The sequence below is a fragment of the Mesoplodon densirostris genome, chromosome X, assembly GCF_025265405.1.
Source record: "Mesoplodon densirostris isolate mMesDen1 chromosome X, mMesDen1 primary haplotype, whole genome shotgun sequence".
Lineage (NCBI taxonomy): Eukaryota > Metazoa > Chordata > Mammalia > Artiodactyla > Ziphiidae > Mesoplodon > Mesoplodon densirostris.
In genome coordinates, this window is record NC_082681.1 from 19,869,793 (window position 1) to 20,013,971 (window position 144,179).

Below are 144,179 nucleotides of genomic sequence, written 5' to 3' on the forward strand. Positions count from 1 at the left end.
TGCTGGGAATTACAGCAGACTTTTTAAGGCATAAATATAGCTGGATGGCCTGCAAGGTTACTAGTTCATACCTTACCTGGAGCAGAGAAGCAATGAAGAGTTTTGGCTTAAAACTTTTCTTCCTGCTCCCAGAAAACAAAAGGTTTTGTTGTTGTTCTTTAGTCGATAGAGTATTCTCTACCCAAAGAAGGTAACAGTGTATGTCTGAAAAACTGTTGAACTGCAGGTGAGGTTGCTATCGAAGCAATTTAACAGAATTCTAAGAGAGAGCCATGTTATTTTAGCATTGGAAAATGTAATAAACTATATACCATGTGTCTAAAATCTGAGGTCTCTGAAGTAGGTAAGAATCTCACTAGCTCCACCAACCCATTCTACCAGATAATCATTATTTGCTGTGCTTGGTAAAGATTACAATTAAACTAGCTGCTGAAATTTAACAGACAAGGAAAAGGTAACCAACAGAAAACTACACTAGGTTAATTTGTAGAGAAATAACAGGTATGCATAGTTTCTTTTAAAGAGACAGCCTTTATTTTAAGGATTTTTACATTGAAGACTTCAAAAAGTGGTAGGTTTTTAGAACTTACTGACCTGTATTTAAAAGGAAATGTTGACAAAGATTCTCCAGAAATAATCTGAACAAGTGGGAAAATACAGTTAATACTACTGAAACCTACTAAAATAACTCCAGGACATATGGTTTATCCGACATAACAATACCTCTAAATGCTGTCACTGATATGAAACTGACTGCTTCTTTTCTAAACACACAGTGGTATAATTAACAATATTCAATCACTTCTGTTCTTTCCTGAATATATAAAAATTAAAATACCAATTAAAAAACTAATATATTCTCCTCTTTCAATGTTTCTTACAGATACAATTTCAATATTTTCATTCAATAGTGGTGTGGTTTAGGAGGTTTTTCATTCACAAGTCAAACAACAATTCATCCAAAGGGAACTGATACTCTATAGGCTCATAGTGCAAATAAAGAGGTTGGGAATGCAGCAACTGACCTCTCTAAAATACAGAACGGATAAAATTCTTAGAAGATACATGCAATAAGCTCTACTAAGCAGCTGGCCACAGAACTAGAACATCTGATAATTTTCCTGGTGACTTCAATGGGACTCCAGATGTTTCCAAACTCAACTTGAACTCTCATCTTAGGCTTTGTATTTTGCTTTTCCAGTTTCGCTAATGACACAAACATGCTATAAAATAAAAATCCAGAGATTCACATTAGAAAAGTATACTGTGAAGTGAAAGGCGAGAACAGTACTTGGCATGTCTTCTATGAACAGTATTCTGCTGCAGGGGTTTTTACAAAACAAACGGCCTTCCTCATCTTCCTCACCCGCGTTCACAAACGCATTCTCGGCACTCCTGCTTCCAGAGGAGGTGGTGGGTATTTGAAGGAGAGTGAATTAAAAGATTTAAACTAGTTCATTTCTCGCTTACTTATGACATCTATCATCTGATATAATAATGGGACAGTTACTGTATATTAAACCTGTTCAACTGTTTAGCCAGCAAGAGTGTTACCCTAGCCTGGCCAAGTTACAGCTTTAAGGACGTCTGTACTTGACTACAGCTTTATGTGACTAATGGGAACCATCAGTCTGTTCAAATTATGAGGTGCTGGAAAGAGAAAACAATTCTTCCCTTTTATAAATTTTTATATGGGTTCTGAAAAATGAGAATGAGGAAGAAGCATTACTTACATTCAAATCCCTGAAGTATTCATTATAGTCAAGGGCATATCCTACAACAAACTTGTCTGGAATTTCAAATCCAACAACTAAAAAGAATCACATCATTTAGATACAGAAAACATCACTTTCAAATCTAATATGTGCAAACATTCTCTAAAGTGACTCTAAACCATTTCATATAAAACTTGTTGGGTTAAAGCTGGTTAAATGATTGACAAAGTATTTCACTTACAGTCTGGTCTATATCCAACACTTCGCGGGGTCCTTTTCACCAGCAAGCTGTTAATTATAAAATGTGACATGTGACACACGGAGACACTGCAGGGCATTACAAAAGAGAATATTCATGTTCTGCAACACGGTTTCATCTGCAGTTTGGCATACTATAGTCAGTTTTAACAAACCCAAAGACACACTATGAAATGGAGAGAGCTAAATCACAGGGCTCCCTGGGCAGGGGCAGCAATGAGTTCACACTACAGATGAGGCCCTTGACTGATCTTCACCTGGAACATGATGGGCTGTTCTGAGAGCTGCCCCCTGACTACTCACATGCCCATCAAAGGGCAGCTACTTGGGGAGGATGAACGGGTGGGGAATGCCAACGAGCAAAGATGACAAGTAAAGGCTTTCAGTCCCAAATCCCTGGGAGACAATCCCTAAGCCACAAATGGTGTGGGAGAGGTGAGCATCACCTTTCAAGACTTTTAGTAAATAGCTTACAAAGAGGAATGTTAGCCTAAAAAAGAACTAGCATGCTAAGGAGATAGTATTTGTTCTTGAGAGCAGAAACTGCAGGTAGGATGCATCAACTCTAACGAAAGCTAATTTCATAATCCAAGTGCTGCCTGCTGAAATTTTTCAGCCATTAAAAAACCTGTAATGGTGCTCTGAAAGCCTTTACATATGATAAGGGCAGTCCCAATAAAACTTAAGATTTCATGACTTCCTAGATAAGTATATTAAAAGGGCTGGAAAGGACCTAAAGTGATTCTCAACCTTCGCTGCACATTGGAATCATGTGGGAATCTTAAAAAATATGCCTTGGTATCCCCATGTGTCAAGTGGGAATAATAGTCTACCTCTGAGTTGTTGGGGAGTGAAACTATAATTAGGGATAAACACAGGTAGAATTAATGAGCCAAACAACATAGGTAGGACCAGGAAGTGAGGCTGGCTTAGAAGAAAGGAAGCAGGCATTGTACATTTTCAACGTGGCTACAAAACAAGATGCAGCACACAGGACCACTACATCACTCAATTCCAGGAGCTCAGGATCTCCAGGGCCCACTCCTTCCTACCACCTCCTAACCCGTCTTTGGGATCCTTGGTCTCAGTTTTGCAAAGAGGCCCCAAATCCTCTGCCATGCTACCCAGGACAAGTTTGATATCATTATTAGATTGGTGAAAAAACAAATATTAATAACATTGGGCAATAAGGTAACTGCACTGAAAGGCTTTAACACACGACAAATTATTTACAAAGGACACTTACTGAGTCTTATTTGAGATTATATTACTTTTTTTTTTTTTTTTTTTTTTTTGCGGTATGCGGGCCTCTCACTGTTGTGGCCTCCCCCGTTGCGGAGCACAGGCTCCGGACGCGCAGGCTCAGCGGCCATGGCTCACGGGCCCAGCCGCTCCGCGGCATATGGGATCCTCCCAGACCGGGGCACGAACCCGTATCCCCTGCATCGGCAGGCGGACTCTCAACCACTTGCGCCACCAGGGAGGCCCGAGATTATATTACTTTTTGAAGATAAGAAAATTTACCCTTACAAAGAAGCAATTAATCTTTTTTCAAATGAAGAAAGTATCCTATGTCAAAATGTTATATACATACCTTGCAACCTTGACCATCTTTGGATTATGCTGCTTGACCAAGGAAAGCAAGGTCTGCATTGTTTTGCCAGTGTCAATTATATCCTTTAAAAAAAAGAAAAGACATTTAAATGGTAAATAAAACCATCATACCTTTAAATTCAGTCATTATATAAACACAAAAAAACAAAACCCCATGTATAACTGGAATAATGCCATTTTTTTTTCGGTGCAGTGATTCTCCCCACAATTCATACTGAGATATTCTGGAATCTGTAAGTCATCTGGCTCTCAGCAAGCAGTAGGAATGCCAGTCCTCAGGGCTGGATTTTATAGGCACCAAGAGATCAATGACAGCTAATTTAAATATATACATGCAAGTATGTAGACACATATTTTATTAGAGAGTTGTGGTGCTGCCCTTCATTATAAAAGATATTAGACTTTTTTTTATAAACTCAAGATCAGGATGCTCCAACTCTCGGATGCAGGTGGTTAAGAGGCCACACGAAGAAACACTGCTTTATACCATCTTAAAAGTATCCAAAGTATTAAAGTTTTACCATATAGAATTACTTTACATGAAAGTGAATCTTAGCTATTTAGTCAAAAGTAGGACGTTATTCAAAACAAACCTATCTCTAATTGGGAAAACATTTCTTAAACCATAACCCTAATGCTCTTCAATGAAAATATTCTCTACAGATGGTACAAAGCAGCGTTCACAAAGTGGGGCTGTAAGTCATCAGAAACATCAGGGCTGGGGATTTGTGAAAAATGCAGATTTCTGGGCTGTGGTAGACAGAATTCTGATGGCCCCCAGGACTCCTGCCCCCTGGTGTACACACTCAGAATAATCCCCCACTCCCTGAGTGTGAGTGGGACTTGCGAAATGATGGGGTTGTCAGTAGGTTGTGTTACACAAGACAGCTGTAGCAGTCTGGAGAGAGATTCTGCTGGTTTTGAAGAAGTCAGCTGTCATATGAGAGGGTCACGTGCTAGGACATGAGGACAGCCTAGCAAGAAAACGGGGCCCTCGGTCCTGCAACCACAGGAACTCAGTTCTGCCAACAACCTGAATGAATCTGGAAGAGTACCATGAGTCACAGGTGAGATAGGAACCCCAGCCTTCATTCAGCCTGATGAGACCTGGGGCAGAGGACCCAGCTACCCTGTATTCGAGTCCTGACCCCTGAAAACTGAGATAATCAGTGTGTGTTGTTTTAAGCGGCTTAGTCTGTGGTAATTTGTTGGGCGGCATTACCGCAGACAAAATGAAGCAATCTGAAGTGGAATTAGTGAATCTGCATTTTAAAAAAAGCAACCAGTTCCCAGGGATACTCATGTACACAAACCATGTGAAAAGTGTGTTATTTGTTTATTTTTTAATCTATAAGCTAAAGTTTCTAAAAACCTTGGTAACAACAAAAAATGAATCAGGGGTTACTGTTGCTCTTAAGCCTTACACCATTTTACATAAAAGAGTAAGAACTCATTCTATTGGTGGGAATATAAAGTACTTTGATGAGTAATTTGGCAACAATAGTAAAATTGAAAATGTACAAATTCGAAAACCCAGTCATTCCACTTCTAAGTGCCTGTATCCAGAGGGAACTCACACACATGCACACAGGACAATGCAAAAGGATGCTCTTAGCAGCCCTGTTGTAGTAAGAAAAATTGGAAGCAAATTCCCTATTTGTAGGGCAATAAATAGGTTGATTTGTACACTGAAATGCTATGAAGGGTTTTAAGGTCAACTAATTCTATATGTTTCAACATGAATAACCTCAAAACCAATTTTGAGTGAGAATAACAAGCTGCAAGAGAGAATATATACAGTGTAGCACTATATAAATTATCAAAAAATATATTTTGTATATGGTTATATATATGCAATAGAAGCATAAAAAGCATGGATGGGAATGATATGTGTAACTTTAAAAGGAACAAAAAAAATTCAAGCCAAAAAGAGAGGGGTAAGAAATATACCAAAATGTTTCCACTATCCGGTAAAAGTAAATTACTAAATATTTCTTAGGAAAAAAACAATCTCATTCCCTTATAACACAAGCCCACCATTAAAACTGATGAAAAGGAATTTCTTTCCCAGGGTTACCTTTAGGACTGTGCATACCAAGTTAGAAAATCATAAACACTATACTAAAAGTATGTAAAACTTACTTCAACAATCAAGACATTCTGGAAGAAAAAGAGAAATGAAAATCAGTACAATGAATCAGACAGTGTTTCCAATTATAATTCAAGTCACATCATAACAAACTCTAAGGATTTATCCAAATTCTTGCTTTAAGCTACTTTACTATATCGAACCCTGATTCAAACAAATGGGCCATCTGTTGGGATTTGGAACTCTTTAATATAAAATTTTCACTGCAATGGAATTTTTAAAAATAAAATTTGACCCATATGTTCATTTTTTTAAGAGTTTTCATTACTTAAACGGAGGTCTAATCTTGGGCAAGTCACGAAATTTCTCTGGGCCTCAGTTTCCCATGTGGAAAATGAGGGACTTCAACTAATATGTGTATTCCAACTCTAACATTCAAAACTATAATTTGTACAATAACTCCAAAATCATGCATTTAACTTACCATATGGAATCCAATTCAAAACGCATTTTCTCAGTAGGCTGAAATTGATCTGCATTTTCTGGATGTGTTCATACTCTTGGACTAAACTAAAAGATACCAATGCTTCCTCCCACCATAAACCCTTACCCCAATTTCTACCTCTCATAATTTTATAGCTGTTAGAACCCTTAGAGAAAATACTGTCTAACAATTACCTCCGAGGTAGAGAAGAGTCCTATATCTATTCTTGGGAATGAGGTAGCATTTCACATACTGGTTATAATCATTGTCACAAGAAGATTCATGTTATATTGCTTATTTGTAGTTCTCATTTCTCTATCACATACCTACGGGCATCAGAATTTTAATGTTCTATATACTCTTCTAAGTCATTGGTTATCAAGGTAGGGCACACAAGATCCACTGGGTTGAAAGAAAGATTAGAACTTTTTTTAAACCTCACCTTATATAATCTATAATTTTATAACTGCATGCATTTTATAATATACATTATATTACTACCATAGTTCATATGCAATTTACTCCTTTCCTCATAACACAACTAATTTCTCTCTTTTCAAAAGATATTGTAACCTAAATCTTTAGGAAAATTGAATATACAGTTGATGCTTGAACAACAAGGGGACTAGGGACACTGACCCTCCACACAGTTGAAAATCCACACATAACTTTACAGTCGGCCCTCCATATCCACAGTTCAGCCGTATTCACAGATTCAACCAGCCACAGATCGTGTAGTAGTGTAGTAAGGATTTATTGAAAAAAATTTGCATGTAAGTGGACACACATAGCTCAAACCCATGTTGTTCAAGGGCCAACTGTAATCAATTAATGGACCAATAATTGTTTCACCACCTACCATGTGGTTCTTTCTCAGCATTTTCTCTAGCCCAGCTAGCACATCTGAAGGACAACATTTTCCCATCAGTAACTTTGGCTCACTGATGCAGCAATTTGCACCATGGGATGGAATTATAGTTTGAAAAGAGCATTGAATTATGAGACAGAGAAACTGGATTCTAGTCTTGCCTCTAATACTAAGTAGCTGTAAAACCTTGTCTAAATCATAATCAAAGACTTTTAGTACTATGAGGCTGAGAGATTAAATATTTGCCACACAAAATTGTAGTATCCAGAGTATGATGTCATTAATGTTTTAAAAAATAAAAGAATGAGAATTGCTACCATTACCGAGAGCTTATTTTTTTTTTTTTTTTTTTTTTTTTTTTTTTTTTTTTTTTTTGCTGTACGCGGGCCTCTCACTGCTGTGGCCTCTCCCGTTGCGGAGCACAGGCTCCGGACACACAGGCTCCGCGGCCATGGCTCGCGGGCCCAGCCGCTCCGCGGCATGTGGGATCTTCCGGGATCGGGGCACGAACCCGTGTCCCCTGCATCGGCAGGCGGACTCCGAGAGCTTATTTTACATCAAATAGCTACATCCTTACTTAATAAATGAAAAAAATGAGGCTCAGAGGTCAAATGACTTGCCTAAAGTCAGAAAAATAGTCAAGTGGTAGAGGACAGATTTGAAGAGGGGTTTTCAGGGTCCAAAGCCCATATTCTCAACCATAACTGGAAAAAAGGAGAAAACTATTCATATATATATGTATCTGCACACACACACAGTATCCTCCAGAGATAAACTGAAATAGAATGTCTAAATAACCCATAATCTCACCACCAAGAAACAACTTCACCCAACTTCTGCGTCTTGTTTTTTTTCCACAATAAATGTGCTTACTGTGACTATCATGAAAAGAAAGTTATTTTAGAAGCAGAGACCTTTTAAGATCACAGAGCTATGCAGTGGGACAGAGCCATTAGGTGGGAAAGGCAAGGTCAAATGGAATCACAGAAAGCTTTGAAGGCTAGGTCCCTTCCAGCACTAAAAACTGATTATAGGAGTAAGGGCTTCAAATGACTTCTAATTATGGGCAAAGCATGCTGAAAGGGAAGGAGGATAGGTCTGGCAGGAAGGGAAAAGAGTCAACAGATTATAATTTCTCCTTTGAAGTTTTCAAAAGATGTTGAGGAAGACAACATTAGTTTGGCACGACCCTGATATGGGACCATAGAATTTGACACAAGTGTTGCATGTTAAAGTTGCCTTACAGATACTCAGTGAAGTAAGCTATAAACATTAAAATCTAAAAACCAGAGGAAGAAAAGAGCTTTGGAGCCAGATAGACCTGCATTTAAATTCAAGCTCTAGGGGCTTCCCTGGTGGTGCAGTGGTTGAGAGTCTGCCTGCCAATGCAGGGGACATGGGTTCGGGCCCTGGTCTGGGAGGATCCCACATGCCGCGGAGCAGCTAGCCCCGTGAGCCACAATTACTGAGCCTGCGCGTCTGGAGCCTGTGCTCCGCAACGGGAGAGGCCGCGATAGTGAGAGGCCCGCGCACCACGATGAAGAATGGCCCCCGCTCGCCGCAATTAGAGAAAGCCCTCGCACAGAAATGAAGACCCAACACGGCCATAAATAAATAAATAAATAATAAAATACACACACCTTTAAGGATTTAAAAAAAAAAATTCAAGCTCTACCACTTAACTGGCAGTGTGACTTTGGACAAGTCCTTCAACCTTGCTGAGTCTTAGTCTCCTGATCTGTAAAATGGGGATGATAATATCTACCTCACGAGGATTCTTGTGAAGCTTTTATGAGATTATGCCTTTATATTTGGCACTGTGTCTATAAGCAAAAAAGTAACTGGCAGCTGAAAAAAAAGCATTCCAAAAAATAAAATAAAATAAAATAAAAATTAAAATTAAAAAAAGCATTCCATTATTTATCATTGGTTACTCAAAAATCATTTCAGTGTATCTAAAGAATAATATTGTAAATATTCAACTATTTTAATAGCTCTATTATCTCAGCGAAATGTCTATGCTGGAAGAATTTTGATGTATTTTAAACTCTTTTTTGGGATTCCTTAAAATAACAGTATGTTTGAACATACTAAGTGTTCTAACTACCAGAAACTGTTTTAAGAGCTCTACATGCATTATAACACTCAATCCTCTTCACTCACTGAGATGACTGCCAGTAGCATCATATGGGGGACGAGAGGTTAAATAACCTGCCCAAGGTCACATAGCTAGGAGGTACTGAGCCAGGCTTTGAATCAAAGCTCTCCAGCTCTAGAACCCACACTTTCAGTCACTACATTATACTGTTTCTCTATCTTTTAAGAAACTATGTGCTGTTTATTTTTAAAAAGAAGACTGTCCTTTCCCCCATATATTCTTTTGAAGGATCCCAAATTAGATCCCCACAGAAGCATACCAGCAGTACTTGGCAACACAGACTTGATGTTTAATGTTGGATTTTGCTGCCTCTTTGCTGTATGACCTAGAGAAAGATACCTAACTTAGGTTGTTTCCAAGGGTTAAATAACCCTTGTCTGAGTGCATAAATAACTATCTAAACTGCCTCTTGGTGATGGATTGAAAGCACAGTGTTACTAATTGACTCAGTATGGAATGTTCTTTTCTTCCCCTTCAAGATACATACCTTTCCAGTTAAAGTTGAGAGATCATCTCCACCAATTACTTTTATGTCACCTGTTGACTGGTCATTCTAGTTTAAAAAAAGAGATAAATATATATGTATATCTTTCCATGTATACACACACATTTCAAATTATCAAATGCGAACTAGAAGATTTAAGAAGTTAGCTATCTAATGTCATAGCATTATGATATTCTAAATGATACAAACTGTAAGAATTATGTCTCTAGAAATGAATGACTAGGTAACTTTCAAATAGAGATTAGTAAAAATTAAGAAGTTCTAATTGGCCATTACTGATGTGATGCTTCGAAGAGTCCTAAAAATGGGGTACACCCATTTTCGAGTGGGCAGTATTACAGAGGCCACCCATCTTCAGTCTCAGTTATTTCTGAACCACGAAAGAAGTTATTAGCATGACAGGTGTCTGGTTCTGGCCCTGGACCATTCCCATGAGTCAATCAAGGTGTAGAGTCTCGTCTATATCACACTCGACTCCAAAGATATTTCCCTCAAAAGTCTAGCTCAGGCCCAGGTCATCTTCAGCACAGTCTGGGAAATCAGGTCTGATCAGTAGTCCTTTAAGGCATACCTCTTAGGCTCCCAGTTTTATGCTATCACAGAATCTAGTAGAAACCCTTAAAAGAGTTTCAAAAGGGAATGCTCCACACCCAGTGTAGTTGGTGGTGATAATGATCATAATTTGGTTGTGCTGGATTCAAGACAGAAAACTGGAGTGAAAGAGCAGGTGAATGAAACGGCTTAGACTTGCCCTACCAGAGAGCAAAGCATACCAAAGCTGTGGCAATTACAGTGGTGCTGTACCAGCACAGTAATAGACAAAGAGATCAAGGAACAGAATAGAGCCCAGAAACAGACCCAGAAATATATGAGGATTTAGTATATGATAAAGATGGTATTTCAAGTCAGTAAGAAAAAGATGAATTATTCAATAAATGGTGTTTCATCAACTAGTAATCCATTTGGGAAGAAAATAAAGTATGATCCCTACCTCACAGCATACACAAATATAAATTCCAGATGGATTAAAATCTAAACGTAAAAAATAAAGCCATAAGCAGACCAGAAGAAAACGTAGAATATTTTCACATTCTCAGAAAGGTAAAAACTTAGGCATGACATGAACCTAAACTGAAAGAAAAGATCTGTAACGAGTATTTCTATTATACATTGGGCTCCAACAATAAGAATCCACTAGAGAAATGGAGAATGAACACGAATAGGTAATTCACAAAAGAATGTCATAACATATAAAATGATATCTGAGAAACAAATAAACAACATGATTCTACTGTTCACCCATTCACACTGGCAAAACTTAAGCCTGATGATATATATTTTGGCAAGAGTGACAGGAAACAAGCACCCTTGTTGTTGGTGAGAGTATAAATCAGTACACTGTCCTTTGAAAAATATATAGCCATACCTATTAAAATTGTAAACACACATGCCATTTGTCCCAGCAATCCCACTTCCAGGAATCAAAGCTACAAAAACATAAGTGTGCAAAGGTACATACAAGGATGTTCACTGTATCAACTGTTATAAAAAACAAAAATTGGAGGCAACCAGCATGTCTATTAACAGGGAACTATTTAAATTAAGTTCATCCACACAATGTAATACTGTGGAGCTATTAAGAAGAATCTGATAGGGCTTCCCTGGTGGCGCAGTGGTTGGGAGTCCGCCTGCCGATGCAGGGGACGTGGGTTCATGCCCCGGTCCGGGAGGATTCCGCGTGCCGCGGAGCAGCTGGGCCCGTGAGCCGTGGCCGCTGGGCCTGCGAGTCCGGAGCCTGTGCTCCGCGGCAGGAGGGGCCACGGCAGTGAGAGGCCCGCGTACCGCAAAAAAAAAAAAAAAAAAAGAATCTGATAATCTATATACACACTGACATGAACAATGGTAACTAAAAACACCAAGTTATAGAGCAATGTGTTGCCTACGAAACCATTTCTGTTCAGCATTTTTAAAAAGCTTATAACTGCAATTACCTCTGAGTAGTGAGAAGGGATAAGAAGACTTTCTACTTTTATATACAGGCATACCTCAGATATTTCGGGTTTGGTTGCAGATCATCACAATAAAGTGAGTGTCACAATACAGCAAGTCACAGGAATTTTTTGGTTTCCCAGTGGACATAAAAGTTATGTTTGCACTGTACTGTAGTCTATTAAGTGTGCAATAGCATTATGTCTAAAAAAACAATGTACAATACCTTAATTTAAAAATACTTTATTGCTAAAAAATGCTATTGTTTATATGTGTAATCTTAAAAAATGGTACAAACGAACCTACTTACAAAACAGAAATAGAGTTACAGATGTAGAAAACAAACATGGTTACCAGGGGGAAAGGGGCAGGGATAAATTGGGAGATTGGGATTGACAGACACACACTACTATATATAAAATAGATAACTAATAAGGACCTACTGTATGGCACAAAGAACTCTACTCAATATTCTGTAATGGCCTATATGGGAAAAGAACCTAAAAAAGAGTGGATATATGTATATGTATGACTGATTCTCTTTGTTGTACAGCAAAAACTAACGCAACATTGTAAATCAACTATACTCCAATAAAAATTAATTTAAAAATAAAATAAAATAGTGACGTCAAATACTGTGGAGGATGCAGAGAAACTGGGTCACTTATACTTTGTTTATGTGAATGTAGAATGGTACAGCCACTCTGGAAAACATTTCAGCAGTTTCTTTAAAAATAAAACATGAAACTACGGTAAAACCCCACCCCACCCCAAATAAATAAATAAATAGATAAAAAATAAAAATGCTAACCATCATGTGAGTCTTAATCTTTTTGTAATGGTAACATCAAAGATCACTAATCACAGCTCACCATAACAAATATAATAATGAAAAAGTTTGACCTATTGCGAGAATTACCAAAATGTGACACAGAGACATAAAGAGAGCAAGTGCTGCTGGAAAAATGGCATCAATAGACTTGCTTGACCCAAAACTGCCACAAACCTTCAATTTATAAAAAATGCAGTATCTGCAAAGCACAATAAAGTGAAGTGCAATAGGGACTCCCCTGGTGGTCCAGTGGTTAAGAATCCATCTTGCAATGCAGAGGACACCAGTTCGATCCCTGGTTGGGGAGCTAAGATCCCACATGCCGCAGGGCAACTAAGCCCGTGTGCCACAACTACAGAGCCCATGCACTGTGAAAGAGCGTGCATGCCACAACTAAGACCCAACACAGCCAAAAAATAAATATTAAAAAAATTATTTTTAAAAAAGTGAAGCGCAATAAAACGTGGTGTGCCTGTACTTCTAATTTTGTCATACACTTCTATATATGTGTCCGTATTTTATGGAGTGTTATTTTTGAAAAACACAAATGGGCCAACAGTATACAGTGTTGCAAACTAAATGTAAGATACATAAGTATGACTACCAATATCAAAAAACTCTTGCATATTACTTCTCATCTTAAGGAAATTTCGGACACCTCTTATTCTAACTAACTTTAAGTTAGGGTTTAAACCTAGAGTTTCAAAAACAGAATTAATAGCAAAAAAAAAACAAAAAACAAAACTGTATGAAACCTGAAGCTTTCAATGAGCGAATCACAGCAGTAAACGATTTACACAGTAAATCAAGTTAAATAGCGACATCTTCTGTATAAATTTGGTATTACAGTCGACTTCAATTGACCCCTTTTTAACAGAGAAAAGGAGTAAAGATCTGAGAACTGAAAAGTATGGAAAAAACCCTGTGATCCAAAGGCGATGGTGATAGGATAAGAGACAAGAGAACTCCAAGCACGCAAGACACTGCTGCTGCACTAGATCTAAATCTCCATATTTCTGTTCGCCCCAAGGGTTTTAGCTTAGAGGCTCCTTTTTCTGGAAACACAGCCACCTTTTAAATGAAGGGTAATATATGAGATTCATTTAAGAAAAATGTTACAGTCCACTGTGCTAGAATACAGGTATAAGTGCCCAAATTGCACACAAATGGCACCCATGAATCAATTACCCCACCAGAGGATTTTCCCTTGCTCCCTCCCTTCCTATGACAAGCTTCCCACTGTATCCCTGTTGCATTTCATTACTGAGCGACTCTTATGTGCTTCATCTTTAAGGAGATGATGGGACTGGCATGGGAGAGCCCAATCTGTCCTTAACTCAGAATGTCACTGTCAACTACATAAAATCCCCAGAGAAGCTCTTTGGGTCTACCAAATACATACCCTCAGTGTCTGTGTTTCCATTTTATCTACCTTTTCTCGAGTCTACGTGAAAAAAAGAGAAGGGAAATAGGAAGGAACTTTCTTATTTGTCTATCCCTAAAAATTGTGCAAACCTCCAGGTAGCAATAAGAACTGAAGCTTGGTATAGGAAAAGAGGAGAGAAAGCTGTGTGAAAACACGTTAATGAGTGGGCTGCAAAAGAACGGCTTGGAACAAACAGGTTGAGACCATAAGAAGAGAATGCAGAGAGGTTAATCACCAAAACTAGGCTCCCAAGAGGGTGAGACTAGGAGTATTACTGAGGTAGGAAGTCCAGCCTTAGCACTTAGTGGCTTAGCAATATGTGCCTTCCTTTTTGCAGTGAACTTCAGATCATTCTTTAGGACCCTAGAATGGAGTTATGGGGAAACAACTGTTCCTTCTACATCCAGCTAGGTCCCAAGTCCACCACACTCAATCATATTTTCTCTTCACGTCATAATTTCAACCATCCTCTGTGTCCTTTAACTGTTCTCCTGTACCCTGATCAAATATCAACAAAAGGGAGAATATTAGAATCATAAACTTTTAGAGGTAGACTGCACCTCAGATGAAAAACGGCAGATATCCAATTTTCTAAAAATATATGCAGAAAATAATAAGTCTGGAAGGATATATGCCCAGGTAATAAGTCAATTTATTTACCTGTTATTTTAAACTTAAAATGTTGCTTTAAAGGAAAAAGAAGCTATTATCAGTTTTAAAAATGATGCTGATGAAGCAGGGCCCTTATAGATCATCTAATCCTGCACTATTCAATATAATAACCACTAACCACATTATTTAAAATTAAATAAAACTAAAAATTCAGGGACTTCCCTGGGGGTCCAGTGGTTACGAATCCGCGCTTCCACTGCAGAGGGCACGGGTTCAATCCCTGGTCGGGAAACTAAGATTCAACATGCCGCGCAGTGTGGCCAAAAAAAAAGCAGATCCTCTGTTGCACGAGATATATTTCACAGCCTCACAGTCACATGTGGCTAGTGGCTCTTTACTAGACAACACAGACACAGAACATTTCCATCATCACAGAAAGTTCTGTTGGTCAGCATTGCTCTAAACACATCAAAGATATCATTTGGTACAACAGGGTACCAGAAAAGATTGAAGTGTTAGTGCTGATATTTAATATCTGGTATTTTCAAGTACACTGTTTTCAAACCTTCAGAAGTCATTGCAACCTGTGTTCTTGCTTTTCATTCCATGTCTGGTTTTGGACTAGGATCTGATAAACATGTTCAACAGAACCACTCTTCATGGACTAAAAGACAGTACCTTGCATACAACAGGTGGTAATATGTTTGCTGAGTGAATTAATCAATTTCCTTAATTTTAAAAAAATATTTATTTATTTATTTATTTATTTATTTATGGCTGTGTTGGGTCTTCGTTGCTGCGCACGGGCTTTCTCTAGTTGCGGTGAGCGGGGGCTACTCTTCGTTGCAGTGCACGGGCCTCTCATTGTGGTGGCCTCTCTTGTTGTGGAACATGGGCTCTAGGCGCACGGGCTTCAGTTGCTGTGGCACACAGGCTTAGTAGTTGTGGCTCACGGGCTCTAGAGCGCAGGCTCGGTAGTTGTGGCCCATGGGCTTAGTTGCTCCATGGCATGTGGGATCTTTCTAGACCAGGGCTCGAACCCATGTCTCCTGCATTGGCAGGCGGATCCTTAACCACTGCGCCACCAAGGAAGTCCCTCCTTAATTTTTTTTTTAAAAATAGAAGTTGTGATTTCATGGGGCCAAACCTGACCACTACCTTCATGTTCTACTAATCAGGGTGCTTACATAAAACCTAAGTTGTCCGACAAGGACTACATCACAGTGAAATCCACAGGCAAGAGTTAGAAAGTATACTTTTGACTCTAGTTCTGTTAGCGTTTCCTTATACCATGGACAGTACACATCCCCATTCCTGCCAATTTAAACTGAACAAATTCTTTTCTCCATCCACGTCTATGGTCTTAGTTCAATAAGCAGGAGAAAGGCATAAATCACTTCACTTTCTTTATATATATATATATATATATATAAATAGATAGATTTACAGAAGATAAGCTTTAGACTATCTAGTGTCAACATCAAAGTGGTACGTTTACATTTAACTTCAACTGTTCTGGAGAAAAAAGCATACCTTAAAGCAATTGACTAAGTACATACAGAGAAAAGTGTCAGACCAAAAGCTACTGACCTCTGCTTAGAAGAGACACTTTAAGAAACTACTCCAATATTTTCTGCATTTTTCTTCAACAAGCTCACTCAAAAAGTTAGCTTCTTACAAATAACAAATTGCTATAAAGTAATTTGTACCTTTGATATACTAAACAGATAGCCTAATCAAGCTACTAATCAAGTGACTTCCAAGATTAAGACTGAAACTTATAGCTTTATGAACCTTGACCCTAACTGAGGAAAAATCCCATAACTGGCAAAATGAATTGTTTGCATGCAAAACTTCTGAAGAAATAATAGGAAGCCCATGTTAGAGGATCCAAGTCAGTTAAAAGTTTTCCCAAATAAGACTCTCAGTTCTGCACAGAATTAAAGGCCTGTCTTCACATTGAAGACCTGTAGGATCCTGGGCAAGTCACTTAATACCTCTGCCCCTCATTGTTCTCAAATGTACATGGAGATAATAATTCATAACTCAAAAGTTTTCTGCAAGATTTAAAATCCTAAGAAAAGGGACTTGCCTGGTGGCGCAGTGGTTAAGACTCTGCACTCCCAGTGCAGGGGGCCTGGGTTCAATCCCTGGCCCGGGAACTAGATCCCATATGCATGCCACAACTAAGGAGCCCGCCTGCTGCAACTAAAACCCGACACAACCAAATAAATAAATATTTAAAAAATAATAATAATGAAAAATAAATAAAATAAAATTCTAAGAAGAATTTCATTTTAACATAAGTCATTTAGTCTGGACACACCATAAATCAGGCTAATTTCTCCTTTGCTTAGGGCCCACAAAAAATATTCCCACAAAAAATTTACTTGTCGGACAACTTTCCCTCTCGAGACTTCCTCATTTTTTTTTAATTAAACTATTTTAGTAAAAAAAAAATTCACTGCAAAATTGCACTCACAACAGAGAAAATACATTTGCACACTTATCAACTGTTTCTTTTTTTAATATCACAGAGACTTAGTGATAAAAAGTCATTGAATATATAGTACTACATTTTATTGCTCTAAGATGTACATTCACATTTTAATACCCCTGAAACTGACAAATTACAATCGACAGCAACTTACAACAATAACTGACAGCGTCTTCTTTCTTAGCAGTACAACAAATAGTGGTAAATCTTAAAATCAGTGCTATCTAAGATTTAATGAAACATGGTATTTGGAATCCCCAGGCAATTTGTCAACTAGGCACTAAGCAAATAAAATTCTGCCTAGCTACTCTAAGAGTATGTAAACTATAATGTGAGTGTGTATACACAGAGGGAAAATTCTTCAAAATATTAGAAATAAAAGTGGTAGTGGAATTTAGGGTGACTTAATTCCTTTATAATTTTCCATGGTTGCATGTTCTTTATAATAAACATGTATTTTTTAGTCGGAAAAATAAATTTTCATTCTGAAGAAAAACTAGATGGGGTGTGTTAATATTATTATGGCTCTTTATATATTCTGGGAACATTTAATAGTTCACGGAACATTTCTTTAGGATAAGTACAGATCAGTTAATGTTTAATTCACTGTTTCAAACTGGTCAAGATCAACATGTAAAACTGCATTAACATCAATGTTACTGATGCTGCAAACAATTTTAAATTCCCATTTTATGATATCAAATTAAATTGCCTGTTTTTTTATAGGTACATGTGAATATCTTCCACAACAAGCTGATGAATTATTAAATAGGGTAGAAATGTTACTTCAAATCAACAGAAAGTATATGGTTTTCCTAATTTCTATTGTTTAGCAGTAAATCTACACAGAATTTCACATAAAACAGAACAGATATTTTTTTCTCTACGTGAAAATTTACCTAAATGTTTGCTTTAATCATGTTGAAGGTTCCAACGCCTTTTATCAGTTGAGGAGTTCAGCTTAACAATCCTCTAAGATCTGAAACTAATAGGAAAAAAACTAGGACTTCCCTGGTGGTCCAGTGGTTAAGACTCCACACTTCCACTGCAGGGGGCACAGGTTCGATCCCTGGTTGGGGAACTAAGATCCTGCATGCCACGCAGCATGGCAAAAAACAAACAAAAAATAAAAATAAAAAACAACTAATAGGAAAAAAACTAAAAGTAGAAAATGGAACTAAAATGTCAAAGTGTTTCTACCGCTTCAAAATTGCTCTATAACTATAAAATACTCTTAAAAAGAAAATATTAAACTCCTTTCAGTTTTTTAATGAGCTTTCTTTTCAAAGAAAGAACATTCTGCACAAGTCCCCAAAGCAATGAAGTGTAAGTCATAAAGTAACAAAATTGATTTTTATGTGCATGTGTGGGGGTCAGGGGTGGTGGTGCTTAAGAAGACCAAACAGAGAAATCACGCCCTGGACTGTAAGCCCATGTTTTGCCTCTAAGCAACAACATATTAAAGTCTGGGCAGCTATATTGCCTAGAATTAAACCTTAGTGTAAATCAGCAAAATAAATAACTTCTGTTGAGTAAAAATCCAAATTTTGTATTTAAGCAAGTCTTTAATTCAAGTGAGACTTTGACAAGTTAAAAGGAGCTTATGAGTATGAAGTAATGTCATGATATATGAGCACAAAGGGTTTTAACAGGATAGGGAAAATGTCTATGATAATGCTTAAATGGCTGTCCAATCACCCACAGGACTGATGAAAATGGGGAAAAGGTCAAAGACTTGGGTCAAATAGATGATTAACGAAGAGAATGGAGGCTGAAAGTTAAAAGTAGATAAGTGGTCTTATGCTCAATGAAAATGTAAACATGAGCCAAGTTTCTACAAAGATGCACTACAATACTGATTCATGAAAGAGCAAAGATCAGACATTTATTCTAATCCTTGAAGAAGCTAGGAAAAATCCTATTTTCAAGGAAAATAGTAACTTCTCAGGAACTACAATGACAACACGCAACCAGAAAAAAAGCAACAGTATGAAGTAATAAAAATCAAACATTCACACGATCAAAGAAATTGTGGATGATGAAATTCATGTGTAAAGATGACATGGATTTTGGTTCACCCCACAAGTGTCAATATTCTGAAGCATTTGAGATTGTGTGACACAGACAGAGTGACTGTGACCCAAAAGTGGTCTTTTCAATGTGCTAATGTTCTCGCTCCATATGCGCTTTCTAAGAGACAACTGTTGACCCACTTTATTACTCACACCTAACTCCAAATACGACTGCCCCGCAAGTCAATCTAGCTCCAGAGAGGACATCTGCCACCAGTAAGTACAGTCAAAAGAGTATATCCCCCAAGTCCCAAGAGCAATTCTGAAAACGGGTTTTTCAAAATCCAAAAAAAACAAAATTAAACTAAACCAAAGAACCTTTAAAATAAGTATAGGCGACTAGTTTGAAAAAGACAATATTCACTTGGATATACACTACTAGGGAATATATTAGAAAATCTCACTCTAACCAAGTAAAATGAACATGTAAGTATAGTTTGCAGAGCTTCAAAAACATACAGGAAAACCTACAGTTGCCATGGTTTGTTGTGTTTTGTTTTGTTTTTATTTCAGCAAAACATAGTCCTTCACGTCAAATTAATGTTTATTTGAATTTCAGAATTCATATGGTTTTGTTTTTATCTATTATGTAGATCAATTTTGGCTCTTTAGTTGTATAAAAGTTATAAGCTAATAGAATTTATATATAACCAGTTAAAGCTCATACATATAGGATACATATAATAAAAATGCCATGTTTGGGGCTTCCCTGGTGGCGCAGTCGTTGAGAGTCCGCCTGCCGATGCAGGGGACACGGGTTTGTGCGCCGGTCGGGGAGGATCCCATATGCCGCAGAGCGGCTGGGTCCGTGAGCCATGGCCGCTGAGCCTGCGCATCTGGAGCCTGTGCTCCGCAACGGGAGAGGCCACGGCAGTGAGAGGCCCGCGTACCGTTAAAAAAAAAAATGCCATGTTTATTTTAAACATGCATTAAATATACTTACACAGTAGCTCTTCAGTCTGATAAAATCTACAGTCATAGGTATAGATCTATCACTATTTCTGTTCAGTGCTTTGATGTAATCCAGCAGGTCAGCAAAGAATTTATAGCCCCCCTTGAGCACACAGAGGGCCACGATGTGATGGCCTCCCATCTCCTTCATCACATCTCGAGCCAGCCGTTCGGTCCTACAGAAATAAAATCAAGAATTTAATAGAAATTAAATTATATTATAAAAGGAACGTTTAAACTTTACAACAAACATCCCTTAAGGATTAAACTTCCAGGGGAATTCCCTGGCAGTCCAGTGGTTAGGACTCGGCACTTTCACTGCCGCGGCCCTAGGTTCGATCCCTCGTCTGGGAAACTCAGATCCCGAAAGCTGTGAGGCGCAGCCAAGCATTTAAAAAAAAAAAAAAGATTAAACTTCAACAAAACACATCCTTTGCCCCCATGAAGTATAATATCCTTGCTCATAAAGTGAAGATAAAAATTTCAAAAACCTTCCAAATCCAAGTGTACTGTTTGTTACATCTATCATAAATTTTAAAAAAACAAATTAAAATAAGATACAATTTTCACCTATCAAACCAGCAAATTCCTATAATACAGTATTAGAAGAGATTGTGAGGAAAGAGCACTCTCATATACCATTGGGAGCATAAATTAATATAAACTTTTTGGAGGATAATTTGGCTGTATCAAAACATTCAATAAACACACCGTCCCCTTGTCACAAACTTTCCCCATGGATAAATTTGAGCAACTGCCCAAACATCTATAAAAGGATGTTCCCTTCTAGTATGATCTGCAAAAGCAAAATAATGGAGACATCTTGCACCTATCAATAAGGAACTGGTTAAATCAATTATGGTACAGCCAGAAAATGGAATGCCATGCACCCTTTAAAATATATGAGATAGTTCTGGATGTATTAATAAGAAAAAATGCCCAATAAATTTTAGACCTATATGATAGTAATACCCATGTGTTAAAATATATAGTATATGTACATGGCCAATGTATAGGTAGGAAATGTGTACATTGAGATAACTTTACTCTTCTTGTTTAAGCCTCTACAGTTAGAATATTTTAGAATTCTAGAATATAGCTATATTAGAATAGAGTTATAATATTGATATTATAATTTTAAAATAAAAAACAACAGCCAGACACACAAGGCAAGCATTTAAATAACAAGAAAAGTTTTTCACTGCAATTCATTTAACAGGAAATTTTCAAGCTAGACGGGCATAATCATCAAAATCTGACCTTGTCTTCCCGTGATTCAGCCCCAGTCCATTACCTTGTTCAGGGTTGAGAAATCAAAGACTTTGTGCCTAGAGTTCATTCTTCCAATCTCCCTTCAATATTTACTTTATTCTACTCTCTACAGATTCCCAGTACACCATGACTTATACTGGGTAATTAGTAAGCTCTTCCTTCCTCCCTTTTTTGTCAAGAGGGCTTTTAAAACAGAAAGCATCTATTATGTGACAAGCTGGCCTAGTTCATGTTCAAACATCAACTACTTAAAACAGTTGCTGACACTTGAAATTAATATAAGAAAAAAAACAAAATTTCAATTTAAGATCGTACTAACCTGTCCATAATTAGTCCATGAGGAATAAACACCTTTTCCAAGTCCTCAGCATAATGATTAGGTATACAAAATAAATCTAGGTCATAACCTGGTTCATCATCACTAATCTGAAAAAGAAATATGGCTGTTTCAGTGAGAGCATTTCATGATACAAACACTTGATTGGATTTAGACGTTTAAAACCCTTAGCCTATCACAGAAATTTAAGTATGCGATATCAAGAACTTTCTGTAATTTCATAGGTATGATAATGAATTATAGTTATATAAGAAATCAACCACGTTTTAGAGATGAATAGTTAAGATTACAGAAGTAAAATGACATGATATGAAATTTTCTTTAGTTCAGCAGAGTAAAAGAAAAACTTTAAAGAGCTAAGACAAATGGGGCAAAATCTTGATAATATTATAAACGTGTGATGAGTATATGGGGATCCATTATATTATTCTCCCGACTTGTGCATATGTTTAAAAATTTAGTAAAAAAAAATGTTTAATACAGTGTAGTCTAACAAGTTAAAATATCACAGTGAACAAGAAAAACTGCTGCTCCCTACCTCAAACCCAGAGTCTCTCTCATCTCACAGCAGGAAACAAAATCACCAAAAAAAGCTAAGTGATTCCTTAAAAATCCAAACTTCTATAAGTCTGAGATTGTTATAATCAACTCATGAGGTACCGTCATAGTAGATACTCTAAGATTGTTTGAGTAGGACCACATATTGGTCGTCTTGATATGCCCAGTCCTTGTAATGCAAACTGTTTAATAACACTGATGATGTGGCACCTGTGGTGGTAAAATGTACTATGATTATAGTTTTATAATTATATAATGGGCCTATAAACACAGAAAAAATATGACAAAATCATAACAAAACTTTTGTCTTGGGGAGGGGAGTTACAGCGATTTTATTTAGCTCTTTATACTATATATTCCAAATTTTCTTCAGTGAGTACATATTGCTTTTTAAAAATAGCAAGTCTTTCTTATAAATTATTTGTGGTAGTATGTGTTTTTATACATATATGTGAAAAGTATGGGGAAATTTTATGATATATTAAAACCAAATCTACAAACAAAAAAAATTTAATACAAAAAATTAAGAAAAGAGGAGAGAGAGGGAGAGAGGAAGAAAGAAAGGGTGGGTATGGAAGAATATACCAAACAATAGTCAACGGTAAGAAGTGGGGACCTGCCACTTTCTACACTTTGACTTCTTTTTTTTTCCCACTGCCAATTTCACTTTTTTAAAAAATTATAGTTGATTTATAATTCCCACTCAGCATTATATTTAAAGCTTATTCAAAGACACAAACCACAATTATAATACTCTGTCTCACATGGCATTCAAGACTAAGTATCTTCCAAATCACATTCAAGAAGCTGATGACATGAACTCTGGCAGTTTGCAAGAAATACTGGTCAAACCATAATTAAATCTCACTGCATCAGTTAATATCTATTGAGTACCTCCTCCTCCAGTCAGCACTGTATTAGGTGCTCAAGGACAAGTAGCTTGGTTTTCAATAAATTTTTAAAATATATAGTTAAGATACATTTATTATTCACAGAATTGAGAATTATATTCTAAGAAATTTGAGGTTCACATCATCTCTCTTTCAGTCCCAAGAGCTCTGAGTTTTCCAGACTTCGGTGGAATTTCAAGTATCGTCGTGTCAGACTGGTAGTAGCTGTGCACCGCTTCCGCTTGGAGCACGTGGCCAGGAGCCTGGCAGCGATTCAGGCAGGTGGACTGGGACATGCCCACAGGTAAGCTCCAGCAGCACATAGTGCACAGGCACTCGCTCAGCACGAGGTGTTAAGTCAATATTGATTTTTTAAAAAACATGTATTACTTTCATATGCAGGAAAAAAATCCTATTTTGAGGGGCAAAAGATTATGCCAGGTCCTCTAAGGTGAAGTACTAATGTATCTGCTAAACACTGTCATCAGGCTTATTTCAGAAGACATTTACTATAAAAAGAATGGGAGTATGGAGGTTCCTTTAAAAACTAAAAATAGAGCTACCATACGACCCAGCAATCCCACTACTCGGCATATACCCTGAGAAAACCATAATTCAAAAGGAGTCATGTACCACAATGTTCACTGCAGCTCTATTTACAATAGCCAGGACATGGAAGCAACCTAAGTGTCCATCAACAGATGAATGGATAAAGAAGATGTGGCACATATATACAATGGAATATTAGCCATAAAAAGAAACGAAACTGAATTATATTTGTAGTTAGGTGGATGGACCTAGAGTCTGTCATACAGAGTGAAGTCAGAAAGAGAAAAATAAATACCGTATGCTAACACATATATATGGAATCTAAAAAAAAATGGTTCTGAACCTAAGGGCAGGACAGCAATAAAGACACAGATGTAGAGAATGGACTTGAGGACACGGGTAGGGGGAAGGGTAAGCTGGGACAAAGTGAGAGAGTGGCATGGACATATATACCGTACCAAACGTAAAACAGATAGCTAGTGGGAAGCAGCCGCATAGCACAGGGAGATCAGCTCGGTGCTTTGTGACCACCTAGAGCGGTGGGATAGGGAGGGTGGGAGGAAGACGCAAGAAGGAGGGGATATGGGGATATATGTATATGTAGAGCTGATTCACTTTGTTATAAAGCAGAAACTAACACACCATTGTAAAGCAATTATACTCCAATAAAGATGTTAAAAAAAAAAAAAAAGGGTCTCCCTGGTGGCGCAGTGGTTGAGAGTCCGCCTGCCGATGCAGGGGATACGGGTTCGTGCCCCGGTCCGGGAGGATCCCATATGCCGCGGAGCGGCTGGGCCCGTGAGCCATGGCCGCTGAGCCTGCACATCCAGAGCCTGTGCTCCGCAACGGGAGAGGCCACAACAGTGAGAGGCCCGCATACCGCAAAAAAAAAAAAAAAAAAAAAAAAGAATGGGACTAGGACATTTGTGTCACCTACAAGAGTATTTCAAGCAAGCATTACTTTTCTAAATTTTATAAACTGAAATTTAGTTAAAAGTTCTGGGAAAAGAAGAGCTAGACCTTGCTAGATGCTACGAGAGGACAAACATTGATATCAGGCTCAACAGAACAGATCTGCTATTACCTGACAAGAATGAAAACTTACCATTTCATAGTGCTTTAAAGTCAAGATTCGGAGCACCAAAACGGCTTCCCTGAGACTTACTCACCCCTTCCTCCCAGTTACTCACTGCTTCTGCCACAAGCATAAACCAGGACTCACCCAGGACTCTTTGAAACATGCAACACTTATAAAGCCTACTGGTTCTGTGAAAATGGCTCAGTGCCTGGCTATGGGTTTTGCAGGCAGCCTAAGAACTTCAAGATTCTTGTCTGTCTCAATCAAAGCCAATGTGAATTCTGTCCAGAGTTCATCCCAAACATGCAGTTTAACACAGACAGACCAGCACAGATGTACCCCCCAAATAGGAATTCTCTCTCTGTCAACACGCCAAATTAATTTCCAATTCAGGGACTTCCCTGGTGGTCCAGTGGTTAGGACTCCACGCTTTCACTGCTGAGGGCCCTGGTTGGGGAACTAAGATTCCACAAGCCGTGTGGCATGGCAAAAAAAATGTTTTTTAATTAAAAAAATTCTTTTTTCCAATTCAAAAGGTTTTATTTTCAATCAATACTATTAGATTTATATATCACATTCAGTGTAAAAGGGTTGATATGTTATTTCAAGATAAAAAAAAACATGTCAATATAACTCTTCCCAAAAGGCAAAAATAAGAATTCATAAAACCTGCATTACTTGAGGTACTTTAGGCATAAATTCACAACTTTGTTATAATTCACTATAAATACATGGGGTGTATTTATGGGGATCCTAATTTAAGCAACATATGAATTGGCCATGCATAGATAATTGTCAGAACTGGGCAAGGACTACATGAGGGTTCATTATACTAATATGTGTACTTGTGTATGTTTCAAATAAAGTTAAACAGGAAGCAATTTATTTAAATGATAACAAGGCACCAACATCATTTTTTCTCAATTTTACATTAATGAAAAATCCAAGTTTTAAAAATTCATATTTAATGTTCAAATATGTATTAGAATAGTAATTTTAAAATGGTGAGGACCTTATTTAGAACCTGTAATTCTTATCATTAACACTCAAATATTTATTGGGTACCTACTATGTTGTACATACTAGAGAGAATTAGATAAATTTGACACAACTACCCTCAAAGAGCTTACAGTGTAGTAGAAGATATGACATATACATGAATAACCATAAGACAGTGTGAAACTATTTTAAAAATACAGAAAAAGTATTATGGGAGTTTAGGAGGGTACTCAAACTCTCACTCAGAAGCCGTGCTTGCACCTATACCACTGACAGCAAGAAATAACAGAAGATATAATTCAATAGACAGGAATTTGTTTTAATCATCCCAAGCACCAATGCTTCATATTAAACAGGCCTAATAATCTCAATCTCTAGAAGAGCTAGACAGAAATATACTTGGTGGCCCTTAATCTTATCAGCCCTTATTTGTTCCATCTGATATTGGTTAATATCTGGTATTAATTAACCCCATCTAACATGGATTAGTTAACAATCCAGTGGGTACTTTGATAGGAAGGGATTGCAATATGTTTAATTATATAAAAATGCATTCAGCATCCACCTTGATTAAGGTACTATGCAATAGATTTTGCAGGGGGATACAAAGATGATTATAAATTTAGAGCCTTCAAAAAGCGTATAATCTAATGGAAAAGACATATACACATACAACTAGCTATACAGCACATTAAAGCTTATAATCTGTACCAACTCTAACTTCACAAGCCCACAAACATGTGATTATCAAAAGCGGTTATACACACTAAAGATAAAACATGGAACCCAAGGTCAGCCAGCACCAATGACTCCCTCCTAAAGCAATATCAAGCTTGAAGTAGTCATTATATTCTGTTGTCTAGGATATAAACTGAGTAAATTAGACTGGTATGTCTCTGATACTGAATTAGCACAGCCTTCTAAATCAACTAGGCAATAGCAATGCCCAACTTTGCATATGAGTATAAATCACATCTGTTTTATTATTTGTGACTTGGTGTTGTATGTCTAAGCACGTGGTTATTACCAACACCTTCTAAAAGAACTGCATTAGTCTGCCACAACAAAATACTGTAGACCAGGTGGCTTAAACAACAGTAATTTATTCCTCACAGTTCTGTAGGCTGGGAAGTCCAAGATCAAGGGGCCAGCAAAGTAGGTTTCATTCTGACGTCTCTTCTCTTGGCTTGTAGGCAGCCATCTTCTCCTAGCTATCTGTGTGCTGAGCGCAGGGGCTGGGAACTCTCCGGTGTCTTTCTTAAAAGACCAGGGCCCCACCCTCATGACCATACCTAATCCTAATTACTTTCCAAAGGCCCCATCTCCAAATACCATCACATTGGAGGTTAGAGCTTCAACATATGAACTTAACATAAAATGGCTAAAGATCGCAAAGAAGGTCCTGGATGGCTTTGGGGAGGGCCCAACCCCAAAATATTTGGGGGAGAGCCCTGGAGGAGCTGGAAGTGGTAAACAAATGAAATGTGGTTTCTCTGCAGATCCACCTTTCCTACTCTGATTTCCAGTTCAGCCAGAAATGGCCAAAGGATAGGGTATTAATAGCTCTCAGTTACTTACCATTTACCCAGACAGTTCAGAAATCTGACTGCATCTCCTCAGAGCTTTAATACATAGCTCTCAAATTCTAACCTATCTGTAATATACTTGTTATTGGTAAAATCTACAAGGCACTTTTATTAATATGAAAGATTATTGGAAAATGTAACATTACTATATATCTTTTGTCTATTTGCTATCATAAATTACCAAAATAATTTTATTTTTCAGTAAAACTGAAGCCACAAATTCTTAATAATTATGTGTCACATCGATAATAATGGTTTTCATACATGAAAAATTTTGTGGTTTACACATGTCTAATTACAGAGGTATACCATCTAAAATTACAGTAAGCATGGAAATTAACTTGAGCTAAGACAACACATGCAACATCAGTTCATCATCTGTGAGCAGGATTGCTTAAGCCTGTTTGTGGTCAAAAAATGACAATGTTCCTGGGTCCAAACAAGACTAAATGGAAGTGAGGAAGCGAGTCTTAAAATATGAATTAAAAGATGTACAGTAATAGATAAAATACATTTCATTTTATTCCTAGTAACCAACAATAATTCCAAGCTTCTGGAATGGGCAGAAATGGCTAGGTGGTATATTTTTACCTTTTATATTCAGACACTTTAAAATTCTCAAAAAAAATCAAAGCAGGTGTGTCATCCCCTTGGAAAAATTTGTGATAACTCAGGATATCATAATACAAAAAATTATGAACTACTGATGCATTTATCCCTAAATGTGAAAAGAATTAAAAGGTTTACAAGAATCTAAGGGTTACAAGAATTAAAATCAGCATTCTATTCAACTCAGGGATAAATTATTACCTGCTTCTACATAAGCGGGCCCATAACTACTATCTAACACTATCATCTTTCCAGTGTGCACAGTGGAATAACAGGCATGTTAATTCTGGGCAAAACATAAATGCCTATCAATTGTCAGAAGCACAGTGCTGAAGACAGTAGTTTCATAGCAATTTGAAGTGTCTGTTTGAATTCTTATTAGTAGCAAGTTATTCTAAATGTTTGTTAGTAATTTGGTAGCCACTGGCAGGAAAATAACAATCCAGTCTCAATATTAACGATGGTGGTTGACACTTTTATAGCATATAAATCTTACCAATGCACACAATATACAATTACAGATAGGAAGAAGAGCACACTAGCACATCTTTATCATCTCTTCACAGGGGAAAAGAATGACATGGCCCAGTTACTGCCTAATGAACCACAGAAATCCAAAAGAGAACTCCAAGACCCCTCTTCTCTGCTGATCTGGTTGGTCCTTTTGTATTTTTCCTACCTACTGCCTATGGACTTTCTGTGACACCTAGATACAAAAATGGACAGAAAACAATTAAGATGAATCTACAGAATGCATGTCATGTTAATCAGTTTGTAGAATGAAACCCCCAAACTCAACTGCTCCATTTCTTGGTGGTCACCAAGAATAATTTTGGTCTACATTGTCAGTCTAAACCCTGATGATAACAATGATAGGGTTGTGGACCAAAAAAATGCACTATTTTATCAATTCTGTGAAAATTATTAGCAGGGTAAGATTTAAGTCCAGTTAATAGGGGTTACATTTCTAGCACTAATATCCTGAAATTTAGAAGATATTTTATCCACATAATGTATACGTGATGTTTCACAATAACTTGCAAAAATTCAGAAGCTTGTTCTTTGTTCAAGTGTGTCCAAGTTTACCCTGGAAGTTTAGAGAGATAGTTACAAGTAGCATGGGTCATATCAGGCAGATCTGCAGGTCAATTTCATCTAAGTGATACTGGGCAAGTTGTCAATAGTTCACCCATCTGTGCCTCCAAGGTCATACTAGTGTTTTTCTCCCTCTCTCCTATTATGTATCTTTAGGGCAGTTATATTAGATAATGTTGCAAAATATTTACTTCAATGCCTAAAGCATTGTAAGTACTAAATAAATATCTACACTGTCACTATGAACCTAAAAGTGGAGAGGTTAAGAGCAGACTCTGGGGCCAGATAGCTTAGATTCAAATCCTAGTATTGCTGGGTAATCTTGGGAAAGTTACTTAACCTCTCTGAGCCACATAAGTTTTTTAAATAAATATCAAACCAGTTAATATGTGTAAAGGGCTTAGTAACCAGCACACAGTAAGCACTATTTAAGTGCCCGTCACTGCTAACATGAAGACAATTTCTGGGAAGGAAATAAAAAAAGGAACAGGAATTTGCAAACCGAAAACACAATGAATATCTTGATGCTCAAACAAAACTAACAGCCAGTTCTAGCAAAAATAATTCACTGTATGCTGGTGCAGCCATTGGACCCCAAAGCTTAAAAGCATCTAACTTCCTCAGCAACTGAATAAAAACAGTTGAGTACCTACTATTAGCATAACATTTAAGTGTATGGGCCCTTGAGAGAGACCTAGGTTTGAGTCTGAGCTCCTCTTAATAACTGTGTGACACTGGGTATGTTACCTTAAGAGGTTAAGTTACTTAACCTCTCACCGAGGCTTCAAGGATTCCTCACCTGTAAAACGATAATCATACTTTTTTTAGAGGGTTGTTTTGAGGACTAAACAGGACTATGTAGGTAAACACATCGATAGATATTATTACTGTTTCCAGTCAGGGACCACGCAAAGGTTGTTCATTCACAAAGACCGGCTATCCTTTCAATAACACCATGAGGTAGCTAGCACCTCAGTTATACATAAGACACTTAAATCCAGAAAGGTAGTGACCCAAGGCCACACAGCTAGTAAATAACCCACGCAAGCAGGATCCCAGGCCAGACTCCATTAAGAGCACTGCCCTTTACCTTAAGTCATAATGCCTAATATGAACTAGAACCCTTCCCTTTTTAGGGCTCAAGTGGTTAATTATTTAATTTATTCATCCAACAGACCATCACTGAGAATTTCTTGCATGCCAGGCACTGTACTACGCGCTGGGGTTACAGCGGTGATTCCTGCCCTTATAAAGTTTATGTTTTTGTGGGAGAGACAATCAACAGGTAATAAGGTAACTGCTAAAATAATAATAATAATAGTAATAATGCAGGCTAAGGCATTTAACTATTGAGAGAGGGTTGGCTATTTTAGCAAGCGTGATCAGAAAGGGAGGGTAAGGGGAGGGAGCAGCCTCGCTTGTTCGAGAAACAAGGAAAAGAACCAATGAGGCTGGAGACAGGATACCAAAGATGGATTATGGTGCCAATGTCCTTGAAGGTAAGGACCAGATTCGCATTTTTTGTCCCCTGCAGCATCAAAGAGCATAGGATCCAGATTCAAGCAGATCTGATTACGAGGCCTGGCTACCTCTGGGCCGTGGGAAAGCTACCTAATATCGGCTAACTACTTTCTACGTGTGTAAAAAGGTAGGCATGGTTACCGCTGCCAAGGCTGCCGTGAGGATGCAATGAGGCAATGCGCATTCCCACAAATAATCATTACTATGTTTGCAAAACTAGGTGAAAATACCAGTCCCCGCATGCCTCCCATGTGGTCGTTTCCGTGCTCCTGAGCCCTCTCACGGAGCTGCCCCGAGGACCTCACCCACACACCGCAGATCGACAGAGAAGAGCCCCTTCTAAGAAAGCTCCCACCCTCACCCCGCCAGATCATTCCCGAACTGGCCCACGGCCCCTCCCCATAGCACGCTCGCAAGCGGCACATGTCAACCAAAACGCCATTTCCACCCTCTCCTCCCACACGCAGCCCTCCTTCCCGGGGCTCTCCAGAGGCGGCCACCCCGACCTCACCGTTCCATCCCCCCAGCCGCCCGGGTGTGACGCGCGGCCGAACCCAGGAGGCTGCGGCCGCCCCCCGCCCCCCGGCCCCGGGCCACACCGGCCCGAGCCCGCACTGCGGCCCCGCGCCTCAGGGAACGGCGGCCGCCGCTGCCACGGGCCTGACGGGCCAGGCTGCTCACCACGACGCTGGGGCTGCGGGTCGCCATAACGGAGCCGGCTGGCGCGCGGGCCGAGGGCAGTCTGGGGAGGAGGAAGCCGGCGGCGGGGCCGAGAAGAAGGCGGAGGCGCGGCAGGAGGCGGCGCCGCGCGGGAAAGCAGAGTGGTCCGCCCGAGCGCTCCTCGCCGCCGCCGCCGCCGCCGCCGCCGCCGCCGCCGCCGCCGCTAAGAGCTCAGGCGCAGCAGGCCCCGCCCCCGCTCCGCCCCGAGGCCCCGCCCAGAACCGCCCGCGCGCTCCCCGCGCCCCTCCGTGGGAGCCTGCGGGTTTCCAGGCTCTCCAGGTGGCCGTGGGAATTTTCTTCCCAAAGAAGCGGAGACTCCCGCGCAGCCTCTCTTCCTCTTTCCCTCAGTCTCCCATCCAGAAGGCTCCCAAATTCCCAGACCTGCCACCGCCCTCCTTTCTTCCCAGTGGCCCTAAACTGGGCGCCGGCTCTTCAGGTTCCTTGGACTGCACTGCGGCTTCCATTTTCCTGACTCGTGGCCGGATTCTAACAAAAATCTTTAACTGGATATAAGAGTTGAGACCTAGAGCCCTAGAGTCAGCCTGATAAGGGTACAAATCCGAGGGGAACCCTTAACTGTTCTGTGACCTTGTGCGAATCAGGCTCACTGAGCCTCTCTTTTTCGTCTCAGTAAAATGGGGATATTATTAACAAGGATCGTTGAGGGTTAAAGAAGATGATGTGTACGTATATGGTGTGTGCATATGTATATATATATGGTACAGCACTTAGGACAGTGCACAATCAGTAAATGGGAACTATCACCTTTGCTGATCTATATTCTTTCCCACCACAATTCCCGATACGGAAATGGGGGAAAAAATCTTCCCCGACTCTCCAATAGGTCGAGTAAGCAAATAAGAGTTGTTCCATTCCTAACGTGCTCATCTGTGTAGCTCCAGCACCCACCACAGTGCCCAGCACAAAGTTGGAGGCCTCCATTAAGGCCACTGAGGGACGTGTGATGGTAGGAGATTTGTGAAATGGGGCAAGTCATTGAACTCGGAGCTTCAGTCTCTTTCTCTAAAAAATAGTGCTGCTATGAACTTTTTTGTTTTTTTACGTATCTTTTGGTGAACATGAGTGCATTTCCATTGGGTATATAGGCTTTGAAGTTCATATTAGCACATTTTTATTACTTATTCTTTTAACAATCATTGTTTCACTGGGAAATTAATTCAGAGAACTTTTGGTTATACATTTGGCCCCTGACACAAACGGACTCAGCCACCCACACTGGTTTCTAAATTAGATACCAACACTTCAGAACCCTTCCAGCTTGATTCTGGCTTGCAGTTTCTTTCTCCTGCCCCTATGGTACCACATACTCCTGTATTTTAACAGAGATGTGAAATAAAAGGTGAAAGCCCAGTGACTTTAAAGACAAAGAAACAGTCATTATTTCAACCCTGTCATTCTAGGTGACAACTTGGAGCTTTTACTTGTGTTTAAAATTTAAAACAGCAAACAGAGTGCAGTCTACAAGATGTAATCCTTTTGTTTGGTAAGTAAAAATCTGGTTAATGTATGAAATATTTTACTGAATTTGGACAATGTATTTAAAATTGAAATGTATCCTTTTAAATTTTTAATTGTTTTAAAACTAAAGATGAAATCAAGAAAATAATGGTTTTTACTAATTATTACAGAAAATAATTTTGTCAGACAGACAAAATAATTTTCTCGTATAATTTTGTCATTCTGGGTGTCAAATATGCTACGTATGCCACCGATCTTTACTAGAATATCTGCATGAAGGAAGAAATAAGGAAAGCATGGGTATAACCCAAGATTCCCCTGCCCCACTCCTGACTTTCCAGAAACAGTTTTGTAATCCACTTATGTGGACATAATGAGGAATTATTTCTGTACCACAACCAATTCTGAGTATATTTCTGCTCCACACGTTTCTTTGCTTAGTAAAAACCTTGTTTTTACCATGGTGCTGTGGTCCACCAAAATTTGTATTTCTATGAAAAAAAAATTATCACTGCAAAAATACTTATCCTAGGGCTTCCCTGGTAGTGCAGTGGTTAAGAATCCACCTGCCAATGCAGGGGACACGGGTTCGATCCCTGGTCCAGGAAGATCCCACATGCCACAGAGCAGCTAAGCCCGTGCACCACAACTACTGAGCCTGCGCTCTAGAGCCCATGAGCCACAACTACTGAAGCCTGTGCACCTAGAGCCCGTGCTCCACAACGAGAAGCCACCGCAATGAGAAGCCCACGCACTGCAACAAAGAGTAGCCCCCCGCTCGCTGCAACTAGAGAAGGGCCGTGCACAGCAATGAAGACCCAATGCAGCCAAAAATAAAAATAAATAAATATTTATTTTAAAAAATACTTATCCTAAATGTTGAATTTTCAAACTGAATTTACAATAGTTTTCTCAATGTCAGATGTTTCGCCTTCATCAGAATAAATTCCCATTAGCTTTACTTTGATTCCATGAATTGGACCATTACTGGAATTAACCAATGTGATGGTTAATTTTTATGTTTCAACTTGGCTTGGCCACGGTGCCCAGATATTTGGTCAAACATTATTCTGGATGTTTCTGTGAAGGTGTTTTTTTGGATGAGATTAACATTTAAATCAGTGGACTCTTGAGTAAAGCAGATTACGTTCCCTAATGTGGGTAGGCCTCATCCAATCATTTGAAGGCCTGAATAGAACAAAGGCTGACCTCCCCTACAGGCAAGAAGGAATTCTGCCAGCCTTTGGACTGGAACTGCACCTCTTCCCTGTGTCCAGCCTGTTGGCCTTCTCCATCAGATTTTGGACTCGCCAGGTCTCCACAACCGTGTGCGCCAATTCCTTAAAATCTCTCTCTCTCTCTCCACACACACACACACGCACACACACACACACACACACACACACATCCTGTTAGTTCTGTTTCTCTGGAGAACCCTGACTAATATAACTGATTTTCGATTTGAATCATCTCACGATATCAATATAAAACTGACATCATTTAACTGTGAAGTTCTCCTGCAAATAGAGGTACTTATTAAAAGGTATTGTTTCACTTTTCATCATGTACAAGGAAACCTGAAATCAAAAATGAGTAACTGAATTTTGAAGAAGTTATTTGATCCAAAAAAAGTCATTCACGAGCAATATGAAGATACCCTCTCTGCAGCTGCATCTTGCTAAATCACCTTTGCTGCACAGCCTTCTTAAAATAACTACAAACCTCTGAGGTAGATGATGATGCTGTCTCTGTCAGTGTCTGCCAGGTTTCTTTACTATAAAGATCCTACTTTCCCCTTTGTAACTAATAAAGGTTATGAGGAATGATACTAAGACTATGTAAATATTGTTCCTCATCAAACTTTCACCAATTTTAGCATCCACTGATGATTCTTGCCTGAAGTAATTCTTACTGGGGTGTATGTCAAATGTTGATTTTCCTATTAACATCATTCCTTCTTAGTTGATTAGCTGAAATGCTATTATAATGGAGAGCATTCCCTTCTCCCCAGTCATTATTTATTAAATTATTTATATCATCATGGACTCACGGGTTCCAATTTTATCTTATAGGTAATGATCCATTAATAGCATTACTTTGTTGCCCAAATTGCCCAAGATTTGGCTGTTGGGAGTCCCTCTACATTGGCTCCTGTGTCTTGATATTACCCCACCATTCTTTGAGCACTTTTTTTTTTTTTTTTTTTTTGCTGCACCATGCGGCATGCGGGATCCTTAGTTCCCCCAACCAGGGGATCAAACCCGTGCCCCCTGCATTGGGAGCATGGAGTCTTAACCACTGGACTGCCAGGGAAGTCCTGGGCACTTTCTTAATTTCTGGCACAGCATGATATTCTAGGCTCATCTTGTACTTTCCCTGCCCTAGCCTTGGAATCAGCCATTTCCCCCAAAAGCCCTGGTTCCTTTCATTGGAGAGTGGCATTAGAAACCAAGCTCTGGGCACTAGGTTATAACTTAAATCATGATGATAAAAACCAAGAGAATTATAATAAGCTTTTAAAGAGTAATTTATATTTATTTATTTGTTTGTTTGTTTTGGCCGTGCCACACAGCTCACAGGGTCTTAGTTCCCCAACCAGGGATTGAACCCAGGCCCTCGGCAGTGAAAGCGTGGAGTCCTAACCACTGGACCTCCAGAGAAGTCCCAAGAGTAATTATATTTTAACAACTAAGGTTTAAAATGTAATGCCATCTATCAGTATTTAGTATGTGTATGTATACTTAAATTTGTATATTTAAGTATTGAAATATGTACATTTTGAGGTATGTTAAATTCTTTTTTGAAAAGAGAACCTTATATAAAATAGAATTAGTAGCTCACAAAAATAAAAAGGACTACACACTGAGTATACAGTTTGTTCTCAAGGTGAGGCAATAAAAGAATTACTTTTTTAAAAAAATATTTATTTATTTATTTGGCTGCACCAGGTCTTAGTTGTGGCATGTGGGATCTAGTTCCCTGACCAGGGATCGAACCCAGGCCCCCTGTATTGGGAGCGTGGAGTCTTAACCACTGGACCACCAGGGAAGTCCCAAGAATTACTTTCTAAATGAAGGCAGAGTTGTTGCCTCACCCAACATAAATGTGTACTCTTAAAAGGCCTACCTTCATGCTTATGTGCTGCATTTGAGTGTTTCTGCTATAGGCAATTGTAGAAAAATCAGCAAATAAGACAGAAAGAATAATAAAGGGTTCCTTACTTCTAGAGAAGTTAAAATCCCTAAGGTTATGTTACCTGCTATTGTGGTTTTCAGAAAGCACTGTTGCTCCGGTTATTAATACAGCTAAGGCTGTGGCTTCTTGGGGTTCTCAGGTATCTGTATGCTGACATGACATCTCTTTCTAATGTTGCTTTTCCAGGACCAGGCCCAAAATTCAGAATACTAAAATGGACAGGGTATTTTACACCAAACCATCTTTAGCACCCTCCTAGGTGGCTGCTAGCGCCAAAGGCTTACTCCCTCATCTCCTGACCCGTGGTATCAGGATGGAGGGGTGTGTGTTAGAAATAATTAGGTATAATAGACATGCTTCATATATTTTTAATGAGCTCAACAGTAAACTGTCTTATATAGTTCAGGCTTCCAACACAGGGAAAGTTTTAAGTCAAAGACAGCAGCTCAGGTTACTTTAGGTTAATTTTGTATAGGCCAAATACTACTATAGGAAATTGTGTACCTTTTCAAGCTGGGTAGTAACAAGGTGACAGATGAATTGACTTCTAAAGAAGATTTTATCGCTGAGTTTAAAATAGCTCTGTTGGGGCTTCCCTGGTGACACAGTGGTTGAGAGCCCGCCTGCCGATGCAGGGGACACAGGTTCGTGCCCTGGTCCGGGAAGATCCCACATGCCGTGGAGCAGCTGGGCCCGTGAGCCATGGCTGCTGAGCCTGCGCGTCCGGAGCCTGTGCTCCGCAACAGGAGAGGCCACAGCAGTGAGAGGCCACAACAGTGAGAGGCCCGCGTACCACAAAAAAAAATAATAATAATAAAATAAAAAAATAGCTCTGTTGTTTGAAAGTGATTATATAGCACACATCTGTACTGGGACAGATTTTAACACCCTGAAGATTTATCAAGGCCTTCTCTGTTCATAATATGTTTTTGCCTCAGGGTTATCATACACTAAGTCAATAAAAAGTTATAAGTAGGTCCATTCACTTGTATACTATTATCTAATAAGGCATTCCATTTTCCTCCATTCTGATACTTTTGGTTGCTCTAAAAAATGAAACAGAACCACTCCATCTTTCAGCACTTGTTTTCTGCTCTCCCTTCACACTTACTTAAAGGGCCCTGCTATAAATTCGATAGAGCTGTGCCATCTGATAGAGCAGCCACTAACCACATGTGGCTATTTAAATCTAAGTTTAAATGAATTAAAATTAAATAAAGTAAAAAATTTGGTTCCTCAGTCCTACTTAGCCACATTTCAAATGTTCAACAGCCAGACACAGAACATTTCTACCACTGTAGAAAGTTCTGTAGGAAAGCTCTGGGCTAGAGTGAGTCTTCTGGAAGAAATGATAAAGAACAGTCTCAGAGCCTCGGGAGGAAGGAAGCAGCCTTCTCAGTGTAAGCTGATACTGCTACCAGGTGCATAAAACTGACAGACTGTTACAGTGCACCTAAGACTCAGGATTCCCAGGACTATTTTGGTGCAGAGGCAGATGACGTCACAAAAGTAGACGACTACTCCAAGTGGAAATCAAAACAGGACTGAATAAAACTGATGAGAAATCTAGTTGCGGTTGTCTTAGAATCTTATCAGAATTGCTTTTAATGCTCTATTTTCCGACAGGCATAGACAAAGGCCCCATTCTTTCTTTTTTGCTCCACTTCTAACCCTCAGTTTAGCAGGCTGTGTCAATGCTCTTGGAATGAACATCTTTGCTTAAAAATTCACTATCGGTGGACTTGCAACTGAAACTTAAATTTCTAAAAGAAAAGATAACTCGTTCCCTGACTGATACATTATTTCAATTCTCTGATTTGTGGAGGGGGCGCTCTTAAATAAAAACTCACAAGGGAGGAATCGAAGCAGGAGAGGGAGAGAGGTGAGCAAGGACACAGAGCCCTGGACTGACCCGCTGCAGTAGTCCTGCCTTCAGGCCCGGGGGACAAGGATTTTGTATCCTAGAATCATTGACTACCTGGGAAGAGGGGGAGTGTAGCCTCCCAGGCTCCCATCAGGCAAGGGCAAGAAACCTGAGGTCCCAGGTGTAAGGTGCACTCGAAGCTAATGTGGGATGGGGGCACAGCTGGTAAAGCGACCTGGCCAGGGCACCAACAGCAACTACCACATCTGGAGGAAAGAGTATAAACTGTATTCGGATCAGGTGGCCTAGAGAGGAGCCCTCTCCTTTCCCATTCAGGAATCAGGGAATTGGGAATCAGGGTGATTCCCAACCTCTTCTACTGAAGTACACCCAAAATACGGGAAATTGGTCTTTTGCGCTGTTTTCACCCTTCAGCTGGTCCACAGGCTACGCGAAATAGCTACCAGTGGAAATGACGTATCATGGGATTTTCTTGGGAAACACCTTCCTAATACAGGAAACTAGTTTAAAGGAATAGTATAAGCATGGATAAAGAATAATGCTAATAATGACTTTGTTACTACATAATTAAGACTATGCCTAATTTCCACCATTTATTTGAAATTTAAAAAGCAATTGACTAGGCAACAAATTCATTGTTGCCTAATCGCTTGCTTTTTTAAATAACTCATCTTCACTGGCAGCTATTTCATAATAATTTGCTTAGCTGAATCCAGGTAAAATTCTGCAATTTACATGAATATATAAAAATGTTTCTACTCGGGCCTCCCTGGTGGCGCAGTGGTTAAGAGTCCGCCTGCCAATGCAGGGGATACGGGTTCGTGCCCCGGTCTGGGAGGATCCCATATGCCGCGGAGTGGCTGGGCCCGTGAGCCATGGCCGCTGGGCCTGCGCATCCGGAGCCTGTGCTCCGCAACGGGAGAGGCCACAACAGTGAGAGGCCCACATACCGCAAAAAAAAAAAAGAAAAAAAAAAAATGTTTCTACTCAACTTTGTGTGTGGACTTTTAAAGGCATGCTATCCGACAAATGTTTGTAATAATTATTTAGCAATTGTATTTTATGTGTATTATTTTGATTGTATATCCTAATATTCTTAAGTGTGTTTGGAGAGTTTAAATTAGCATTAAACTAGATTAATAAGCATCTGATTTTATACAGTCTACCAGAATTGCCTGCAATATATACCTGTATAACATATAATATAGAGATAATTATATATAAAGTGAATTATGACCTTTAAGATGATTTCAAACAAAACCTCAAGAACTTCTGTTTGCTTCTCCCTCCTCAAATCTGTGGAAATTTAGATAAGAATAACAAACACTTAGCACTTACCACTGGAGAAATTTAAACACTGGAGGGGTTCAATAATAGTACTGTGATTGTTATTTCTTAAAAGTATTTGTATTTTAGAGAAATATATATATTTCTGTGGGAGAGGAATAGGTAGGGGTATATATGAAACAAAATTGGAAATTAGTTAATAATTGTTGAAACTGGTTAATGTGTTCACAGTAAAAACTTTCTGCAGGGCATTTGGTAATATGAATTAATGGACTTTAAAAAATGTTCACAGAACTTTGACTTGGGAATTTGTTTAGAAATTTATCTTAAGGAGATAATCAGACAAGGGCAGAAAGCTATATGTTTAAGAATGTTCATCTCAGCATTATTTTTAAATATTTGTTACTTTGTATCCTATAAGAAAAAAATAAATGTTACTTCAACAGAATGAAAAAGGAATCTAAGATAGATGAAGAAATGAGATACAAAGCACAACAGTGGCAGCTGAAGGGTGAAAACAGCTCAAAAGACCAATTTCCTCTATTTTGGGTGTACTTCAGTAGAAAATGTTGGGAATCACCCTGACTCCCAATTCCCTGATTCCTGAATAGGAAAGGAGAGGGCTCCTCTCTAGGCCACCTGATCCAAATACAGTTTATACTCTTTCCTCCAGATGTGGTTCCCTAGTGAAATATCCTGATGGCTCACCAAGGCTTACTCCTATTTCCTTCTTCAGGCTCCCTTAACAAGAGCTGCTGTTTCTGCTGTTGTGCTTAACTTAAAAAAAATTCAAAATTACAGATAAGTTACAAGAATAATACAAAGAACTCCTGTATATCCTTCACCAAGATTTACCAACTTGTGACATTTTACCCTATTTGCTTTATGTCTTTTTATATATACACATACATACACACACACACACACACAAACACACACACAATTTTTTTGAACCAGTTAAAATGCAGACATGACACACCTTTACTCCTAAGCATTTCAGTATGTATTTTCTAAGAACAAGGATATTCTCTTATATAACAACAATGATCACAATCAGGAAATTAACATTGATACAATATCATCTAATATTCAGTCCATATTTACATTTAGTTAAAAGTCCCCAAGATGTCCTTCATAGCACGAATTCTTTTTCTGAACCAGGATCCAACTCAGGATCGCACGTTACTTTTAGTTGTCATGTCTCTTTGGTCACATTTAACTTGGAACAGTTCCTCTGCCTTTGTTTTTCAAGACGTTGACTTTTTTGAAGAGTATGGGCCAGCTGTTCTGTAGAACATTCTTCAATCTGGAGTTCTCTGCTGTTTCTTCATGATTAGATCAGCATTGTTTGCACTAGCAAAATAATGGCCACAAAAAACCTGCAAACAACTTAACTGTCTGATGATAGGGAAATGGTTAAATAAGCTGTGATACAGCCACAAAATGTACTATTATGCAACCAGTAAGAATGATAGAGTGTATTTACTGACCTGTGAAGAAATTTCCAATTTTTAAATGAAAATAGCAGAATACAACTCAGTAGGTGTAATATGAGCCCATTTTATATAAATACATATATGCATAGAAACATTGAAGATTTTACAAAAATATAATGGTGACCTATGGTCCAGAAGATTATGAGGGATTAAAAATTTTTTTTTAGTTATCTGTATTTTCTAATTTAGGTATGATAAGCATCAGGTCATCTGTGAATAGTGAAAATATTTTTTTAAAACTTTAAAAAGTAATGGGATAGCTTCACTTTTATATCTGAAGGATCACTGTGTGGAAAGGGAATAGCTATTACTTTTCTGTATTGTTATCTACCATGAATCAGCTGATTTCACTTAAAATAACTTTATCTTATTTGCTCTTTAAGACAGCCCAGTGGTTTAAGGGATATATATATATATATATATATATATATATATATATATATATATATATATATATATATATATATATATATAACAGGGATACTATTTTGACAGATGGGGTGGGGCTGAGGCTGAGAGAAGGGGAGGATACCTTGCTCAGAGTTACCATTTACTAGTGGTAAAACTAGGACTCAAACCCAGGTCTTCAGACCATAAAGCTCTTAATTTATCCACCTCCCTCTGCTCCTGTGTGGCCCCTTTTCAAGCGTCTGCTGCCTGATTCTATCTGCATAACAGGCTTAGAACTTTTACAGTTCCCCAGCTTTTGTCTCACCATTGTATCTCTGGTGATTTTCATAGGTTTTATAAGTAGGCAAATACCTTAACTTTGATTTTTTCCACTAAACAAGAATTATATATGTGTATCTATGAACATAAATGCATTTTGCTTTCTGATGTGCTTCGAGCTTTGAGTTGCCTTTACCATGTGGCATTTTTCACAAGCAAGTTGGCTAATCAACTTCATTACCTCTTGATACCCATGGCCTCAACATCTTCCTTCTCTCAACTTTCCCTTCTACCCTTTTACCTCCCAGGTGCCTACAGCTCACCCCACTCTGTATGTGTAGGTCCTTTGCCAAGGAAAGACCAGATTGTGATTTTGCATAGGTACCTATTAAATCTCTGCTAGTGGGGAGGGGCTAGGTAGACAGTCCATGTACAGTCCCAGCCACTGGAAGGCCTTTTCAACCTTGCTCCTGTCATCTTATGAGTTACTCTTATCTTTGGGTCATCTGCAAAAGCAGACTGGCAGAGAACCATATGATGGTGCTTGGACTGTCAGGGACATTAAACAGAGTCAAGAAGTCAAGTAAGGTAAGAACTCAAAAGCGCCTGCTGGCTTTAGCAACAGTCACTGGTGAACTTTGCTCGAGTGGTTTTAGTGTAGTTGCGAGAAATGGAGACGTATAGACAGAAGCGAGTACAGTGAGCTAAGGAATGGATAATAAAGATATGTAAGTGGAGACATCAAGTGGGGACTTGACTTTCAAGAAAATTATATGAGAAGAGGAAAGAAATAGGGTAAACCTAGAAGGGAGCACAGGAACAAGGGACGGTAGATTAGGGGACGGAGATCTTCAGTCTGGGTTCCCTCCTTTAATCCTCACAGGTCTATGCATGGAGTAGTATTTTCACCTGCATTTAAAAGATGAGATAATGGAGGTACAGAGAGAGTCAGCAACCTAGTCGAGGTTACATGGGATCTGAGCCAAGGCCACCAAAATCTAGAGTCCGTATGTAAGTAAAAAGGATTGCAGACTGATATGGAGAATTTGAGACTAAACACCAAAATTGTGGTGGCATTGGTCTGCATTGTGATGTCCTCTAGCAGGTCATCTTCCCCAGATGTAAGACTGGGGTGAACTCTAGGCAGAGGGGAGGCAAAAAGGTGGAAGAGAATTACAAGAAGTGGGAAGTTGAGGCCAGTGGTGTCAAAGGGTAATGGAGGTGATTAACCATCTTATCCAAACTGAGTAGTTACAGAAGCAAGACCAAAAACTGCCCAATAAAGAAAACGAAGGAACTAAGAGTCTGGTGAGCATGGGCACAGAGTGGAAGAAGTTAGGAATCTTGGCAAAAAGTTAAGAAGAAAAACAGACAAACAAAACACAGTAGAATCCAAACTAGTTTATCAGCAGTAAGAATAGAGAGGATGGATCCAAAAGACAGAATGACAGATTCTAAGGAAGTAGATGTGGAAATCAAAGTAGATGAACTGTAGCACTATCAGGACAACTTGGTTTGAGACTCATGCTTGAGTAGCCAGCAGATGGAGTACAAATGTCCAGAATAGCACAGTCTCATTTGAGACTCAGCATGGAGCTTCAGCGGATGGAGCAGACTGTGGATAGGGACTGGAACTCATCAGCAGAACACACAGGTGAGAGCTGGAGCAGCAGACTGTGGTGACAAGCAAGAACAATACAAGAGGGCAAAGACCAGGACACCATGGAACACTTAGATCAGGGTAGGGAAAAGAGTCAGGAAAGGACTGGTCTAGAAGGGGTGGTATAGATCATGGAAATTAAGGTAAGAGAGTTTCCAGGAGGGCATCAAAGGAAAAAAAGAAAAAAGATACGAATGTTCTAAATGTTTTGTGTCAATCTTTCTAGGAAGTAGCCTACAAATAGTTGGCTGCATTTCCAAGTTTCACGGAATGGAGTGACCTCAGTTATTAAATGCAGTAAAGGCTACCTGAATCTCCTACCTTGCCTCTTTCCCAGGGAGAAAGAAAACCTGTCAAGTCTTTTTCCTAAGCGACATACGTTTTCTTTAACCCCTCTTCCTGTACCCCCACCCCCAGCATACTGGATAGCTGCCCTAGGCTGTTTGGGCACATGGGATGAGCTGAAATGCTTAAGAACAGCTCTTCTAAGGGAGGTCCGGAAAGACTGTTGTATTTGAGGATAATGCCAAAATTCCAGCTCTCTGATCTGCAAACTTTCAGACACTACTTATCTTTTGTGCTTGCTCTCTAACCAAGAATATACGAGACCAGGGTCCAAAGAATTATTGCTTCCTTGTAATACTAAATCAATACTAAATATAGAACATAAGCCTATTGGGCTTAAGGATCAGGAACATTCGAAAATAAGCCTTTGTGTTAAGTTGTCTGGCTAACCTCTGAAGTGAAAGTAACACCACTCTCCATGACTGCTGCAGTTCAAAGTTACAGAAAGAACTTTCTAGTGTAGTCATCCTGTTTTGTCGCCCCTCCTTAAAGACTTAATTATTTTATAAGCATATAAAGAAAGGGGGGGGAAGGAAACATGACCAAAGGTCAGGTTATTGGTAAAATATTTAAAAATTATTTTTGTAATATTATACATCTTATTGGTAAAATATTTAAAAATTATTTTTGTAATATTATACATCTGACTTAAATCTTTTTAAGTAAAACAGTTGTTTGGCTAATGTCATAAATACCCAGATTAGCACAAAATGTGATTTTGAGAATTAGAAAAAAACTAACGGCACCATATGGCATCAATCCATCCTGACTACATTCAATTTATTCTTTATTTAGGAACTTCCTTGATAACCAAATATTCATGTTATTTTTACTCTTATTTCTTACTTTATTTTCAGACATGCAGGTAACTAACTGTTGCTTGAAATTCTTAAATAAAAAAATGATTTTCTAGCAAATAAGCTAAAAGCATGATATGAATATCAAGTTAATTTTTCTAGTTAGTCTTAGATTTTATTCATACAAGGACAAAACAACTAATTGAAAAGGTCAAGTGATTCTATCTTATTTTTACATAATTAACCAGTTGTTAGAGTCATGATTTGGGGAGTAGGAACCATCACGACGGATAAAGGTCATAGGAATTCTTCAACAAAACAGTACACAACCCCTTCAAGTACACTAAACTGAGCCATATTCGACCCTGGACACAAAGAGAAGCAGATCCATCTGGCAACAATGAACAGCTACGAGCAAGCTTTACTTTTCAGAAAGCAGAAGGAAGGAAAATTATTCACCAATTACTACTGTTAATAATACATACAAAATAAAACCTTTTGACTTAATCTTTTCACAAATCAAATATAGTGTCCAGTTTCCCATATTCCACTTTGAGATATAGTCTATCTGGTCTTTACAACAAAATCAAAACCCCATAGAATTTTCTGTAGAGCATGTATGATTTTATTTTTTTAAAAAGGTACCACACCTCTTTTCATTAAAAAGCACTTCTTTGGAGTAGCAGAGCAAGGAAGCTTAATCCCTTCAGGTGGACTTTTAAATTGGTACAAATTTTCTGGATGGCAATTTTTATCAAAACTCTAAATGTACATACCCTTTACTTAGCAGTTCCACTTCTGGAAATTTAGCCTAAGAAATTACTTGCTTAAGAACATGAAGATGCACGTGAGACTGGACAGAACCATACCTTACAATGCCATGGAGCTGCTAAACAGCATGTGAGAAACTAGTTGTGCTGACACCTTGTAATGTTGTTCAAGTGAAAAAGACAAGGTGCAGAACTGTAGATACAGCATGAGCCTATGTTTGCTAAAAAAAAAAAAAAGCGTCTTAAGTTATATCTGTACACAAGCATTTGGCAGAATACACATCAAATACTGGGGAGTAGGCTTGTGGAAAAGGGGGGGTTTTCACATTTTGCTTGATATATATTTTAATTTTGTACAATGACTACATATTTTTTAATTGAGGTAAAGTTCACATAACATAAAATTCACCTTTTTTTTTGGCCGCGTGGTGTGACATGCAGTGGAAGCGCGGAGCCTTAACCACTGGACCACCAGGCAATTCCCTAAAATTCACCCTTTTAAAGCATATAATTTGTGGCTTTTAGTATAGTCACAAAGTTATATAACCATCACCACTATCTAATTTTCATCACCCCCAAAAGAAAATCCATGCGTTATTCTCATCCTCCCGTCCCCCCAACTCCTGGCACCCACTAATCTGCATTGTCTCTTATGAACCTGCCTCTTCTGGACATTTCATATAAATGGAATCCTACAATATGTGACACTTTGTGCTGCCTTCTTAGCCCCTTCTTAGCTAGCTTCATCCATGTTGTAGCATGTATCAGTACTTCATTTCTTTTTATGGGTATATATATGACTTTTATAAATAAAAAAATCTGGTGGTGGGGTGGTGGTGGTGGTATGAATTGGGAAATTGGGATTAACATGTATACACTAATATGTATAAAACAGATAACTAATGAGAACCTGCTGTATAAAAAATAGAATAAAATTCAAAAAAATCTGTAAATAGCTGATTTTAATGCTACTCAAACAGAAAAACCTTACCCTTTTGTACAAATGATTTTATAGAAACTCAACAGTCTAAATCCAATGTCCATGTTAAAGTACAGTTTATTTCTATCTCCCTGCTCCTAACACTCCCTTGAATATCTACTCTCTCAGGTCCCATTTAAAAGGTTGCCCCTTCATTCACACAGCAGATCTAGTTAGCTCTTTGCCCAGCTGTACCTTCCCTATCTCCCCACCGCTACCCTCACCCCCAACATAAAAACACATTTATAGCCTATAGTGGTATAGGCAAAGGTAGAATTTGGATGTTTATGGATCTGCTATCTTTTGACAAGGACCCAGGTCTCGTTGACTAACTTCAGTACACTGACCCCACGGAGAACATGTCTGCTACAGTTTAACAAGGTAAAATACTATCATTAACTTTCATCGTAACTGGCATTTTATAGCTTTCATCTTCTGAAGAAAAATCAAGAATGCATTTTTGCCTTGTCCTTAATGTCCCAGTTACCTCATTATCTGAACAAGGCAAAATTATGTAACACTGGTTGATACATAAAGCAGCACTGTCTCAGGGACTGGGTTTTCCCCTTAAAAACATGGACTGGCCATTTGCTAGCCACAGAATTTTCATAGGAAATTCTAGCACATTTATGCTTTGGAATGACCTCAGCAATTGCTGATGACTGCAGCTGAAAAAAGAAAACAAACAAAAAACACCCCAACCCCAAACCCCAGCTGTCAACAGTTTCAATTAGGTAAAGAAAACCACATAATTCTCTTTATAGTTTTATGGGGTAATTAAAATGAAACTAAGTAATGGATTTTCAACACACACACACACACACACACACACACACACACTCGCCAAGCATGTGTGTAGCAGTTGCAATAAAGCACACTCTCCTATAGTTCCAGCATTAATCAGAACCTCTTACTTGATTTCTTTTTCCTTTTGAGTAGGAATGCAGGAACGCAGGTTAGGAATTGTATGTATGGAATGAGCAAATTCTACCAATTAAAACTTTGATTTCTGCCCTGGATAGGACCACCTCAATACATAAGCACAACTGCTAGAAGTAAGCTGTCCAGAGTAAAGGGAGTACATTTAAATCTTTAAGGTGGAATCCCTTTATGACAAGGATATTAATCCTGCACCCTTATTAGCAAGCAGATAAATTGTACTAGGAGTTTTGGTTTATTTTTAAAATCACCTTCTAACTAGGTTCCAGAGGACCCAATTTAAGTTGTAGGTATCTTTATCATAGAATGATAAAAGAACCAAGATGTAATGCAGTTCTATCATACTTTTGAAAGATTGCTGATTCTCTCCCTGATAAAGCCTTATGTGTGAAACTTTGAACTAAACTCAAATTCACATTTTTCTCTCTCATACTTGTTTAACGACAAATTTATTAAACAAACTAGGTATTTCACCTTGAAATAAAAGCAAGACTAAAAGGAACACAGTATTATTGCTGTTACAAATAAGCTTCATCATACCCTTGCACAAAAAAGACATAAATACAAACATGAAAGTCATAAGTCATTTATTGAATGAATAGTATATGCAAGAATACCAATAAAAGGAAACTAATACTACAAACTACAATTCTGAAAATAAAGCCAATATAACAGGAACAAAATATACATAACATGAGAGGAATGTTTGATTTTGACCCATAATGCATTCCTTATCTTTACAATTAACCTAAATGTCTGTTAGAACAAAACTGTATACCTTGGTCTAAGTTTAGTGCTTTTTAAAAAAGCAACAACATTCTAGAACACTTTTCTTTTGCTTTGAGATATTTGAGTCACACATTTGTTCAAGTACATAGATTCTGATTCAACAGTAGATCTACATATCTTGTTATTCTCTTAATATCTTGAGTAGCATGTACTCCTGAGCAAGTACTATCTGAAACTCTAAAACTGATGATCCTTGAAATAAAATGTATTTCATTCAGTTGTGGGTTTTTAATAAACTGAGATGAAAGTAAAACTCACCCCTCCCATCCCCCCTCCCCCCAGGAACAAAGAGCTCTTATTAAAGTATAGAAACTCAAGTCTATCTTTCTACTCTAAAGAACATTTCTTACTAACATTTCTGGTAAGGCAATAAATGCTCCAGAATAATCTTCAATATACGCTTGCAAAGATTACACTGTTTAATATCGATAACGAAAACAAAACAAAAAAGAAAAAAAAAGGAGAAAAGAAAAGACGCTTCAAAATTTCAAGCTAAAATACGCATAAAAGACAGTCATGGCAGTATTTTTTGAAATGATGTAAATGTTATATACTTATCAAATAATGTCATGCTTATTAAAACTACAGTTAAGGACTTAGGAGATGAACAGTAAATACACTGCTGAGGTCCATTTTTCTAAATAGTCATACCACGATGTAATTACTACCCAGAAGATGATGATGCTACTTGGGAACATAAGTACTGTACAATTTTTACATTGTAAGGCACTTTTACTCAGCATGTGACGAAAACATGGATAGAGAATCAAAATATTGGAGGTTTACAACCAAAGGTGATTTTTCATGTGACTTCAATTTACATTTCAATTTTTAATGAAAGACTATTTAGCCAATCACACCACAGTGAGAAAAATAGGTAGCCAGCCACTTATCTAGCCAACCAAATGGTAAAGTGCTATTCTGGTTGCTAGTGGCAGAGAAAGGGTTGAAGAAACCCATACAAAGTCATACAGTTTATTACATAACAAATCCATTAACTGACAGCTATTGTATTTGAAGTTCATTACATGATTATTGACTGGCCATTATTACCCCCGGCACCTTCCATTTTTCCTAAAAACATCATTACAGTAGTTGTCCAAAAATGAAGGTGCTCTATTATTCCATGGGTAAGTCTATGGCACACAATGTAAAAAATAATCTAGACACAGTGATTCAAAGATTTAAAATAATGGGTTTCAAGCTGCTGTAAGGAAATAAAATACAGATCCTTTGGGAAAAGTCACATAGCTTGGTAAACAAACATCTAGATCTGTCGTTGCACTTCAAGTCATGGTGAATTTTGAAAATTCATCACATACACACACACAAAATCCAATGGTATATTTAGAGTAAAAGAGAAAAACATATAGGGCAATCCACTACTAAAGCTAGTTTCCTTCTAAAAATAATAAAAGATGGTTAAAATAAAGCAATCATCGAGTCCCTTGATTTAAGTAAATGTGTGAATACACACTTGACAAATGTGACTTTAAGGGACTAGCAGTTAAAAAAAATCAGTCGTTAAGCACAGTGTAATTTTCCACCTGTTACATTTTTAAAATGCTTTTCCATAAGCTGCAGAATATCTCAATGTACAGTCAAGTTAACATGTTATTTCTTGTTGGCTAATTTGCTTTAATGTGGTAGGTTAACTAATAATTCAGAAATCAGAATCCCTACCCTTGATATTGAGGTGCTATGGTAATATTCGGCAGAACACAACTAAAATTTTTTGGTTTTGCCATAAAGAAATATATAAATGTGCTTCAGCAGGTAAGTGGAAGAAAATATCACTAGCTAGAAATGCCAGTGTGAAAATCCTTTCTAAAAAGCTGGGTTCTTAGGCTTTGAGGAACAATTCTGATGACCAATAAAACAACACTGAACCCTACCAGAAGAAAAATAGGGCACAGAATCCTATTTTATAGATAAGCAAAGCAATGAATGAAAACATTAAAAATATTAAATAAAGTTTCTAAAATAGTGGTCACAAAATTAAAAATAAATACTGTTTTACGCAAAGACTGTTTTTTTTTTTTTTACTTCTACAGCACATGAGATCTCCTTACATACTTTGGGCCAATATATGAAGTGTTCCACAACAATACGGCACTTGAGAGGAACGGGTTTCAGACACGGTGGCCAAAGTCCTTAGTAAGTGGTAACCCTTTAAAGGTTAAAGAGGCTTAATTTGCTGTTGCCAAATGTTAGTTTAAACTTGAAAGGATCCAATCATTTTGCTAGAAGCTCTTTGTATGATATGAAAAGAGAAGAGGGTTACTGTCAAGAGAATTTTGCCGTAAGCACTGGAGCTCAGAGCTTATAATCACCAGTTGCCTGAGTCCATGCTGGTCAGTGAGAACAACTTTAACAGGAACCAAATGAAAAGCTTTAGCACACTTCTTGGAAGAGATTTTTAGCATGTGCTGTCGAAGCCAAGAGAAAAAGAAGGTTCTCTTCATTTCTAGCCTCCATTACTTGAGTGTGGAAAAAAGATTCATAAATTCCCATGTGCTGCCACCAGAGGCGTGTTTGCACTGTAAAGTGAAATTTGCTTATGCTTTCCCTTGAGTATGAATCCACTAAACAAACTTAGACACTCTAAACAGTAGAACTTTGTTCAGTCCAGAAATATAGCTTACTTCATTTCAATGTCTGCTTTAACTGTTGACACTATACACAGGGTTAATAGTGTTTCAATTGCTTCCCAGAAACTGCAAACTACAGCTACGTAATATCAACATGTCAAACTCTGCCATCTAGTGAAGGCTCATAAAACAAACAAGATGTTTTTAGGCAGTTCAATGAAGGATCTAAGAGTTGGGCAGTAAAAAGTTACAAACCCTTTTTGATTTTAGAAAACAGTGAAAAAAGAATAGTAGTTATGGATGTCTTATTCATTCCCAGTTTTCTAACTCTGTCCCATGAACCTGTTTAAAAGATGATAAAAAAATGTAAAATATGATGCTTGAGGGGAACACAATAATATAATGTTATTGAGGAGCAAGAATATCTCATTGGTTTGACATTACAACTACATTTACTGATAAAGTGGATAGCTTGTGTTTACTGTTACAAAATCAGCTAGTTAAAAGAAAAAAACTATGCAAGCCTACACATCCTCAGCATTCTAGTAACATGCTTAACTAAACATAATAGCGTTAAAAAAAATCATACTGCACATTATTACCTCAATACGTATTTATCAGTGTGTATACTGTATTCTGACAACAGAGCCAATATAATTAACTTTCATACCTAGTTTCCATTAAGTTGCTGCTGAGTTAGTTGTTGCTGATCAATTTCTACTTTTCCCCGGCTTTTACTCTCTCGTTCCTCATCTTCTTCATCTCTCTCATCATTTCCACTATGATTTTTACAATATAGTCTACAATGATGAAAGATAAAAATCTCAAAATGTTTTGTCATTGTTTATGAGAATATATTTATATCATTAGTGGGTGAGGTCCATGCCCACTTAAAATCTGGGTTTCCTCATCCACACTAAAAAAACACCCCACAATTAGCTATAGGTCCATTTCTGTCTAAAAGATAGAAAGGAAAGCACTCTATTAATGAAATAATAAAAGTTCGTCTGAAATAAAACCATATATGTCCAAATATAAGGCAATTCCTCACTTTGCCCAATGAGATTTTAAAAAGGTTTTGGCCAACATGAAAATATCAACTTTAGGTATATATATGAAATAATGAAATCCTATAATGTTTCATATACATAATTTCAAAGCACATTTTAGGAAATAATATAAATTGTATATATGCTGCTGCTTTCTGCTCACATTTCATGAAACAATTTTACTCAAACTCCTCAAGTACCTTTTCATCATTAGTGTCCTGGCCTTTACTAGAACACCTTTATGAGTCACCTAACAGTTTTCCAGGTACTGCATTTAGCTATGTTTCTCATGATGTAGACTGGCTCCTTCAATTTCTTTTTTTTCCCATGACACTGACCTTCTGGGAAGAGTCAGACCATATGCCTCGTCAACAACACCACATTCTGGATTTATCTAACTGTGGTAATGTTTTTGTTTTGTTTTGTTTTTTAAGAGTCTTTTTTACAGTTTTTTTTTTTTTTCATTGTTTGGCCGCTCTGCACAGCTTGTGGGATCTTAGTTCCCTGACCAGGGACTGAACCCAGGCCACGACAGTGGAAGCACCGAGTCCTAACCACTGGACCGCCAGGGACGTCCCTGCGGTAATGTTTTATTTGGTTTTCTCTCACCCTTTATTTCCTGTAAACTAGAAACAAGGTCTAAGGGCTTGGTAAAGTTTAGGTTCAACTTTCCTTTGTTACTCCAGGATACTTTGTAGGTAATCCTGCATACCTCAGGATGCATGTAATTCCAGAATGTCCTGCTATGGGTGTGCTGTTTTCACTTGCTTAAGGTGGTAGAAATGGCCAGATTTCTCTATCGTAAGGGTAAGTATTCCCTCTTTGAAACTAACAAACCATCTCTGGAGGGATACTTTGACATCATGCTGTTCTGACAACCTTTTACTTGGGTATATACACTATATACTTGAAATTCATTGTTTTTAATGAAAATAGCAATGCAGGTGATTTTGAACAAAGGTTTAGGCCACTTTACTATATACACATCAATATATTTTTTATAGTTAACCACCCCTACAATAATCAAAGAAGGGTGGGAGCTGATCTGAGCTCAGTTTTAGATCAATTATACACAAGATGACAAGATGGAACAATGCTTAAAAAATGTTCAGTGGATGCCCTCTTGTGGTCAGCAACAGATAAAATTTGATCACAGGAATTCATCTGCCACAAATGATGTAAGACTAGGTTTAACATGAAAAGTTTCTAACAAGTGAGTAGAATAAACGGCAGGGGTGGGGCTGGGGGGGCAGCAATAACAACTGACTTCTGACCTAGTTTTGCTCATCATTTTTTTTTTTTTTTGCGGTACGCGGGCCTTCCCACCGCCGCGGCCTCTCCCCCCGCAGAGCACAGGCTCCGGACGCGCAGGCCCAGCGGCCATGGCTCACGGGCCCAGCCGCTCCGCGGCATGTGGGATCCTCCTGGACCAGGGCACGAACCCGCGTCCCCCGCATCGGCAGGCGGGCTCTCAACCACTGCGCCACCAGGGAAGCCCCCATCATTTTTTATTCTTAAAATATTTTCAAAGAACTATGGAGAATTTCTACTCTTCAAACTCTGCATGTTAGGAATCACTTTTTAAATCATGAGTTCAAATATCAAATATCACTTCTATATAGTGCACCTATGAAGTATATCCCCCCAAATATAACCTGAATCTAATTAAGCCTTTGAGCCAACTTACAAATTACAGGATATACAGAGGGGTAGGGAAATGAGGTAAATGACATCAGGAAAACGCAAATTGATAAATCTAGAATATGGGACTTTTGCAGGACAACTTATCAGGGTTCTTTAACAGGTAGGAGGAAAAGGCAAGGGTGGAGTGGGGACTGCTCTATATTGAGTGAGACTTAAGAGACATCCATTAAATGCAATGTAAGGACCTTGCATGTATTGAGGTTTGAACAAATCAAGTCTAAAAAGACATCTTCAAGACAACTGGGGAAGTGCGAAAGTGAACTGGGTATAAGACAATACTAAGAACTTACTGTTAATTTTATAAGATGTGATGATAGCATAGTGATATTAAAGTATGTAAGGATAAAATGACAGGAGATCTGGGATTCTGCTTTAACATACCTCAGAAAGAAAAAAAATGTAGATGAAACAACCATGGCAATAAGTTGGTACCTGCTGAGACTGGGGTTGTTATACTCTTCTATTTTTGTGGACTTTTAGAAATTTTTGTAAGAGTTTTATCTAAAAGGATAAGCCCTTTCTTGTTAGAACAAATTTTAATCTTTTTATGGGATTATTTTTCACTCAAGGACTATTTCCCATAGGCCTATTATGTGTCTTTCACCAGTCTGGACAGCAAGGCCGCAGGTGCTGACCAGTCAAACAAGATCTCTGCTGTCACAGAACTTACTGTTTTATGGTGGGAGACTGACATTTTAGAAAAATACATACTTAAATAGCTTAGAAAATACAATAAAACAGGATAAACAGATCACTATATAATCTTCCCTCGCCTTTTTATTATGAATATATTCAGGATCCAGAAAGGGCTGGTAAAGAAAGAAAGCAAGTCACATGTAGGAGGGAAGGAAGCCACTTCATTCAGAAATATTCCTCCTTGCATTTCCTTTCATTTGTCCATTCTTCTCTCCCCAAACTGCCTGCTTACGGACTCATTTGAACTCCATGGTCTCTATGAAAAAATCTGGAATCCACTTCTGAGCAGATTTAAGAAACAAATTTCAATGTGAAAAAGTAAAAAGAGCATTTCAAATCATCATGGATCCCAGTCCAAATACTTTTGTTTAGAGATGATCACTGCAACATGGTTTTCTAACAGCTAAAAAAATAAAAGCCATCTAAATGTCTAAAAAGAGAACCGATTAAACAAACTAATACACCCATACACTGGAATACTATGCAACCATTAAAATGGTGATGTACAACTGTTTAACGTCACAGAAAAAAAATGCCTCTACTAAAGATATAGTAAGTGGAAAACAGGTTATAAAAGAGTATATATAAGAAAGTTTTGTTTTTAGAAATATACACGTATATACAATCACACAAATGTCTAGAAGAAAATATTCCAAAAGATTTAAAGTTATTATTTCTGGTGGTAGAATTAAAGTTGACATTTAGTTTTATTTTTCTTATCTACACTTTCCATCTTTTCCTGAGATGAAAACAGATAACTATTGTGCAAATATCTAAATAAAGTTAAAATGTAAACACAATAATTCTCCACATATCTGATTCTAAATATTTTAAATGGGCCTGTTATTTTAAAATATTATTGGCTACTTTTAAAAATAATGGATTGCTCATGAACCATATAAAGGAGAATATAAAATTGCCTCTTCTGCACCCCTATGCAATGAATGAGAGATGACAACTATTAAGTTTGCTGACTATGCTCCTAGAAAATTTTCTGTGTATAAAAAACATACACATATCTTGTATATGTGTGTACACATGTATTTTTTATATGCTAAAATAGAATTATGCAACTTTTTCCCGACTCAATCATTGAAATACCTCTCCACAACTCTACACATGGGTCTACTTTATTCTTTTATTTCTGCATAGTATTCCACTAGATGCATGTATGTACTAAAATTTATTTACTAAGTCTCCTAATAGAATTCCAATTTGATTTTCTTTCTTTCCTTCTTTCTTTCTCTCTCCCCTTCCTTCCTTCCTTCTTCCCTCCCTCCCTTCCTTCCTTTCTCTCATTCTCCCTCCCTCCCTCCCTCTCTCTCTCTTTCTTTCTTTGCTATTGTGGGTGAAAAGTTAAAAATCTTTTCCCATTCCACATGACAATTTCGCCTTTGGTTAACTCTTTAGCTCGCTTCCTCTAGCAACTTAACAAAAATTAGTGTGTCAACTATTTTACTAAGCTATGTTACCCCCCAGTTGGTAGACTGTATCTGGACTGGGAAAAATATGCATATTCTGATAAGAAGTCTTATCTTTGGTCCTCTTGCAGTGTGGTGTAACCTGAAAATTATCTATGCCTATATGACTGTTGTTAAGAGGTGCTGACTCCAATGGGGTATGAGGCTTTTCCCCAATGTGGATCATATCTTATTGGACCTGAGCTGTACTGCTACAATGACTGCTGCAAGGACTCTCAGAGAAGACGAATATTTGATGCCACCCTGCTGGCAAGCTGTAGTTCCTGTCTATATCCTTCCTGAGTAGACTGATGCCATCTGGGGTAATCCTGTCAGTTTGAAGTATAGTTGAGTCTAAGAGGATGCCTTAGTGGGTGTTGCCACTATCACTAACGATAATGCAATGACACTCCTTGCACATACATCTCTGCACTGTTGTCTGCTCAATCCCTACAAGCAGACTAGTAGCAAAAGATATACATTATTATTTTTTTTTTTTTTTTTTTTTTTTTTTTTTTTGCTGTACGCGGGCCTCTCACTGCTGTGGCCTCTCCCGTTGCGGAGCACAGGCTCCGGACACACAGGCTCCGCGGCCATGGCTCGCGGGCCCAGCCGCTCCGCGGCATGTGGGATCTTCCGGGATCGGGGCACGAACCCGTGTCCCCTGCATCGGCAGGCGGACTCTCAACCACTGCGCCACCAGGGAAGCCCCAAGATATACATTATTTTAAGGTTTTCATCTCCAATAATAAATTGCTCTCCTAAAAAGTTGTACCAATTTATTATATTCAACCTTAACATGGAATAAGAATGCCTGTGTCTCAAAAACCTAGCTAACAGTAGATAGTCTAAATCCTATTCATCTTTACCAAATTGGTAAGATCTTTTTTTTTTTTTTTTTTTTTATTAGTTTCTGCTTTATAACAAAGTGAATCAGTCATACATATACATCTGTTCCCACATCCCCTCCCTCATGCATCTCCCTCCCTCCCACCCTCCCTATCCCTCCCCTCCAGGCAGTCACAAAGCACCGAGCTGATCTCCCTGTGCTCTGCGGCTGCTTCCCACTATCTTGTTTTAATTTGCATTTGCTTCATTACTAATAAGGTTGGACAGTTTTTTATGTGCTTATAACCCATGGTTATTTCCTTCTATAAACTGCCTGTTCATGTCCTTTACCCATTTTTTAAACTGGGTTGTGCTTTTCTTAATGATTTGGAGTTCTCTTTATGTAGTCTAATTTTAATGTAGTCAAATAAAAGTTCTGAGTTCCCTATCATGCTTAGAAAGGCCACCTATACTCACAATTGTTTTCTCTTCTTTTCCTTTGTTTTTAAAATTTTTATTGGAGTATAGTTGACTTACAATGTTGTGTTAGTTTCAGGTGTACAGCAAAGTGAATCAGTTGTACATACACATACGTATATACATTCTTTTTCGGATTCTTTTCCCATATAGGTTATTAGAGAATATTGAGTAGAGTTCCCTGGGTCAAGACTGTTTTCTAAATGGAGGGCCAACTGTATAGATATCAGGTACTGAATTAATCCATTCTGTCTCCACATATATAAAATGCTACCATAATTATTTATAAGATTCCAACAAAGACACGGATCTATCTTCTGTGATCTTTATCACTGGGCCAGTATCATACTGTTTTAATTACTATGTGATTGGCTTTGATATCTAACAGGGGATTTCTACTCTCAATTCTATTAAAAATTTTCTTGGCTTCATGTGATAGACTAGTTGGCTACCCCAATATCTATCCCCTACCACCCTCCATAGTACTAAACCATATTTTGTTTGGATAGCAATGTGTCCACTAAGAGTATATTTCCCAGCCTCCTTTGGACATGTGACTAAATTCTGGCAAATGAGATGCTGAGCAGAAGCATGTATGGAACTTCCAGGAAGGCTGATTAAAGCCTGACGCAGCTGGAGCAACAGCTACTTTGTCCTTCCATCTTCCTTTGCCCTTGCTTCCTCCTGCTTCCTATGGAAGGAAGCCCAAGGAGGAGACAGCAGAAAGACGTCAATGGGGGCCAACGATAACACTGAAAAGCTGCCTACCACATCTGCACTGCTTTCCTCTGGACGTCTTTTAGGGGAGAAACAAACTTCTATCTTGTTTAAGCTTCTATTTATTTTCCTGTTATATAAGGTAAGAATCATTACTAATAGACAATAATACCACATTTACTTTTTTAGATAAAACTGTCAAAAAGTTGGATTTCATTAAAATTGTATTAAGTATATAGATTAATTTGGGGAGAATAGGTATCTTTCAAAGTTGAGTCTATCAAGGAATATAATATATTTCGTCATTCATTGGGGTCCTATGTAAAATGCTATTTTTTAAAAAAGGTTCACCATTGGTGTATGTGTATGCACGTGTGTGCGTGTGCGTGTGCGTGTGTGGTGGGATAGACATTTTTCCTTTACATTTTCTAAGTAGTTATTACTGGAATTGTTTTTAAAAATTCATCTCATAGGGCCTCCCTGGTGGCGCAGTGGTTAAGAGTCCGCCTGCCGATGCAGGGGATACGGGTTCGTGCCCCGGTCTGGGAGGATCCCATATGCCGCGGAGCGGCTGGGCCCGTGAGCCATGGCCGCTGGGCCTGCGCATCCGGAGCCTGTGCTCCGCAACGGGAGAGGCCACAACAGTGAGAGGCCCGCATACCGCAAAAAGAAAAAACAAACAAACAAACAAACAAACAAACAAAAATTCATCTCATATTCAGCAGCCTTACTGAGCTCTTATAAATTTTAATAAATTCAGAGTTGATTTCTTTGGATTTTCTTGGTAGACAGTAATATCAATAATATTGACAATTTTATTTTTCTCCTTCACAACATTTACTATACATTTTCCTCCCTTTTCTCATTGCACAGGCTTAACCCTCCAGAAAAAGTGAAAGTAACGTTGGCAGTTGGCACCCTTGTCTTGTTTCTGATCTGAATGAAAGTGTATTGATACAGTGGCTCTCAATTAGAGATGAACGTGAGAATCACCTGCGGAGTCATCAAAATACATGGTTTGGGCCTCAACCCACTGAGTTTAAATCTGAGGGTAGGGCCTAGGCATGAACATTTCTAAAGAGGGCCATATCCACCTCCAGGCGATTCTGAGGCTCAGCTCTGGCTAAGAACCATGGTCCATTTACTTTAACACTAAATAAGCTGTTTGCCGTTTTTGTCTCTCTTAACACTCTATTAAGACTCCTACCTTACCACCAAGAGCACTCTTGCTACCTTACTTTAAAATTCAGAAATGGATGTTGAATGGTATCAGTGTCTTTTCACTATCCACTAGGAAAGCACTAGGATTTTTCTTTATTAATTGTAACAGGTCACATTTATATATTTCCTAATTTTGAATAATCTTTAAATTGTTAGACTACAGCCCTGGATTTGATTTTCTAATATTTTATTTCAGATTTTGGTACATATATTTATAAAAGTTAAGACTGGTCTCTAGTTTTAAAATTTTTGTTGTTAAATGCTGTCTTTGTTAGGTTTGGTGTCACAGCTATGCACATGTTACAGAATGAACCAAGAAGTTTTCCATTTTTTGCTATGGAAAAATCAAAGAAAATCCAAAGAAATCCACTCTGAATTTATTAAAATTTATAAGAGCTCAGTAAGGCTGAGCTCTTGCTATGGTGCTGGACGTCTTTAAATAACATTGGAATTATTTGTTCCTTCAAGGCTTGAGAGAACTCACTTGAAAAACACGTGCCTTTATTATTAAGCAACGTTTGGCCAATTTTATAATACAGCATTAGCACCTCATGCAACCACCCAAATGACTTGGTGACTGCTTATGCAAACTGCTTTGTCCATGGAATAGTAGACCCTGAGTCACTGGTTTATTGCACGCTGGGAACGTGAGAGCAAAGAAGTGCTTTACAACTTGCAAAGGCAAACCAAATAAATATTCAGGGATCTCTACCAACTTATTCTCCATTCGATTAAACAAAGGGAACCATTGTAGATTCACAATGATAACACTAGCCCAACGCAGCACTGGTAAGTGGAGGGCCATAAAAAAGAGGGTAACATGTAAGCCCAAATCTCCAAACCTTACTCTTTCATCGGTCTTCCAAGTGTGTCTTTCAACTTCTGCCTTCACAACTACATCCTATTCTAAGTTACCCACAATTCTCACCTGGACCCTCAGCAGTAGCCTCCTACCACCCACCTCCTCATTTGCACCCTTGTTTCTCTCCCATCTTAGGGCCTTGCACACGCTCTTCTCTCTGCCTAGAACGCCTTCCCAATGCCCACATTCATTTAGCCCTTCATATCTCTGCTCAAGCACTATTTCCTTAAGGAAATTCCCAAACACTCCCCCACTACAGACTCGTAGGTTAGCTCCTCCTTGTTACATGCTGTCACAGTGCTTTGTAACATCTTTTACAGCACTTACGAAGTTTATGATTGTATATTTATGTGAGAATTTAATTGATATATCTCTCTCCCACTAGACTGTAAGCTTTCATGAGGACACTGTCTCTGTCTGTTTTGATCACTATTGTATGCCCAGCTCCTAGCACAATGCCTGGCACACAGGACCAGAAAAATACTGATTGAATGAATGCTAATCCAGGGATGTGTAGGCAGAGGAAAATGTCAATTGCAGTACTCATTTCTTATACAGAGTCCTTAGCATTCTACACTTGGCTAAACACCACCTAAGAAGAGTGAGCAAGTAAACTAATGTCATCTATTTAAGGGCAGTTACTTACTGACAAGCTTAGGAAAATGGACAATTGTTGTTCTCTTACTTGTAAATTCCTCGTGACATATTTTCAATGTATTTAGCTTTGTCTTGTACTCCACAGTGGTAATGGTAAGTCTTAACACAGGCTTTTATTTCACATCCAATAGTAGCACCGGGCTGACTGCAAAGTGTACATTTCTGTTTAAGGGAAGAGAAAGAATAATCATAAGCAGTATTTCAAAGTTTATGCAATCTTATTTCTTCTATTTTAGCTATTTCAGCCGAATAGTCCACGTTACAAAGAAAACAGCCAGTTTTTCTATTGAAAAAGAGTGCACTGAACTTATTGTATAGCATATGTATTAAATAACACTGCAATTTAAATCATACTTTGACAGACTTTCTAATATGTAGTCACCCCTGATGTTTCCATTATTTAACTCTACTAACCATCAGAGAGCTGACATCGAAACATAAAGGGAACACTCCTTAATACTGCCAAACACACACACAAAAACATATTCTATATTTTAGTGGTTGGCTTCTTTTCCTCCCTGAGATCAGTTCCTTTCCTATTATGACTGGGGGGAAGAATGAGAAGATAGGAAAGCAATGCCCCTCAGAGAGGGATTGCTACCAAGTAGGCAAAAGGGCAGAAACAGACTAAAGGGGCTGACATCTTTTTAAGACTTAAGGTGATTGTTGGAAGAAGGGTTTCATAGTCAAGGAAGTTTAAGAAATGCTAGTTTTCAACAGATTACTTGATTGCAGAACTTCTGACAGCCTTCCTCCAGGAAGGAGGGTATAGTAAACTTCCCAAGTTTATTGAAGTCTAGATGCCCTTTTAACTTTGGAGCAGTGGGAGAGCATCCCGATGGACTAATTTCCTTTGGAGCACACTTGGGGAGATGCTAGGTTAGTGTTGACACTAAGATTCAACAGTGCAGAAGTAAATAAGTTGATCAAGAGAATGTGAATTGTTATCCTAGTCACCTATTTGACTTTAGCTGTATGACACAACATTGCGCTACATACGATGAAGTGAGTTTTTCCCCTTTATTTTTTTTTTTTAGTACTCCACATTCTGTTTTAAAGGAGTTTCATTTTTAGAAGAGTAATCAAAGTATCAAAAAACTGAACTGGATTTAAATGGAACAAATGACATCAATAATCTTTATACCTTCAAAAATGCAGTTCCACAAAGAAAAAGTCATTTCTAATGGATTCAGACAAAGATCAACAATGCCTGAAACCACTAGATGAAAGACCGAAGGGGCGCTTCACAACGGAGGGATCAGCTCACCACCTGAATCCAACGTCAGACATTATGACTTGTCTGATGTGATAAAATATGGATGATATAGTCCCACCTGTGAAGTGTTCTTACCCCCCAAAATGTTGAAAATGAATCTAATCAAGCTTTACATCTAACTTCCACTTTAAAAGAAAATCTGGCGGATAGAGGGACAAGTTAAATAGCATTGTGAAAAAGCAAACAGACAAATAAAACATGTGGGATATTCTACAGGACAATTAATTTGTTTTCTTCAACATGTCAATGGCATACAACAAAACAAAAACAGAAACAACAAAGACAGGGAGGAGGGAGTGCCCTAGATTACTCAAGGGAAATATAACAACCATATGTAATATGTGAACCTCCTCTGATTCACACAAACCAACTTTAAAAAGATAGTTTTGAGACAATTGGGGAAATACGAACTAGGTATTAAATAACACTGAAGACTCATTGTTAATTTATAAGGTGTAATGACATTGTGGTTAGGTAAGAAAATGTCCAACTTTTAAGAGATACATACTGAAATATGTAGAGGTGAAATGATATGAAGTCTCAGCTCTGCTTTAAAATACTTCAAGCAACAAGAATAAAAGGCATAGATGAAACGAGTGCCGCAAATTCTTGATAACTGATGAGTCAAGGTGATGGATAGACGTGTGTTACTAGTCTTTCTAATTTTGATGTTTGAAATTTTTCACAATAAAAAAATTTTTAAATAAAGTCATTTCTAGAGACAACTGCTGTCTTAAAGATTCTGCATTCCAATGACATTTTATAATATTCACAAACTGTAAAGGAGTAAGTCATCAAATAAAGATGCCATTATTTCTTAAAGCTATTTATTAGTAATTCAGTATGTTTAAAAACATGAGACTTAGGCACATTTTATAAAGGAAACTTTAAAGCTATGATAAACATATTAAGAGACATAACTATGTATGTGAACTTTAACTAAACCGAAGCCTCTGAAAAAATCTCCTTTTATTAAAAAAAAGAATGAATAACAACATGGGGAGATTCTCAATGTTCTATTGGGGTCATGGAATTTTTCTTTAAGCGAGCTTAAACAATTTAACATTTTAAACTTAATAAGGTGTGTCATGTTCACATCTTCATTTGTTTTACTAAAAGACTCCCAAATACCCTGAAGTATAAACCTCAGTATAATTGTCTTAGGTAATGAAGTTACATAGAAAGAGGAATAACTTTCAGTAACATCAGCATCCTTTATTACATTACAAATAAGTCAAATATATACTTCACTTTAACATATGAACTACTTTATATTAAATTTTTTGATGACTGTATAAATTTGAGATGTGTTCTAAATTTAAAGCACAAAGTCAGAAGAGTAATGTTGCATAGCATAAACATAAAAGCACAGACCATTCTTTTTCCTCGCTTAATCTCCTGAAGTACAGTTTTAATATCAAAATCTCCAAATTCTGCTCTTGATGTTGTTGTGAGCTGGACTGTGCCAGAAGAAAATAACTAGAAAAGAAAAATGCAGGAACATTTAATATTCAGAATCCTTGTGAGAAAAAGATTAAACAACATAAGAACAAATATGTTGGGCTTCCATGGTGGCGCAGTGGTTGAGAGTCCGCCTGCCGATGCAGGGGACACGGGTTCGTGCCCCGATCCCGGAGGATCCCACATGCCGCGGAGCGGCTGGGCCCGCGAGCCATGGCCGCGGAGCCTGTGTGTCCGGAGCCTGTGCTCCACAACGGGAGAGGCCACAGCAGGGAGAGGCCCGCGTACAGCAAAAAAAAAAAAAAAAAAAAAAAGAACAAATATGTTACATTATTTTAATATCCTGAGAAAGATGACTTTTCCTTAATAATCAAGTACTGATTCAAATATTTTTTAATCTATTCACATCTGATTAAAACATAACCCAAAATAAGGACAATGGAATAAAACTAAGGTTGCCAGTGTGGAGCCAAGATTAAATGCTTCATTTAACAAGGAGAGTTGTTCAGCAGTGTCACCCTATCATCTCAACTATTTTACATTTCCACAGTTTCAAAAATAGTTTAAAATGACAAATTTCCATCATAGATGCAGATGAAAATCACCTAGAGATTTTTTTTTTTCAAACTAGACATGTATGGGATCTACTCCAAGGGTACATATTATGGAGAAAGCTCCCCAGGTAAATTTGATATGCATCTCTGGTTAAGAACCTCTGATATGAATAATAGAATTAAAAGAAAATTTTTTTTGGCCATGCCATGTGGCTTGTGGGATCTTAGTTCCCCGACCAGGGATTGAACCCGGGCCCTCGGCAGTGAGAGCATGGACTCCTAACCGCTGGACCGCCAGGGAATTCCCTAAATAATATAATTTTTTTTTAAACCTAATCATAAATGGGATGAGTAATTCAATACAATCTAGTTCAAAAATGTTTACATATGCTATATGTCAGACCCGGATCTAAGGATGCAAAGATAAGATATAGTTCTTACCCTCAAGGAATTTAAGAGTCTATTAGGGGAAAGAGGCTCATAAATGAATAACTGTAATATGGTATATGAAGTACAATAAGAAAGCATTTTACGAGGTTATAGTGGAGGCCAAACACAGCTTCCAAGACAAGTTTATAAAGCTGAAATTTTTACAGTTATGAAATCATTAATTATGGATTATCTGGAACATAGTAACTATAATTAGGATTACTTTAAATCGCACTAAATCATAAAGGCTATATGTTTTAAAATCTAGAGTTTATGAAGATTTTGGATTATAGAACTTCCAGTTATAAAATAAGTAAGTCATGGGGATATAATGTACAGCATAGGAAACAGAGTCAATAATATTGTAATAACTTTGTATGGTGACAGATGGTAAGTAATCTTATCGTGGTGATCATTTTGTAATGTATAAAAATATCGAATCACTATGTTGTATACCTGAAACTAATATAATATTGTAGTCAATTATACTTTTAAAAAAAGATTTGAGATTATAGGACACACTATTCATAATTCTAAAACACTAATGCTGGGGAGGAAAGTTCTATATTTGGTTACTAGCTAAATGATTTTCCAAAACTTGGGTTTAAAAGCACATAAAAAGAACCATACTTACCATGCACTTATAATGTGCAGCTGCCTTCTTGGCATTAAATATATGCAGTTTTCCTCTTGCTTCATTTTCTTCCTCCCCTACGTGACAAAATCCACATTTAGGCCTGGTGTCACTAGGGCTGCTTCTGTGTGGAGACCTATCTCTCTGCAAATGTAAAAGAAAATGAAAAACTTGAAAAAAAATCCATGAAAATATGCTATCAGTACCTCAAGCTTAGTTAACATTTCAAATGATTAACTTTACCTATCAACACAGTTCAGATGAAATATTCATGGTGCAACAAAAAGTAAGAGTCTAACATTTTTCTACTTACATAGGAACTACTCTCCATTTCATCTGTTCCATGGGAGGATGTGGACCTGGTGTCTTCCGACAGCCCTTTAAAATTAGTTTTTCGCGGCCTTCCTTTGCGACTTTTCTTTTTACTTTTAGGTGATGAGGGCTCCAGTTCATGTTCATTAAAACTTTCTTCTAGATCAGCTGCTTAAAAATGAACCAAAGCTTTACATGGACCAATCTTAAAATGAGCATCAGTTCATGGGTCCTTAGAACATATGTTTCTCCTTAGAATAAAATCACCTCAAGATACGGGGAGAAATGATCTGTGGTATGTTTGATATAGTGGCCTAACATTTCATATAAATGCAACAAAAATCAAATACAAAGAAATAGTTTTACTATAATCACTGTAAAATTAATTATTTCCATCAAAGTTATAATTCTATGGAAATGAGTTTTGTGATCTTAACTGTGCACATAATTCAATAAACATTTCCAAACTCTAATAAGGGAATTTTTTAGAATTAGATCTTGTATAATTTTTTTTTACCATAGGTTTCAAAGAGTTTTACCTCACACTGTTGGTGAAATCAGAACAATTACCCAGAAAATAAAGTTGCTATAACTTGGAAAGCTAAATGAAAATAAAGTAGGTGTATCTGTGCTGTCCAATATAGTAGCCACTGGCAACATGTGGCTTTTTAAAATTTAAGTCATTTATAATTAAATGAAATTAGGGCTTCCCTGGTGGCGCAGTGGTTGAGAGTCCGCCTGCCGATGCAGGAGACACGGGTTTGTGCCCCAGTCCGGGAAGATCCCACATGCCGCGGAGCGGCTGGGCCCGTGAGCCATGGCCGCTGAGCCTGCGCGTCCGGAGCCTGTGCTCCACAACGGGAGAGGCCACAACAGTGAGAGGCCCGCATACCGCAAAAAAAAAAAAAAAAAAAAAAATTAAACCTTCAGTTTCTCAGTCGCACTGACCACATTTCACGTGTTTATTAGTCACATGTGGCAAGCTGAGTCTCTACTGGACATCACAGATATAGAATGTTTCTATCATTACAGGCAAGTTCTATTGTACAGCACTCCTCTAGATAGCTCTTTAAACTATCATGAAAATCAAAAGATCAAATTCAACAAGGAAGATATCTACAAATGAACTAACCAACTGATCAAGTAATTAAACAAATATTAAGTATAAAAGGAATTTCTAACATAAGTGGTAGAAAAGCTATGGTGCAGGTTGTCTGTGTATACGTTAATGGATTAAACAAAATTTATGTAGAAGTTTTAGAACTGTGCTTCCCAGTAATTTGAAAAGTATTTCTACCATTAATAGAGGTGCTTCATTCAGTTATTCACTAAAAATATTTACTGAGGGCCTACTGTATATAAGACAATGTACTTAGTGTTCAAAAAGGTATAAAAACCAAATATTCACTTGTCTTAGTGTCAAACTAAGAAAGTTTTAGGCATAGCTCTAATACCTACATTGTTTTTTCTTTTACCTTAAATTATCGACTATAATTCCACGGACTAATTTCTTCCATGAGAAAGCATATCAACTCCTCTTCTCAGATGCTGATCTTTCTTAATAAATACTTTAAAGGGTTTTTTAAGCAATAAAAGCACATTCATTATGATAAAGAAAGGGTAATTTAATCATTGAATATACTTGAATATATAAACTCCAGGAACTGAGAGCATTAGACCATTTGCAAAACAGTTAATAAAAATTTATATCAATGTAACTTCACCTAACTATGGTAGGATTTAAGGGAAGAAAGCGGGGGGAAGGTAAAAGTGGATAGTGTTTTATAGGAATAAGACAAATTCATGTGAATAACTCTCCCTGTGAAGACAGACAAGTCAATTAAAGATAATTCTGATCTTAACACTATAGCAAATTTCACATCAGAACATGCCACCTACTTTAAACATTCAATCTGACAATTTTTAAGACACAGAATTTCATTAAAGCTATTAGAATTAATTGCATGTGCCAAAAATTAAAATGAAAAATCATAACCAAATGTTCCAATCATCCTGATATATATTACAGCATATATGTGATATACATAATATTCTGTTATTTACAATGAAAACAAATAATCCCTAACACTATAATAACACTACATTGTTAAACACCTATAAAGAAATTACTTAACTGATTCCATTATCAGGCCAACATGGCTAGTTTTCCAGATGGCATATTTGTCTGTCCTAAACATGGAATCGTTCAGTATAAAATTTTAGGGGACTTTAACAGCAATAGTTAAAAAAAAATCACAAAAGATTGACAGATTTAACTATATTAGACTTTTAAACTTCTGAAAGTAAAAAAAAAAGTGATAAAATTAGAAGGCAAACAAACTGGAAGAACATCTGCTGTATTTATGACAAAGGATTAGTATCTTTATGGTCTGATAAGCTCATAAAAGATTAAGACCCCAACAGAAAAATGGGTGAAGCATATGATCAAATAATTCGTAGAACATAAGTAGTTAAATATACTTTTAGGGACTTCCCTGGTGGCGCAGTGGTTAGGAATCCCCCTGCCAATGCAAGGGACACGGGTTCAATCCCTGGTCCAGGAAGATACCACATGCCACGGAGCTACTAAGCCTGTGTGCCATAACTACTGAGCCTGCGCCCTAGAGCCTGTGAGCCACAACTACAGAGCCCACACACTGCAACTACTGAAGCCCACACGTCTAGGGCCCATGCTCTGCAATAAGAGAAGCCACCGCAATGAGAAGCCTGCACACCGCAACGAAGAGTAGCCCCCGCTCGCCGCAACTAGAGAAAGCCCGCGCACAGCAACAAAGACCCAACACAGCCAAAGTAAACTTTAAAATAAATAAATAAATACACTTTTAGAAAATTTGACGTCTCTAAGTCAAAGAAGTGTAAATTAAGTGATACATCATTTTCACCTATCAAAATAGCAGTCTTTAAGTAGTTGTAAAAAACTACAATAAACCCAACAAAAAATGTGTTAGAAATACAAATATAAAAGAAGCCCCACAAAAATGTTGAGATAAGCCATGCTTCTGGATGAACAGGATCAACATTAGAATGGTATCAGTTCTTGCTAACCTAATTTAATGAAATGCTGATAAAACAGAATTGAAAGTTGATTCCAGTTTTCTGGAAGAGTAAATGTATAATACACAAGACTATCTTTTTAAAAAAAAGATATCAAAATATACCATAAAGCAACAGTAGTTAAAACACTGGCACAGGAATAGACACATGTCAGTAGAAGAGAAAGCCGGGTTGAAAAGAGACCCACATGCATATGGGAAATCAGAGTATGATAACGGTAGCATTTCAAATGAGTGGGGGAGAGACATTATGGCACAACTGGGTACCCATTTTCTAAAAATTCAGATTCCTTTTCTCATACCATATGAAAAAGTTATAGATGGATCCAAAAAGTCTAATAAAATAACAAACCAGAAATGTAACAGAAGAAAATGGAAGAGATTTTTTTTTTATAATCTTGGGGTTAGGACACCTAAGAAGCCATTTAGTGGCAGGGAATTAATATCTATATTTTACAGACAGCACTTCAAACCAATTTTAAAAAGACGAACCTTGAAAGAAAAACGTGCAAAGGATAGGACTGACAATTCACAGAAGAAATATAAATGACTGAAAAAACATGGGCAGAAGCACAACCTTACTAATGATAAGAGAAATGGAAATTAAATGAGATAATCAGATTCGTAAAAATTATAAGACTGATAATATCCAGCACAGTTGTAGGGAACTGGACACTCTCATACACTGTTGGTACATGTGACAGTACTTATTCCCAATGTTAAATGCACAGAGTCTCTCCTGGCACCCCCATTTCTAGGACTTTATCCTATAGAATCACTTGCACAAGTACATAAGCACATACGTATAAGGAAGATCAATGCAGTTTTATTTGTATGTGAAAAAAAATAGATATAACTGATTTTTATTAAGAGAAATCCTTAAATAAACTATGGTTCTATTTATTCTATGGGATGTAACACAACTGTTAAAAAGAATGAGGTTGATCTGTATGCACAGACAGAGAAGGGTGTCTGATACATCACAGAATGAAAAAAACAAGTTGCATAACATTATCTATGTATACTGATGCCATTGTATTACAAATGGTGCACATATGCAGATATACGTAAGATTGTACGTATGTAAGAAAGGTTCTAGGAAGATATACAAACTGTTAGTAGTAGGAACTCTACTACTACTGAGAGTGATTTTGGGGTGAAGAGAGGGCTTTCTGAATTACTTTAATTTTAAGAGTACTTTTGTACTATTTTAATTTTTTTAACAATGGGCTATGTACTACGTTTGTATTTAAAAGAATTTATAACATCCAATGTGGTGAAAGGAGGGGGTAAAGTCAGCCACTGCTGACGGGAATATAATCTAGCACAATCTTTCTAAAAAGTAATATGGCATTGCGTATTGAGAACCTTAAAAAGATTAAACCCTTTGACCCAGTGATTTTATTTTTGGGAATTTATCCTAGAAAATATTTGAAAATTATTTGCACATGAAAATGTGAGTATGAAGCTAGTCAGAGCACCTTTGTTTAAATTTTTCATGGTTACTTATTGTTTATTTTTCTAATTCAAAACTGAAAATGTTTTAACATTCTTAAAAGTTATTTTTAATAATAATTATAAAAGAACTATCTGCATAAAAGTAGGGAGAATCTTCCTTTCCACCTTCCAATTCCATCTGCTCTGCACTCCCAGCTAGTGCTCTAGCTTCCTTGCTTCCTTTTCTTCATACTCACTCCCTTCCTCTCAAGGTACCGTTAATGCTTCTTTTCTCAATCTCAAGGGTAGAGAGCCTGGTTTTGAACCCTGGATCTGTCACAGACTGTGTGTCCTTGGACCTGAGACCTACCTCAGAGGGTTCTTGAATTAAATGAGTTAGTTCCTGTAAGGTACTTAATCTAGAACAGGGCCTGGCACATAAGACACTCTCAATAAATGTCAGCTATTATTTTCTATGCATATGCAAATCTGTTTTAAAAGAATATACAAACAAATGGCATTCTAAGCATACTATTCTGCATCTTGCCCTTTTCCATTTAATATGTAAATGCAAATACCCAAAATATAAGAGCTAACATTTGAGCTTTTTGAGTTTTGACTATACCAGATGTGCTATGCAGTTTACATGCACTATCTCATGCAACCTCAAACAGCCCCATGAGGTTTTATCAGTCACCATCCCCATCCTCCATTTTATAGATAAGTAAATTCAGAAAAGTTAAATAATTCTGCCTAAGATCACAAAGCTAGGGAGTAACAGAGCTGGGACAAACACATGTCAGTGAGTCACTACTATATGCTTTGGAAGTAGTAATACCCATTATCATGGAAATAAACATCTTCATATGCTCCTGCAAGTTAGAAAAAGGATAGCTATACATACGCTTATGTATGCATTGCTCTGGAAGGACACAAAAGAAACTGACAGTAGATGTTGCTTTCAGCAAAAAAATTTGGAAACTGAGATACAAGGACAAGGATGAGAGGAAAGCTTACTTACAGTCTACACTCTTTTGTATTGCTGTTTTTGTACAATGTTCATATACCTATTCAAACAAAAGAATATGGGAGAAAATAAAACCTTACCCTTGTATTCACAACTACAATTTCTAAAAATCCAGACTTGATAAGGTAAGTAGCAAAATAAGGTTGTCCTCCTTTCCTGTGTTTCCAAGTGTTCCCCACCTTTATGAGTACAGATGTCCATGTCACCTTAGAATGGCCAGGCTCTTCTCTGTTACCCTTCTGATTGCCCCTATGTGACAGGGGTTGACCAACTTACCAGGAAACCAACTCTCCCCTCCTCCTAGTATCATATAAGCCCTATCTGTCCCTTTACCAATTCTCTTCTCCCTCCTAATCAATGTTTTCCTCATCTTATATCTTCCTGGTTTAAGCCCCATTTCCTTCCTTCTCCTAAATTCTCACATCACTTAACAGTATGAAGTAGAAAGGACCCCTGGACAGAAAGTCTGAAGTCTGCCACTTTCTAGGCCTTAACTTGGTGAAGTTACTTAACACTCGCAAGTCTCCTGGTATATCAAATGGGACTAATAAGAACACCTTCCTGAAAAGGCTGCTTTAAGAAAATGTTTGAGAAAAGCACTCTGTAAACTATGAAATTCTATTCAATTGTTAATTATTACTCATCATACCTTGTGTAGACTGTAAGCTCTTTGCCCACAAGGGGCTTCTTTTCTAAACTCCCCAATGTGCCCACACCCAGCAGGCACTCAATAAACATTTGTCAGAATTTTCTTTTTAAGAAAAAGGGCAAGTATTAAAGTTGGGGTAAGCATTACCACATCTGCTTTGAATCTTTAGGGCAGCTACAAAAGCAAGACTGGAGGTCCTCTGCCCTGCCGTCTCCAATGGGAACGTGGTGAGCATTTGCTCTGCATGCCCCTGGTCACAAGCAAACTCTGTTTTTCCAGTAAAGTTAGCAGATAAATGATTTCTTTTAGGCATATACATATACATGTGCATATATAAAAATGTAACATACATAAAATATATTATTCTTAATTAAGTGTGCCAAAATGAAATATGATAGCTGGGATTTAATTTAAAATAATCCAGGTGGAGGAAGTGGGTAAGGGTATAGATGAAACAAGACTGGCCAGGAGCTGACGGTTGCTAAAGCTGGGTGATGGGGATTTTTTTTTACGCTCTCCTCATGTCCCTACATTTTTTAAAAATTTTTTAACTTAATTTTATTATTTTTTTATACAGCAGGTCCTTATTAGTCATCAGTTTTATACACATCAGTGTATATATGTCAATCCCAATCACTCAGTTCATCACACCCCCCACCCCCCTGCCGCTTTCTCCCCTTGGTGTCCATACGTTTCTTCTCTACATCTGTGTCTCTATTTCTGCCCTGCAAACTGGTCCATCTGTACCATTTTTCTAGGTTCCACATATATGCATTAATATACGATATTGGTTTTTCTCTTTCTGACTTACTTCACTCTGTATGACAGTCTCTAGATCCATCCACGTCTCAACAAATGACCCAATTTCGTTCCTTTTTATGGCTGAGTAATATTCCATTGTATATATGTACCACATCTTCTTTATCCATTCGTCTGTCGATGGGCATTTAGGTTGCTTCCATGACCTAGCTACTGTAAACAGAGCTGCAATGAACATTGTGGTACATGGCTCTTTTTGAATTATGGTTTTCTCAGGGTATATGCCCAGTAGTGGGATTGCTTGGTCGTATGGTAGTTCTATTTTTAGTTTTTTAACGAACCTCCATACAGTTCTCCATAGTGGCTGTATCAATCTACATTCCCACCAACAATGCAAGAGGGTTCCCTTTTCTCCACACCCTCTCCAGCATTTGCTGTTTGTAGATTGACTAATGATGCCCATTCTAACTGGTGTGAGGTGATACCTCATTGTAGTTTTGATTTGCATTTCTCTAATAATTACTGATGTTGAGCAGCTTTTCGTGTGCTTCTTGGCCATCTGTATGTCTTCTTTGGAGAAATGTCTACTTAGGTCTTCTGCCCATTTTTTGGATTGGGTTGTTTTTTTAATACTGAGCTGCATGAGCTCTTTGTATTTTGGAGATTAATCCTTTGTCCGCTGAGTTGTTTGCAAATATTTTCCCCCATTCTGAGGGTTGTCTTTTTGTCTTGTTTGTAGTTTCCCTTGCTTTGCAAAAGCCTCTAAGTTTCATTAGGTCCCATTTGTTTATTTTTGTTTTTATCTCCATTACTCTAGGAGGTGGATCAAAAAAGATCTTGCTGTGATTTATGTCAAAGAGTGTTCTTCCTATGTTTTCCTCTAAGAGTTTTATAGTGTCCAGTCTTACATTTAGGTCTCTAATCTATTTTGAGTTTATTTTTGTGTATGGTGTTAGGGAGTGTTCTAATTTCATTCTTTTACATATAGATGTTCAGTTTTCCAAGCACCACTTATTGAAGAGACTGTCTTTTCTCCATTGTATATCTTTGCCTCCTTTGTCATAGATTAGTTGACCATAGGTGCATAGGTTTATCTCTGGGCTTTCTATCCTGTTCCATTGATCTATGTTTCTGTTTTTGTGCCAGTACCATATTGTCTTGATTACTGTAGCTTTGTAGTATAGTCTGAAGTCAGGAAGTCTGATTCCCCCAGCTCCGTTTTTTTCCCTCAAGACTGCTTTGGCTATTCGGGGTCTTTTGTGTCTCCATACAAATTTTAAGATTTTTTGTTCTAGTTCCGTAAAAAATGCTATTGGTAATTTGATAGGGATTGCACTGAATCTGTAGATTGCTTTGGGTAGTATAGTCATTTTCACAATGTTGATTCTTCCAATCCAAGAACGTGGTATATCTCTCCATCTGTTTGTATCATCTTTAATTTCTTTCATCAGTGTCTTATAGTTTTCTGCATACAGGTCTTTTGTCTCCCTAGGTAAGTTTATTCCTAGGTCTTGTATTCTTATTGTTGCAATGGTAAATGGGAGTGTTTCCTTAATTTCTTTCAGATTTTTCATCCTTAGTGTATAGGAATACAAGAGATTTCTGTGCATTAATCTTATATCCTGCAACTTTACCAAATTCATTGATTAGCCCTAGTAGCTTTCTGATGTCATCTTTAAGATTCTCTATGTATAGTATCATGTCATCTGCAAACAGTGACAGTTTTACTTCTTCTTTTCCAATTTGTATTCCTTTTATTTCTTTTTCTTCTCTGATTGCCGTGGTTAGGACTTCCAAAACCATGTTGAATAATAGTGGAGAGAGTGGACATCCTTGTCTTGTTCCTGATCTTAGAGGAAATGGTTTCAGTTTTTCACCATTGAGAATGATGTTTGCTGTGGGTTTGTCGTATATGGCCTTTATTATGTTGAGGCAGGTTCCCTCTATGCCCACTTTCTGGAGAGTTTTTATCATAAATGGGTGTTGAATTTTGTCAAAAGCTTTTTCTGCATCTATTGAGATGATCATATGGTTTTTCTGCTTCAATTTGTTAATATGGTGTATCACCTTGACTGATTTGCGTATAATGAAGAATCCTTGCATCCCTGGGATAAATCCCACTCGATCATGGTGTATGATCATTTTAATGTGCTGTTGGATTCTGTTTGCTAGTATTTTGTTGAGATTTTTGCATCTATATTCATCAGTGATATTGGTCTGTAATTTTCTTCTTTTGTAGGATCTGTCTGGTTTTGGTATCAGGGTGATGGTGACCTCACAGAATGAGTTTGGGAGTGTTCCTTCCTCTGCAATTTTTTGGAAGAGTTTGAGAAGGATGGGTGTTATCTCTTTTCTAAATGTTTGATAGAATTCACCTCTGAAGCCATCTGGTCCGGGACTTTTGTTGGAAGATTTTTAATCACAGTTTCAATTTCATTACTTGTGACTGGTCTGTTTGTATTTTCTATTTCTTCCTGGTTCAGTCTTGGAAGGTTATACCTTTCTAAGAATTTGTCCATTTCTTCCAGGTTGTCCATTTTATTGGCATAGAGTTGCTTGTAGTAGTCTCTTAGGATGTTTTGTATTTCTGCGGTGTCTATTGTAACTTCTCCTTTTTCATTTCTAATTTTATTGATTTGAGTCCTCTCCCTCTTTTTCCCGATGAGTCTGGCTAATGGTTTATCAATTTTGTTTATCTTCTCAAAGAACCAGCTTTTAGTTTTATTGATCTTTGCTATTGTTTTCTTTGTTTGTCTTTCATTTATTTCTGCTCTGATCTTTATGGTTTATTTCCTTCTACTAACTTTGTGTTTTGTTTGTTCTTCTTTCTCTAGTTCCTTTAGGTGTAAGTTTAGATTGTTTGAGATTTTTCTTGTTTCTTGAGGTAGGCCTGTATAGCTGTAAACTTCCCTCTTAGAACTGATTTTGCTGCATCCCATAGGTTTCGGATCATCATGTTTTCATTGTCATTTGTCTCCGGGTATTTTCTGATTTCCTCTTTGATTTCTTCAGTGATCTCCTGGTTATTTAGTAACGTATTGTTTAGCCTCCATGTGTTTGCGTTTTTTACGTTTCTTTCCCTGTAATTCATTTCTAATCTCATAGCGTTGTGGTCAGAAAAGATGCTTGATATGATTTCAATTTTCTTAAATTTACTGAGGCTTGATTTGTGACCCAAGATGTGATCTGTCCTGGAGAATGTTCTGTGCGCACTTGAGAAGAAAGTGTAATCTGCTGTTTTTGGATGGAATGTCCTATAAATATCAATTAAATCTATCTGGTCTATTGTGTCATTTAAAGCTTGTGTTTCCTTATTAATTTTCTGTTTGGATGATCTGTCCATTGGTGTAAGTGAGGTATTAAAGTCCCCCACTATTATTGTGTTACTGTCGTTTTCCTCTTTTATAGCTGTTAGCAGTTGTCTTATGTATTGAGGTGCTCCTATGTTGGGTGCATATATATTTATAATTATTATATCTTCTTCTTGGATTGATCCCTTGATCAGTATGTAGCGTCCTTCCTTGTCTCTTGTAACATTCTTTATTTTAAAGTCTATTTTATCTGATATGAGTATTGCTACTCTAGCTTTCTTTGGATTTCCATTTGCCTGGAATATCTTTTTCCATCCCCTCACTTTCAGTCTGTATGTGTCCCTAGATCTGAAGTGGGTCTCTTGTAGACAGCATATAGATGGGTCTTGTTTTTGTATCCATTCAGCGAGCCTGTGTCTTTTGGTTGGAGCATTTAATCCATTCATGTTTAAGGTAATTATCAATATGTATATCCCTATGACCATTTTCTTAACTGTTTTGGGTCTGTTTTTGTAGGTCCTTTTCTTCTCTTGTGTTTCTCACTTAGAGAGGTTCCTTTAGCATTTGCTGTAGAGCTGGTTTGGTGGTGCTGAATTCTCTTAGCTTTTGCTTGTCTGTAAAGCTTTTGATTTCTCCATCGAATCTGAATGAGGTCCTTGCCAGGTAGCGTCATCTTGGTTGTAGGTTCTTCCCTTTCATCACTTTAAGTATATCATGCCACTCCCTTCTGGCCTGTAGAGTTTCTGCTGAGAAATCAGCTGTTAACCTTACGGGAGTTCCCTTGTATGTTATTTGTCGTTTTTCCCTTGTTGCTTTCAATAATCTTTCTTTGTCTTTAATTTTTGCCCATTTGATTACTATGTGTCTCGGTGTGTTTCTCCTTGGGTTTATCCTGTATGGGACTCTCTGTGCTTCCTGGACTTGGGTGGCTATTTCCTTTCCCATGTTAGAGAAGTTTTCTACTATAATCTCTTCAAATATTTTCTCGGGTCCTTTCTCTCTCTCTTCTCCTTCTGGGACCCCTGTAATGCAAATGTTGTTCCGTTTAATGTTGTCCCAGAGGTCTCTTAGGCTGTTTTCATTTCTTTTCCTTTATTCTGTTCCACAGCAGTGAATTCCACCATTCTGTCTTACAGGTCACTTATCTGTTCTTTGGCCTCAGTTGTTCTGCTATTGACTCCTTCTAGTGTAGTTTCCATTTCAGTTATTGTATTGTTCATCTCTGTTTGTTTGTTCTTTAATTCTTCTAGGTCTTTGTTAAACATTTCTTGCATCTTCTCGATCTTTGCCTCCATTCTTTTTCCAAGGTCCTGGATCATCTTCACTATCATTATTCTGAATTCTTTTTCTGGAAGGTTGCCTATCTCCACTTCATTTAGTTGTTTTTCTGGGGTCTTATCTTGTTCCTTCATCTGGTACATAGCCCTCTGCCTTTTCATCTTGTCTATCTTACTGTGAATTCGGCCTTTTTTTCAAACATACTTTTGCGTATGTTTCACACTTCCTATAATGCAAGTTTATAAAGTGCGCTAAAACAAAGATGAGTGTAAATAATGCCTAGCACAGCACTTTGCACATGGGTAGTCAACAAATCTGGTGAATCAAAGAAAGAATATGGAGTCAATTCTAGCAAAGAGCACAGTTTGAATAAATTACTAAAATTTTCCAAGTTAAATCACACAGTTTAAATTCTATTATCTTCCAAGGAAGAGCACATGAAAAGATGAGTGGTAAGAGAGGTAGGTAGAGTTTTCAAGGAATAATGGTTACAACCATAATGATACAGAATGTAGTATTTACTGAGCAACTTACTATGTACCAGGCACATTGCTAAGAGCTTCACATGCATCATTTCATTTAATTCTTACAATAATCCTATAAGGTGGGGTTTTTTAATCCCCATTTTACAGATGCAGTATTAAGGTTCTAAGAGATACTAAATAGCTTGCCCAAGATCACGTGACTAGTAAGTGGCAGAGCTAAGATTCAAACATACATCTGAATTCAAAGCCCATATTCAACCAGTGTACAAAACTGCCTTTCCAGTACCTAATAAATCTATTCAATGTACCTAAATTTAAAAGGTTTTTAAACACTTTTGATACCATATTAAAATCTCCCTAAACTTCCACTTAATAAAAGTAATGAAGAGTGGAAACTGCAGCATAATCTAGAGAAAAAGAACAAGGGAAAGAAAATATTAAGGGACTATTAAACCAGGCAAAGGCTTGAATCTACATAAATGACAACACACTTTCAACATACTTCCAATATAACTATTTCCTGAAACATAAACTGAGTTATATGATTTGACAAACACCTCTAATAAAGCTCCCAAATTGTACATTAGGGGCTCCACCAAGTCCCTGATTTGTTTACACTGTCTCAGAATACCTGGGATTTTATGGTGACTGTAATTGTGGCACTTATCACTAATTTCAGACTTATAAAAATCTTTAAAAAAAATTCCTATATACCCTTCACCCAAATGTTAATATCTTACCACATATACTTTATCATTCATTCTCTCTATCCATATACCTTTTTCTGAAAGGTTAAAGAGTAAGATGCAAACATCATGCACCTTTATCTCTAAGTATTTCCATGTATCACCACTGTATTTTAATCAGTTAGTCACATATCTGCTGCTAAATTCTGTAACTCCCCCCAGAGTGAAACCCTGTTTTATTAATTCATCTTTCTCTACTGACACCCAGCACAAGAGAAGCTACAGGACAAGAAGTATCACCCAAAAACAAGTGACACGTTAAATACTGTTCTTAGTTTCAAGCCAAAGAAAATGAATAAGTTACAAACATTTCTTGAGTACCCATCCCATGCAAAACATTCTATATTGGGTAATTTAAGAAATATAATAAACCACAAGTTTGGCTCCTTACAATTAAGAATTTAAACTGAGCTGAGGTTATGTTTGTGATGATGACTTACATTCTACACATTCTTGCTGTGAATATCTAACACCCAGCATCTACTCTAGATACTGTTCTCTATCTCTTCACAGATTACTTTGCTCCATATAAATTATTTAATGCAAAGACCTTAATACCCTTAATGAAAATGATTTTAAAAGAACCACCATTCATTTGTAATCACAGTTCCTTATAAGTAGTCATATGTTTAGTGATGACAAATTATCATATTAAAGTACTTCTACAAAATACAGACTGGCATCTGGTACAAGCTAAAGCTATTTGCTATTGCCAACATTTGACATTTTTGAAATATTGCTTTAAAAAAAGGTAAAAGGGCTTCCCTGGTGGCGCAGTGGTTAAGAATCCGCCTGCCAATGCAGGGGACACGGGTTTGAGCCCTGGTCCAGGAAGATCCCACATGCTGCAGAGCAACTAAGCCCGTGAGCCACAACTACTGAGCCTGCGCTCTAGAGCCTGCGAGCCACAACTACTGAAGCCCGTGCACCTAGAGCCCGTGCTCTGCAACAAGAGAAGCCACCACAATGAGAAGCCCGCGCACCACAGTGAAGAGTAGCCCCCGCTCACCGCAACTAGAGAAAGCCCGCGCGCAGCAACGAAGACCGAACGCAGCCAAAAATAAATAAATAAATTAAATTAACTTATTTTTTAAAAAAGGTAAAGGATATACCTATTATGTAAACACAGGCCAACGGGGGGGAAACATAAGATGTAGGATTTAATTCTGGCTATTCCAGTCCATTTCTAACATATAGGAGGGCACTACACCATTTTAAGCACTCAATCACCACATGTGGCTAGTGGCTACCATATTGGACAGTGCAAATATAGAACATTTCCATCATCACAGAAAGTTCTGCTAGACAGCATTGTTGAGCCATTAATTCTCCATTCCCTTGTAAAAAGCCCTGCACCGCTGAGGTCCATGTCATTCAACTAAACCACTGCTTCCCAAATTTAATATGCATACAAACCACCTGGGATCTTGTTTAAATTCCTATTAAGTAGGTCAGGGGTGGGGCTTCAGATCAGGCATTTCTAACAAACTCCCAGATGACGTCCATTCTGCTGGTCCACAGACTATGCTACCTTCTTCCTCTCCTGCTTGCTAATAATTGCCAACTCCCAATCATTCCACTCACACATCACTTTCTTTAGCACACAGCTCACAGCCCTCTTCTCCATCCTGACCCCTGCCCATCATGCTGGGTGATTTCACTATCCACATGGACAATCCAAGCAACACCTAGCCATTCAGTTCCTTAATCTTCACTGATGTCCTCCATCAAACACCTAATCCCTATAATCATACCCAGATACCTCATAATCACCTAAAAGGATTCTACCTCTGAAATCACTATATCATACTTTGGGACCACAGATGATTGCTTTCCCAAGTACTTTCATTCTCATTGTTCTTCAATCTTACCAGGATCTCCAGTCTATTAATTCCTTTCAGTTTCTTTACTCTCACAAATATTCTAAACTCCCTTATCCCTTTACTCCTTTGTTGAACCCACTTGGAAAAATTCCGATTCTGAATGAACCAACTAGATACTTTCTCTATTCTACACTCAGGATCCTGTAATGCTGTAGGAAATGTCACACAACCTGACTGATGGCATCACTTTATAAATTCATGGTTACCAACCTCAACTGGTCCAATTCAGTCCGGAAACTTTACATTTCTCTAGGCAAACTTCCTCCCCTGGTCTTCACAAGTATTCTTTCAAAACAACTTCTCTCTCTTTCAACTTCCAAACCTCACCCCTCTCCCTACATTCTCCATCACAGAGAAAACAGACCTGATAGGAACCACTTATCCTCTTCCTTCTCTCCTATTACAGTGGAAAGGTCCTCCTTATCACAGGGCAATTGTTCCACTTGTGCCTGAATCCTCCTTCTTGTACCTTCAATCTCTTGTCCATTGGATCCTTTCTTGTAAGCATTAACAACTAACCCCCCCCACCAAAAAAAAAAAGGCCAACGAAGTGAAAGAAACCAATCTGAAAAGGCTACATACTGTATGATTCCAACTATATGACATTCTGGAAAAGGCAAAAGTATGGAGACGGTAAAGAGATTCTCAAATTTAATATTTCAAAGCACAGTTCATATTATATCAAGCCGACATGACAGACTGAATTACATAGTATTTATCGTTTTAAGTATTAGCAAAGTAGATACTGAGCCACAAATGGCAAAAACGATCAAGAAATTGCCGAAGGTATCAATTCTTCTTTGCTGTATAGATTAGTGCCATACAATTCTCAATGACAGTCCCTGAAATACAATCCTATAAACCCCCGCCATAAATTAGAATATATGTTTCCCATTAGAATAATGAAATAATTGGAAGTTCTGTTTCTGACAAAGCACTCAATATCTAATAAATTCAAGCTAGATGAATGTGGTAAAAGTCAAAATTCAAAACTCTGTCATACTTTTAAACTGTAATATTATGCTTTCAAGTTCTACAAGATGAGTATAAACATACTACATATGTCAATAATACAGGGAATCCAAATGTGCTACCAAACTATACACTGAACCCAAAATTCAAATCAGTCGTATCACAAATTTGAATTGTAGTATTCCTGCCAGTTATATTGAAAGAAAAGTCCTCTTGGGACTTCCCTGGCAGTCCAGTGGTTAAGATTTCACCTTCCAATGCAGGGGAGGCGGGTTTGATCCCTGGTCGGGGAGCTAAGATCCCACATGCCTCGGGGCCAAAAAACCAAAACAGAAAACAGAAGCAATGTTGTAAAAAATTCGATAAAGACTTTAAAAATGGTCCACATGAAAAAAATCTTAAAAAAAGGAAAGCCCTCCTGAAAAGTATGAATTTAGATCTTCCTCATTAAAAAGGTTCTCAAAGCAAAAAGTGGTCAAAATTGTTTTATGTAGTCTGCACTGACTTATCTCTACCACTAGATGGTACTATCAGCTTCAGAAACTGAGGGAATAAAAGGGAAGACGACTATATTAATCATTGTTGCCACCCTCAAATATCCTGCCCCAGTATGCTGACACACTTGTATTCGTCAGATTATTAAGTCTCAATCCTTTCCTTACCATATATGCTCACTACAATTGTGAAGAGAATCAAATAAATCCGCTGTTAAAACCTGAAACAATGAAAGGTGGGAAAGCTTACTCTTAACCTTTCATGAAAGGTTTTTCAATTCAATTACAGAATTAAGTGAGGAAAAAACTGAAGGAAAACACTATAAAGTTTATCAGTTGTACTTTATCACCTCAAAAACATTCTGTTCTTATTATTTGTCCAATATGTTTACCTCAATGACAAGTTTTTGCTAAACACTGAATTTTTAACCAGCACTTCTGAAGTATTTAGACTTATCTGGTTGTGAAGGGGAAACAATACTATTTTGTATTATAAAACCAAGATCTAAGAGATCAAAAAGGGCCACAAATTTTAATATGGCAACACTGATAACTAGGTAAGTCTTTATAAAAGCAACAACTTCCTAAAACAACAGGCTCAAACCATTCTTAATTCTAAGCAACGTGTTCTCAGAAGCTAACAAAAACTTTAAAGATCTCTAATCTAAATGGAAGGATAGAACAATCTCAGATTAAATCTAAGCCTTTTTATATTTTGATACTAGTAAAAGTATCAAAACCATCTGTTTGAAAAGGTTTGAAACAAGTCAGAATTCAATTTGAGAACTTTCCCATACCTTTTAAAGACCAACTACAGCTTGGCTAACTATACATAAACATAACTATCCTGGTTTTGTATAAATTTAAGTGGAAATAAACTATAAAACAATTTTAAAACTTTGTATTTTAAAATTGATTACCTCTTATGTCTGTATTAAGAAAAAAAAGTACTACAATGTGAATAAAAATTTAACAGAAAGCCTGTTTATCACAAAATGCACTAGTATCCCCAGTTCACGTTTTCTTTATCTGACAGTAGCAAGGTTTCTAATTATTACCTTTACAATCTACTAACATATTTACCTAAACACAGAAATCCGTAACCACTAGCATCATTTCCCCCTAAAGATAAATACATTCTCAACATACTCTTCATAAGAATTTTGGGGTAAAAGTCTTCTTAAAAATTCAGATCTTTTTCACTATGTACATTAGTTTATCTGAATGCTTCTCTCTCTTTTTTTCCCCCCTCATTATGGTTCATTCATAATTTGAATAATTTTTATAGTGCTTAAACTTAAAAGCGAACAGAACGTGTTCTCTCTCCTTAAATATCTTAGTTATAAATCTTAATAATAGGAATAAAAAGGGAATTAATTTACAGATATAATAAAACTGCTTTCAAAAGGCTTTGAATCTCTGCAGGAACTGGGTTAAGCATTCTTTTATTTTTAATTGAAGTATAGATGATTTACAATGTTGTGAAAAATATGGAACGCTTCACGAATTTGCATGTCATCCTTGCGCAGGGGCCATGCTAACCTTCTCTGTGTCGTTCCAATATTAGTATACGTGCTACTGAAGAAAGCACCCGAATGCTTTTAATTCTTCAAAGTGTATTCAATATTAAGATATGTCTTGTGGTAAAAGTCAATATAGTATAATTCACTCATATTTTACTCAAATTTCCTCTTGAAATTGAAAAGTGGCTGAATAACGTACCTTCAGAGTTATGTGCAGTTTTCTTGTGTTTTCGGCAATAAACCCTACAAAAAATGAAGAAATTAAAAATTACCAAGTAAACAAACCAAATTCATTTTTCAAATTAAGAATGAGCAGTACACTTCACCCCATTCAGAAGCTGGATTCCAAAAACCTTATCATTAAACTTTCTATGCCATTTCTCTAAGCATTAAATTCCCTACCAAAAACACCCTTTACGATGGTGATGAAATGCTTTGAAATGGGAAACAATTTTTACAAAGGCCTAAAGAAAGTATGACTGTTTTAAAAAAAACTAAAAGAGAAGTTAAATAATTACATGTAAATTCCTTGTGAAGGTTTCTCTCGTATCTGAGCTTTATCATGCAATGCACAGTGGTAGTGGTATGTCCTGTGACATGTTTTCACATCACAACCAATTGTAGCTCCAGGACAATGGCACAAAGAACACATCTACAGGAAAACAATAAAATAATATTATTAGTGTGTGATTTTGCTATGGCTATGAAATCAGGTTAGAGGCATATCAAATCTCTGTCAAGGAAAACAAATTGGTTATTGAAAATTTCTGTAACTAATAATGCTACTTTTCTTGTTTTCTCACATAGAAATAATTCAAATCAAATTCTACTGGGAGTATTTTTCCCATGTTAAACTATGACAAAATTAATGGAATATTATTAATATCTATTGGTTCATTGTGGTTAAGAGAAAATCTGAAATGTTGCAAATCAGGAATGTAAGCTGTAGACCTTTTCACAATCCAGATCTTCCTGGAAATGAGTAACTGGAGAAAATGGCTCATTCCAGAAAAAAATTTCTTTCACATTTCCACTTATCAATGAGATTTTTTAGAAGAAAACTCACATACTATTTGGGAACCTGGTAAAATCAATTTCAAGTGAGGGAAGGAGAGAAGATAAAAGAATTAGGTAGATTTTCAAATACCTCGAGCCCTAAAAATATTTTGTGATGTCAAATAGATTGTGAAAACATGCTTATCTATTTTAATTTAATCTGTTACTTACCTCTCACATTATGAATTCAAGGAAATAGATAAAACAGATTCAACATATTTTAATATACCTTACCTTCTGACTTTATTGGATAATTCATACTGTTTAACTAGCTCATGTCTAAATTTAGAAAAAAATTCTTTAAGTACATAACAATGACTGTTAGTGGTTTTGATTAACATATCATAGTATACTGTACTGAGTGAACTTTTAATCAGGCTGTCTCCTAAGCTATAAATGCCATGCAAAAATAAATTCACAGTAAGGTAAATCTTAAAATCTGTTCATTTGTTTCTTGGTTGCTAGGTGCCTCATTTGGAACGTTCTCATTCCTCTTGATTAATTTTAACATAAAGAACATCCTAATTTTTGGATTACTTGGCCCCTAAGCAATTTTAGTGTACCAAGAGGCTAATGTAAATTCTAATAAAATGACTTACATTTCTCTAAGCAAGTCAAACACTCAACCTCTCATTCAAGCTATCGTTTAAAAAAGACTCCTATGTAAGTCAGAAACAAACATTCTCAATACAGGTACTTCCCAGAAAACATGATGGCCAGTGCCCATTATTAATGCGAAAGAAATACGCCACTTCCTTAAATAAATAAACTTCAAAGCAATACTGTAAAAAGAAACACTGTGCCAAATTATCAAGCAGGGAAAGTTGTTAAATACTTTTGGGTGGCTTATAAATTCTTGAGGAGGTGGAGCATTTGTACTACAACTTATTTATGAGGTTCTATTATTTGAGTAAATTATACTTCTAATCAAAAAAATCAGACTTATAGAAATTGTGGAAAACACCAAAGAGCACAAAGAAAATTAAAAGATCACTCATACTCACCAAGTGTAGACACCATTACAGTGTTGCTATGCTTACATGAAAGTATTTTTCTATGTAATTTTGTACATACTGTCACTTGGTTTTTAACTTAATAAATTTAACATTACCACTACTTCATTAAGAACTGTACTGCAAGTAGCTCATTTCGAAATTACATCGAAAATGTGTTTGCTTAGGTACATTCTGAAAAAAATTATTGAGTTCAACGAGCAAGCAAAAATAAAAGGAGAGGTACTGTTAAAAATCCTGTAGAGGCTCAGCACTGGCAAACACAGTGAGATGGGCACCCTCAGATACTGCTGGAAATTGGTCTACTCTCTGGACAGCAACTTGCCTTATTTATCTTAGAACTTATTAAAAGTTTATACTCTCTGATCCAGTAATTTTCCTTGAATTAATCTAGTCTACAAAATAAATCATACTTAAATGGTGTATATGCAATCATGTTCACTGCAGAGTTGGAATAGCCCAAAATGTAAAACCACCTGTGGAAAACAACCACTGAAAAATGTTTAAGTAAATTACAGTACAACCATATGTAGGAATGTTCTTTACTCTTTTCAAAAACATTTTAATGGCATGGGAAAAGGTTTATGTATAACATTAAGTGAAAAAATAAAGCAGGATACAAAGTTAGGTATGCTAATTATGTTTACAACATATATTCTTTGAAAATAGGTGGAAGTAAACATAGCAAAATGCTGAGTGACTATCTGTGTGTGATTGGTTTTCTTCTTCATCATTTCCTGTATTTTCTGATTTTTCTACAAAGGGGAAATTACAAAAAATTATTTAAAAACCATTGGAAATACTCTAGCAAATGATTTCAATACCCATCTCTCAGTTTACTGAGAATAAGGAGGAAACCAAATGCCCAAAATATATCAAAATGTGTTTTGGCTGGTTATAAATTCAAATCTGCCCAAAGTATAACCAGTTAACTACAGCAACTCAGAACAAATAAAATTTTTTTAAGTGAGAAAAAGCTTGTTCTCACTTTTATTTTGTCAGTTTATCTCAAGGAAGAAAAGAAAGAGGAAGATATCCCAATAAAACTGTTTTCTGAGAGTGGAAGATTCTTCTCAAGGCTAGGAGTAGGAATTTTTCTTAATTAGAATTCACAGGATCTATTTTATGCAGCATTCATACATAAGCAGGTATTTCTGCTTGTATATGAAATTCTGGCAAAGTACTAAGAAAATACCAAAAAAGTGTCCATAATAAAACTAAATATAAAATGTATATCTGCTTGTGTACCTATGAATACAGAATGGGAACACTACTATGTTCAAGATATCACTACTATATTGCAACACCTGAAATAATTCTTTTTACTTGAACACCTATGGGACTTAAGATAGAGTATGCATTTTGGCTCTTACCATTTTACTTCCTTGTATGACAAATTATCTTTATAAATGTATAGATTTTATCCATCAAGTGCTTCTAGAACGAGTTTTTTGGAAGACAAACACTGTGACTTAACCATGTAGTACTCAATTATCGAGAATGAGAAGGAAACCAAGTGCCCAAAATATATCAAAATGTGTTTTGGCTGGTTATAAATTCAAATCTGCCCCAAGTATAACCAGTTAACTACAGCAACTCAGGTTACTCTGTTATTGAAGATTTTAATATCATATGGAATATTCTTTTCTCATTCACATTTCTAATAACTGCAGACTTGACATAATTATCTTAAAATACATCTAAAAATATTTTAAAAGTCTGATTTGGAAAGGTGAAATTGAGGAGAACAATCCAATTGAAGGGACAGAGAATGAGCAGAGAGAATCAAAAAGAGATAAAAAGAAAATTAAAGAAGCTGAGAAACTAGATAGGTGGCTAGTATACTTTTCTTTAAAAAAATAAGTATTATGGAAAATAAAACAAAGAGGACTTCTATCGAAAAAAATGTAGAATAATAGGAAAACGCCCCCCCCCCGACACAGCAAGGCACCAGTTGGTTGGACCTGAGTGATGTTATCCTGTATTCCTCTTTACACAAAACATTTGCCCTCCAATCTGTCATAGGCCCTACTGGGCCCTGAGCAGAACGAGTGTCATGCTTGCACTGTAGCCAGGTTGCTCTCCATGTGGGCAAATCAAAGTTAATCTGACAGGAACACATTTCTCAAGGACAATGGCGGACTTCCTCCTCCCTGAAAAAAGGTCCGTCCCACATATCAAATATTCTGTTGAAGGCCAACTTCCTGTCTTCAATATAGGTATAAATGTCAATTCTCAGCTTATCCTGCCTATACCCTGATTTCAAGTTCTTTAGAGAAGTGAGGTGAAAATTTCTTTGCTGTTAATGATTTTTCTTTTACTTTTATTCCTCTGTTCAGTTTGCTACCTAGTAGACCTAATAAATTTCAATAATCAATTACTTCTTCCAAAATGGGGAGATTAGAAAAAGAGACTCTTATAGATGTCTGCATATCATACTATCTTTTTAAAAAATGTTAATAAAAATTATATATATTTAGGATGTACACCATGTTTTAATATACATATACATAGTGAAATGATTACTAGAGTTGAGCTAATTAACATATCCATCTCTCCATATAATTACCATTTTTTTTAGTGCATGTGGTACAAGCACCAGAAATCCACTCTCAACAAATTTCCAGGATACCATAGGGTATTATTAACTACGGTCATCATGCTGTACAGGAGATCTCTAGACTTATTTATCCTACATAACTGCAACTTTGTACCTTTTAACAAACATCTCCCATTTCCCCCACCCCTCCTGCCCCTGGTAACTAGGGTTCTACTGTCTGCAAAGCTTTACTATGTTAAGATTAAGTTGTGCCACACAAGCAGAGTCTCAAGGAGCTGATCCACAGACGAAAGAGGAACTAAGTCACGCCTAAGAGGAGGCAAACGGAACTGAAAGGACTATGACTTAGCTAAAGTCCTGCAGAAGACAGAGGCTGGGACATACCTGCTCCTCAGTCAACTGAAATAGGCCAGGACTGAAATTCACTTTGCAAAAGGAAGAAGTCTTAAGTAATAAAAGGAAAAATACTGCTTTCTTAGTTGCTATGGGGGAAGCTCAGGGAAAACTCAACTAAGACCACAGACAGAGACAAGGCAAAACAAATGAGATTGCCAATTTCTAGGACAGGCAGAAAGAGAAGGCTCTTGGGGAAAAGCTCTAAGTCTTAGCTTGCTCAGCTTAACTGCTGTACATCTACTATGCATGTCAGTAACTGATCACCAGTGTATAGTACATCAATTCTCACAGCCAAGTACTTACTACTCTCAAGATACCTGCTGCAAGAAAACTGCTACAAATGTACAGAGAATGAAAGAGGTTTCAAAAAAAAAAGTCTGTAGGAAAAAAAACAAAAGCAAAACAAAGAAAAATCAGAGGGACTTCCCTGGTGGTCCAGTGGTTAAGACTTCGCCTTCCAATGCAGGGGGTGTGGATTCCATCCCTGGTCGGGGAGCTAAGATCCCACATGCCTCCGGGCCAAAAACATAAAACAGAAGCAATATTGTAGCAAATTCAATAAAGATTTTAAAAATGGTCCACCTCAAAAAATCTTTTTAAAAAAAGCACTTGGGAGTTGGGAATAGGGTACCTAGGATATTTTCACAGGAGAAACGAGACAAAAATAAAGTGAGAGTAGTTCACCTTACACTGGTGTTTGTTATTCTGTGTTATTTTTAATAACAGAAAACACTACCTCCAGTTCAAACTAGAATGGAGGACAGTGCGGTTGGGGCAAGTTTTCAGAGCTGCCTAAAAAATGCTCCTAACTCCAGGTTCATTACTTTATATAGAGTAATACCTCACATATCCAACACAGTCAGAAAACAGAGAAACGTCTGAATTAACTGCTTAGCAGATACTGTCCACTTGATGTGTTAAAAACTCCTAAAAAAAAAAAATGACCACTGCCCAGAAAGGTGGAACATGACCTCATAACTGTTTCTGGTTTATCCTACAGCTACAATTAAAAATATATATATATACAGCATTTTGAAGAAGGTCTCAAAAAAACACAAACTTAATAAAATATTCTTAACAAGGGTTATATAATAAAATAATTAGGTCTAAGTAGAAAGTTAGAAAGCAAAAATGAAATCTGAAAGCTGTCAAAGTCACTGAAAAGTGACTTGATAGATTAGGATCTTAAATTCCAAGTGCTTCTAAAAAACAGGGCTACTGAAAAGCACTTGTTTTTTACTAAAGTAACAGACAATTCTAAGCAGTTACTGAATAAATAATTTCAGAAGTCTTTTGGAAATCAGAGGGCAAGTAAGCCTATCAAGCTCTTACTTAACCTAGTCTCCTGACCTAGCTCTCAATATCACATACTCCAACTCCATCCAACTTTATGAATCATCATTATGAGGAATATAAAGTTATCTTATCGGAGCTTTTGAAGTTTGTTTTATTCATCTGAAAGATTCAGAGTTTTTCTGAGCTCAGATCTTTATGTTTAAGCTCTTCTAAGATGTAGGTCTTTCAGGCTGAGGGTACTCTAAAGTGCCAGGCTGCTTACTATACTTAATCTGTGAAGAACACCAACTACAATCCATGCTCAAATAAGTACCAAGACATCCCCCCAAAACCAGACATAGATTATTTTATACTACTGGTTTGGGTTCTCTTCCATTAGCACAAATAAGTGAGAAGTGATTATATAATGACATAAATTTACAGTATTCTCAATTACAAAGAAGTATCAATATTCAATGAAGGCAAAGGAAAAAAATTTGTGAATTTTAAAAAAATTAATTTATTCAGTAATAGTCAAAGACCTGATTTTCTCCATCATTAGATCTGAAGTTTCTCTTTGGCCTCACATTCATTCTCCTTAATCACCTCCAAAGTAAAACAAAGTTCATCTTATATAAATGACAGGTAAAATATCTGTGCACATTTAAATTAATCTGCATGCCATAATGAGCTTTCAAAAAAATTCACATTTATACGAATACATTCATGACGCATGTACACTTAGTTACACAGATGACAATGAGGCCAGTGGACAAATCTTGAGGAAAAGATTTACCTGTTTTTCCCCCAAAATACTGTAAGGCAAGGATCCTGCAAGCCCAATTCGGCCCATCACCTGTTTTCATAAAAAAAGTTTTACTGGCACACAGACATGTTCACTTCTTTGTGTATTGTCTGTGACCGCAACTGAAACAATGTGGCTAGCAAAGCCTTAAATATTTATTATCTGATCCTTTACACGAAGTGTCCCGACCCCTGTCCTAAGGCAATGGTCCATAACGGAGAGTGTTCATCAAAAATCACTTGGGAATCTTTTTCAGAAAATACCTATCTGCAACCCACCCACACCCCTTTCTGATTTAATAGTTGGTTAAGTACCACTGCTGTAAGGATTTGGTAGCACCATTAATTACCTGGCATCTTCTGCTTCTTTGTATGTAGTAAGCAGTGGTTGTGTTCTATACACTTTGGGTGCTCCATTTCACCCTTAATGAATGCCAAATAAGCCACACACACTCCACTTTAAATAGCACTGGCATTTAATATTCATTTAATACTTGTCAAAAGTACTTCCTCCTCCTTGAAACTCTTCCCCCTTTGAGTTCTACAGCATCATTTTCCCAGTGGATCACACTTCAAATGTCACTTTCTATGAAGTCTTTTGACTTCTCAGGTAACATTAATTATGGTCCTCTCTCCCAGCTCCCCTGTGGCATTCTTTACATACTTCTAAGGCCAAAGTACATTTATTCATGATTGCATACAAAGTGTCTAGCATTGTGCTTGGTACGAAGTAGGCACCCAATTAAGTGTCTGATAAATGGACACACAGGTGATTTCTAGACTCTAGATGGAGGCCTTGACAAATACAATGCCTGAGGAAAACACCAAAAATTTAACACCCTACTGGTAGAGTGAAGGTTGAAGAAACAAGAAAACGCCCTTGTTTGAGGCATACACAGCTCTCCACCATCCTGAACAAATAACCAACCTGATTTTTCCCTCTAGGTTTCTCTCCTTCCTCTTCAAACTGCTAGAGCTGCAAACAACACTAAAACACTGATTAACCAAAACACAGGAATTTTATGCTTATACTATTACTTCCGTGGTCAATTTACACCTAGCCCATTATTTAAGCTTCACACTATTATCCAATTGAAGCCCTTCCCTCCTTCAAATTCAGCCAACAGTTAATGAGTGCCCACTTACTAGAGTATAACTGAGCACAAATGAGACGTCAAGCACCGTGCTAAGTGTTTTCCATGCATTTCCCCCGCTTAATCCTATGCTGGGCAAAGAAAATACAGTCTCTGCTCTCCCAGAGTTCACAACATAGTGGAGGAGAATGGCTTGTGCACGTGTAACAAGTACAATGCATAGTGTTAAACTCTATGACAGAGGTGAAGGTTGAGTTGGACTCAAAAACAGAGAGAAGTTCTGAGAGGCAGCTAGGAGATGAATAACATCTGTACATGGACAGATGTGGGGACAAGCAGAGGACACTTGGGAAACCGAGAGGAGAGGGGATGACATTAGGAATGGAAAACGTGGGTTAAGGTACGACTTCTGAAGGGCAGGTATTATTTTGTAGGCATTAAGGAATCAGTAAAGGTTTGGAGTCAGGAAGTGAGTGATACTAGGTTATAAAAGTAGAGATCAAGTAAATACCAGCAGTATGTTGGAAGGATGGGAAGAGGAAGACTGGTTACAGGGTCGCAGTAAGAAAGACAAGAGGGCTGAGACATCCCAGAAGTAGAATCGATGTGACTGATGTGGAAGAAGGAAGAACTGAAGGTAAATGATTCAGAAAGAGAATCTGGTTTCAGGGTAGGGAGATGATGAATACTGGTTGAGTTTAAGATGCCTGCCTGCAGGACATCTATGTACAGCAGACAAATATGTTGCCATTATTATACTTCATTCTCCACAATGACTACTGTGTATTACATGTCTCCTGAAAAATCCTGCTTTGCCCCTCCTATCTAAGTTGAAATTCCTGTCTAATGTTTGAAGACCCTGTAATCATCCCACCTTTCTCAATTCTAATCCATTACTGCCAGTCGCAATGACCCATTCTGTTATAGTTAACCTATTTCATGGACTCATCCTTTTCTTTTTTTAAACTTACCATCTCTAGGAAGTAGTCTTAACCACCTAAATTGGCAAGACCCCTCCCGCACAGAATAAAAAGGTGTATCTATAAATTGTCATATATGCAGATTCATGGCATGCCCAATATCTAGATCATGAATTCTCAAAATGAGACACCCTGTTTCTCTGGGGTGCCAAGCACTCTACTGGTACTGAGTAAATAAACTAAACACTATGTAAAATATGTCTTTTTATTTTCAGAGGCTACAAAAAGTATCTTGAGCGTAATACAGACTTGGAATATTCTTACATAGTATGTATGTAGGATTTTTGTCCCCAAAACAATGCTATTAACAGAATATATTAATAGGAGTCTGATTATGCCCTAAATTCAGTATATTTCCATCTTTATTAGAAAACTTCTAAGCTCTAATCATTACATTTTTTAAAATGTGATTTTTGGTTAGGTAGCTTAAAAGGCAGTCTAGTATAACCTAGAAATTAAGAGTTCTGGCTTTGGAGTTAACTGGCCCTGGATTCAAATTCCAGCTCTGCCACTTACTAGCTATATGACCATAGTCAGGTTACTTCTCTGAGCCTCAGTTTCCTAATCTGTAAAGTGAGAATGGATGCCTTCCTATCTCACAATATGACTGTAAGGATTAAAAAGGTTCATGTATTTAAAGTACTTAGCCCAGTTCCTAGCACATATTAAGTGTTCAATAAATGTTAGCTATTTCTGCTACTGAAAAAAGCAGGAAAAATGTTCAAAGGATTTCTTAAGACACGTGGGTAAAATTTAGTTTGAAAAAGGGAAAGTTTAGGAATGACCTGAGGATAGTCATCAAGTTTATGAAGGACTTTTCATTTTTAATATAGAAAAAAACCAACTATTTCCTTTAATGGAAAGAGGCAGACCTAGAATAAATGACTCTAACTTAAGTGAGATACTTGAGTTATACTGAAGGATGAATTTCGCAACTGTGAAGAGTGTTATATAATACTGGTCCTGTTCCAGGTTGCTTGGGTAGAATCACAATTTCTTGATATATTTAAAATAAGATAGACCAAAAAATCTATGTTACATGGCTTTTAGGTAATCTTGCCTAAGGGGAAGGAAAGTGAACTAAATGGCCTCTCAACTCCTTCTATTCCTAGAGTCTGTGATATATGTGACATAGGTACCAATTTTAACAGTAACTATCTGATGTGGATACTCTTTTTCTTTTCTTTTCCTTTTTTTTTTTTTTTTGGTGGGATCTTAGTTCCCTGACCAGGGATCGAACCCCGGCCCCAGAAGTGAAAGTGCCAAGTCCTAACCACTGGACTACCAGGGAATTCCCCCGATGTAGATACTCTTAATGATCTCACCACCTAGTTTCATCCAGCAAGAGTATGTTCTTCAAATATACTCAAGTGTCTCCTTAAACAAAATGAAAACAGCAACGATAACTCATAATCTTACTTGGAAATTTGCATTTCTTGGCTAGATGGCTGGAGAATAAGCGTAGATGGTACAGATGTGGTGTCTCCACATATGAATTCAAGAGGAACTAGAAACCATTCTGGAAAAAAAAAATCTGTCTTAATTGCAAAAACAGAGTCTCAAATTATAAAAACCTTAGTAGGCTGGCAAATGTCTCCTGGTCCATCTTGGTGCTTAAAGGTGATGTAAAAGAGATGAATATGTTCGTGCAGAATGGCTTTCCTCCCCGATCCTTGTGGCTGACATGAAAATCTTGGAAAATGGCCTGTGGCAGCAAGAACACACTTGCCACCCATACCTCCGGCTCTACTGTGACTTCCCATCCTCTCAAGACTCTGACCCATCTGGCCGCCTATATACTTTCACCTCAAACCCCAGACTCTTCTCTTTCTCCTTTTCTTTGGGGCAAGTGAGAACCTCTGGAGCCAGCACGAGATACAGACTGGAACCTGTCTTAAAAGCACCCATGGACCAGCACTCCTGTTTTTCATTATTTTCAACGGGAACTCATGACCCACTTTTCACCTAAAATCTAGATGAACAGGAGCCAGGGCAGACTCACAGGATAAAATGCCTTAAAAAGTCAATTAGGGAAACTGATTATCTAGTTTACACGTAGCTTACCTACTTACATGAAACTCTCCACTTTTTTTCTCCCTTTCTATTTGATTTATGGCCCTTTTATTGCTTAGACAAATCTGCACAGGGAAAAGTAAATAAGAAAACCAAAATCTGGAATTTTGGTTACTTGATAGTACTTCACGTAAAAATGATGTAATGGAAGGGACAAAACTAAAGGTTAAAAGGAGACTTAAAAATTATTTCAAAATTAAACATACAGATGCTACTCCAGTCCTAGCCCCTATGTAAATTATTTAAATTCTGACATTTTAAGAGAAGGAAAGGGAGCAAAATTATATACCTGGCTCAAAAGTTCTCTCCTTCTGCCACTATTCCTCAATGCTGGATGCCCACAGTCTCAAAATGGCTACAAAACACCTTTCCTAAGGGAATTCCCTGGCGGTCCGCTGGCTAAAACTCCATGCTTTCACTGCCAAGGGTGCAGGTTCAATCCCTGGTCGGGGAACTAAGATCCCACAAGTCATGCGGCACAGCCAAAAAAGAAAAGAAAAAAGAAAAAACCCGCACCTTTCCTAAGGTAACTCTTTATATCTTATAGCACTCTTTAGTTATGCAACATCACTGTTTAGTAAGCAGTGATACAGCATTATCCATTTACCGTTGGTGACTTGCCCTAAGTTATATAATGTGTCAGTGGCAGTTATTAAAAAAACAGCCCTCATGAATTCCCAGCCCAGCAACCTTTTCATTAGCCTACAACAATATTAGCAGGATCTTATTATTACTTACGAACAATAACTACAACAGGGGCTACCATTTATCAAGTCTTAACCATGTACCAGGTACCACGCTAAATCCTGTATAGTCTCTTTTTTGATTCTCACAATATCCCTGGAAGGCAAGTACTACCGTTATCTCCTTCTGGCAGGCGAAGAAAACATGGTGTAGAGAAGTAAATCAACTTGCCCAGGGTCACCCAGCTAGTTAGTTACTAAAGCTTGTGGTCTTAACCTCCAATACTGTTCTACTCCCTAGATCAAGGAACAAGCTTAGTTATTTATAACTCACTACACTTGGGCAAAAAAAATTAACTCCCTACACCATACCATTAAAAATTAATCAAAACCATTTATAATAGTGAAATCTGTACCAAGTTCTGATGCTTTCTGCACAAACAGGTACAAATAAATTAAAGCTCCATTGAATTTAGCAATACTGACAGATGTATGCTGCTGCTTCATATAAAACTAGGCACTACATTTGTTAATAACACAGTAACATCAGGGACCAAAACTGCTCCTGTTCTGACTAGAGCAGCCATGTCAAATAACAAAAATGTTAACAAGCCAGGATGTAGATGCATTTTCCAGGAATATTCATAATGCCAAGGAATAAATAATGGGGTGATAAGGGTTACAATACAACTAGCTTCAAGTAAATAGTATTCTTTCTTTGTACCCAAAGTTGCTTTTAAGGACTAGGAAATAAAAACATAACTGCTCTGGTTCTCAAAACTCAGCAAGCCACAGTAACATGAAGAAATCTAAAACCACCAAATTAAAAAAAAACGCATTTAAAAAAAATGCAGCATTCTATTGTTATCTATAGTTTTGAGGGTGGGGAATATAAACATTTTCACAGTTAAGGTCTCACTACAACAAAAACTGTCTGACCTCTGAATTCCCATTTGTGCCAATACTGATTCTAGGGTTTGAGACTATTCATCCTTAAAACAAATCTCAAATGTTATCTTTGAACTTCTTCATATTGTTTTTCTTTTTTTTAAACTAATACTAGAAAACTGACTACTTTTCAAAATAGATTATTCCTGACATCAAAATGATAGCCCCCCTTTCCCATTAGATTCTTTATGAAATATGAGACTACTTAGTGCCTAAGAACATAGATACATGTTCTGCCAAACCCGTCTTTAAAATAATGAAACACTTGATAGTGCAGCTACTGAAGGGACATTTACAGATGTAATTTCAATAAAGAGCTCAGAGGAGAAAAATAACCAAATGAGAAGACACTGTCTCAATGTAAACCATAATGTATTAAATAGCAACAGAGACGACACTACCTCTCCAACAGAGCAATACAGTATCTTGCCAAACTGGTTACTTGGTAGTGAAGACAACTGCAGGAACATTACACTTAGCACAGCTTCAGAAAAACTGTAAGATTCACCAAAAGTTATCCAAAGTCAGAAATGCTGTGTTGTATAGCTGAACCATGGTAAAATACGTTGTGCAGCAACTACTAACATTTTCCTGTTGAAAGGGTTCTGTCATCTTCATTTGTAATGATCACAATTACTTTATTAATGGAAAATGAAAACATTTCAGAATTTTAATTATCAAAATATACGTGAATGAAGACTTTAACACATGAAACATTCAAATTAAGCAATCTGCTTGTTTTGTAAGTCAACATGGCCTCCAAGAAGATTTTAATTCTTTTTGAAAAGAAAAAGAATGAATAATATACATATTGATTCACTCCTTTTTCGTTGATTGACAAATAAGTTAAACCTAGCCTTGCAATTTGCTGATTTGGGGAAAAAAATAAGACTGCAATTTAAAAAAAATTACACTCAGTTAATAACACGATACACTCTAAAATAAGCAATTTCCTCCTTAATGAGCTTAAAGTAAGTTTTATTCTCAAGAGGCAGAAATACCAACTTACCAGCTTCGTGCCTCTTTTAATTTCCTTTTGGACATCTTCAATAGAAAATCCACCAAGACTTTCGTTATCAGAGTGTGATGATACCAAAGCAGATGAAAAGAGCTATAAATTACATTTAAAAAAAATTAAGGTTCATATATAAAGAAATTACAGTGAAACAGTGAATAAGATGTTAAATTTAAAAGGAAATATTCAAGTAAAAATGGCATAGCATTAGGGAGAAACCATTTCTTAGAAGTTTAACTGGTTTTGTTGCTTTGTTTTGTTTTGTTTAGTAATCAGGAATATTCATTATTAAGATTCTCATGGTTTCAGGTCTCTTGCTTGCTGCGGGCATACTTACCATGCACTTATGGTGTGCTGCCACCTTCTGGTTTTCAGATATAAGTAACTGTCCACATTCCTTGTCTCTATTTGACTTACAAAAGCCACATTTGCGCTGTCTTGTAGGCCCTTTTTTCTGTTCAACTGAGCTTGACATGATTTTTAAATTGCCTTTAGAATGCCACTTTATGTCTCAAGAAATGCTACAGAGAATAAGAAGGGCAACAAAATGGTTAATTTTGTTTTAAAAATCAGTTTACACAGTAATATAAATTGCTTAATATTTGACCTAGGTGTTAATATATGCCTTTAAAAATAGCTATTTAGTATAGACAAATTAATATTCAAACCTCTGTAATTTAAAAAAATGTACAGCATATGCATAAAGATAAGTTAATGAAGTACTGAGAAAAATCAAACTGCTCTCAAATTAAGGGACATGTGAAATAATTAGAACTATTTCTGCATGGATAAATAAAACACGAACAGTGTATGATATTAAAATAGTCATCTGCTGACATAATTAATGAAAAACATTTTTCATGTATAGCTAGCTAGGTGCCCCTTCAAGGAGACAAAGAATTATACATCTAAGAGCAGAGTAAAAACTAATAAGAGAACTACACAATATCCAGGGTGAACAGAATTCTATAACTGCACAACTCCTTAAAGTTCACATATTGATAATCCAACAAATGAGAAATGAATTTACATAACCATGACTTTGGAACACTTATTTTTAAAAGCTGAATTATTTTCAAGTTTAAAAAAATCATGTATACATCTTTATTAGTTTTTGCTATTGTATTCCTTTTGCAAGTAAGGAAAACATTAAGCTTTACACCAGTCTATTCAAAAATGCAGACTTTAGGAACCAATCATTTATAAAAACAACTGTATTATCTGACTCTGAGATTTACTCCAAAAGTCTGCTTATTAAAGTTACAAACTGACAGTCGTGTTCTAAATGTAGTAACTTTCATACTTTAATTAGTAATACTGTATAAAGAAAGGGAAATTTTTCTGAATGAGCCTTAAATTTAGTCAAATTATAACTATAGGTAGTATAGTCAAACAAAAAAAGGGAAGAAAAGCTCTAACACGGAAGGTTTCAGATTTAGATCATCAATCTCAACATGGATTCTTCAGAAGACTATAAACAAATGTAAAATCAGTTATTTGAATTGTGTAGGTTTCCCAAATCAACATAACTAAGCAGTTCAGGACCCAGGTTACCACAACACACATTACAGTCACTAAAATCTCAAATTTTTGTCTTAAAATTTACTAAATTCTTTCCATTCCTCCATACATTTGAACATTCTCAAAATATGTTGAAAAAATGGACTCACTAACACTACACTGTTTCTTTCTGAGAAGCACTTGCTCACCAACAGGAACAGGAGCAGTTGGAAGCCATCAAGGTGGTAGATGCAAACCATTCAGTGCTTTACAATATAACAATGCAAATACTTAAAACTGAAACAAAGTCACAAAGAAACAGATCTTCTCATCCATTTATATCTCTCTTTAATGAAACTTCAAAGGCCCTGACAGTCTCTGCATTGATGGGTTTAACAAACTCTTAACGCTATTTGCAATTTTAAATACTTCACTCTTCCAAATGGCATCGGATACTTTACAACAGTATTGTATTCATAGCACTGGCTATAAACCGTGAAACTGATTGAAAACAGGCAGCAAATACTTTTAGGATTAAAGAAAAAAAAAAGAACATAACAGAGAAACAAAAGAAACAAAAGGGGAAGTGTGTTTGCATTTGCTCAGGCAAATATGTGTTCAGTTGCTTTATCAAGAATGTAGCTGCCAACATCTTTAGAATTAAATATGCAAAACATCAAAATTCATAAATAGCACCAGAATTTGCTACTTCAGTTCTAAATTAGCTTTCTTTACTACTGTGCAATGAACAGTAAGCACTCTGAAAAAAATGTAATGTATTCAGCATTTCTCCTGGTCATCCTTGGCCAGCTGAAAGGATGGCACATTATGAATCCAATCTATACAGGCATCTTAATGTGTAATTTCTGTACAACCTTAGCATAAGCTATAAAAACAGCTTAAGACAAAGTAAATTCCTAGATTAGAACATCACTTTTTATTCTTAAAATTAATTCTGAAAATGGTGTCCCCAAAATTCTACCCATATGGAATCCTGCCTCTTTCCATTTATAAACAGGTAAATTTCTCATCCTTATTTTGAGAACCTACTTTTCTAGGTATCAAAGACCCCAAAATCTAAAAGAGAAAAAAAGGTACACTTTATTTGGCATTCAGAAATACTCGTGTATTTTTTCTGTAATCAGTTTAAATATAATTTGTAAAGTGAACAGAAACGCACATAAAAGTGCACCAAACCAATTAAAAACTTTCCCCAACGTGCAATGAGTAAATGGATTTTTCCACTAAAATTCAAATAATGCATCTGTGCATATCTTGCTAATTTTTTTTACAGCCTCCTTGTAAAACATGAAGTGGAGAACATCATGGAAACAATGACTCCTAGTAAAAATGTCTTTATCATAAAAATGCAGATTTTTATCTAATGCTGTCACATTTGTGGTCTCTACTTGAGGAGAATAAGGGCATTCCAAGGACCAATATTAAGGGGTTCATAATGATCCATACAGTATGTGGCATTTTAATTTTAGTCTAAAAGGTTTTTCAGGGCATGCAGAGATCAAACTTTGATGCTTTCACCCAACAATGAAACCTTTTCCTTAAAAGAAACATAGCATTATGGATAATGTTATAAAGCTGAAATAAAGAGGCAAAGATAACAGCGTGAGAAACATAATTTAAATGTCCGAAAAAATATAAAAACCCGATTAGTTAGGCTGAAGCAATCAGTGCATTTCAGATTTTCCAAGATACTTTAAAGCACCAAGGTGGAAATAACCTGAAACATCAAGGAGAGCATTCAAGAACCAACTCGAGAGCTCATTCAGTGTCTGATATCTGAAAGACCATTTTCACAGAAAAACAAAACAAAACAAAAACTGCAGTTCCGGAAGATCAAACAATTCCACACGCAAGGAAGTTGAAATATACAGATCAAAATATATAAACATGATCCAAGAAGCAGTATTTCTGTCAGGAAAGTTACACTGGAGAGAAATAAACGAATAAGAGATGAACCGGAAGGGCACCTGAATTTGGTTGCACGATATTATTACATGCTTCGCACTGCTTTTTGCGGTTATTCAAAAGGAAACTAAAGGAATTTTCCAGTTGTTTCAAACCCAAGGGTAGAGAAAGAATTTGAACTGTATGAATAAGACCTGATATTACGTAGTAAGCCGATAAAAAGAAAAGGTTTTTCAAAATTAAAGGATTTTTCAACTTCCACGCAGATATCGAAACGAAGAAATTTCAAAAGAATGCCGTGCTGCTCGTCCATATAATAAAGGATGGTACACATAACGTACCGGAGCCTCTCCGTTATTTATTCCTCAATACACACTAGACTCCAAGATCTCCCTCTAATCAAGCGCTAGATAAACTCGCAAAACTATCTTCCAATAAAGCACTTTAGCAGGTTCCTTTCGGTCGTAAAGTCAGGGTCCCCTAATTGTCCTTTTCCAATCCTCCTGGATCCAGGAAAATATCACCCTACCACTTTCTTTAACCCTCCTCCCGCCAGGAGTTCGCCCTCTAATAGTCTTCGTTTCCTATCTCAGTTTCACCCCTAATTCCCCCCACCCCGGAGTTTTTCCTCATTCCGTAAGGCTACCCTTCTTGCCATCCTAACAATTCTTCCTCTCACTCTTCCCAAACTGGGAGTCTCCCTCCTTCCCAAATATGTCCTAAGCGATGGCAAAGACTAAAAATTCCCGGTATTTTGTCCTCCTTAAATGTTGCGCCCCCTCCCCCGAAGTCTAGGCTTAAGCCTAACCTCTCCCTTGGCTCCTCCGAAGCACTTTTCTCAGCAGCCTCTCTGCCAAGCGCCTTCAATGAGCGGCGCTTCTGGGGTCCCTGACAATAAAGCGAGACCACCAAGAGTCCCCCTTAACAACGGGCAGGGGCGGCGGCCTGGCCACCGCCATCCTCCTTGTCTTCTCCCGCCGGGCAGAGAATGGGGGGCCCCAGGGTACCGTGGGGACTCACCGGCGGGGCCCAGAGGCGAACGGCAGGGGAGAAGCGCCAATGAGGGGAAAGAGAAAGAACTCGATCTTGGATCTCCGGCAGCGCCTGGGAGCGGGGTTCTGTCGCCGGAGGTTGTTTCCTTTCATTCGAGAAGAGACGGGCTCGCGGAGCGCCCTTACGTCGCCCCCCTCGCACGCAACGACTCACATAGCGTTAATACGTCTCGAGCGCGCCGCGGGCCCTGATTGGCTGCAGCGAGGAGGCAGCTGAAGCCGTAGAGCCACAACGCATGTGCAGAAGCCACCCCCGGTACGGATCGGGGCGGCAGGCTCCGCCTCCTGCTCGCGCGCGTACCTTCTATTCTCCGGTCCGCCGCTCAGCCAAGTGTTTGGGGGCAGGATCCGAGGAGATAGAGAAAGAGATTCAAAGATATCGTTGTGGGTTGGGCGGAGAAGGGGCTGGGTTGGGACTAGAAACCGTTGGCCAGGGGCCCCGGGTAACCAGTTTTCAACAGTGATTCAAGTGGGTAGGCCTTATCCCTTGCACTTGTTCACCGAGGCCTTTTCATATCCATTATTTCATTGTACTCTCGTGGCATCCCTTTGAGGTCCCCCGTTCTCTCGTTTTACTGCCAGGAAAGACTGAGAAGCTCGTAGTGGAGACAGTCTGCCTGGATTTCAATCTTTGGGCGAATCATTTTTCATCTCCGTGCCTTAAATTTGTGTCTTTAAAATGGGGATAAAAATAGTATCTCACGGGTTTATTGTGAGAAAGAAATGAAATAATGCCAGTAAACCGTGTATTAGCGTCCCTGGCGTATAACAGGCCCTGTATAAATTCAGAGATTTTTCATAATCAGAAAAGATAAGTGATTTTCTTCATATTTCACACAGGTAAACCCGACACCTAAACTGAGTGCTTTCCTCTGATGTATGAAGCCAGACTGCGTGGGTTTGAATCTCAGCTCCCCCACTTCTAGCTCTATGACCTTGAGCACGTTGCATTACCTCTGTCCCTCAGTTTCAGCACATCCAAAATGGAGATCACAGTGGTGTCCATCTCATAGGATTGTTAAGAGAAATGAGTTAATATATGTAAATCACATAGAATAACGCTTGCACACATAGTATGCCCTATGTAAGGGTCAGCTTTTGTTATTTTCTACTGGGCTCACAGACTGCTAGCCAGTGGTTTAAAAGAAAAGAAAAAAGTTCCTAACAAACCAATGAAATTTTAAAGATGCCCTTCGAGTAGCTATTTTTCCTGTAGAAACGGTGGGGGGGGGAGCAGTGGATTTTCATTGTTTTGATCCACTGCTCTTTCTATGCTGCTTCATCATTCTTTTTATTTTTCACTCCAATGACAACATTAAATTGTAATCCTCAACGGAACAGTAACCATGTTTGATGTAACCTTGTATCCCATATGAACAGGTACCTAATAAGGGTGGACAAAGCAGGACCCTTAGCCCTTTCACCCAGGCCCTGTACCCTTGAAAGGAAGTGGCTAGAAATTTACATAAGAAGATCCAGAATGTGTATTCCAAATATTCACAGTGTGTTTGAAAACAGGTCCTCCCCCCACGCCCAGCATCATTTTCCACCAATTTTACACACTTACTGATGTCAGGATGAGACTGATGATTGTGTAATTGACAAAATTTAGTGCCTGTGCAGTACGTCATCTTTTTAGATTTCTTCACAAATCCCCTTATTTTACTCTCTTTTATTCATTCTCTCATCCATGCATTCCTTCTAACAAAATTTGATTGAATAAACATCTGCACAGCTGCTAAGTTCCAAACACAAGAGAGACATAGATCAACTCAATCCCTGACCTTGAGCTCATGGTCTAAAAAGGGAGACAGACAAGCAAACAAACACAGTATGATGTGATAAATGCTATATTAGGTGTGTGCCTGGTACAAACATCCTCTATTATGTACAAAGCACTATGCTAAGGTACAGTGCAACAGTGAATAAGACACAGCCTTTGCCCTCAACTATTTACAGTCTAACAAGGAAAAGACAAATAGCTACTATAGGGGATGGACTGCAGCAAGTGTGTTTGCGGTGGAAAGGAAGTGCAGGGAGAGTTCAGGAGAGGAAGAGATCAGTGACTCCAGTTAGTTTCAGGTCCCAGGTCTGGTAGCCAGTTCCAGTTAGCATGACTGATAGATGCAGCCTGTTATTTCAAGGGCTACAGAAAGGAGTCAGATTGTGATAACGTGCTCTTAACAGTGCCTGAGGATAGAGCATTGGATCTCTTCATCTCTTATTGATTCACCAGCACACTTCCACCAACACTCTTCCTTTTCTGTTCACTTTTTGCTTCAGGCCCTAGATCCTGCTTTTTTTTGTACCTCACTCTCAGCAAAGTCTTTAACATCCTGACTTATTTAGAGTAGGGCCATCTGAGCTAAGCTACTTTATCTTGTACACCCATCGTCTCTGGCTTCCTTCAAAATTCAGAGAGAGAATTGTCCTTTCTGCTTTTTAAAGCTAAAGCTGTGACTTTAATCACATCTTTTCTGTACTCTGGAGGAACTGATTCCCTACTTATTTTCTGCTCCAGCAGCATCAATTGCCCTGCTCTCATTTACCTTCAGTGCTAGACTCTACCTTCACTGTCAGACTGTGTTCTTTCCCTCCCATTGCTCTCCCATCACTCATTCGGCAGACATTTGCAGATACTTTCTGTATGCCAGGTATTATGCCAGACATTGGACATTTGAAAAAGAGTAAGACACAGCTCCTGCCTTCAAGGAATTCTCAGTCTAATGAGAAAGAAAAACAGGTATTTCTAATGAGAAAGAAAAACAGAATTTCAGTGCAATAGGTGAAATGCTATAATAGAATTACATACGGAAAAGTTTGGTGGACTCTGTCCAGTGGAGCAGGAAATACATCCCTGGGGAGGAAATGTTTTGAGTTGGGTCTTAAAAGACAGGTCCAGGTCCAGAAAAATATTGATTCCATCTTCACAACTTTTCTCCGTCTTCATTCTTGACGTGTCTGTTACATTTGACACTTTAGGCCATTTACTTGTTCTGAAACTTTCACCTTCCTTGTCTTGTAACATGGACTCTGACTCTGGCTCCCTGGCTGCTATTTCAGTCTCTTTTGTAGGTTTCCCTTCTTCTCTTTTTAAATGCAGGCTTCTCCCTAGACAGAGTCCTAGACCCCCACCCCCTTCCAGTCCAACCAGTCTTAAACTTTGGAAGTTTGTTAAAAATGCAGATTCTTTGGCACCACCCCAGAGGATTCTGAAGGTTTGGGTCCAGGAATCTGCCTTCTTAAACTGCCCAGATAGTCTGATGCCAATCTGTTGAGGACCACACATTAAGAAACTTCCCTCATTCTTTTTTTGTAGAATTGATACAATCTCTTGACTTTCACTACCCTGTAAAAAACCATTTAGCAACTGCATCTGCTCTGGTTAGATTAGCCCTGTCCCTGAGCTCAAATCACTATGTCTAGTACAAGCAAGTTCATCCTCTCCAGCAACTCAAAAGTAATTTTTCCCCCATCTTCAGTGTTTTTGTGTAAGATACCACTAGCATTTCTGCTCCTGCCTAAACCAAAGGCTAAATTCACCTAGTGCCTAAGTTCACTCCCTTCTATCTGTAATCAACACCAGTGGATTATGCATTCATTCATTAAGTACCTATTGATCACCTACTACATGTCAGATAAATATGGACATGGTCCATTTGGGTGTAGTGGGGGAGAAAGACCTTAATCAATTAATCACATAAACCACTGTAAAGTTATGACAACTTTTGCACGATTGGTTCAGAAGGAGGCAAATGTCACTTACATGGAACTGAAGTCTACTTGCATTTTGTATGTTGGATACATTTTATATTTTTTATTCTTTATTTTTAAAGTTGATGGATTAAGTATATTAAATGTTTCTGTGAAAAAAGATAGAATGCTATATATTTGTGTGAGATGCTGCATAAGAGTCAGAAGACCTGGGTTTGAATTGCTGGCCTGCCACTAACTAGCAGAGTTACCTCGGGTTATTCATTTGACTTCTCTGAGCCTTTGTTTACACATCAGTCAAATGAGATTACTGTTACTTGCGAAGCTATTATGGGGCACAAGGACAGATAATGATGTACATTAAAGTTCTTGCCCCAATAAATATGAAGGACAATTATTATTATTATTATTATTATTATTATTATTATTATTATTATTTGTATCCCTTAACTGCCATATCATCTGTTTGGTCTACCTGCTAATGTAGGCTACCAGCATTTGGTACCTATGCTCTTCTACTTAGGTTTTTTTTTCTAAGTTTTTTTTAATTAATTAATTTTATTTTAGGCTGCATTGGATCTTGGTTGCTGCGCACGGGTTTTCTCTAGTTGCAGCAAGCGGGGGCTACTCTTCAATGCAGTGCACAGGCTTCTCATTACAGTGGCTTCTCTTGTTGTGAAGCATGGGCTCTAGGCGCGTGGGCTTCAATAGTTGCGGCACAGGGGCTCAGTAGTTGTGGCTCGCGGGGTCTAGAGCACAGGCTCAGTAGTTGTGGCGCATGGGATTAGTTGCTCTGTGGCATGTGGGATCTTCTGGACCACGGCTTGAACCCGTGCCCCCTGCATTGGCAGGCAGATTCTTAACCACTGCACCACCAGGGAAGTCCCTCTACATAGTTTTTGTTGTTGTTGGCCACCCTATGGAGCTACCCTAGTACCTAAGTGAGGAGATGGGGGCCTCGGGAGACTTTGTGTTGATGTCTTTCCCTAGTTTAGCAATTTGAAGCTGGGTGTGGAGAATGGACAATGGAAAAGAGAGTAGAAAATGGAGAATGGGAAAGAGACTGTAATGAAGAACAGGGAGAAGTGGAATTGGAATGGAATGACATCATCTCAAGAGTTTGTTAATAATACAGCAGCCCAAGCCCCCCACCACAGTAACTCTGGGATAGATATGAAATGGGGCCCAGCAACTATATTTTTAGCAAGCTCCCCAGGTAAGACTGTGATAGACACAAAAGTTTGAGAACCACTGACCTATAGCCATCAAGCTGAAAACAAGAAAAAAAAAGTATCACTTGGGCATGTCATCAGTTTCATCTGAGTGCCCAAGAGACTTCATTCTGATAAATATCATTCTTAGACATAGATATTAGTGAGGACATGTGAGGACACGTCCTTATAATTGTCTTTGCCATTGGGTCCCAGGTAATCTTGAGCATCTTTGTTCCTTGGCCCTATTTTGGCTGTTGGTTAGATAACATGATCAGACAAGTCTACACTAATCTCACATATTATAATAATAAGTCTAAAAACTAGAGGAATTATATATGAATAAGATTTGCGGGGAGCTAATATTCACAATGAGATATAGTCTGTGCCAGGAGACAAAAACCAAATGGCCTGGACAAAAATCCGAGTTTCAGGTTAACTTCTCAGGGCCTTAGTTTCCTCATCTGTAAACTGAGGATGATGGAAGTACCTGTCTCAAGGAATTTTTTTTTTGAGGATTGCTTGAGATAATCCACATCCAGCATCTGGCACAGTTCCTGGCCCACAGAGCTCAACAAATATAGCTACAAGCTAGCTTTATGGGCAGCAATCTGGAGTGTTCTACTTAAGAGTAGCTACAGTTGTCTCCAGGTTTTCTGATAAGTGGAATAGGGAGACAAAAGGCCTTTGTTTCTTTATTTCTGCTGTTCTTGCTTCCTACAACTCCTCTGACAGCTTTCTTCGACTTGCTAGGACACAGCCCTTCAAAACCTTCAAAACCTGGTTCAGGTGTCGGCCCTTCACTTCCTGGAAGCTTTAATTACCTTTTGATTGGGTGAAGCTCCCCTCCTCTGCTTCCATAGCATCCTGGCCAGACCTCGATCTCATCATTTACCACATTATACTGAAAGTATATGTACTTCTGTCTTTCCCACTAGACAGTGAGCTCTTTGGGAGAAGAGACCATGTCCTAATCTTTTTTTCTACCCTTTCGCACCTAGCATAGTGCTTGTCCCATAAATGTTGGCTGAACTTTCTCAGAGGAACATGCCAGGGAGCCAGTGGTTACTGCTGTTGGAAGACTTTTTCCTGTCTGAGACTGCTGTCTTGTATTCTGGGCCTTGGCTCCTACACCTCTCTGTTGCACTTAGAATCATTTAATGCAATTTAGCAATTAATTACACACTTTATACACTATGTTATTCTCTAATTGCTTCATATGTTAATCTACCACTTACTTCCTCTTCCCTCAGGCATTAAGAGAAGAAATGGCTATAAATGGAAAGTGGATGATCTAGCTGTAAGCCACACCCAGTTGTCCATCAAGTCTGCTTATTGAATGCCCAGGGTATCATGGATGCTACTATTAATCACCAGAGGTGAATGCTAATGAAAAAGTAGCATAGGGCTTCCCTGGTGGCGCAGTGGTTGAGAGTCCGCCTGCCGATGCAGGGCACACGGGTTCGTGCCCCGGTCCGGGAAGATCCCACATGCCGCAGAGCGGCTGGGTCCGTGAGCCATGGCCGCTGAGCCTGCGCGTCCGGAGCCTGTGCTCCGCAGCAGGAGAGGCCGCAGCAGTGAGAGGCCTGCGTACCACAAAAAAAAAAAAAAAAAAAGAAAAAAGAAAAATTAGAATAATTTACCACAAGTGCCTAGAACACTTAGACACTCAGTGTTTGTTAAATGAATGAGTGATTTAGTGAAAAACAGTAGTGAACTTGATTAGACAGAAATCAGGAGCCCTGGCTTCTAATCAGATCTCTATCACTTCATGTTGAACTTGAAATGTCACTTCATCTTTCTGGGACACACTTTCAGATTCTAAAAAACATGATGAAATCACACTAGATTATCTTTAAGATCTCTTCCAATTTTAATATGCGATTCTTCCTCCCAATAGTTAGAAGACTCCTCAAGAGTCAACAGGGTAGGTATCTCTTGTATTCTCCATAGCACCTAGCACAGTGCTGAGCACACAAGAGGACATGAGAGATACTTAAAGTCAGAACCTTCACCAAAATTTAAAAAAAAAGAGCACAACCAATGGATACCAAGTATGCCATGAAACATGCCTCGTCTCTAAAAATGGGACCTAAAAGAAAAGTAAGAGAAAACCTGGAAATCTCTTCTAATTGTTGCATTGCAAAATCATTAAAACATTTATGATTTGAAATCCTAACTTAGGCTCCAGTTGACAATCAAGTGATTTCCCTTCTTTAATCCAAGGAAAAACTTAAGCACATGCAGAGTACAATTGCCGCTTGACCTTAGACCCTGTTCTCTCTCTTCCTTGGTAATCATCCACGCCCACCACTTTATTTACCACCCACTGGGATTGACAAAACATTCATTTAGCTCTCTAGTCAGCATTTCTCCTCTGAATTCTAGGGCCATATATCCAACTGCCTATTTGAAATTGCTTAGTCACTTCAAAAGCATCTCAAACTCAGTATGTCTGAAACAGAACTGGTGATCTTCTCCCTATAAACCTGGTACTGGTCCACTGTTTGCTAACTCACTGACCAGCACCTCTATCCACCCAGTTCTGCAGGCCGTAGATCAAGGAGTCATCCTTGACACCACCCTCTATTTCACTCCCCCCACTCATCTGTACTCTATCAGTAATCGTGGCAATTTTGACTCCTAATTATCTCTAAAATCAGCCTACTATTCATTATCTCCACTGTCTCTACCATCTCTTACCTGGACCACTCTACCAGTTTACTGACTTGGCTATCTGATTTAATTTTCCCTCTTCCAATCTAATCTCCAACACTCCTGCAAGTGTCATTAATTCATTTATTCATCAAAAATATTTACTGAACAAAAGAAAAAAAAATTATTGAGTGCCTATGAACCATGTGCGAAGCACCAGAGATACAGCAGTGTACAAAACAAGCAAAAACCCCCATTGTCATGGCGTTTACAGTTTAGTAAAAGAGAGGCACACTAAAAGTAATATGTAGTATACATAGTATGGGAGATTTATTTCCAGCATGATAAATTAAGAAAGTTAACACATCTTCTCCCCACAAAAGCAACTATAAAGCTGGACAAAATTGACAAAAACAGTCCTTCCAGTGTTCTGGAAGGCTACCAAAGACATAACAGGGTGACCAATTATCCTGATTTCCTTGGTACTGTCCCAGTTTTAGCATTGAAAGTCCTGCATCCCAGGAAACTCTTCCCCAGTATGCAAAAAATCAATTTTCAGCAATGGTTGCTCATGTTTGAGGGAAAGGTACCAAACCCATACTATGGCTCCAAAAGCAGGGGCTGAAAGCAATGCTATTTTCAGTGTCCAATAAATATGATCGAATATCTATCCGTAGTCACTGTTGCTGTCTTTAACCTTGACCACTGATGTTGGCAACCATGATCTGCTGTTCACAATAGCCCATCATTCATTGTTGTATCACTCAGAGGCATGCAACTTTGTTTCTAGTTTACATGTATTGCAGTCATGATTTGTAACATTCTGTCTTTGACTTTGCCTGTGGATTAACTGTTGCGATTTGTATGGAGATAGTGGTACTTTAATTTTTAACATTATGAATATTGTGCTCTGAGTGGTCAGATAAAGAAAATGAATACAATCACAATACCAACTCCAGCTTGACCCAGAAATCACCCAAAAAGAAAACTAAATAAATGACTATGTTATTTTGATGACAGATAGAAGGGCACATACAACTGGCTTAGGGAGGTAAACAACCAAAACAGAACATAACTGCACAATAAACTGAAAAGAATTTGGGACTGGGCATGGCAGAGAACAGGATGTGTAAGCATATGTAGAGATTGAATCTCACAAGTGAAGTATAAGACAGATAAGTGCTTATAAATCAATCAGATGCTTTGGGTCTTCCAGAAAGACACTAATGTTCAGCTGAAATTGGTGGCCACTGATTTACCCTAGATACACCATACCAACAAACATGCATTATTCTATCTTTCTCTTCATTGCTCTTTGAATAAAGTTACATTTACTCATTCCAAGATAGCAACTAAAATGTCCTGTGGGTGAACAAAAGGGGAAATTTTGGTACAAGATGGGTTGGCCCCTAGCAGTGTGGAGTTGATTTTGTCAGAGCTTACCAAGGATCATGCTTTCTGCAGTAAATCAAATGATGTGTCAAATCATGGCAACTGAAAAATGTTCCTCCTAGCTTTTAGGTACTTTGATTTAAAAAGGAGAATATCAAATCATCTTCTTGATTTCTTTGAAGATCATAGTGAAGCTGAAAAAAATATAAAACTAAAGATTGTTGATATCTTATCAACTTTGCTCATCGTTCTGCATATTCAGTAGACAGTGCCAATGTAAATTTTGGAAATCAGATGGCTTTAGAACTCAAAATAAAATGTCACCCAGTAAAGGGCAGTCAAATTAAACAGTGCTTCCTCAATTTCTTATGAAAACTCTAACTTATTTGGAATCCAATTTTGATTTCACAATTTCAAGTCACCTCTGTACTTTTTTTTCCTGAGAACATTTTTCCTGAGAAAAAAGGGTTAAGTTTTGATGACATCCAGAATCCTTTATGATGAATAAAAATTACGGGCATTTTAAGCATGGATAAGCCTATACAATGAATTTATAGGTGCAAAGGACCTGATTGGCAAACAGCTAGTCTAACAAAGGTATCTTGAAGATAACAAAGTGAATGAATGTACATTTTTGGAGAGCTGGAAACTAATTCCTGCAAGTCTACAAACCTGATGTTTCTACTTAGTAAAATTTACGTATTCTGTGCTTAACACTTTTGTTGAGAAGATATTTTAGCTCTTACATTTAAGTCTTTGATCAATTTTTGGTTAATTTTTGCATATGGTGGGAGGTAGGGTTTCAACTTTATTCTTTTGCACATGGATATCCAGTTGTCCCAGTACCATTTGTTGAAAACACCATTCTTTCCCGATTGAATGGTCTTGGCACCCTTGTTGACAATCAGTTAACCATAAATGTAAGAGTTTATTTCTGGACTCTCAATGCTCTTCCATTGATCACACTGTCTTGATTTTTATAGCTTTGCAGAAAGTTTTGAAATTAGGAAATGTGAATCCTCCAAACTTGTTCTTCCTTTTGCAAGGTCATTTTGGCTGTTCTGGGTCCTTTGAATTTACAGATGAATTTTAGGATCAGCTTATCAAATTCTGCAACAAAACCAGCTGGGTTCTTGATAAAGGATTGAGTTGAGTCTGTAGATCAGTTTGGAAAGTATTGCCATCTTTGCAATATTAAGTCTTCCGATCATGAATGTGGGATGATTTTTTTTAAAGTGTTCAAATTTATTTAAATATTTCATTAAGCAGATTTTTAGGGATGATTTTTAATATTTTAGGTTTTTAATTTCTTTCATCAGTATTTTGTAGTTTTCAGTGTACAAGTCAGCACGTTTTGTTAAATTTATTCCTAAGTAAATTTATTCCTATTTCTCCTTGATGCCATTGTAAATGGAATCATTTTTTTAAATTGAAGTATAGCTTATTTACAACATTATGTTAATTTCTGCTGTACAGCAAAGTGATTTGGTCATATGTATATATACATTCTTCTTTATTTTTTTATTATGGTTTATCACAGGATATTGAATATATTTCCCTGTGCTATACAGTAGGACCTTGTTGTTTATACATTCTATATATAATAGTTTGCATCTGCTGGAATCATTTTCTTAATTTCATTTTCAATGTGTTCATTGCTAGTTATAGAAATACAAGTGATTTTTGTATTTTGTTCCTGTGTCCGTGACCTTGCTGAACTCATTTATTATATCTAGTAGATTTTTAGTGTATTCCTTAGGATTTGCTATATACAGGATCATGTTATCTGCAAATAGAGATAATATTATTTACTTTTTCATTTCCAATCTGGATGCCTTTTTTTTTTCTTGCCAAAGCCCTAGTTAGAACCACCAGTACAATGTGGAATAGAAGAGATGTTGTTTAGGGATAAAAACTTGCAACTAGTAGGTAAATAAATCCTGGAAATCTAATACACAGTGTAGTGAATATAGACAACAATATTGTATTATGATTATCAAACTTGCAAAGAGACTAGATCTTAATTATTCCCACCACAAAAAAAGAAATGATAATAATGTGATGTGATGGAGGTGTTAACTATCCCTACAATGAGAATCATATTATAATATATAAATGTATCAAAACAAAATGTTGTATACCTTAAATTCACACAATGTTATATGTCAAATATATTTCAATAAAAAATGTTGAATACAAGTGACTAGAGCAGACATCCATGTTTCACTCCTGATCTTAGGGAAAAACTTTCACCATTAAGTATAATGTTAGTTGTGGGTTTTTTCAAAGACATCCTTCATCAGGTTGAGAAAGTTTCCTTCAATTCTTAGTTTATGGAGCATTTTTATCATTAAGGGCTGGTGAATTTCATCAAATACTTTTTCTGCATCTATTGAGATGATCATGTGAGCTTTGTCCTTTATTCTGTTTATATGGTGCATTACATTAATTGATTTTTGGTTGTTAAAACATCCTTGGAATCCTGGGATGAATCCCACTTGGTCATGGTGTATAATTATTTTTATATGTTGCTGGATTCAGTTTGCCAGTACTTGGTTGAGGATTTTTGTTTCTGTTTTCATAAGATATATTGGTCTTTAGCTTTATTTATTTTTTATTTATTTATTTATTTTTTTTTGCGGTACGCGGGCCTCTCACTGTTGTGGCCTCTCCCGTTGCAGAGCACAGGCTCCAGATGCACAGGCTCAGTGGCCATGGCTCACAGGCCCAGCCGCTCCGCGGCATGTGGGGTCTTCCCAGACTGGGGCACAAACCTGTGTCCCCTGCATCAGCAGGCGGACTCTCAACAACTGTGCCACCAGGGAAGCCCTTTAGCTTGCTTTACTTGCTGTTTTTGTTTGATTTTGGTGGCAAAGTAATACTGGCCTCATAAAATGAGTTGGGAAGTGTTCCCTCCTCTTCTATTTTTTAGAAGAGTTTATGAAAAAGTGCTATTAATTCTTCTTTAAATATTTGGTAGAATTCAGTGAAGTCTTTAAATCCTTAGTTTTGTTTTGTTTTGTTCTTTTCCTTGTGGGTAGTTTTAAAATTACTAATTCAGTCTCTCTGCTTATTATAGTTCTATTCATAATTTTCTATTTCCTTTTCTGTCCAGTAAGGTAGTTTGTGTCTTTCTAGCAATTTGTTCATTTTGTCTGTTATCTAATTTGCTATATAGTTGTTCATAGTATACATTTATAATACTTTTTATTTCTGCAAGGTTGGTAGTAATGTCCTATATTTCATTCCTGTTTTTAGTAAATTGAGTCTTCTCTTTTTTTTCCTGGTTAATCTAGTTAAATGTTTTTCAATTTTCTTGAACTTTTCAAAGAACCAACTTTTTGTTTCATTAATTTTCTCTATTGTTTTCCTATTCTCTACTTTATTAATTTCCACTCTAATCTTTATTATTTCCTTCTAATTGGTTTAGGTTTCTTTTTTTTTGTTTATTTTAAGTTTCTTAAGGTGGAAAGGTAGGTTATTGATTTGAATCTTTCTTCTTTTTTAATGTAGGTGTTTACAGCTATACATTTCCATGTAAACACAACTTTAGTTGTTGGATCCCATAAATTTTGTTTGTTGTGCCTACAGTTTCATTTATCTCAAAATATTCTGTAATCACTCTTGTGATTTCTTTGGCTCATTGTTTACTTAGGAATATGTTGTTTAATTTCCACATATTTGTGAATTTCCCAGTATCATTATGTTATTAATTTCTAATTTTACTCCACTGTGATCAGATAACATTGTATGGTTTCAATTCTTTTAAATGTATTGAGGCTTATAATATTGCCTAATATATAGTCTATCCTGAAAAATGTCCCATGTGCACTTGAGAAGAATGTATATTCTGCTTTTATTTTGTGGAGATAGATAGATAGATATACATATATATCTGTATATAGCAATACATACATATCTATTAGTTCTAGTTGGTTTATAGTGTTATTTAACACTTCTATTTCCTATATGCACTCCTATGTTTACTGCAGCATTATTTACGATAGCCAAGATATAGAAGCAACCTGAGTGCCCATCAATAGATGAATGGATAAAGAAGATATATACAATGGAATATTACTCAGCCATAAAAAAGAATGAAATCTTGCCATTTGTGACAACATGAAGGGACTTAGAAGGTATTATGCTAAATGAAATAAGTCAGAGAAAGACAAATACTGTATGATTTCACTTATATGTGGAATTTAAAAAACAAAACCAATGAACAAACATAACAAAACAGAAATAGAGATACAGATGCGGAGGACAAACACATGGTTTCCAGAGGAGATGTGGGTGGGAGGATGAGAGAAATAGGTGAGGGAGATTGAGAGGTACAAACTTCCAGTTGCAAAATAAATGAGTCACAGGGATGAAATGTACAGTGTGGGGAATATATTCAATAATAATGCAATACCTTTGTATAGTGACAGATGGTAATTTGACTTATCATGGTGATCATTTTGAAATGTATAGAAATATCAAATCACTAGGTTGTGTAACAAGAAACTAGCATAGTGTTGTAGGTCAATTATACTTCAAAAACAAACAAACTCATAGAAAAAGAGATCCAATTTGTGGTTACCCGAGACAAGGGGTAGGGAGAAGAGGAATTGGATGAAGGTGGTCAAAAGGTACAAACTTCCAGTTATAAGATAAACAAGTACTAGTGATGTAATGTACAACATGATCAATAGAATTAACATTGCTGTATGCTATATATGAAAGCTGTTGAGAGAGTAAATCCTAAGAGTTCTGATCACAAGGAAAAAGCATTGTTTTTCTATTTCTTTAATTCTTGTATCTATATGAGATGATGGATGTTTGCTAAACTTACTGTGGTCATCATTTCATGATGTATGTAAGTCAAATCATTATGTTGTACACTTTAAACTTATACAGTGAGAAATGTCAATTATATCTCAATAAAACTGGAAGAAAAAAAAAGACTATTTCCTTTTCATCTTCTGCATAATTTTTCTATCCATTATCAAAAGTGAGGTATTGGGCTTCCCTGGTGGCGCAGTGGTTAAGAATCCGCCTGCCAATGCAGGGGACACAGGTTTGAGCCCTGGTCCGGGAAGATCCCACATGCCGCGGAGCAACTAAGCCCGTGTGCCACAACTACTGAGCCTGCGTGCCTAGAGCCCATGCTCCACAACAAGAGAAGCCACCGCCATGAGAAGCTCGCGCACCGCAACGAAGAGTAGCCCCCACTCCCTGCAACTAGAGAAAGGCCACGTGCAGCAATGAAGACCCAACACAGCCAAAAATAAAATAAAACAAAAAATAAATAAATTTTTTAAAAAGTGAGGTATTGAAATCTTCAATTATTATTGTTGAATTGTCTAATTTCTTTCTTTTTTTTTTTTTTGCAATACGTGGGCCTCTCACTGTTGTGGCCTCTCCCGTTGCAGAGCACAGGCTCTGGACGCACAGCCTCAGTGGCCATGGCTCACGGGCCTAGCCACTCCGCGGCATGTGGGATCCTCCCGGACCGGGGCACGAATCCGTGTCCCCTGCATCGACAGGCGGACTCTCAACGACTGCACCACCAGGGAAGCCCAAGAATTGTCTAATTTCTTGTTTCACTTATGGCAGTTTTTGCTTCATGTATTTTGGGGTTCTGTAGTAGGTGTATATATTTATACTTCATATATGATTTTTTAAAAATTTTATTTATCTTTGGCTTCGTTGGGTCTTTGTTGCTGCGCACGGTCTTTCTCTAGTTACGGCGAGCAGGGGCTACTCTTCATTGCAGTGCGTGGGCTTCTCATTGCGGTGGCTTCTCCTGTTGCAGAGCAACGGGCTCTAGGCATGCGGGCTTCAGTAGTTGTGGCACGTGGGCTCAGTAGTTGTGGCTCACGGGCTCTAGAGTGCAGGCTCAATAGTTGTGGTGCACAGGCTTAGTTGCTCCGCAGCATGTGGGATCTTCCCGGACCAGGGCTTGAACCCGTGTCCCCTGCATTGGCAGGCGGATTCTTAACCGCTGTGCCACCAGGGAAGCCCTTCATATATGATCTTGATGGAATGACTCTTTTATCAATATAAAATGTCCTTCTTTGTGCCTAGTAATGATTTTGTCTTGGTGTCTACTTTGTCTGATATTAGTATAGCCACTCCAGCTTTCTTATGGTTGCTAGTTGCATGATGTATCTTTTTCCATCCTTTGACTTTTATCGTATTTGTATCTTTAAATCCAAAGTGTGACTCCTCTGGTAGACAGCATATAGTAGGATCTTGTTTTCTTTTATCAAGACTGACATTCTCTGCCTTTTGATTGGCTCATTTAATCCATTCACTTTTGATTTTATTATTGATATAGTTGGACTTTCATTGATATTTCCGGTTTTGTTTACTATATACGTTTGACCTTTTAACAACATGGGTTTGAACTGTGTGGGTCCACTTATACATGGATTTTTTCAATAAATGCATATACTACAGTACTACACAGTCCCTGGTTGGTTGAATCTGCCGATGCAGAACTGTGGATACAGAGGAACTGCACATATGGAGGGCTGACTATAAATTATACTCGGATTTTCGACTGCAGAGGTGGGAGAGTTGACGCCCATGTTGTTCAAGGGTCAACTGTAACCTCATGCCTTTTATACTCCTCTATTCTTCCTTACTACTTTCTTCTGCATTAAGTATTTTCTAGTGTAACAGTTTCATACTTTTAATGATTTTTTTATTCTGCTTTTAAAGTTGCTTTCTTAGTGGTTGCTCTAGGGCTTCTCATATACATCTGAACTTACCAGAATCTACTTTACATTTATACTAACTTAATTCCAGCAACATATAGAAGTATTATACTCCTATATGGCTCCGTTCCCTCTTCCCCATTTTGTGATATTATTGTTGTACATATCACATCTATATATGTTACAAACCCAAACATGCAATGTTACAATTATTACTTTATATAATTTTATGTCTAGTATAGAAGCTGAGAAAAGAAAAGAGACAGGGACTACCCTGGTGGTCCAGTGGTTAAGACTCTGCGCTCTCAATGCAGGGGGCCCGGGTTTGATCCCTGGTCAGGGAACTAGATCCCGCATGCTGCAACTAAGAGCCTGCATGCTGCAACTAAAAACAGATCCTAAAAGAAGATCCAACATGTGGCAACTAAGACCAGGCACAGCCAAATTAATTAATTAATTAATATTTTAAAAAGAAAAGAGACAAAGTATATATTTATAGAGTTTGTTACATTTACCTTCTTTTTTGCTGTTTCTAGTCCTCTTCATCTGTTCTGTGGATTTGAGTAACCACCTGGTATCATTTCCTAACCCCAATACAACTTGCCCCCGCCCACCTCCTTTGTGCTGTTATTGTCAAATGTATTACGTTTTTACATGTTACAGGCACAACAATACAATCATACACATATTGCTTAATACAGTTGCTTTTTAAATGAATGAAGAGAAGAAAGGAGATGAAATATGGATTTGTACTATCTTTTATAAGTTACTTAATTACCTTTACTAGGGCTCTCTTTTTTTTCATGTAGATTCAGATTACCTTCTGGGGTCACTTGCTTTCAGTTCGAAGAACTTCCTTTGGTATTTCTTGTAAGGTGAGCCTGCTAGACTATATCCTAGGTGATAAAACAAAACAAATTTGATAGAATTGAAAATTTCTCTGACCATAACGGAATAAAACTAGAAACCAAGATAACAAGAACAAAAGAAAAATTTCCAAGCTCTTAGAAATTCAGCGACAGATTTCCCTATAATCCATGAGTCAGAGAAAATCTGAAGGTAAATTAGAAGATATTTTAAATGAATTATGATGAAAAATACAATGTATCAAAATCTGTGGGATGTAGCTAAAGCAGCGCTAAAAGAGAAACACCTCTTCAAGTCTTTTCTCCATTTTTCTGCCGCCTTCATAATTATTTGTACAAATTCTTTATATATTTTGGATAAAAGCAAGCCCTTTGTCAGTTATATAATATACAAATATCATTTCCCACTCTGTGCTTTGCTTCTTACTCTCTTAATCAACAGAATCTCTTAAATTTAATGTAGTCCAGTTTCTGAACTTTTTCCTTTTTAAAAAATATTTTGTAAACCTTTACTTGGTAAAAATTTTTGTGAAATTTATTTTATAAAATAATTTATAAATTTTATACATTAATAATGATTTCTAAAAAATAACATGAAAGTCAGAGTTCAGTGTCTGTAAAGTTTTATGGGAACAGAGGCACACCTATTCCTTTCCACATTGTTTATTTTATGGTTAATGCCTTTGGTCTTCTTCAAGAAATCACTAATTTTGCCAAGGTCATAAAGATATTCTTCTTTGCTTTCTTGTAGAAGTTTTGTTGATGTATCATTCTTATTTAGATCTACAATATGTCTGGGCTATTCTTGACCCTTTGCTTTTCCATATAAATATTATAACCAACGTGTCAATTTCTTAGTGGAATAAAAGCAACCTGTTGGGATTTTGATCACATTGAGTTTATGGATCAATTTGGGGAGAACTGACATCTTTACCATATTGAGTTGTGTAATCCATAAACAAGGTGTATCACTCTGTTTTTTGTCTTTTCTAAAATTTTCTCAATAATTTTTAGTTTTCAGTTTAAAGCTCTTGGGCATCTTTTGTTAGATTTATTCCTAGTTGTTTGATGTTGTTGATACTACTGTAAACGGTATCTTTAAAAATTTCATTTCATATTTACTTGATGCTATTATATAGAAATACTCTTGAGTTTTTATATTTTTTAGATATAAACTATCAAGTAGCTTTACTAAATTTGCTTATTAATTCTAATAGATTTTCTGCAGATTCTTTTGGAGCTTTTTTTTTATTGCAACTCATGTTTTTGTAAATAATGACAGTTTTCTTTCTTCCTTTCCTACCATATACTCTTTATTGCTTTTTCCTGTGTTATTGCCACTGGACTCCAAGCTTTGTTGAACAGAAGTTGTGATAACAGACTTCCTTGTCTCAGTCCTGATCTCAGGGAGAAATTTTTCAATAATTCATCACTAAGCATGATGTTTGATCTAGGGATTTTTTTTTTGTAGATACACTTTATATGATTAAAAGAGTTCCTTTCTATTACTAATGTGCTATGAGTGGTTTTTTCCTAATCATGAATGAATGTTGCATTTTTAAAGGTTTGCTCTCCATCTATCAGATTGTTCTTACTATGGCTGTGGATTTGTCTATTTCACCTTTTAGCTCGAAAAATTTTTGCTTTTTTTCTATTATGGGTGCATATGACTTTAGAATTTGTAATATTCTCCTAGTCATTTGATTCTTTTATTTTTACAAAATATTCTTCTCTATCTCTGATCATGCTTTGTCTGGTATTAGTACATTTCCATCAGCTTTCTAGTGGTTAGTGATTGCAAGATATATCTTGTTTCATTCTTTAACTTTCAACTTATATTTAAGGTGTATCTTTTGTAAGCTGTATGTAGTTGAGTTTTATTTTTATCCAGTCTGACAATTTTGACCTTTTCATTGGTATATTTAGTCCATTCACTTTTTTTTTTTTTTTTTTTTTTTTTTTTTTGCGGTACGTGGGCCTCTCACTGTTGTGGCCTCTCCTGTTGCGGAGCATAGGCTCCAGACACGCAGGCTCAGCAGCCATGGCTCATGGGTCCAGCTGCTCCGTGGCATGTGGGATCTTCCCAGACCTGGGCACGAACCCATGTCCCCTGCATCGACAGGTGGGCTCTCAACCACTGCACCACCAGGGAAGCCCGTAGTCCATTCACTTTTTAAAAATTATTCAGATATAATTCACATACTACACAATTCACCCATTTAAACTGTACAATTCAATGGCTTTTAGTATATTCATTCAGTTGTGCAACAATTACCACAATCAGTTTTTGAACATTTTCATCACTGGTCCACTCAATTTTAATGTAATTAGAAATATGTTTGGATTTTTACCTCCCACTGTTTTTCTTCTGTTTGATTCAGCTGTTTTATGTTCCCTTCTCTTTTCTTTTTTGCTTTCTTTTACATTAATGTTTGTTGTTGTTATTCAGATTTTTCTCTTCTATTAGCTTGTTGCTTGTACTTTTTTTGGTGGGGGTGCTGTGTTGGGTCAAAGGAATTGAAATCATTCTCCAAGAGATAGCTACAACCCCATGTTCATTGCAGCATTACTCACAATAGCCAAGATAAGGAAACAACCTGAATGTCCTTCATCAGGTGAATGGATAAACAAAATGTCACATTTTCCTTATCCATTCATTGGATATTCACTGAAATGGAATATCATTTAGCCATAAAAAGAAGGAAATCCTGCCATTTTCAACAACATGGATGAATCTAGGGGGCATTATGCTAAGTGAAATAAGCCAGACAGAGAAAGACAAATATTACATGGTATCACTTGCATATGGATCTTTTTTTAAAATAGATCTTTATTGGAGTATAATTGCTTCACAATACTATGTTAGTTTCTGTTGCACAACAAAGTGAATCAACCATATGCATACACATGTCCCCATATCCTCCCTCTTGAGCCTCCCTCCCATCCTTCCTATCCCACCCCTCTAGTTCAGAGCAAAGCACTGAGCCGATCTCCCTGTGCTATGCTGCTGGTTTCCACCAGCCAACTATTTTATATTCGGTACTGTATATATGTTGGAATCTTTTTTAAAAATCTGATTTCAAAGAAACAGAAAACAGGATGGTGGTTGCCAAAGCTTTGCAGGAGGGGAAAATGGGGTGATACAAGTCAAAGGGCACATTTTCAGTTATAAGAAGAGTATGTTCTGGGGATCTAATACAGAGCATGGTTACTATAGTTAATAATACAGTATTGTACACTTGAAAGACGCTGAGAGCATTCTCACCATACACACAAAAAAAGGTAACTGTGATAACTATGTAAAGTGAAGGGATGTGTTAATTATCTTGATCTTGGTATCATTCTACAATGATATATATGTATATATATATATATATAAGATCATCACATTCTACACTTTATTTTTTAATAAATTTGTTCATTTATTTATTTATTTTTGGCTGCATTGGGTCTTCGTTGCTTGTGCACGGTCTTTCTCTAGTTGTGGCGAGTGGGGGGCTACTCTTCGTTGCAGTGCATGGGCTTCTCATTGTGGTGGCTTCTCTTGTTGCAGATCATGGGCTCTAGGCATACAGGCTTCAGTAGTTGTGGTGCATGGACTCAGTACTTGTGGCTCATGGGCTTAGTTGCTCTGCAGCATATGGGATCTTCCTGGACCAGGGCTCGAACCCATAACCCCTGCATTGGCAGGTGGGTCCTTAACCACTGAACCACCAGGGAAGTCCCCACTTGTACATTCTTTTGTCATTCTTTTAGTGGTTGCCTTAGAGGTTACACGTGCACCCTTGACTTATTGCAGCCTAATACAAATTATTTCTTTTCTACTTTACCAATAATGTTATAATCCGAAGGTTCTTTAACTCCATTTACACTCCCATTTTACATTATTGTATTCATACTTTTAAAAAAGAACTTAATTAATACACATAATTGCAAATTTCAGAGATATGCTAACTTCAGGTATGGGTGGATCCAGGATCTTAAATCCAAAATAAACCTCTGTCCATCTATCATCTCTGCTTCCTTCTGTTCTGGATTCATTTCAGATAGGCCATCCCACTGTTATATTAAGCCTTGGAATCTCAAGGCTTGCAACCTGCTGCTTAGCAACCCCAGTGGGAAAAAATGTCTATACCATAATACTTCCAGCTAAAGTTTCAGGGTTGGTGCTTGCTGGTTTGTTATGGGTTCCCCTTTGGTCATATACCTCTCACTCAACCAGTCATCATAGTATTTTATTGGCCACATCTCTATGACATTCCTAACCCTGAAGTTAGAGATTGGAATGAACCCCACCCAAACTCCATGGTGTTGTCATGCATTTTGTTTATTTCTTTTAATATTTATTATTTATTTATTTAATCTAGTTTTGGCTGCGTCAGGTCTTAGTTGCAAAATGTGGAATCTTCGTTGAGGCATGTGGGATCTTTCATTGTGGCGGGAGGGCTTCTCTCTAGTTGTGGCGCGCAGGCTCCAGGGCACATGGGGTCTGTAGTTGTGGCGTGGGGGTTCCAGAGCCCATGGGCTCTGTAGTTTGCCACACGTGGGCTCTAGTTGAAGCACGTGAGCTCAGTAGCTGTGGCGCATGGGCTTAGTTGCCCTGCGGCATGTAGGATCTCAGTTCCCTGACCAGGAATCGAACCTGCGTCCCCTGCATTGCAGGGTGGATTTTTTACCACTGGACCACCAGGGAAGTCCCTGTCATGCATTTTGATTCTCTATATATTTTAAACCGTACTAAGCATTACTATTACTGTTTTGTACAACTAAATCGATCTGTTTTTACTCACATCTTTACTTGTCCATTGCTCTTCATTCTTTCCTGTGTTTTTAGTATCCATTTGGGATTGTTTCCTTCTGCCTAAAGAATTCCCTTTAGTGTAGGCTTGCTGACTATAAATTCACTCAGATTTTGTTTGTCTGACGTAAGTATGGCACCTTCATTTTTCAAGAATATTTTCACTGGTTGTGGATTTTTGTTTTGGCAAGTCATTTTCTTTCACACTATAATAACACCACTGTGTTTTGGCTTCTATGGTTTCTGTTGAGACGTCAGGTTTTTTTAAATGCAATATTTTATTTGCAAATTGTATAATTAAAATGGCATGGTGTTTACACTTTTTCATGCACCACCAATTTGGAACTGAAACTTTTCCCTCAAAATATGTTATTGTTTATAAATGCACTCAGGATTGAATATCTGTATTTTTTTTGTGTGTCATATAGTACATTGCTTTGGTGTGTTGGGGCAATATACTTCCATTTATAGAGATTAGAATTTATAAATCCAATTTTTCAAGTTCTTCAAAATGAAATGCTTTAAGTATATATCTCTAAATGCACTGTGTTTTTCTCTGTGTATGTTTGTTTTATTCAGTTTTTTCTTAGATGTCTTCTTCTGACCTCAGATTTTACTTGCTCAAGAGCATCATCTACCATTTCATTGTTAACCTTCCACATCACAACTCATCCAGTCACCCAGGACTGATACTTTGAAATCATCTTGGAATCCTTCCCTTCCTCCATCTATTTATATTATATCAAAGAATAAAGGAAGCAGGCAACAGTAATGCATCAGGAGAGATGCTTATGTTTTAACTATTTATATTGAAATGTGTAGAATGGGACTATGTAATAAAGCAACTGACATAAGATGTGAATGTAACTCGGTATTTCGAATTGTCTTCTTGAGAATTAGAAAAACTTTTGCCTGACTTTCTGTTGCATCTGACTAGAGTGTCTCAGTCTTCACCTTGAAATAGAGGTGAAGATGTTCTTATATTGGGAGGATGGGAAACCTCTGCTCTGCCGTTTTCTTTGTTTGTGCTTGCATTATTAGCATTCAACCCATGGCTTCCTTGCAAAGATCTTCTGAAACATTTTGTCCATTATATTAAAGTTGGTTTAGCTCAAATTAGATAACATTATGCATAAACATATTTAACCCTCCACAGGTAAGCTGCAAAACTAAAAGGCTAAGAAATGCGGGAGAGCACCGCTACAAGTCATTTGCTTTGTGGAACTCCCTTCTTACCCACGAATTTTCCAGGCCTTGTTTGTGACCATCTGGTATATGGATCCAGGGAAGGTGCTGATGTCAATTTGCATATTAAACATTAGTGAAGCTGACTTTTAAATTTTTCTTTGGATTAAAATCTATTGTTACAATTTCTAATATTCTCTTACAGTACCCAATGGAGTATCTTGCACCTCCCCTAGGGATATACACCCCATTGGGGATCATTACAATCTACTGTCCTGTAATGATGGCTCATAAATAGCAGAGAGGAACCTCACCACAGTCAGGCAAATGACAGTCTGTATTTTTCTTCCTCCTTCTTATCTCAACCCTAAAGTTCTCATTGCAGAAGAGGGAAGAGAGACAAGAGAGAAGGAAACACCCTACTCTGCTCTAGACCCATGTTGGGAACTCTGCCCTGAGAAAAAAGAGCTTTGTATGAAATCAAAGGCTAAAGCTTAGAAATCAGCATGACTGAATCTTAATTACTAAAATGAAACTCTGCTACTCATTGAAGGGGTTAGAAACTGGTAGGATTGGACCAAGATGTCACTGAGACAAGTGAAAAGTGGGAAAGGGAAGTTCAACCTAGTAGAATGCTCACCACATAAAAAAAAATCCTAAGGAAATGTCATATTTTGAGACTTCATAGGTATCCAGTTGTGGACAAGTCCAAAAAGCAGAGAATGAAGGAACTACAGAGAAAACTGGGCCAGGCTAGTGGAAGGAGGCATGGAAGCAGTATCACTGTGGGGTGTGACACAGGCCTTCCAGATGAATCGTGTAGATAGTCTTGCCAAGAGCCATGGCCAGCCTCGCATAAATGAGTGGTGGGGGTCATCTAACATCCCAAGCACAACTTCAAAGGTGGGGACATATTGGTTTGGATCTGGGCTCTGCCATTTCCACTTTAAGCATGTTGATTATCCTCCTTAAGCCTCAATTTCACCAACTGTAAAATGGGAATGATAATAGTACTGGTTTTATAGCGTTGCTATTGGGGTAAATAAAGGTAAACTGGCACTTAGTAAGTGCTCCAATAAATGGCAGTTAGAGTCATCATCGTCATCACCATCATCTTCTTTATCATCAGATGGTTGCAGTTGCTTCTCCTGCTGAAAGTGAAACATTTCATAAACACTTTACCTGCTCTGCCAAAAATGCTCCATCTTGAAAGAAGGTATTGGCTGATACAATGGAGAAAAGACAGCCTCTTCAATACGTGGTGCTGGGAAAACTGGACAGCTACATGTAAAAGAATGAAATTAGAACACTCCCTAACACCATACACAAAAATAAACTCAAAATGGATTACAGACCTAAATGTAAGACCGGACACATAAAACTCTTAGAGGAAAACATAGGCAGAACACTCTATGACATAAATCACAGCAAGATCCTTTTTGACCCACCTCCTAGGAAATGGAAATAAAAACAAAAATAAACAAATGGGACCTAATGAAACTTAAAAGCCTTTGCACAACAAAGGAAACCATAAATAAGAGGAAAAGACAAGCCTTGGAATGGGAGAAATATTTGCAAATGAAGCAAATGACAGAGGATTAATCTCCAAAGTATACAAGGAGCTCATGCAGCTCAATATCAAAAAAACAAACAACCCAATCCAAAACTGGGCAGAAGACCTAAATAGACGTTTCTCCAAAGAAGATATACAGATTGCCAACAAACACATGCAAGGATGCTCAACATCACTAATCATTAGAGAAATGCAAATCAAAACTACAATGAGGGCTTCCCTGGTGGCGCAGTGGTTGAGAGTCCGCCTGCCGATGCAGGGGATACGGGTTCGTGCCCCGGTCTGGGAGGATCCCACATGCCGCGGAGCAGCTGGGCCCGTGAGCCATGGCCGCTGAGCCTGCGCGTCCGGAGCCTGTGCTCCGCAACAGGAGAGGCCACAACAGTGAGAGGCCCACATATCACACACACACAAAAAAAAACTACAATGAGCTATCACCTCACACCAGTCAGAATGGCCATCATCAAGAAATCTAGAAACAATAAATGCTGGAGAGCGTGTGGAGAAAAGGGAACCCTCTTGCACTGTTGGTGGGAATGTAAATTGATACAGCCACTATGGAGAACTGTATGGAGGTTCCTTAAAAAACTAAAAATAGAACTACCATATGACCCAGCAATCCCACTACTAGGCATATACCCTGAGAAAACCATAATTCAAAAAGAGTCACGTACCAAAATGTTCATTGCAGCTCTATTTACAATAGCCAGGACATGGAAGTGTCCATTGACAGATGAATGGATAAAGAAAATGTGGCATATACATACAATGGAATATTACTCAGCCATAAAGAGAAATGAAATTGAGTTATTTGTAGTGAGGTGGATGGACATAAAGTCTGTCATACAGAGTGAAGTAACTCAGAAAGAGAAAAACAAATACTGTATGCTAACACATATATATGGAATCTAAAAAAAAAATGGTTCTGATGAACCTAGGGGCAGGACAGGAATAAAGACACAGATGTAGAGAATGGACTTGAGGACACGGAGTGGGGGAAGGGTAAGCTGGGATGAAGTGAGAGAGTGGCATGGACATATATACACTACCAAATATAAAATAGCTAGTGGGAAGCAGCCACATAGCACAGGGAGATCAGCTCGGTGCTTTGTGACCACCTAGAGGGGTGGGATAGGGAGGGTGGGAGGGAGGGAGACGCAAGAGGGAGGAGATATGGGGATATATATATATGTATGGCTGATTCACTTTGTTATAAAGCAGAAACTAACATACCATTGTAGAGCAATTATACTCCAATAAAGATGTTAAAAAAAAAAGATACCGGCTGCCTTTCACAGAATTCCTATATTATAACAGGTACTGTGCTAAAAGCATTTCTCACATAACTGCCACACTAACCCCACAAGATGGATACTGTCTGAATTTTACAGATGAGAAACATCACCAAGGTTTAAAGAGCTTAGTGAATTTGCCCAAGGTCACAGAGCTTGTTAGAGGCAGAGCCCTATTTCCACCATACCATACTCCCATTGAGCATGGACCTCATTCTAGAGAATCTGCTGATAATATGGAAATGTCAGTAACACAGAGAGAAAGTGACTGGGTTGACAGTAAGTTGCAATTGTCAGAAAAAGAACTAAAGGCATACTCATAAATGTAACCTTGATTTTAGGGGAGTCATTTTCAAAATGTTCCAGGTTGGGCTGGGGAAGTCATTTTTAAGACTTCTTTTGCTTTTTTTTGAAGGTAATTTGTCTTTTCTCTTTGGTTGCTTTTAAGACTTAGTCTCTGACTTCTGCAATTTTACTCTGACATGCCTATAAGTGTTTTTTTGTGTTTGTATTTAGCCTGTATGTGGTTGCATCTGTGTGTTAGTGTCTTTACTCGATTTTGGAAAATGCTCATCCATAATCTCTTCAAATATTACTTCTGCCCGATTTGTTCTCTCTCCTCTCCTTCTGGGACTTAAATTACATATATATTCGACATTTTGTCAAATTTGTCGAACAGACAATGTGTGCCACATGTCTGTTTGTCCTTTTCTCTATTTTTCTTTTTTTCTCTCAGTACTACTATTTAGGTGCTATGTAGTTAACTGTCTATCAATCCACTGATCCTGTCTTCTGCCAGGTCTATTTTGTTTGTAAATGTTTCTAGTTACTTCTTAATTTCAGATATTAGTTTTCAGTTCTATAATTTCCATTTGATTCTTTTCTTCCAGCTTTACTGAAATATAATTGACATAAAATATTGTGCAGGTTTAAGGTGTACAATGTGATGATTTGATACATGTATATATATATATTTATATATATTTTTCATGTATTGTATATAATTTGATACATGTGTATATATGTATACATATTTTATATACATATATGTATATATATTTTTTATATATATCTTATATATATAAGTCCTGCATTAGGTCTTCATTGCTGTGCGTGGGCTTTATCTAGTTGCATCCAGCGGGGGCTACTCTTTGTTGCGGTGCACAGGCTTCCCATTGCGGTGGCTTCTCTTGTTGCAGAGCATGGGCTCTAGGAGCTCGGGCTTCAGTAGTTGTGGCATGCGGGCTCAGTAGTTGTGGCTCGCGGGCTCTGGAGCTCAGGCTCAGTAGTTGTGGCACACGGGCTTAGTTGCTCCACAGCATGTGGGAACTTCCCGGACCAGGGATCGAACCCGTGTCCCCTGCATTGGCAGGCAGATTCTTAACCACTGCGCCACCAGGGAAGTCCGATACATGTATATATTACAAAATGTTTACCATGATAAGTTTAACACATCCATCACCTCACACATTTACCATTTTGTTCTTATTGTTGTCATTATGGCAACAACACAAGATTTACTAATAGCAACTTTCTTTTCTTTTTTTTTTTTTTTTATAATGACTATCCTTTTTTTTTTTTAATTTATTTATTTATTTTTGCTGTGTTGCGTCTTCATTTCTGTGCGAGGGCTTTCTCTAGTTGTGGCAAGCGGGGGCCACTCTTCATCGCGGTGCGCGGGCCTCTCACTATCGCGGCCTCTTGTTGCGGAGCACAGGCTCCAGACGCACAGGCTCAGTCGTCGTGGCTCACGGGCCTAGTTGCTCCGCGGCATGTGGGATCCTCCCAGACCAGGGCTCGAACCCGTGTCCCCTGCATTAGCAGGCAGATTCTCAACCACTGCGCCACCAGGGAAGCCCTAATAGCAACTTTCAAGTTTACAATACAGTATTGTTAACTACACTCACCATGCTGTACATTACATTCCTGGAATGCATTCATCTTATAACTGGAAGTTAGTATCTTTTCACCAACATCTTCCCATTTCTCCACCACCCCAGCCCTGGTAACCATCAATCTGCTCTCTGTTTCTATGACTTTGATATTTTTAGATGCCATATATGAGATTTACAGTATTTGTCTTTCTCTGTCTGACTTATTTCACTTAGCATAATGCCCTCAAGGTCCATCCATGTCACAAATAGTAGGATTTCCTTCTTTTTATGGCTGAATAGTGTTCCATTATATATATAATATATATCAATCACATTTTCTTTATCCATTCATCCGCTGATGCATACTTAAGTTTGTTTCCATGTCTTGGCTATTCTAAATAAGGTTGCAATGAACATGGGGGAGCAGATATGTCTTCGAGATAGTAAATTTCTTTCCTTTGGATATACCCAGGAGTGGGATTACTGGATCATATGGTAGTTCTATTTTTAATTTTTTGAGGCACCTCTGCCCTGCTTTCCATAGTAGCTGCACCAGTGCTGCAGGGTCCCACCACAGGGGTGTGCGTGGCCATAGAGGTTGGTGTTGGAAGTTGGGCTGGGGAGGTTAGCCTTGAGTGTGTACATAATGGCAGGGATCAGCTACAGGGGTTTGGGTAGGGAGCTAGCAGGGAGGGACTCCAATGGCTGGTGTCTTCCAACATGAAAACCCATGGGGCAAAAGCCGGTGAAAACTATGCTGCCCAGTGGCAGAAGCTACTGGGGTCTTCTGCAAAGCAGGTCACAGGGAACTGCTGTTGTCCTCACTATGTGGCTGAGGCTGCTAGCCCCTGCCCTTCTTCCTTGTTCCCAGCCATCTCAGTTTTGCTGGTCTCTGGGTGGGGTGAAACCAACGTGAGTCCTTCATGTAGTGTCCTGAAAGGCTGGAAAAGCTGGTCATTCACCTTGCTCTCCCTTTCTCGGTGAGGGAACTCTTTCTAGCTGGGGAGTTCCCTCTTTGCACAGAGCAGTGTCAGCCTGGAGGATGGGATGACGCAGACAAAATGAAGCTGTTTTTCCTTTTTTGTGTGATTATTCTCAGTTTTTTATTGTTCTACTGTGTTGCTGAAGTTTCTCAAGTGGACTCCAGAGCTCTCCCAGAGCTGTTTTTGTTTGTGATTAGCTGTCTAACTGTTGATCTGTACGGTAGGATGGATCCTGGGGTCTCCTACTCCACCACCTTGATTCTTTATTACAGCTTCCAAGTTGCTGGTGAAATTCTCCATCTTATCATCTATTTTCTCTCACACATTAATCACCGTTATTTTAGTCTTTGTCTGTTAACTCAAATTTGTAGATCCTCTGTGGGTCTGTTTCTACAGTCTGTTTTTTTTCTCATGACACACTTAGTAATTTTTAGTTAAATGCTGGACATTGTTTATAAAAACTGTAGAGACTCTGACTCCTGCTGATGTTCTTTTCCTTCAGAAAGTGTCCATCCTTTTCTCTGCTAGGCAGATAGAATGGATAATCAATCATTTTAGCCCAAGCAGAGACTGAGCTGATTAAGGGTGGTTTGCAGTTTGCTAATGCTTTGGTTCTCCCTTGTTTCTAGAGCATAACCCTCCAGGGCCTGCAATGTTAACCAGGACCCTCCCCCTGGATAGTCCTTAATGCTGATCTTTGCCTCTTGAAAACCAGGAGACTCTAGAAAACTCTGCTTTGATTTTAAGAGGTTTTTCTCTTTTTAGCTTTTCACCCCGTGTGGCATTCTCTTCAGTGGTCTTCACACTTTCACTCTTTCTTCCCCCACCCAATTTATTTGCCATCTTGCTTCCAGATTAATTATAAAATAAACACATATGTCATCACGTGATTCCCCTGCTTAAAATCAAACACTTCTATAAACTTAGCATAACTTACAAGATTCTTCATGATTGTGATCCAGATGACTGTTTCCACCTTCAAAAATGGTATTCCTCTGCTTTCACTCTCTAGTCTAGCCATACCACATTATTCATACTTCCTGAAATAATCCAGCTTTCTTTTCGTTCCTGGATTTTGAACGTGTTAGTCTCTCTGCTGTAAATCCATGTCCCTACCCTTTTCTCCAAGCTTATTACTTATCCCTTAAAATTCAATTCATATGTCAATTCCTGGAAGATTTCTATGGCCCTGCCTTCCCTACCTCTGCTCGCCCCACTGTGCATCCTTAATTGGGTTAAGGTTAGTTTTCTCTCCTCTGTGTTTCACAGAACTCAGTGGTTTACCTTTATCATAGCACTTTTCACATTGCAATATAAATACCTTCTCAACTGTCTTTCTCATTTGACTATAAACTCCATGAGGACAAGAACCCTGCCCATCATGTTTACCACCATAGTCTCAAAGCTTAACCCATATGGTACTCAGTTAAAGTTTACTGATTGAATGAGTGAGTGAATGAAAACTGGACACATATGCAAGGAAAAATATACAAGAGGGTGTCACAGTTCATGATGAATAATGACAAGGAGCTCTAATGATCTGAGACTTGCAAGAAATGTTGAAAACAACAAAACAGAAAAACAACAAAAAAACAAAAAGAACCCTCTTAAGGAATTTATAGTCAGAGGAGACGGAGAAGGAAGATTAAGAAAGGTATACACCTGGTGCTTAGGGCTAATGTTGCAATTTGATAGATGACGTAGAAGAGGAATATCTCTTCAACTCTTACTGTGCTTCTTTCTTCTCTGATTGAGGAATTGTTGGAGAAAAGAGGTGTTCAGCAAGGAGTGGAAGTAGGCAAAGTAGCTTGGAGGAATAAATGTGGACATTAGAACTAGGCAACAGTGTGATGAATCCTGACTCTGACATTTACTACTGTGTGGCCTTGGTTGAGTCAGATAAATAATTCTCAGAGCCTCAGTTTTTTCCATATGTTAAATGAGGATATACCTAGTGCACAAGATAAGAGTCTGAATAATAAATGTTATCTGTTTGATGCTTAATATACTCTAGAGCCTACCCCCCAAAGAGAAGAAGGTAGATTCCTTAAAAATAATTTGTTATTAATACAATGGTTAATTCTAACAAGGATTATTAAAGGAACATGTTTTTGAATTTTTTTTTTCCCGTTCGGCTTGTGGGATCTTATTTTCTCGACCAGGGATTGAAACTTGGCAGTGAAAGCGCCAAGTCCTAACCACTGGACTACCAGGGAATTCCCTGTTTTTGAATATTTGGATAAAGAAGGGACCAACTGATATGATATGTTTATATATAATCTGATTATATTTATATACAGGAGAGGAGAGGAGGATATATCTATATATTGATAGATATAGATACAGATATCAAACTAACTTCATTTCTTTCTTTGATAGCATAATTTAGGCAGGTTGAATTGGATTACCAAATTGGTTGATCATAAAGTGTAGAGACATACGGCCTCTCTAGACTTCAGCAAGGCATTTGACAAAGGCTCTTTAACAAGTGGAGAAATATGGGCGGACTGTTTTTTTAAGTGTGGTAAAATATACTGTGATACTGTGATTTAAAATAAAAAATATGTATTCGGTCTTCATCCCCATCTCTGGCACAGAGCTCCAAACCCTTGGAACTTCCTAAGTGATGAGAGCCATAAAGGTGTCTTTTGTATGTTAATGAGTGAATTTGGAACTCACCTAAGCATGGGTGCTGGTTGTCAGAGGAACCAACCAGGATTAGAAGGTTGGAACTTTCAGTCCCACCCCCTAATTTCTGGGGAGGGGAGAGGAAGGATGTTTTTAGTGGTTTGCCACAGGGTTCTTTCTGCAGCCTTCCTCTGTTCATCGGTCTTCTCAAGAAAATATAGAGAGCATGACCAGTCCCTTGTATTTTAGTAAATGCAAACCTGGGGGAACGATAACTATATTAGATAGCAAGATTAGAACTCAAAGAGATATTGACAAGTTACAGAGACTGAATGAATCAAGAAAGATGAAACTTTAAAGGGGCAAAATATAAGGTCATATATTTGAGCTCAAAAAGCCACCTGCATGACTACAGGTTGAGAATGCTGTCACTTTGAAAGAGTAAGCTTAATGTATGCCGATAATTGTCCCCTCCAAACATTCAATTGATGTTAGGCTACATTCGTGGAAATATAATAACTAAAAAGGAGATCATAGCCATACTTACTTTGGGCCACACCTAAGGTATTGGTGTTCATTTCTGAGCAACACTTTCAAGAATGCAGAATAGTGTGATGTGGGCTTTACTGTCACAACTTCCCTACTTCACATTCCAGTTTTGTCTACTTTTAATTCTGTGTCCTTGGGTAAGTTACTTAACCTCTCTGTGTCTCAGTTTCCTTAACTGTAAGATAGAGATAATAATAAGATCGTTGTGAAACTTAAATGAAGTAACACATAGTAAGTATCCCATAAATATTAATTTTTAAAGTGATATAGTCAAAACAGAATATATTCAAAGGAAAGAAACCACTTGCTTATTCATCCCACAAATATTTATTAAGCTCCTCCACTGTCATAGGAAGAACATTTGAAGAACATTTGAAGAAACTTGGGATGTTCAGCCTAGAGAAGACATAGCGGGTATGAGAGCTGTCTTCAAATATTTGCAGGACTGTCATGTGGAAGAGGCGTTAGACTTTTTCTGAATGGCCTCATGGAGTAGAACTAAAACAAACGGCTGGAAACTACAGATTTTTGATCAATGTAAGAAAAATGGAACTCTCTGCCTTCTGAGATAGTGAGTTAACTGTCATTGCAAGTATCCAAGCAGAAACTAGATAAAGATTTGGCAAGGTACTGTAAAGGAGACTCTAGTATCACATGGGTGACTTGAGTGGATGACCTTTAATGTTCATTAATCCTTCCGGACCTGAAGAGTCTATGATGATATGAAAGTGCTTTTGCTCTTTCTTACCTGTGGGATTGTATAAGGTCTATACACCTTCTACCTGCTTCCAATTTCTTTGTCAAACTACATTTGGACCTAAACAGAATGACTTGAAGTCAAATGCAGGTCAACCTGGGAAATCTTAGTTGTTTATTTTTTAGCTATTTAGTTTACAAGTGACTCTTTTGTAACCATATCAGTCAGAGTCTCCAGCCGCTGCCCCAAATCCTATATCTAATTACTGAGCAAAATGAAGGCCCAGACTTCCTGGGATACAGAGGCTGAGGGAAGTCTGATATATCATTAAAGAAATTTTTCACATGTTCCTAAGTGCTTCTTAAAATATGTGTCATTGGGGGAAAAGATGTACATTTAAAATTTCAACCATAGATTCAGGAATGTCATCTGAGAACAACTGAGGTTTGGTAGAGTTTTCTGAAGAGTTGAGAATGAAAAATAAAGCTTGTTATTTTTGTAGACTAGAGTTTAGGAATTCATAAACTGTAACTGCTGTCATGAGAAAACTTGAATCCGGGAAGTTTGACTTAGCAAGTGGCTCAAACATGCCTTTTATTTGTCATCTAAATTAAAATGTGAAACAGGATGAACCAAAACAGAAAGTTACATAGAAAAATGTATCATACTTTATTTTTCATTACTTCCTAAATGGATAAGGATGAGCTAGAGAGCAAAGGAACTAGGTAAATCTACTAAATAAATGAATAAATTGTAACAAGACCTTATCATTTAGAGGGGACAACTAGCCTTTATCCACAAAATACATAAATAACCAGGCAATTTAAATGAATCTATGACATAGATTAGTCTCACATACATAAAAAACAAGGTTGATAAGTACATTTTAAAATTTCACACCCAGTTTTCTTGGCACTTTGAGGTAGTGTCTTAAGAAATACAGAGAAGGGGCTTCCCTGGTGGCGCAGTGGTTGAGAGTCCGCCTGCCGATGCAGGGGACACGGGTTCATGCCCCGGTCCGGGAAGATCCCACATGCCACAGAGCGGCTAGGCCCGTGAGCCATGGCCGCTGAGCCTGCGCGTCCAGAGCCTGTGCTCCGCAACAGGAGAGGCCACAACAGTGAGAGGCCCGTGTACCACAAAAAAAAAAAAAAAAAAAAAAAAAAAAAAAAAAAAAACAGAAAAATTTGAAATGTAAGCCAACAATATAGACTTTATTTCCATTTCTGGATTATATGCTAATGGATAGTATCAGTAATTCTGGAGCCCAAAAAAGTATATACTGATTTGGCTACACTCGTTTTTATTTGTAGGTAAATTGCTTTCCAAGTGATCAACAAAAATCTTAGTAGATTTTGTTTGTGGGACTTTTTTTCTCACAGTAATTATTTTCTTACCAAAAGATAATTCATTTTCAACAGGCTGCTCAGGGAAAGGTGAAAGAAGGGACAAAGACCATATTAGGTGGCAAAAACACTCTACAGTTCATGGACTACACTGATATCTCATAAATCTATTTTTGAATAGCTACAGAGAATACTATTGGCATTCAGTAAGTAACAAAATCATAGTTTATAAAACCAAGTCAAAGTACAGTAGAACCATTTTCCCTTGTTGTCTTTGAGGTTTGTGCCACAAAATGTATAATACCATCTGATATACTTGTGTAGCACCTCACTGTGTACAAAAGCATGTTCACACCCCTTCTCATTTGATCCTCATAATAATCCTATGAATAGACAATATTATCCAGATCTTGCAGATGAGGAAACTGATATATAAAGAATTTAAGTGATTTGCCCAAGGTCTTACATTGAGAAAAGGCAGTTCTAGGACCCAAACACAAGATGGCTGACTCTGGGATCTTTACTGCCCCAGAGTGGTTATCCTTTATCTCCTGAAGGATACCTTCAGCCCAGAAGTGACAACTTATTGTTCCATTTAGTAACTAAGCCATTCTGATTAAAAGCCCAAAATACAAAACATTTCTTATGTTGATTTCCTCTCCTATGGAGTTATAGCAAGTGTTAGACAATTTTAAAATATCAATATTTTGAGACTTTAGTTAAGACTTCCCAGAATGTGTATGAATACGTAACATGAGAATAGATAAGCTATGTGATTGTTTCTTCTGGGTACCTGAATTAGGCACAAAGCCCTATTTATTTTTCTTACTAGTGGAATAAGCAATATACCATAACTATATGACTTGGGTCACTCAGTAATAATAATTACACACAACAACAATAATACCTGTTAGATATTGAGCAACCACAGTATGCTGGGCACTCTATGTACACAACCCTGTGAGTAACATAACTATTACTCTCATTTTATAGATCAGGTATCCAACGTTCATAGAGATTAAATAACTTGATTGAGATCACATAGCTAATAACTGAAAAAGCTGGGATTTAAACACAGACTCTCTGACTTCAAAACTCATTCTATTAACCAATAAACTACACTACTTCTAACGTAAAAGAAGTATGAAAACATTACGGTTTCAAAACTAAAAGGCTATTTTAGGGACTTCCCTGGTGGTCCAGTGGGTAAGACTGCGTGCTTCCAATGCAAGGGGCCCGGGTTCAATCCCTGGTTGGGGAACTAGGTCCCACATGCATGCCACAACTAAGAAGCCTGCATGCCACAACTAAACATGCTGCAGTGAAGATCCTACATGCCACAACTAAGACCCGGCGCAGCCAAAATAAATAAATAATTTTTTTTAAAAGAGAAGAAAAAAATAAATAAAAGATTTTAAAAGTTAAAAAAATACTAAAAGAAGGAACACTTAGTTAAATTCCTGGTTACTTTGAAAACAACTTTTTAGGGATCATTTTTTTAAATTGTTATTGGAGTATAGTTTATTTACAATGTTGTGTTAGTTTCAGGTGTATAGCAAACTGAATCAGTTATACATATACATATATCCACTCTTTTTTAGACCCTTTTCCCATATAGGCCATTACAGAGTATTGAGTAGAGTTCCCTGTGCTATGCAGTAGGTCCTTATTAGTTATCTATTTTATATATAGTAGTGTGTATACGTCAATCCCAATCTGGGATCGTTTCTTAATCAGTTGTTATACAGATATCTCTCATTTTCTCTATACAAATAGTACTTTCTAGTAGAATAAAATATAATCTGTGTATTCATTAATGTAAACATATACATATATACATACATACAGTTATATTTAATACTTTCTAGTCCACATTCCAATTTTTTTCCTTAATTTTGTAGAAATTGTGAGTGCATACTGATACTTCTAATTCCATTCCAACTCTACAAGATATTTCCTGCTTGCATCCATTTTAAAGTTTTTATCTCGCTTCCTCCAGCAGAAGTCTGGTTTGCAACAATATTAACTCATTTTCTCCAATACACATAAAATAGTTTCAGAATTGATGCACTCATACTACTATATAAAAAAAACCTGCTTAAATGGGTTGAAGAGTTGTATACAGTTCTTTTTTTATTGCTCGTCCAAGGATATATAGACCAAGTACTTTGTTCAAAAGTTGTTTGTATTGGTTATTTTCCATGTGCTTACATTTTTCATTTGAAACACAGTTAGATTCATTTGTTTCTGCTTGCATTCCGTTTTAGTTTTCTCCCCCAATCCTGTTGATTCAATTTCATCTTGGAAAATGTAGAACAACGGCAAGATTTCAAAAGTCAAAACTCTACCAAAATGCATCCTCAGAGAAGTGTGACTCCCTCCCCATCCTTTCCAACCTGCCTCTGCCCCCTCCTCCCTGAAAAAGAATCTTAGCCATTACAATGATTTGTAGCTTTCCAAAACTCAGCCCTACCTGATAAAATCTTATTCCTTGGTATTTCATTTTGGGAGAAGCAATTAGAAAAAAAATGGCTAAAAACTCTTCTTAGGGGGGCCAAAAATGAAAAAATGGTTCAGAAACACTGATCTGTTCTCCATCTTTATAATTTTGTCATTTTTGTAATGTTAAATACATTGAATCATATAGTATGTAAACTTTTGAGACTGGATTTTTTTCACTCAACATAATGTCTGTCAGACCCATCCAGGTTGTTGTGTATATGAAAACTTCTTTCCTTTATATTGCTATGTAGTATTCCATGGCATGAATATATCAGTTTGCTTACCCATATACCCGTTGAAGCTCTCCTGGGTAGTTTCCAGTTTTTTAGAGATTGTGAATAAAGCTTCTATAAACAGTGGGATACAGGTTTTTGTGTGAACATAAATTTTCATTTCTCTGGGATAAATGCCAGGAGTATAGTTGCTGGGTTGTATGACAAGTGTATGTTTAAGTTTGTAAGAAACTGACAAACTATTTCCAGAATGTCGGCACCATTTTAGATTCCCACCAGCAATGTATGAGAGATCCAGTTTCCCCACATCTTCACCAGCATTTGCTTGAATTATTATTTTTAATTTTAGCTATTCTGATAGGTATGTAATAATATCTCATTGTGGTTTCAATTTACATTTCTCTAAGGGCTGATGATGTTGAACATCTATTCATGTGCTTATTTGCTTATTTGCAGTTTTCAGCACACAGATCTTGTACATGTTTTGTTAAAATGTTACTTATTTCATTTTATTTGATGATTGAAAGTAGTATTGTTTTTAATTCTGGTTTCCACTTGTTCAATGTAAGCATATAAAAATACAATTGATATTTGTGTGTTATCCTGTGCCCAGTGACCTTTGGACTTGCTGAATTCACTTATTCTTAGTGTTCTCTGGTAGATTCTGTGGGATTTTATGCTTAGACAAGATGACATCTGCAAATAGGGACAGTTTTATTTCCTCCTTTCTAATCTGTATGTCTTTCCTTTTCTTGCATGTTTGTACTGTTAGGGCTTCTAGTACCATGATGAAAAAGAGTGGAGAGAGTGGAAGGCATCCTTGCCTTGTTCTTATTTTCTGGGGAAAGTATTCAGTATTGCACCATTAAGTGTAATGTTAGCTATAGGGGTTTTTGTAGGTTGATCTTTATCAAGTTGAGCAAGTTCCCCTCTATTCTTAGTTGGGAGAGAGTTTTTCTCATCAGTGTTATAGACTGAATGTTTATGGCCCCCAGTAAATTTATATGTTGAGGCCCTAATTTCCAATGTGATGGTATTTGGAGTTGGGGTCTTTGGGAGGTGATTGGAGCTAGATTAAGTGATGAGAGTGGGTCTCTTCCGATGGGACTAATGCCCTTATAAAAAGAGGAAGAGACACAAAATCTCTCCACCATGTGAAGATATAGTAAGAAGTCAGCCATCTATGAGCCAGGAAGAATTTTCACATCTAATCAGCCGGCATCTTGATCTTGGACATCGAAGCCTCCAGAACTTAGCAGCCCAAGCTAAGGCACTGAATGAGTTTAAAATTTTGTCATATGCTTTTTCTGAATCAGTTAATATGACAACATTTTTTTTGTCTGTTGTTGAAATAACTTTGTAGGCCCAAAGTGGAGTCACTCCTGCCTGGGGTGCCACATCAGCAAACTGAAACTTAGGTAACTTTCATGTCCCTGTAAATGCTCCACTTGACCAGAAACGCAGTACATTCAGTCAGCCAATCCCCAGCTGCCAAGCAGACTCTGGGCTTTCTCACCCACACAAAGTTGGCAATGTGACTCCAGCCAATCAGATATTTTCTAATTGTCTCTTTCTTGTTCTTTATTTTGTATCCTATAAACTTGCCTTCCACTCCATTTTGCAGTTCTCTGAAGAAAGACTGTTCACTTCATGAAGAGTCAAATAAAGTTTGTTTGTATCACCTGAATGGTTTCCTGTAATCCTTTTTTTAAACACTGTTAACATGGTAGATTATGTTTTGACTATTGAACCAGTCTTGGATTCCTGGAATGAACCCCACTTGGTTGTGGTGTATAATTCTTTTTACATATTATTTTTACATATTACTGAATTTGATTTGCTAATATTTAGTTGAGAATTTTTGTGTCTAAGTTCATGCAAGATACCAGTCTGTAGTTTTCTTTTTTTGTACTGTCTCTGCCTAATCTTGGTATGAAGGTAATATTGGCCTCATAAAATGAGTTAGGAAATGTTCCCTTTTCCTCTATTTTTCTGGGACGATACTCTGTAAAACTTATGTTGTTTCTTATTTAAACGTTTGGTAGAATTCTCTGTTTGGGGCTGGAGATTTCTTTTCTTTCTTTTTTATACCTAATATTTTGTACTTCTTAATCTCCAACCTCTATATTGCCCCTCCCCCCCTCTCTCTCCCCACTGGTAACCACTGGTTTGTTCTCTATATCTGTCAGTCTGCTTCTTTTTTGTCATATTCACTAGTTTGCTGTATATTTTAGGTTCTACATATAAGTAATATCATACAGTATTTGTCTTTCTCTGTCTGACTTACTTCACTTAGCATAATGCCCTCAGGGTCCATCCATGTTGCTACAAATGGCAAAATTTCATTTTTTTATGGCTGAGTAGTATTCTGTTGTATATATGTACCACATCTTCTTTATCCATTCATCTGTTTATGGACACCTAGGTTGCTACCATATCTTGGCAATTGTAAATGATGTTGCTATAAACTTTGGGGTGCATGTATCTTTTCAAATTAGTGTTTTGGGTTTTTTTGGATATATACCCAGGAGTGGAATTGCTGGGTCATATGGTAGTTCTAATTTTAGTTTTGTGAGAAATCTCCATATTCTTTTCCACAGTGGCTGTACCAATTTACCTTCCCACCAACAGTGTACAAGTGTTCCCTTTTCCAACATCCTTACCAACATTTGTTATTTTTGTTCTTTTTGATGACAGCCATTCTGACAGATGTGAGGTGATATCTCATTGTGGTTTTGATTTGCATTTGCCATCACATCAAAAAGGGATTCCCTGGCAGTCCAGTGATTAGGGCTCCGTGTTTCCACTACAAGGGGTGCAGGTTTGATCTCTGATCAGGGAACTAAGATCCCACATGCCATGCAGCAGAGCCAAAAATAAATAAATAATTTTAAAAATTATATATCTTAAAAAAAGAGTTGTTCATAGTAATCCCTCAATATCCTGTTAATGTCTGCAGAGTCTGTAGTGATAGCCTATCTATCTTTCATTTCCAATATTTGTAATTTGTGCTATCTCACTTTTTCCATTGTTAATCTGTCAAGAGGTTTATCAGTTTTATTGGTCTTTTCAAAGAACTAGCATTTTGATTCATTAATTTTCTCTCTTTTTCTTTGTTCAGTTTCACTGATTTCTGCTCTTTATTATTTCCTTCCTTCTGCTTGCTTTGAGCTTATTTTGCTCTTCTTTTTTCTAGGTTCTTGAGGTGAGGACTTGATTAATATTTTGAGAGCTTTCTTCTTTTCTAACCATTTAGTGCTATAAATTTCCCTCTGATCACTGCCTGAGCTGCATCCTACAAATTTTAATATGTTGTATTTTCATTTTCATTCAGTTCAATGTAGTTCTGAGTGCTTTGAGCCTTCTTTTTCAGCCATTAATTATTTCAATATGTGCTGTTTAATTGCCAAGTGTTTGGAGATTTAACTATTAGCTCTCTGTTCTGGTATGGTTGCATGATGGTCAGAGAACAATTTCTGTATGCTTTCAATTAATTTAATATTTTTGAGGTTTCTTTTATGACCCAGGATGTGGTCTATTTTGGTCATTGTGCCATGCGCTTTTAGAAAGAATGTATGTCCTGCTATTGTTGGGTGGAGTGTTACCACCAGTTAGTTAATCGTTGGAATCAGTTTTCTGCAGCTGTTGTAACAAATTACCACAGACTTAATGGCTTAAAATAACACAACATTTATTATCTTATGGTTCTGTAGTTCAGAAGTCTATAATGGGTCTCACTGGGCTAAAAAACAGTTTGGCAGCAGGGCTGCATTCCTTTCTGGAGGCTCTAGGATAGAATCCATTACCTTCCCCTTTCCTGCTTCTAGAGGCTGCTCACATTCCTTAACTCATAGCCCTCTTCTTCCATCTTTGAAGCCAGAAGTAGTTTGAATTCTTTTCACTTCACATCACTCGGACCTCCTCTCCTGCCTCTGTCTTCCATGGTTAAGGACCATTGTGATTACATTTAACCTTTCAGATAATCTGGAATGATCTCCATATTTTAAGGTCAAGTGATAAGCAACCTTAATTCCATCTGTTACCTTAATTCCCTTTTGCCATGTAATGTAACATATTCCTAGGTTCTGAGGATTAAAACATGAATACCTTCGAAGGGGTTGTTATTCTGCCTACCACTTTGCCATGTAATGTTAGAGGTCCTGGGGATTAAAACATGAATATGCTTAGGGGGCTATTAGTCTCCCTACAACAATGGTGTTTATCAGTTCTTCTATATCCATGCTGATTTTCTACCTAGTATTTCTATTGAGAGAGATGTTGTTAAAGTCCACAACTATATTGTGGATTGGTCTATTTTTCTTTTCAATTCTGTCAGTTTTTGCTTCATGTATTTTGAAGCTCTGTTCTTTGGTGTACACATTTAGGATTACTATGTCTTCTTGGTTGATTGTACCTTTTATCATAATGCTATGTTCCTCTTTATCCTTGGTAATATTTTATCTGAAGTCTACATTACATGGTATTAATAAAGCCACTCCTGCTTTCGTTAAGGAACCGTTGACTGAAGCCTCCCGCCTTGGCCAGGTACGATGATAACCACTTGCATGGGTAATCTCACAACAGCTCCAGATAAGGAGCATGGTGCTGCTGCCAGGAGAATTCGGGAGGGGCCAAATGGAGGGAGGAGACGCCAGCCCATAATATTGTCCTACCAACCTCCCAGAATCCTTCTCGCTGGAATCCATCTTGGCTGAGGGATGCATGTGCCACCAGCAAGGACCCTGGCTCAGACCAGATATGGGCACAAGCATGATGAGTGGCTAGAGACAATGCGGAAACTAACCCCATTCCCATAAAACCCGAGACTGCGAGCCATGTGACAGAGCAGTTCTCCTGGGTTCCCTCACCCTGCTGCTCTCCATCCGGGTGCCCCTTTCCAATAAAGTATTTTGCTTTGTCAGCACGTGTGTCTTCTCTGACAATTCATTCCTGAGTGTTAGACAAGAGCCCATTCTCAGGCCCTGGAAGGGGTCCCCCTTCCTGCAACACTTTCTTTGGATTAATGTTTGCAGGATATAGCTTTTTCCATCCTTTTGCTTTCAACGTCCCTCTATCATTATATTTGAAGTGAGTTTTGTAGATAGCATCTAGTTGAACCATGTTCATTTACCCACCCTTCTAGCCTCTGTTTTTCAACAGATGTACTTGCATTTACTTTTAGTGAAATATTGATATATTAACGCTTAAGTTTTCCATTTTGTTATTTATTTTTCTTTTTGTTCATTTTTTCTTTTTTATTGAAGTAAAATTCATATAACTTGAAATTAATAATTTTAAATTGTGCAATTTAATGGCACATTCACAATGCGGTGCAACCATCACCTCTATCTAGTTCCAGAACAGTTTCATTACTAAGTAAAGAAACCCTGTACCCTATAAGCAGTCATTGTCTCTGGTGCCTAATTTTGTTAAGCATCTTTTCTTGTACTTATTGTCCATTTGTACATCTTAGGAGAAATGTCTATTCAGATCCTTTTTCCATTTTTAAATTGGATCATATCTCTTTCTGTTGTTGAGTTTGAAAATTTCTTTATATGTTCTGGATATAAGACCCATATTGGATATGTGATTTGCAAATATTTTCTCCCATTTTGTGAAATGTCTTTATACTTTCTTGATAGTTCCCTTGGATGCACAAAAGATTTTAATTTTGATGAAGTCCAACTTATCTATTTTTTTTCTTTTGTTGCTAGTACTTTTGATGTCCTTTCTAAGAATCCATTTACAAATCCAAGGTCATGAAGATTTATGCCTGTGATTTTTTTCTAAAAGTTTCCTAGTTTTAGCTTTTCCAATCCATGAATATAGAGATGTCATTTCATTTATTTATTTAGGTTTTTAATCTCATGTATCGATGGAGTTACAACAATGTGTAAGGTTCAGGAGAAATAAACCTGTCAATTTCACCACACAGCAACATGGATCTGTAGCTTTGTCTGAATGATCTGTGTGCACAAATGATTATAATTAATGAATTAATTTAGCAAAGTCACTGCATACAAGGTTAATATAAAAAAGCAAGTGTATTTTTATTTACTAACAATAAAAAGAAATTGAAAATTAAAAAGCAATGCCATTTACAATAACATCGTGAAACATTAAATATCAAGAAAAATAGTAAAAGGTAAAACATGACTTCTATACAGGAAAGCACAAAACCTTACTGAGAGAGCATAAAAAATACCTAAGTAAATGGAGGAAAAAACCCTGTTCATAGCTTGGAGGAAGCAGTATTGTACAGATATAAATTCCCCCCAAATTGACCTATAGATTCAATATGATACCAGGCTTTTTCTAATAGCAATTGACAAGCTGATTCTAAAATGTATATGGAAATGCAAAGGGCCAACATAGTCAAGGCAAACTTGAGGAAGAAAAAGAATATAGGATTCATAACACCAGATATTCCAACCTTTTTTTTTTGCCGCACCATTTGGCATATGGGGGTCTTAGTTCCCCGACCAGGGATCGAACCCGTGCCCCCTGCATTGGGATCGTGGAGTCTTAACCACTGGACTGCCAGGGAAGTCGCCCAACTTATTTTTAAATTACAGTAATCAAAGCAGTGTGGCATTGTTTTAAAAAAGAGGTTTTAATGGCAAGGCCAACAGACCAGGAGCCGACTGCATTGAAGATAGTATGTTGTATTCTCAGATCCCAAGAAAAGGGAGAATGCCACACCATGGGGGAGGGGGACACAGGGCGGCACCAGAGGAGGTAGAGGGAGCAGGAGAAAATGTGGGCAAGAGCCTTTATTGTGGTTTCCACGAGACGAGATGCGTGAGGCAGGGTGAGCAGTTTAGGATTGACAAGTTTGGATAATTTCAAGCTAGGCTCTGGGGCATAAGGTTATCCCTAGTTGTCTGGTACCTGGCCTTGGGGGTGATATGGGAAGGTGGATAGTGACCTAGAGTGTCAGATTCAGATAAAGGAGATAGTTCCCTATATGGGCTTTGGAGTTGTTGTTTTGCATTTGAAGGGCACCCTCCCAGGTGAGTTGTGTACTATTTCTAGGAATTAGCTAACCTTGGGAAAGGCAGTCCCTCTAAGATCAGCAAGGGCTCAGTTGTCAAAGCAGCACAATACAGAAAATAAAAAGATTTGGTTAACACAGATATCTATACAAAGATAGCCAAATAGACCAGTGGAACAAAATAGAGAATCCAATATAAATATTTAGCCACCTGAGTTTTGACAAAGGTGTTATTTTAATTGATGGGGGAAATAATGATCTTTTTTTATTAGTTTCTGCTTTATAACAAAGTGAATCAGTCATACATATACATCTGTTCCCACATCCCTTCCCTCATGCATCTCCCTCCCTCCCACCCTCCCCATCCCACACCTCCAGGCGGTCACAAAGCACCGAGCTGATCTCCCTGTGCTCTGCGGCTGCTTCCCACTATCTATCTACCTCACGTTTGGTAGTGTATATATG

General features: G+C 37.6%; 2 protein-coding genes and 1 non-coding gene across 7 annotated transcripts; all 3 read right to left on the reverse strand.

The window, feature by feature from the left end:
* Positions 1-529: 529 nt before the first annotated feature.
* On the reverse strand, positions 530-31,427 carry HPRT1 (hypoxanthine phosphoribosyltransferase 1). Of its 2 annotated transcripts, XM_060086666.1 has the most exons (9): positions 31,246-31,427; positions 21,662-21,768; positions 20,063-20,246; positions 9,674-9,739; positions 5,730-5,747; positions 3,568-3,650; positions 1,957-2,003; positions 1,734-1,810; positions 530-1,223 (listed from the first exon to the last, which is right to left on the reverse strand). In XM_060086666.1, the coding sequence occupies exons 1-9, from the start codon at positions 31,270-31,272 to the stop codon at positions 1,176-1,178; spliced, it is 657 nt and encodes a 218-aa protein (XP_059942649.1). In that variant the 5' UTR covers positions 31,273-31,427; the 3' UTR covers positions 530-1,175. The 2 variants fall into 2 exon arrangements, with proteins under 2 accessions (XP_059942649.1, XP_059942648.1); XM_060086665.1 differs by lacking the exon at positions 9,674-9,739.
* Positions 31,428-47,427: 16,000 nt separating this feature from the next.
* Positions 47,428-100,657, reverse strand: PHF6 (PHD finger protein 6). 4 transcript variants are annotated; one of them, XM_060087700.1, is made up of 11 exons: positions 100,484-100,657; positions 96,375-96,558; positions 96,032-96,133; positions 82,659-82,792; positions 82,340-82,383; positions 64,504-64,670; positions 64,191-64,334; positions 62,487-62,591; positions 59,865-59,998; positions 50,836-50,965; positions 47,428-50,507 (listed from the first exon to the last, which is right to left on the reverse strand). In XM_060087700.1, the coding sequence occupies exons 2-10, from the start codon at positions 96,510-96,512 to the stop codon at positions 50,836-50,838; spliced, it is 1,098 nt and encodes a 365-aa protein (XP_059943683.1). In that variant the 5' UTR covers positions 96,513-96,558; positions 100,484-100,657; the 3' UTR covers positions 47,428-50,507. The 4 variants fall into 4 exon arrangements, with proteins under 4 accessions (XP_059943683.1, XP_059943682.1, XP_059943685.1 ...); XM_060087699.1 differs by having other exon boundaries at positions 64,504-64,673; XM_060087702.1 differs by lacking the exon at positions 96,032-96,133.
* Positions 82,102-82,208, reverse strand: LOC132482830 (U6 spliceosomal RNA). Its single transcript, XR_009530994.1, has one exon. It is a non-coding gene; the product is annotated as a U6 spliceosomal RNA (small nuclear RNA).
* Positions 100,658-144,179: the final 43,522 nt, after the last annotated feature.

Coding starts and splice junctions, on each gene's coding strand:
- HPRT1 (XM_060086666.1), bottom strand. CDS start 31,272: ATGGCGACCCGCAGCCCCAGCGTCGTG. Junction 20,247..21,661: donor CATGGACTAATTATGGACAG/GTTAGTACGATC, acceptor TTATTTCTGTAG/GACCGAACGGCTGGCTCGAG. Junction 1,224..1,733: donor AATACTTCAGGGATTTGAAT/GTAAGTAATGCT, acceptor TTTATTTTATAG/CATGTTTGTGTCATTAGCGA.
- PHF6 (XM_060087699.1), bottom strand. CDS start 96,512: ATGTCAAGCTCAGTTGAACAGAAAAAAGGGCCTACAAGACAGCGCAAA. Junction 64,674..82,339: donor AACTGCACATAACTCTGAAG/GTACGTTATTCA, acceptor TTCATTTTTAAG/CAGCTGATCTAGAAGAAAGT. Junction 64,335..64,503: donor AAATGGAGAGTAGTTCCTAT/GTAAGTAGAAAA, acceptor TTACATTTGCAG/AGAGATAGGTCTCCACACAG.